The sequence below is a fragment of the Saccopteryx bilineata genome, chromosome 4, assembly GCF_036850765.1.
Source record: "Saccopteryx bilineata isolate mSacBil1 chromosome 4, mSacBil1_pri_phased_curated, whole genome shotgun sequence".
NCBI classification, from domain to species: Eukaryota; Metazoa; Chordata; class Mammalia; order Chiroptera; family Emballonuridae; genus Saccopteryx; species Saccopteryx bilineata.
Window position 1 is genome coordinate 155,647,120 of NC_089493.1, and position 105,813 is coordinate 155,752,932.

Below are 105,813 nucleotides of genomic sequence, written 5' to 3' on the forward strand. Positions count from 1 at the left end.
CATATGGGAGTTGATGCTTCCAGCTCCTCCCCCCTTCTCTCTGTCTCTCCTGTCTCTCTCTCTCTGTCTCTCCCTTTCCTCTCTAAATGAATAAATAAAAAAAAATTTTCAATTACAATGATGTTCAATATAATATTATGTCGGGAGCCGATTCACTAATGCTGGCTAACTAGGTCACAGCAGGAGAAGGTTCACAACTGCTGGTTGACAAAGTCACAGCAAAAGAAGATAGAGTCACCGCAGTAAAGACCAACAGCTGCGGGTTGACAAAGTCACCGCAAAGGATAGGCACAACGATACTTCCCCCTTTAATCTTTTGAATTAATCTGGCCTTATATCCCCCCTTTTTCTGGGTGTGTGCTATTATTTGTGGCACAGGGATAATAGTACCGTGCTTTCCCTGTAGATTTGTAGTAATTTCTTTGGAAATGAGACAGAAGGTGTAAGTTCCACAGAAAAGCCTGTAAGCCCCTTGAACTGGGCTCATAGATATAAGAGGCTGGCTATGATATCCCTCGTAAAGGGTTAAGTTTGTAGGAGAATTTCTTCTTAATCATGTTAGAAAGAATAGATTGTGACTTGTGAATGGGTAGAAGGCAGTGGCTGTGCGCAAAGCACCTTTCGGCCTTCACTTAATTCATCATTTTTCCTCCCTAGCCTTTTCATGTGATAGAGTAGAGAAACTTTCCTTTCTTCTTGCTTATTTAATTTGCAGATAGTGGAACACTCTAAGAAGAATATAGTTAGAATTTACTAGTGTGTGAATATAGTAAATAAATAAAATTTGACTAGACAATAGAATTTTAGGAAAGGAGTTATGGAATGGCCCGTTGCGTGGCCTGGGATGGGAATGCAGTCAGCAAGAAAATAATGTTTTGCTAAGAGAATTGTTTTATGACTGAAGGCAGTTGCTGGGCTTTCTCAGTGAGACATTCTCATGAGATTTATATACTTTCCCAAGGTTTTTCGTTCAGATAATAAAGAGGAATATGGAAGAATCCATAGAAGCAATAGCAATTAATGCCTTCTAATATTATGTTGCTACTAAGCTATCTTGCAGGTGCACTCTATATATCTTTAAGCAAAAGTTACTCTTGATGTTATGACAATTTCTTAATAAGCAAGCCTTTTAAAGTCTTGTGAGAAAAATTAGGACACTGCATGAACTCAAGGCCATTTACCTGAGCAAGCGGTAGGCCTTTGCTAGTCCTTAATGATTTCGTCTGCTAATCTCTCTCTGCGCCCTTAACTCACAACAACAGTAGAGTTATTAATTAGTACTAATCTTTTAGAAGTTTGTACCAATATTGTTATTGCTATTGTATAACTATACTTTGAATAACTTACCACCTGATTTATAGTTTATAGATATGAATTAACTGTTATCTGGAAACATGTAAACATAATAAAACAGAAGCAATGATTAATACCATGTAATTGTAACTTAGTTTGTGTGTATAAAAAATAAGCTGTACCAGCATTTGAGAGAGATGCCTGGCAAAAAATGCTAACTAGAGAATAAAGAGAAAGAAAAAAATTCGGCTCTCTCAATCCGATTTCGCCAACGCCGTCTCCTCCTGTGGGACCCCTGGATCCCCCCCGGGGCTGGACCCCGGCAATATTAGTTTCAAATGTGTGGAGAGTGTTCACTTCTGTTGGATATCTGCAAGGTAAGAATGGATAGGGATGGAGGGGAAGTGTGATCTTGGGGAGAAGAAAAGTAGCTAATTCTGGGACACAGGATCTCTGGGCAGCATGAAGAACCTGCCTATGTGAGGTTTGAGATCATTCTGATAAAAACAGTGAAGTCAACCTGACCAGGCAGTGGCGCAGTGGATAGAGCATTGACTGGAACACAGAGTACCCAGGTTCGAAACCTCGAGGTTGCTGACTTGAGTGTGGGCACATCAGCTTGAGCGCAGAGTTGCTGGCTTGAGTGTGGGATCATAGATATGACCCCATGGCCTCTGGCTAGAGCTCAAAGGTCACTGGTTTGAGCCCAAAGTTGCTGCCTTGGGCAACGGGTCACTAGCTCTGCTGTAGGACCCCAGTCAAGGCACATATGAGAAAGCAATCAATGAACAACTAAGGTGTCACAACAAAGAACTGATGCTTCTCGGCCTGACCTGTGGTGGCGCAGTGGATAAAATGTCTACCTGGAACGCTGAGGTCGCTGGTTCGAAACCCTGGGCTTGCCTGGTCAAGGCACATATGAGAGTTGATACTTCCTGTTCCCCCCCTCAATGAATAAATAAATAAATAAATAATTAAAAAAATAGAATTGATGCTTCTCATCTCTCCCTCTTCCTGTCTGTCTGTCCCTATCTGTCCCTCTCTCCATCTCTGTCACAAAACAAAACAAAACAAAACAGAAAAAAACAGTGAAGTCAGCCTGGTTGCATGGATTTCTCTAACTGTGGGCAGCTGCCAGGCACAGAGGAGAGTTGGGTACATCCAAGGCTGGGGTTTCACTGGACAAAAGATGGGAGGAGAGAGGAGTGTGAGTGGTGGGTCTGTCGGTAGAGCACAAACTCTAAGTGGGACAAGGATGGAAGAGTGGACAGAAGTCACACAGGTAGTAGAGAAAGGTCACTGTAGTTCTGGGCAGCTGGGGAGGAACCATGTGTGCCATGCTAGAGGAAGTGGGCTGGAAGGGGAGAAGGAGGTGGCCAGGAGCAGATGCTTAGAAATAAGATTGCATCACTGTCTTGTTTTTTTGTTTTGTTTTGTTTTTTAAGATTTTATTTATTCATTATGAGAGGGGAGAGAGAGAGAGAGAGAGAAGGAGGGAGGAGCAGGAAGCATCAACTCCCATATGTGCCTTGACCAGGCAAGCCCAGGGTTTTGAACTGACAACCTCAGCGTTTCCAGGTTGATGCTCCATCCACTGCGCCACCACAGGTAGGCCTGCATCACTGTCATGAAGACCAAATTTAGGATGTGCCAAGGTGTGGGCTACTGAGGCAGAGCTGTGGTCAAGGGGCCAGGAGGTCAGGTCCTCAGGGGCATGATGCTGTGTACATGGAGGCCCCAGGGACAGTGACAAGAAGTAGCATGAGGGGAGGACAGTGAGGAAGGCACTCAAGTCTTGACGAGACTTGCTTATCTCCCTCTGGTTCGGGGGCTTCTTGGACACAGCAATGTCACCTGTGCCAGGCACAGAGTAGGCATGTGGTAAAACATGCAGTAAACAATGAATACATGCCTAATATGTAATTTGATCTTTGAGCCTTGACAGTAGAGAAAACTGAGGCCAGGGCCCCCCAGAGTGTCTGCGTACTTGTGCGTCTCAGCAGAAGCAGGGTTTTTGGGTGTGCACATATGTTGAAGTCCCTTCTACCCACCCTCCTGCCACCCCCATCCCTTCTCGCCTGTTCAGACTTCCCAGTCTCCAGTTGGGTTCCCTCAAATTCAGCCTCCACACTGTTTCTTCCATAGTCTGTCTCTCCCTGAGAATGAGTCCACGATCATTGCAGGACGGTCAGGTTTCTCCCCTCAGTGCTTTGGAGCCCTCTGTGTATACACTCTTCCCTTCCTCTCTGTGCCCACCATGCCTATTGTTGGCTTGGAAACCCGGGGCTCACTGCCCACCTGGTTGCAGCCCTGCCTGCCCCTCACGCTTCATCCAGAGGGCGCCTCACTTCTGTTGTGCCCGACTGTTCAACTCTATTGCACATGGGGCTGTAATTTTCTGAATCCTGCTCACCTGCTGGAGTGGACTTGAGACCACTGTTGCAGAGCTCAGGTCCAGGTCATCCATGTCTTTAGAATCCAGCAGAGGACACTTGTGTTTGCTGCAATGCATGTGAGGGAGGATCTGTGTGCTTCTGTGGGCCCCAAGTGCCACTGCCAGGAGGTGAAGAGAAGAGGTGTGGGCTGTGACCACAAGGCAGGACCCAGAAGGCATCTAGAGGCTTTATTCTCAGCAGACTCATACATTATACACTGGGGGGCTGGCAGGGCTCTTGGGGGGCCTCCTCAGCCACCCGCCTTATCCCCGAAAGCCAGAGTGGATGCAGGGCTGTGTCTCCAGATGTCCATTGTTTGCCCACCCCCTTGTCCCATGCCAGGTGTTCAGGGTCGGTCACAGGGGACTGGGCCCTTCTTCCGTTCTCGGCTCAGCAGCGTCACCAGCTTGGCCTTGAAGCCCGCATGAGCACCAGGGCGGCCAGAGACCCCGGCCTCATTACCACTGTCACTAAGCTCCAGCTCCAGCAGCCGCCGATACTGGGCCTCCAAGCTGCTACTGTGGGCTGGGCCAGGCCAGCCCAGGTCCTCACTGTTGTGATAGATGGAGCTGGCCAGGGGACTGCAGCCACCAGGTCCCTCCTGTGCAGGACCCCCCAGGTCGGGTGGTGCAAGGCCAGCTTCCGGGGCATACAGATTCTCGTAGAGGTGCTCGGCGGTGCCCAGGGGCCTGCTGGCCCGCTTGCACACGGCAGCATACAGCCCTGGCTCCACAGGCAGCGAGGGCAGGCTCTGTGGCCCAGGCTCAGCCAGGTGAGCTCTCCAGGAGCTGCAAGTGGAAGGCTCAGGCCCCAGAGGTAACTCCTGCAGCTCCCCAGGGGGATCCAGAGAGGGCAGGGAGGTGGCCCGTGGCAGGGGGCAGGGCCGGGGCCCCACCGGCTCAGGCAGCCGCCCCCGCTGGCTGGCGATGGCAGCAGCCATGACCCCGCACAGGTCTCGAGCTCGAGGACTGGTGAAGGCGAAGAGGCCTTCACCTGAGTCACAGCGGCGGCCGGCTTCAAAGGAGAACACATCCTGGTCATGGGTGACATGGGTGGGTCAGTGGCCAAGGGGCACCTGCTCCCACATCGTGCCCAAGTCCCCCACTACAGGCCCAGTGCCTTACTTTGTCGGAACCAAACTTGCGTAGGAAGTGGTAAGGCCAGGTGTAGAGGGTCTGTGGGCTGGCTGGCTCACTCAGTTGGATGGCATCTTGGCCCAGCCGCAGGACATAGGACCCCTTCAGCTGGCAGCGAGCAGCTGCCTCTGTCCTCTGAACCACCACTGGATACTTGTCTACTGCAAGCAAAGGGCACAGCTGCCATGGTCTCCTAGAGGTCCCAGCCCTTGGTGGGGTGGCACTGAGGCTGCCCCTGCACTTCCCCAGCTCACCTTCCTGCCAGGAGGAGTAGATGGAGTTCTCTTCCATGGGGACCAGGCCCCGCTTGGGAGCTTTTCCCGATCCAGGGGAATATTCCCCTGTGCCCTGGGGAATGGGTCAAGATCAGACATTAGAGCCTCCCCCACAAACCTCTTTCTGCATCCTTATCATGGGGAGAGATGTCACCTGAGACTCTAACAACCAAGTACAACTGAGGACCTGGTATAGTCCCAGCTCTGCTCCTGGCACACTGCACAACCCTGGGCACAGCTCTAAGCTAATTTCCCCTGCGAGTGCACCCTTCCCCAGGACAGCACTGAGTGCTGTAAAGCAGGGACACACAACAGAATGGCCCTTCATCCTTGTACCAGGCCTGGGGCCAGGCCAGCCCACGTGTGTCCCCCATACCTTAGAATGGGGAAGGGGCAGGAGCTTCAGGGTTGGGACAGTGGACTGGCTACTCACTCTTCCCCCAGGCCTCTGGCTTCATCTCACCCCTCCTGACCTCTAGTTTCCTCATGTCCTTTAGGCTGACTCGCAGCACCTCAACCGGGACCACCCTGGCCCACAGTAGCATGGCCAGGGCTGAATGTAGTGGCTTCCTCACTGGTCTCCTTGCTCCTATTAATTTCATTTAAAATTAAAACAAAATTTTTTTCTTTCTCTTTTTTTAAAAATATTTGATTAATTGATTTTATTAAGAGAGGAAGGGATAGCCTGACCTGTGGTGGCGCAGTGGATAAAGCGTCGACCTGGAATGCTGAGGTCACCGGTTCGAAACCCTGGGATTACCCAGTCAAGGCACATATGGAAGTTGATGCTTCCTGCTCCTCCCCCCTTCTCTATCTCTTTCTACTCCTTCTCTCCTCTCTAAAATGAATAAATAAAGTCTTTTAAAAATAAAAATAAATTTAAATTAAAAAAAAAAAAGAGAGGGCCCTGGCTGGTTGGCTCAATGGTAGAGCATTGGCCTGGCGTGCAGAAGTCCTGGGTTCGATTCCTGGCCAGGGTACACAGGAGAAGCACCCATCTGCTTCTCCACCCCTCCCCCTCTTCTTCCTCTCTGTCTCTCTCTTCCCCTCCTGCAGCCAAGGCTCCATTGGAGCAAAGATGGCCCCGGCGCTGAGGATAGCTCTATTGCCTCTGCCTCAGGTGCTAGAATGGTTCTGGTTGCGACAGAGCAACGCCCCAGATGGTCAGAGCATTGCCCCCTGGTGGGCATGCCGGGTGGATACCGGTCTCTGTCTGACTGCCTCCGTTTCCAACTTCAGGAAAAAAAAAAAAAAGAGGAAGGGATAGAGAAAGACAGGAACGTCGATCTGTTCCTGTATGTGCCCTGACCAGGGATCAAATGCAACCTCAGTGCTTTGGGACCATGCTCCAACTAACTGAGCTATCCTGCCAGGATTTGTTTTTTAATTTTTTTTTACAGAGACAGAGAGAGAGTCAGAGAGAGGGATAGACAGGGACAGACAGACAGGAACTGTGAGAGATGAGAAGCATCAATCATCAGTTTTTCGTTGTGACACCTTAGTTGTTCATTGATTGCTTTCTCATACGTGCCTTGACCACGATCCTTCAGCAGACCGAGTAACCTTTTGCTCAAGCCAGTGACCTGGGGTCCAAGCTGGTGAGTTTTGCTCAAACCAGATGAGCCTGTGCTCAAGCTGGCGACCTCGGGGTCTCAAACCTGGGTCCTCCGCATCCCAGTTTGATGCTCTATCCACTGTGCCACCGCCTGGTCAGGCTGTTTTTTAATTTTGAAAATTAAAAAATTTAAAATTAAGCCTGGCCTGTGGTGGTGCAGTGGATGGAGTGTCTGAACCTGGAATGCTGAGGTCCTAAGTTCAGAACCCCAGGCTTGCCTGGTCAAGGCATGTATGGGAAGCAACTACGAGTTGATGCTTCCTGCTCCTCCCCTCCCCTGCTGCTGTCTTTCTCCTTTCTCTATCTAAAATCTTTTTTTTTCAGGGCCCTGCCCAGTTGGCTCAGTGGTAGAGCGTCGGCCTGGCGTGCAGGAGTTCCGGGTTCGATTCCTGCTGGCCAGGGCACACAGGAGAAGCACCCATCTGCTTCTCCACCTCTCTCCCTCTTCTCCCTTTCTGTCTCTCTCTTCCCCTCCCACAGCCAAGGCTCCATTGGAGCAAAGTTGGCCCAGGCGCTGGGGCTGGCTCTATGGCCTCTGCCTCAGGCACTAGAATGGCTCTGGTTGCAACAGAGCAATGGCCCAGATGGGCAGAGCATCGCCCCCTGGTGGGCGTGTCGGGTGGATCCAGGTTGGGTGCATGTGGGAGTCTGACTGCCTCCCTGTTTCCAACTTCAGAAAAATACAAAAAAATAAAATAAAATCTTTTTTTTCAAGTGAGAAAATGGAGATAGAGAGACAGACTTCTGCACGAACCCAGACCAGGCTCAACCTGGCAACCCCGATCTGGGGCAGTGCAGAAATCAACTGAGCTATCCTCAGTGCCCAGGGCGATGCTCAAACCAATCAAGCCACTGGCTGTGAAAAGGTAAGAGGGAGAGAAGGCGGAGAGGGAGAGGAGAGAAGCAGATGATCACTTCTCCTGTGTGTCGTGACTGGGGATTGAACCTGGGAGTTCCACATGCTAGGCCAACGCTCTATCCACTGAGCCAACCGGCGATAGCCTAAAATTTTTAAAAAGCTTTTTAAATTAAAAAAAATTTAAGCCTGACCAGGCAGTGGTGCAATGGATAGAGCATTGAACTGGGACACAGAGGACCCAGGTTTGAAACCCTGAGGTCGCTGGTTTGAGCACGGGCTCATCCGGCTTGAGCACAGGGTTGCTGGCTTGAGCACAGGGTTGCTGGCTTGAGCGTGGGATCATAGACACGACCTCATGGTCACTGGCTTGAGCCCAAAGGTCGCTAGCTTGAGCCCAAGGTTGCTGGCTTGAGCAAAGGGTCACTGGCTCTGCTGTAGTCCCTTAGTCAAGGAACATATGAGAAAGCAATCATGAACAACTAAGGTGCCGCAACAAAGAACTGATACTTCTCATCTCTCTCCCTTCCTGTCTGTCCCTTTCTCTGTGTCACAAAAATAAATAAATTAATTAAATAATAGAAAAATTTTCATTTTAACCATTTAAAATGTATAATTCAGTGATTTTTAGTAAAGTGACAAGGTTGTACAACTATCACCTTTATCAGAACTTTTCATCACTCCACATGGAAACTCACACCTACGCCCCATTCCTCACTGTACCCAGCCCCTGGCAAACACCAGCCTGCTTTCTGTTGCTATGGATTTGCTTAATCATACAATAGGCAGCTTTTGTGTCCAGCTTCTTTCATTCAGCTTACTGTTTTCGAGGTTCATTCACGGCAGAGCCTTTGTCAGTTCCACATTCCTTTTTATGGCTGAGTAATGCTTCATTCATTGTATGGGTAGAGACCGCATTTGGTTTATTTATCATCAGCTGATGGACATTTGTATTGTTTGCACCTTTGGGCTATTGGAAATAGTGCTGTTCTAAACATTCTTGCACAAGTTTTGTTTGAACATCTGTTTCAATTCTCTTGAGAATTGCTGGGTCATGTGGTAACTCTATATTTCAGTTATTGAGGAACCCACTAGACTTATTTCCTTTTTGTCCATCATAGACTCTGTGAAGCTTTAAAACTCAGTCCCAACTCAGGCCCCTGAGGCTTCTCCTCTCATTCAGAATAAAACCCCAAACTCCAAGTGTGGTCTAAGGTTGTTTCAGCTGGCTCCCACCAAACTCGCTCACCTCTGCCTATTCCGGGAACCTCCCCCTTCTTGTTCTCCAGCCAAATCAAACTTTTCCCTGCCTCAGGGCCTATACTCACACTGTTCCTCCCTCTGTTCAGGACGCACTTTGGATCTCAGTGTGGGATACTCTCCTCAGATGTTTGCCTGGTGGGCTGCCCTTGGGGACTCAGGCCTATTGTTCCCACCTGAGAGGCCTTCTTGGACCATCCTGCCTAGCATCCCCTGGTTCATTCCTGGTCCCACCCCAGACTTTCATTTTCTCCAGAGCATGTACAGCCATCCATGATTTGTTCAGTGGTGTCTGCGCTGTTTCCCAGGCTTGTAAGTGCTCCACGGGTTCTTGCTGAGTGACAGGATGTGAGTGAATATGGAATGAATAGGTAGGGCTGAGGCAGTCCCCCTGGGGCCAGCATCTGCATGCCCTGCCCACATGCCCTGTGCTCACCGGGAAGGCCAGTTGGCAGATGGAGCCCATCCATGCCTGGCGATGCTGTGTGGCCAGCAGGTGGCTTCGCTCCGTGGTGGTGAGCAGGAATGCACAGGTGTCCCGGGGGCAGCTCTCACCGTCAGCCGGCAGCACGGACACGCAGTCAGCCAGGCGGATGACTCGTCGCTCTCCCCTTCGGCTAGGACCTGCAGACTTGTCACCTCCTGGCCCCAGGCCACCATCTCGGACCTCCCAGCTCTCCAGCCGTGCCACACCTGATGGGCCCCCTGCATACAGCAGACCCCACACCTTCCGCCAGGACTTCTGCGGGAGATGATGGGGGTGAAGACCCTCATTGCAGCTCAGCACAAGCCACTCAGCAAACACTCCTGGCCACACAGTTTGGCCTCTGCCTTCCCCAATTCCTCAGGGCCTGAGAAGGAGGCCTTGCCATAGCCATCCCAGCAGAGGGAAGAGCCTGTCTTGGAGTCTGTCAGCCTGGGCTTAAATCCACCCCACATTTTCCTAACTGGTACTTTCATAACACAGTGCCCTGGTCTCTCAAAAGGTCACAACAACCTGGGGTTGGGATAATGTCTGTAAAGTATCTAGTGGCTGAAACAGACCATCTGACTGCTGCTATGTTCCTATGTTCATGTCTCCCTCAAGGTCACTTGGGCCACAGGACAAGGACTATGGTGGGAGGGAGGCCTCACTCTCATGATGGCACGGAAGGAAACATGCAAATAATGTCAAGCAGAGCAAACAGACCGTTTATCTTCCTGGGCAGCAGCTGCAGCTGAGCTGTGGGGGTGTGGGGCCGGCTGCCTGAGGAGAGGCGAACTCCCACTATGTCCCATGACAGGCTGGTAGGGCCAAGCCCTCTCCCGCAGGGTGGGCTCCACCTCTGGGTTCTCTTCCAGCTCAGTCCCTGGCACTTGTGGAAGGTTGTTGGCTTAGCCAGCCTCCCAGCTCTGCCCTGTCCCAAGGCTTGGGCTCTTAGACCCTCCTGACTCTTGGCTCCCCATTATAAATGAGGCAGGGCCTCTCTAAGGCCTGCTCAGGCTCAGCCCACCTTCAGGCTGCGGGGGCTCTGTCCCACACTCACAGCTGGGTTGGATCCCCCACCCTGATTGCTATCACCATTCTCCGGGGTCCAGATGGGCTGTCGGAGGCTGGGGTGGAAGCCCCCTGATTCTCCTGGGCAGCCAGGGTCCCCACCTTGCCAAACTTGATGTGCTGCTGGTAGAGGATGCCATCCTTGATTGGGGTCTCCAGAGGCTCCATGGCTGCTGTGGGCCCCAGGGCCGCTTCTCGGAGGGCCTGGGGAGACTGGTGACAAGCTGAGGGGAACTCCTCACACTTCCCCTTCTGGCCACTTCCCCTCCCTCTGTCCAGAGGCAGCTGCACAGCTGGGGGAGGGGAGTCCCTTCTTCAGTAAAGAAGCAAGGACAGGGGGTGGGAGCACACATATTTCTTCCTTAGGGCTCCAGCTGGTTCAGGTGCCCACACATGCTTGCCAGGGGCCTCAGACTGCCTGAGGGCAAATAACCCCGTGCCTGCACCTGGGTCAGCTGGGTGTGAGCATACAACCCGCAGTCTGGCTTCCCAGTTGCAGACTCTGACCATCCCGGTCGCCCCTACGGGCAGTCGTGCACCCTGGGGCCTGGTATTCCCATAGCCAGACTGGCAAACTCCTTGTTTTCTCAGTTGCAACCCTGGTTGGTTGCCTTGTCCTTATCTCAAAGTATTTTTAATATTCACAGGCTCTCTCCATCTTCACAGCCCACCCAATGCTTCTGCACATCTCCGTTTGAATGACTGCCCCACCTATCTCCTCTTCCTGTTTTCTGGCTCCTCATTGCCCTTAGGTCTAGTCTGGGCTTCTCAGCTCAGCTCTCAAGGGTTGAGTCCTGACTCCAGCACAATCCCTCCAGGGTACCCCTCACCACTGTGCTACTCTGGGCCCCAATCACCTGACTCTGGGAAGCCTCCCCTGAACTCCATGCTGTCTGAGAGCACAAAAGCCCCAGCAGTGTGCCCCTGTCCTTATGCATAGCTCTGGGATGTGAATGTAGGTGGCATGCCCTTGGTGGGCCCCTAGAGAGTTTATAAGCTCTCTAAACTTGACTCCTTGCTGGGGCAATTCTTTTTTTGCCTTGCCTTGCCTTGCTGGAGGGCAACATCACGGCTCTGCATGTGGATTTGAATTTTGGAAAAAACCTCATGTCATTCATTCAATGTCACCTCTGGAATGTTTAAACAGGCTGAGGAATATAGTTTGGGAGGCCACATATAGTGTGTAGCTCCTTGGAGAGGAAATCTTTTCCAAGAGCCTCCTGCACCTGGCTTTGTGCCAAACACTGACGAGTCTCACATACCAGGCCCTTTGCATTCTCATTGACATTTCAGCAATGAGGAAATCAAGGCTTAGAAACATTAAGTAACTTGCCCAAAGTCATACACTGTGACAAACATGGCTTAAGCAACTCCTGTCCCGCTGGGATAAGCATGCGGCCTTGCACACGAAGTGCCTGGCAGAGGAGATGCCACCAGCACTGGTCCTCTGCATATCCCTGCCACATGTTGAAATTCTGGTCCATTTGACCAACATTCTTGTGACTGTCACCCGCGTTCATGTCTGATCTCTCCCCATCACGTGAGCTGCCCAGCAGAAGGCTTGACATAAAGCATGCCAGGGAGTGCTTGTGACCCGTGTGGCAGTCCTGTGGCACCTGCTGCCCCTCAGCAAACAAAGCGAATGGTTCCCTACCAGGAGCAGGGGGCTTGAGGCAGTAAGTCACCCCCCAAGGGGCCCCAGCAGCTTCACAGAACTGACAAGAGGGAGGCTGGCACAGGGCTGGAGGTTAAGACAGCCAACCAGAGAAACCCAGAAACCTGATCAAGCACATTCCCTTGTACACCAATGTGATGTTCCCTCATAAAATACAGCTGGCTCAGAGGGGGTCCTCCTTCCACAACTGAGCAGCTCAGTGTTTGGGCAATGCTCAGACCCTGCCCTCAGAAGGGCTCTGGAGGTCAAAGGGTAAGGCTTCCAGGAAGAAGTGGCAGGGAGGTAAAATACAGAGGCAGGGCTGGGACTGAGACTAGAAAGGCTTGTGTGTTTTTTTAAAAAAGATTTTATTTATCCATTTTTATTGGAGGGAGAGAGAGAGGAAAGAGATAGAACAGGGAGAGCAGGAGGAAGCATCAACTCCCATATGTGCCTTGACCAGGCAAGCCCAGGGTTTTGAACCGGTGACCTCAGCATTCCAGGTCGACGCTTTATCCACTGCGCCACCACAGGTCAGGCAAGGCTTGTGTTTTAATGGCAGCTGGGGTAGAGGAAGCAAAAGTATTAATTCTGGGGGCACAGAGGGCAGGTAGCCAAGTGCAGCCTGCCCAGCCCAGGCCAGCTGGATGGAGGATACAGGCTTCTTGTCCAGGGGGCTGGTGTGTGGCAGGCAGCTGGAACCCAGAGACTGAGGCCTCTTGAAGAGAAGGGATGACAGGTAGCTAGAAGTCCATGGAACTGTGGGCCAGGTAGTCCTTGCGGCCAATGTTGCTGACCTGCTTGGTCTGCATGGCTTCGAGTTTGGGGCAGTCGGTGATCCGATGGCCCAGGCCACCACAGAAGGCACAGCCACGTTCTCCTGGAGGAATGGGATATTGGGGAATGGGAGTCAGCACAGTGATAGGGCCAGGCTCCATGCCTCAGGCCTTCGGCCCCCTTCTGACTCCCTGTCCACTGATGTGCAGTGTGGACTTGTTTCATGTTCCTGTCATGCCCTGCCGGACTACTGTCTTCTGCGCTGCAGTCACCTCCAATGTCCAGCATGGACTCGTCCCCACAGTGCAGCACCTGCAGCACAGGTGGCATCTTCTGTTTGGCTTCTAGTAGCAGGGCTTTGAGGTCCATCAGCACTGACTCATCTGTGGGGGCAGTGGGGAACCATTAGGTCCAACCCTGGGCCCTGTAACAAGGACCTGGGGGATTTGGGGGACAGCTGAGGTGGCCCTGGCAGCAGACTCACCACAGGCCTTGTTGATGAACGTGGTGGCGATGCCTGTGTTTCCCGAGCGTCCAGTGCGGCCAATTCTGTGCACTGCAAAGAGAGGAAACAGCCTCTGGCCCACTGCCCAGGGCTGGGGCCTGGCCCACACCCCAGTCCCTCGAACTCCCACCATAGTTCTCGATCTCCTCAGGCATGTCGTAATTGATGACGTGCTGGATAGCAGGGAAGTCTAGGCCCTTGGAGGCTACATCGGTGGCCACTAGAACATCCTTCTTGCCCTCCCGGAATGCTTCAATGGCTTTGGTCCGTTCCTCCTGGTCTGGGGAGGGTCAGGCAGGAGCAGTCAGAGCGACAGCAGGGGTCGGGATAGTAGTGGCAAGCCAGCCAGGCAGAGGAAGGGATTAGGTAAGAAGTGCTATAGCAGCAGGGATCATGTGCCACCCTGACCTTTGCCCCCATGAATGGCCACGGCCTCAACACCCTTCAGCAACAGGTACTCATGGATAGCGTCCACATCTGCCTTCTTCTCTGCAAAGATGAGCACCTGTCCAGGAAGGTCGACTCTCGTTACAGTGACTGCATCTGTCCAGCACCCCCAACCTTCCCCAGTGTGCTGCCCCTACTGCCCTCACCCTTCATCCTGGGGATCCCGGGCCAGCCTGACTGGTGTACTCACAGGTGGTGGTGTCTTCTGTAGGCACTCAAGCAGGTATACCATCTTGGCCTCCTCCTTCACATATTCCACCTCCTGCCACCACAGGGGCCAGGTCAGGGCATCCTGAGAACAGGCTCACCAGCAGGGGCCCTGCCAGGGAGCTGGGTCCCCCAATCCTGGCCAGGAGGTGATCAGAAGCCTCTTGCCACCAAGGGTTAGGCACCCTAAGAATGTTTTCCACTAAGGGCTGGGGCTTTGAATAAAATCCCCACTGCCTACAAGGTGGACCACCCACCCTATTCCAATCAGTCTCAAGGGAGCCTTGCCAGCCTCAGTCCTCAGCAGTGAGACTGCCTGTAGGAGCATGTGCCCACCTGTATGACATCCAGGCTGGCAGCCCCAGCACGCCCCACATTGATAGTGACGGGCTTCACCAAGGCACTCTTGGCAAAGTTCTGTATCTTCTTAGGCATGGTGGCACTGAAGAGTAGGGTCTGTCGCTGGCCCTGAGAAAGGGGAGAGCTGGGGCTGAAGGCACATGGGTGCAGGGGCTAAGGAGCTGGGACAGTGGGTGGGCAGCCCTGAGGGTGGCAGAAGTGCCCTGGCCAGGCAGGGACAGGCACCTTGAAGTAGGAGAAGATGGTGCGAATGTCACCCTCGAAGCCCATGTCAATCATGCGGTCAGCCTCGTCCAGAGCCAGGTAGCGACAAATGTCTAGGCTGATCATCTTCTTTTGCAGTAGATCCATGAGGCGCCCAGGGGTGGCCACCATCATGTGCACACCACTGGGGACCAAGGAGAGACCCTGAGGTTGGGGCCACCTGCTCAGCCCTACTTAAAGGCTGGCACTGTGACTTCCATCCTCTGGCCTCCTCACCTGTCACCTCCTTATCATTCCCACTGCCTTGCCCTACGTGCAGCATACATCTCTACTGGAGCAGGCTACAGCCTTCTCAACCAAAGCTAGATGTACTCCAGAACTTTCCCACCCATATAGTCAACTCTGGCACATTCTTCCCCCTTCTTCCAGGTCATTCCTCTTTCCCTCAGGAGAGGACTATTCTGAATCTCCAGACAGGCTTCAGCCTGTACTCCCCCAGATCACTCTGTAGATCTGGAAGGGTTCACTTTCTTGACATGCTGAATTTAGCTGTTCTATGTCTGCATCTTCCTTGAGACTGGGAATGCCTGTCAAGCAGGGACTGGGTGGGGTACAATCTGTGACCCCAGATAGCTAGTGATACTTGCTGGGGATTGCACTGTGTGGTCAGGGCATGGGTTCAGCCCTGCCTCAGAATGCCTCAGCCTCCTTGCTGGATATACACTGAATGATCCTAACCTTCTTGGACCCTCTGGGTCCCCCAACCTCTATACTTTCTGCCTGGAATACCCAGATCCCCTGACTTCCCAGATATCTTTGTTCTACCTGCTGTGTCCCCACAGTTCCTCACAACATTCCTTGTCCCACCTGAACCGACCTCTCCATGAGACTGAGGGCTCTTTGAATTAGGCCTCTGTGAGGACCTGCAGAGTAGCTAAAGCAAAGGATCTTTTAGCTTATCTAGGGGTTTTGCGGAGGCCCTGGGGTGAGGGGTACTTATGCTCACTGTCGGATGGTCTCCATCTGCTCTTTGACAGACATGCCCCCAATGCAAAGCGCACAGCGCAGGAGTGGCGAGCTGTCCTCTTGCAGCAAGCGGCAGTAATATTCCAGGATGCCATGGGTCTGCCGGGCCAGCTCTCGCTGCAGAGAGAGACAGAGGTTGGTACCAGAAGACAGTCTCATTGGTACTCTGCCCTCCAGGCCAGCTTGTCTTACCGAGGGGCAGATAATGAGTCCATAGGGTCCTTCACGTTTGGAGAAAGGTAACCTCTTCTCTTGTTCCAGGCAGAACATAATGACGGGTAAAGTGAACACCAACGTCTTGCCTGAACCCGTGAAGGCGATGCCTATCATGTCACGGCCAGACAGACTGTTGGCAGAGGACAGGCCTGTGGGTCAGGCTCAGTAGAACACAGGGACTGCTTCTCCAGATGGACATCTGCTCCTGCCTGTCACCAACCTCCTCAGCGCCCCCAGGTCCATACTCACATGGTGGGGATGCCCTGGATCTGAATAGGTGTCGGGTGGTGGATGCCTTTCTTCTTCAGACCTCTCAGAATGGCTATGGAAAACAATCCTGACGTCATCCTTGGGTCTCACAGGTACTTTTTCAGGCCCTAAAGCCTGTAAAACTGCCACTATTCCCCTCAAGTTCAAGATGATGAAACTGAGGCCCAAGGAGAGAGAGGGAAGGAAAGACTGACAGACAGATCTATACAAAGCCCCTAGGCTAGTGGTCGGCAAACTGCAGCTTGGGAGCCACATGCGGCTCTTTTGTCCCTTGAGTGTGTCTCTTTCACAAAATACCACATGAGAGTGCTACCTCGATAAGGAATATGCCTACCTATATAGTTTAAGTTTAAAAAATTTGGCTCTCAAAAGAAATTTCAATCGTTTTACTGTTGATATTTGGCTCTGTTGACTAATGAGTTTGCCAATCACTGCCCTAGGCTAAGTTGAGGCAGCATTCATACCCAGGTCTGTCTACGGCCAGCCTCACTTACTCAATTAAGGTCCCTAATGGTACTGAATAGAGAATACATACGTTCAGCTGGCAAAACTGAAAAAGGAGCTTAAAGAACTCCCACCTGAAATCCATCTATCTCTCTGGCTACACTGCAGGTACTGAGCTCAATGGGGCCTGGATAAAACCTCATAGATGTTGACTATCAAAGTGAGGTGCCTCTCCCACCCCCCAGATACCTGCAGGAAATTTCATTTCCTTGAAGCTCTTGATGGGTGGTGGGATACCATCTCCTTCCACCAGGATGTGGTACTTCTTCCGTACACGCTCATGCCGCTCTTCAGACATGCCCAGGATGTAACGCGGAGGTGTCCAACTGTGAGCGGGTAGTAGGAGTGAGAAGCCCTGGGCATAGCTAGCTTTGGCACGTTCCTGCCAGTCTCAGCCACATGCTATTCCAGATAAGAGTAACTGCTTTTCTACAGATTGTAAAGACACACCTGGTTTTGATTGGATCATCGTATGTGATTCCCTTAGCCATCTCCTTCACTGACATCAAGGCTGAGAAGAGAGATGTGTCTCAGGGCTGGCTTCCGCTTCCTAGAGGCCAGGCCCCTTGAGATACAACATGCCTGGGGTTGGAGGAGGAGGCTCAGTCCACTTCCTCCCCCTGCCCCAGCTACAACCATACCTCGGCCCTCAGCCACACTCTCCAGGATCTTCTCCTCTTCCTTCAGCTGCTTCTCCTTGGCAGACTCCTTGCGGGCTGAGAGAAAAAGCAGACAATGTCCGACAGACATCAAAACAGTGCACCAAGGTGAGCCACTGGCAGCCACTGAGCCCACCTTCAGCCTTCTCTTTGAGGTGCTGGTGCTGATCCAGGAGGCTGACGTTGGACTGTGGGCCCAGCGGGATATCGTCCTCATCTCCCCGGTGATCACTGCCGCTGTCCTGTTGCTCCTCCTCCGCAGCTCCTTTGCGTCTTCGCTGCAGCAGCTTCTGGAGCTGAGGTTACCCCAGAGCCCCCTCAGAGCGGGGCATCGCGCCAGGAGCTAAGTGAGGATCCTGGCTTTGGGGATCGTGCTCTGAGGTGGTGCGGCCCTACTCCTCAGACTAGGTCGCCAGTTCCTCGTTTGTCTGAGGGTCACGCTCCCGTGTACTGACGCCTCAACCCGCAGACAAGGGTCGCCCCTATCCCCATGTGAATCCCCACCCCCCACCCACATTCCTCCCCGGCCCTCACCAGCAGCTGCCGGCGCTGTCGCAATGGCACATAGGGTACATAATCCTCGTCGTCCTCAATCTCCGTCTCAGAGCCGCTTCCTGCGGCAGTCGCCTCGTCGGTACGAGCCCGCTGCAGAGATACATGACTCAAGCCCGGCTCCCCACTCCCACCTCCATCTTCAATGCCTCTCGCCACCCACCCGGACCCCAATCTCTCTCCCACCTTCCGTTCAGGTTCCGACTCCTCCATCCTTTTCTGCACGCATGCGCCCCACAGCAAAAAACCACGCCTTACCCTGAGATCCAACCAGATATAAAGAAGCAGACGTCGGCGCTTAGCAACGAACTTTGAGTGCCGGATCGCACCGAGGGTCAAACTTTTTCCGGGGCGGACGTCCTGCGGCGCGGCGTCAGTACCTCTGTGTGGCTACATAGCTGAGGCCAGGACCGAGGGCGAAAGCGTTAGGCAAAGCTTTGCGAGACGCTGGAAGATTTGGAGCATGCGCTAAAGGCTCACATCAAGCCCAGTGGCGGGGGGAGGTGCCCCTAGTGAAGACCGCAGATCCCGCTAGGTGCCCAGTCTCGCTCAGAGAATGACTTCACGTGGCGCGACCCACGGTGTACACTGCGCCCTCTAGTGGCGGAGAAGCTCTGGCCCAGATGTCCCCGTCACCACTCGCCCCAATCTTACCCTACCGCAGGGCAGAGGGGCAGAATGAGGCTTTCGGAATCAATGACACGCAATGCTTTGGTGGGACAGCTCAGTTGGTTGGAGCATAAGATGACCAATCGTCCTCCTTTAGGGAGGACAGTCTTTCGTAAGTTCCGTCCTCCCTTGAAAAGTGTCCTCCTACATGTCCTCCTTGATATTGGAGGACTAATCTGTAAATGTCCGTATTCAATTAATGCAGTCGATCCATTGTGTGATGTGATGTATTTGTATCTAAATGAGTGCTTTTTTCTTACAATTATTAAAAATTAATAGGCATGTAAGCATAATTGCAATATAAAATATTACAAATGTTTTTATTATGCATTTATATTATAGTGTATTATTGCAATGAATAAAGTTTCTTTTATTTACAATATTGTTTCCGTCAATTTATTTTTGTCCTCCTTTTCATTGTAAAAAAGTTGGGTCACCTTATTGGAGCATCTTCTAGATGGGCTAAGGTTGCGACTTCGCTATTGGTCAGGGGGCATACAGGAACTTCCTTCTTCTCTCTCTAAAATCAATAAATAGCCTGACCTATAGTGGTGCTGTGGATGAAGTGGCGATCTGGACCCTGAGCTTGCCCACTAAGGCACATGCGAGAAGCGAGTTGATGTTTCCCGCTCCCCCTTTTCAACCTGCCTCCATTTCTGGGAAAAAAAAATTCAATAAAATCTTAAAATCGGGGCCCTGGCCGGTTGGCTCAGCGGTAGAGCGTCGGCCTGGCGTGCGGGGGACCCAGGTTCGATTCCCAGCCAGGGCACATAGGAGGAGTGCCCATTTGCTTCTCCACCCACCCCCCTCCTTCCTCTCTGTCTCTCTCTTCCCCTCCCGCAGCCAAGGCTCCATTGGAGCAAAGATGGCCCAGGCGCTAGAGTAGCTCTGGTCCAGGCAGAGCGAGGCCCCTGGTGGGCGTGCCGGGTGGATCCCAGTCCGGCGCATGCGGGAGTCTGTCTGACTGTCTCTCCCCGTTTCCAGCTTCAGAAATATACAAAAAAACCAAAAAAACAAAAACTTAAAATCAGTCAATTAAAAAAAGTTTTAAAAATAAATGACTGAAGCATTGCTGATGACTGGTGTTCTCATCTGAGACACCTAAATTCAGAGTAGTGAGGGGTTAAGTAAAATACTGATGACAGTGGTTTTTAACTGCAGGTCTGCACTGATAGATACGTAAATTCCAAACTGCCCTCTTGATGTTCCGCTTATTTGTCAGACCTCACCCTTACTGGACTAATGACCCTGAGACAGAGGAATTCCAAAAAGCTGAGAAGCCGCCCCAAGGAGGGGCTCCGGACACACCAGGACTTTTGCCTCAGTATCCCCTCAGGCTCTCCCAAACACTATATAACTCGCCCCTAGTCTGTAACCGGTGCTCTTCTCCCCCAAGAGAAGTGCCCAGCAGGGTTCCTTTCTTCCTTTCAATAAAGCCTGTGACTCTGGTCTTTCGGACTCCCATGGATTCCAACATTTGGTGCCGAAACCCGGGACAGGGTACTAACTGCCTGGACTATCCCTCTTTGCCGTTCAAACTGACAACCAGGGAAGCAATGGGCAGCGGCAGCTCGTCCCGGGCTTACTCCCTGATCCTGTTTGGATGTGTAATTGTGGGTTGATTGGCCGGCAGTCTAACCCTGTCCTGAACCCCTGCTGAACCAGAAGGTAAGGAGTTTCTCCCTTCCCCTTCCCCGGTTGGCCTCTAGATTTCTCTCTAAAATTACCCCTTTCTAGTCGGACGGTTTTCTCTGACACGCCTCACATTTTGAGGGGTTTGACTTTCAGTCTCAGTGGACTGCACGGAAGACTAGGCGCCTAGCCAAACCTCTCCACTCTCTCGGACTTCTCGTCCTCGGAACTCCTTGACAGGTGGTGACGACCTCTATCAGGGACGACTCCCCCACACGGAGATTCTCTCCTCTTGAGACAGTGACAAAAGGCGGGGACACCCCCTCTTGCTCACCTGTCTCCACTATGGGCTCTTCAGAGTCTAAGCCTTCCGACCAGACCCCTCTAGGATGTCTCATAAAAATCCTCACCAAACTCGGTCTCTCAGACCTCAAACTGAAGAAATTAATCTTCTTCTCTAACACGGCATGGCCTCAGTACAGACTAGACAATGACTCCCATTGGCCTGAAAACGGGACATTCAATTACAATATCCTAAGACATCTTGATAATTTCTGCCACCGGACGGGGAGGGCATCAGAAATTCCTTACGTGCAGGCTTTCTTCTCCTTTCTCTCCTGTCCTTAATTTCTGTACTTTCTGTTCCACACGCAGGCCGTTTTTGGCCAAAGAAACCTCACCTAAAACCTCTGCTCCTAATCTTTCCTTCTCCGTGGACTCTCAAACTCTCTCCTTCTCCTGCCTGACCCCAGGGGCACCCCTCTCTCGGGACCCCTCTCTACTCCCTCAGCAAATCTTTTTGCTGGAGTCTCTTCCCTCCAGAAAGCCTCTTTCCTTCACTAAATCCTGTTTTCTCATTCATCAGTCTCTCTTTCCCTCCCCTGCTGGCCAGGGGCCTCTCCCTTCTCCACTGTGTTCTTCGTCACCTCCCCCCTCCTTAGAAGCTGTGGCTCTGGCTGCGGTGCCTGTCTCATCTCTGACCTCTCTTCCCTCCTTACAAACTGCAGTTCTGTCTGTCTCCTCTCCGACCCCTCCTCCTTCCTTACAAACTGTGACTGTGCCTCTTTCCTCCTTGCCCTCTCCTCTCTCCTCAGAGCTCTAAATCCTTTTGACTCCTCTGACCATGTGGCGCCACACCAATACTTTAACCTCCTTCTCTCCTCCTGCAGATTCTGACTTTCCTTCTTTCCATCCAGCTGCTCACACTGTTCATCCGTCTGCTTTCTCTCTTCCTCCCCTCTTTGCTGGAAACTCCCTGCCATCTCGAAAAACTTAAAAAACAGAATTGTATATTAAGCTATGTGAGTAGTAATCTGTCTTGTCTCATTGTCAGAAAATATTTCTAGTGAATTGAAATAAGTAAAGCGCGCTCATTTAAATTCCTTTATTCATAATATGTGAAGTCTTTGTTTAATGTGTAACTGTGTCTGTTTCTAAGGCCTTAAACCAGTAATTACCCACCTCATAAACCAGGTTTACTCATCCCCACGGACTCTCCCTGCAATACCCCCATCTTTCCTGTTCAAAAACCTTCAGGAGCTTATCACCTCGTACAAGCCTTATACCTAATCAATGAGGCAGTAATTCCCCTCCATCCAGTAGTCCCTAATCTCTGTAAATTACTGTCACACATTTTCTCAAACACCACTCATTCACAATCCTAGCCCTCAAGAATGCTTTTACCATTCCTCTACACCCTGACTTTTACTTTCTGTTTGCCTTTACCTGGACACTAGTGCAGCCCAACAATTTACCTGGACTGTCTTACCCCAGGGGATCAGAAACAGCCCACACCTGTTTCGGCAGGCACTAGCTCAGGATTTAGCAGCACGCAATCTCAAAACTAGTATTCTTACAATATGTAGATAACCTACTCCTCTGCAGCCCCTCCCTGCCTGCCTCAAGGAGACTCACCTCCACTCTTCTTAACTTCCTCACTATGAAGTGTTATCCTGTCTTCTCTGCTAAGGCTCAACTTTATTCTCAGTCCCTAGTCTGTCTAGGCATTACTTTAACCCCCACCACCTGAAGTCTCACCCTAGATCAAACTCAGACCCTCCACAGTCTCCAATCACCTACCACAACAGATCAAATATTTTCTTTCCTCAGTCTAATAGGCTTCTTTAAATACTGAATTCCCAATTTTGCTCTCTTAGTCAAACCCCTCAGTGAGATCTTCTGAGCATGGCTTTTAATATCTATAACGACCAAGGAAGTAGCAGAAAAGGCGAATAAGGCCCAAAAGAAGTCAGGAAATACCAACTTTTGGCTCCAGCGCCCTAAGGGGTTTCATAGCATTTCACCAAGGCCCTGCTCCAGAGTGGAAAGAAAGGTCATTGAACTGAAGCCTGCCAGGCTTCCCGGTCCCACCGGTGACACACCTGTGCTGTGGAAAAAGGGACATGAGAAGGTAAGCTGCCCCCTTGCTCCATGGAGGGAGGGTTCAGTCTCTTCTAGCCCTGCTCCAGCTACCTGTGACCTGACCTTGCCCAGCGTGCTGGGAATTGCCACTGAAGGCCCAAGGACATCGTTCTCGAGCCTAAGGTATTTCTTGCAAGTAGCAGATAAACTGATCTCATTTCTTGTAAACACAAGGGCCATCTACTATGCCTTGCCTGAATATTTAAGTTTTATTTATCCCTCAAAGATCTCTACTGTGGGTATTGACAGTCTGATTTTATTGCTTTATTTAATATTTAGTATCTCCTTTGTTCCTCTTATCTCAATGTCCCATGCCTATTATAGGCTGGGACCTGCTGCTAATTCCAGCTAGAAGCAGTGGTCACTAGGACTTAAACTCTAACTGCAAAGTGTAGAAATGTAATACCCTTTCCCTAAGTACTTGCAGGTTTTATAGGTCACTCAGCAAATTGTTCAAAGACTGTCCAAGAGGCACTTTCAGCATTACATCACCCAAGGACTGACTTTCACATGGACAGGTCCACACACCATGATCCTGACAACTCCCACTGCTGCTAAAATAGAAAAACGAAATGCCTTACTCCAATCATAAACCTGAAACTGGTTGGTCTATGTATGGCAAATATATGAAAAAACTAAGGACTCTTTTAGTCAGGCTTTGGGAAAAGGGAAACTAGGATAAAAAGAAAGTCAACTTGATTGTCACAAGAGGTTAACATTTTTTAAATCAAGAGTTCTGACTGGAAAGGAATTGTATGGTTTTGATAATAGAAGGTATAAGGTATGGAAATACTTTTGAAAGAAAAAGGAAAAGCAAGTTGTTATGAAGGCCAGTTATTTCTGGATAAGAAAGTGCATGAAAGTTGAAGGTTTATGTAAGTTGTAGAAGGTTTGTGCAGGTTGTAGGAGATTTGTACCGAGAAAAAAGAATTTGTACAGTCAGAAAACTGGTTTTCAAAGAATGTTTAATCAGTCACCCTAGCTAACAATCCTCTACCCTCCCCACTTATTAGGACGACTCTTTCCTCCACCCTGACCATTTGGAGCTCAGAGACAGAGAAACAAAACCGACCCCTTGTCCTTCTATTCTCTATTCACCTCTCAGCCTACCTCACCAAATCAGGAACTTTCTACTTGTGTGGGGCCAACACCTATCTGCGCCTCCATACTAATTAGACAAAAACCTGTACCCTAATCTATCTCACCCTAAATATCAACCTAATCCCACCCTATGAGCCTCTTCCAGTTCCTAATACACTATCCATCAATGTAAGGACCAAACAAGCTATACAGGTAATTTCTCTTCTTATTGCTTTAGAAATCTCTACAAAAGTAGATCTAGGGACAAGGGGACTAGCCACACTGCCCTGTCTTATTCTTATTTACTCTCTCTCTCTCTGAAGCCCAGCAAATTCGTAAACATGGAATCAGTGGTTTCACACAAACTGGGCGTCTTACTATTGCCTTTCATTGGTCCACTCACTCTCCTATTTACTTTTCTAACTTTTAAACCCTGCCTCTTATGTTTGTTCACTAGTTTCTTACAGAACTGCATGCAGACCTTCGCCAATCAGACAACTGGAAAAATCTACCTAACCCTACATATCAACCCTGAAACCTGCCCTCATGAAACAGAAAAATCTGAAACCCTGTATCAGCAAACCTCCTAAATTCTATCTTTCAACCTCTACAGGTCCCCTAACCCTAAAGTTCTCCCATATTCCTGAAGAACTAGGAGAATAAACAGCAACACCTCTTCACGCTTCTCAGTCTTTTTCCCTTCACATAGTAAGGGGACAAGATCACTGGGTCTTCTTGGAGCCTACAAACGGACATGAAACATTTCTTTTAACTCAAGCTAACTGCTCTCTTCAGGGCTGCCAGGAAAAAATATCTCTAACTTTACCATGGAAGAACTTTCACACACATACCCTATACAACCCTCCTTATCTCTGCATTGCTAATCTCCAAATACCTGCCTTTTTCTTTATTAAGTTCCTACAGGCCGGGATGAGAGAAATCTCTAGGATTACCTACAATCAAATGCTCCTACACTCCTATTCCCCAATACCCCAAGGAGAACTTCACGAGGGAAATATCAAATAGGTAGGGATGACAGCAGGAAGAAGCCGCCCCTCAGCCCGAGAAGTTCCCTCCTGAATGTTCTCCAAACCCTCTTCCTCTTTACCACACATATTCAGTCCTTCTAAAAACTTACACCAACAAGTTTCCTGTCTCTTAAAATCTCCACATTTCCTCCCATTTGAGAGGAACCAGACCAGCCCGTCTCATGAGGCTCATCCAGGAGACCATGCATCACCATGTCACTCTGTCCACTTGGCACTCGCAGCAAGCAACTGACAATTTTTACCCCGCAAAATTTGTTTACTTCCTCACTCAGGTTTTCAGAGACATCACCTGGTTCAGACCTCACAGCATGGAAATTGATGACCTCCTTAACTGGATGAGGGACTTGGCTTGGCAAGATTCCCTTCTTGAGTTCTCTCCAGAAGAAGAAATAATTTTCCAACTTTTTCTCCTCTTTCTCATCAACCTTCACCATATATTATAAAATTAATAACTGCCTTTCTTTTATATGTAACCACAGAGTTGAGACATGATAGATACGTAAATTCCAAACTGCCCTCTTGATGTTCCGCTTATTTGTCAGACCTCACCCTTACTGGACTAATGACCCTGAGACAGAGGAATTCCAAAAAACTGAGAAGCCGCCCCAAGGAGGGGCTCCGGACACACCAGGACTTTTTTTTTTTTTTTTTTTTTTACAGAGGCAGAGATAGACAGGGACAGACAGACAGGAACAGAGAGAGATGAGAAGCATCAATCATCAGTTTCTCGTTGCGCATTGCGACTTCTTAGTTGTTCATTGATTGCTTTCTCACATGTGCCTTGACCGTGGGCCTTCAGCAGACCGAGTAACCCCTTGCTGGAGCCAGCGACCTTGGGTCCAAGCTGGCGAGCTCTTTGCTCAAGCCAGATGAGCCCGCGCGCGACCTGGAAGTCTCGAACCTGGGTACTTCCGCATCCCAGTCCGACGCTCTATCCACTGCGCCACCGCCTGGTCAGGCCATACCAGGACTTTTGATTCAACACCCACATGCTCGAAGCCCCCCAAGGAGGAGCATTCCGGACATACCAGGACTTTTGCCTCAGTATCCCCTCAGGCTCTCCCAAACACTATATAACTCGCCCCTAGTCTGTAACCGGTGCTCTTCTCCCCCTGGAGAAGTGCCCGGCAGGGTTCCTTTCTTCCTTTCAATAAAGCCTGAGACTCTGGTCTTTCGGACTCCCATGGATTCCAACATGCACATGTGCATGTCAGCAATTATTGTAAATGCTGTAACGAAGCTCAGACTGAACCTGAGAGGGCTTGGAGGAGGCACTATATCTGAGCTTCCAGGGAAGTGTGGAATCTCAGAATGTGCTGGCTACTGTGTGGTGCTAAAGCAGTTAAAAAATGAACAAGACACAAACCTGGCTTGTGAGATTATGGATTAGTCGAAGAGACAGAAAATAGAAATAACCAGCCTGACCTGTGGTGGCACAGTGGGTAAAGCATCAACCTGGAAACGCTGAGGTTGCTGGTTCAAAGCCCTGGGCTTGCCTGGTCAAGGCACATATGGGAGTTGATGCTTCCAGCTCCTCCCCCCTTCTCTCTCTCTGTCTCTCTCTCCTCTCTAAAAATGAATAAAAAAAAAAATAGAGATAACCAGTCTTGAAGTTAAGGAAAAATATCAAAAGACATGGTATCACTTTTGGAATTATCACAAAGGCAGGGCAAATTGATTCTCATAGTAAAGTGGCTTCTCAACTGGGATGTGAAGGACAAGCAGGAACTTTTGAAGGAAGCATAATCTGAGAAGAGGGAAGTATGTAAACAAAAGTAAGGAGATCTAAGGGTGCCAGGCCTAGTTGGATACTGAGGTTGCAGGTGTGGTTGGAGTGCTGGAGGCAAAGGCCAAGCCCAGAGGGCCCAGAATGCCACTCACATAAGTCTTTTATCTGTAGGAAAAGTGCTGCTTCAATCAGACCTGCAATTTTCAAATAAGGCAGAATTTTACATAGCTGTGCCAATTCAACTGCAGGGCAGAGGCTGGTGCGACAGTTAAGAGGGTGAGAAACACAGGTAATTAATTTACAGAGAAAGGTTTCACAGGAGTGTCCATACTTCCTTGGGGATTGGGAAAGGCTGGGGACCGGGAATTTTGAGCTTGTGGGCAATGTTGTTTTACTACTACTTCTTTTCCTTCTTCTTCCTCTCCTTCCTCCTCCTCCTTCTTCCTCTTCTTTCTCCTCCTCCTTCTTCTTCCCCTCCTCCTTCATTCTTCCTTTCCTCTTCCTCCTCCGCTAACGCTCCATAAAGGAATCTTAGTGATTGTGTGGCTACTGTCTCCATCACGTCCCACGTGAGCTCAAGTAAGAGTTGATTTCAGCTGAGAAAACAACATTGGGGGCAAGCAGTTGGGACACATGTGTGTGAGTGCATTTTTAGCAAACTTATTATATTAAAACCTAAATTTACAAACCATATCTACTGGGGCAGGCAGAAATAGTTTGCTTTACTTTATTTACAGAAGGGTTCGTTATCCTCTTAACTCTCAAATACTCAAGGAAGCTACATGTCTCATTCCCACTGGAAAGTCAGATATAATTTATAAAAACCCCATCTACCTTTCCACTTTCCCTGATAACCCCACCCAGGCTACTGGTGCACTATCCATTAAGGCCTCAAGCCTTCCCCAAGACCCTTCTTACATCAGCTGCCCACAGGCCAAGTCCTGTTCCTTCAACGCATCCATTTTACAGAAGGGGAAACAGGCAGAATGTGGGGAAAAGGCATACAAGGCCTCCCATCCAGAGGAAAGGGCAGAGCCTGTGTTCTAACTCTAGTCAGCCAGACTGAGCTCACTAGAGTCACTTTCCTGTCTTAGCTTTAGTTTCTTCTATAAAATTCCCCACAGTTCTACTTAGAACAGTGTGGGTCAAATAAGTTTGCAAATATGTATATGTTTGCTCACTTATAATTTGCATTAGGTGTGGGAGACAGGCTGTAAGCAGGTGGGATCCTTATAGCCTAAGCAGTGGTAGTCAACTGGTCCCTACCGCCCACTAGTGGGCATTCCAGCTTTCATGGTGGGTGGTAGTAGAGCAACCAAAGTATAAATAAAAAGATAGATTTAACTATAGTAAGTTGTTTTATAAAGATTTATTCTGCCAAACTTGGCAAAAATCTGACATAAAGTATTTGGTAAGTAATTATTATTATATGCTTTAACTTGCTGTAACTTTGCTTTATAAATTTTATAAAGTAAAGTTACTTCTCTACTTTATAAATCACCATTACTGTGGAACTGGTGGGCGGTTAGAAAATTTTACTAACAGAGATACAAAAGTGGGCGGTAGGTATAAAAAGGTTGACTACCCCTGGCCTAAGGCTTAGTTTTAAGACTAAGCCTCTCCTGCGATTTTAATACTAAGATCTTCTCAACACTAAGCTTTTCCCCACACCTTTGACTGTTGCATGATGTGAGGTGGTGCACTCTCATGAGGAATCCCATTTATGCCTCAGATAAGTGACTTTGTATCAGAGACTTCCTTATTTGTATACTGGCTTAACGGCTTTAATTTCTACACTATAAAATAAGGGAGACCAGGGGCTCTCTCTCTGGGTTCCTGAAATTAGCATTGCATAGAAGAGGCAGCCAAGATGGTGGAGTGCTGAAGGAGAAGCCAGTTTGTGCAGAGTTTGTGCAGAGAGAAGGAGATGGGGAACAGAGGTGAATAAGGCTGGTGAGGTAGAAACCATTGATTCTAGGAATATTCAGATAAGTCAGTGGCTTTGGGAGCCCTGCAGAGAAAGGGAAGTGTTTTCCCATTGTGTGTATTTCCCGCCCACCAGTTGTGAGCTGGGATGAAAGGTAATTGCCCACCAGTTCTTGGCTTCGTTGTTTCATTACCGTCTGTCCGAATCAAACCTGAACCTGTGTTGGCCACACGATTGTGATGGTGGCCGTGGCTACTGGCTTTACAAACAGCTACAGGAATTAAGTGGAAACAATGCCAAACCATGGATACACAGTACATACCCAACATGATTAGTGACTAAGGCAGACACCATGCTTCTGATTACATCCCTTACCTCACCCTTGAACCAGTCCAGCAAATGACCAACAAACCAACTCTGTGTCAAAATGTTGCTTTATCTTTCGACGGGAAAGATCTTCACAGTATCAAAAGTAAAGAATTAAAAAATAAAATAAAACAAACAAAAACCAAAATCAAACACAAAAAGAGCAGTTTTGGGCCAGCAGTACCATCAGCCCCCAGCCCACAGGCCAGCCCAGCCCCCAGGCTCTGAGTACGGAGGCTGCGTAGCACCAGGAGGCGGCTCTGTGGAGGTCCTGAGGGGCCCCAGCCCAGCACACATCCGCTCAGCTTTTGGTTGGTTCAGGATGACAAGGAGCTGGGAGGGTCTTGGGCAGGTGGGTGGAGATGTGAAGAAGGAAGAAACTGTAGACCTTCAGCTGGCAGTTGGGGGTCTCACACACCCTGAAGAAGCTGGACCCAGCAGGGGCTGAGAAAACAAGATCATGGCCACATGGTGAATAATGGCCTTCTCATGCCAGCTCTGGGTCTCCATGGGTCCCCACAGAGGCAAGAACAGCTGCCTCCTCCTTTTGCTACCACAGACTTTCTCAATCACCTCCAGCAAAGGCTGAACATTAAGACCCTGTCAGGAAGCAGCCCCGGTCCTGGCGTTCTATCAATATGTGAAATATCATCCTAGATCTCAAGGAACATGGGTCCATCCCTGAAGAGCTCATGATCTGTCCTGCGGCCAACAGGGAGGAAAAGGCCAGCCTGTGGTATGTGCTTTCCTGGTGACAGGCCGGGGAGGCAGCTTCTGTGCTCAGACTCCTGCCTCAAGCTCCCAGCACACAGCCTGGGCTGGTCCCAGGTCTGGGCCAGCACTGCTCTCTCTCGCACTCAGGGCTCCCAGTCAGGCTCTGAGGAGGGTCAAGACAAAGTAGACTGGGGAGGGAGCATCTCCTGTCTTACAAAAGTGATCAGCCAAAGAGGGAAAATACAGCTGGGTGAGGTTTCCTGGATAACAGAGGCACTGGGCCTATGTGAGAAAGTGCACCCGTTATTCTTAGAAGGGACAACAGATGAGAGTGCCTGGGGTCCCTGCCACTCCTGGTTCCAGTGGAAGTGGAGAAGAGAGGCAAGAAGGCACCCTGACCCCGGCAGAAACTCTTGGGGGTGTGGATATCTCAGTTTGGCAAGGGATCAGGGAGCTCAGCCTCTCAGAGTAGCAGGATTGAGGCAAGTCTGAGGAAAGTTCTGACTCTGGTGCAGCACAAGGGCGCCACAGGGAGCCCAGCTCCAAAGTGGGAAAAGGAGACTCAGCCGAGGATCCAGAAGTCTGCCGGCCTGGCCCAGAAAGGAGCTGCCCTGGCACCGGGAAGAGGAGGACAGGTGCAGCTACCCTCCTGAAGGCTCCCAGGGCTCAGCCCGCCTGCCCAGCATCCTGCTGTCTTCAGGGCACTGTGTAGTTAGTTGTCAACCAGAAAAGGCCTGACTGCAGAGACACAGCTTAGGATTGAGATATGGCACTGCACAGCCATTAAGCCCCAAACTCAGCATCAAAGCCTGTCTGCCAATCACCCTTCTCTGTGGGACTATGGTTCTCAGCCCAGTCAGTGCCTTCTCAAGTCTTTAGTTCTCAGTCCAGAACATCATTGGTCAATAATTCAGACAAAAGGGCTTGTGCAGGTGTCTGGAAGGGGAGGCCAGAGTCAGCTGGGGGCCAGGTGTCTTCTTCCAGGAGGCAACTTTGCTATCAATTTCCTCTTGGGAACTCCTGCTGAGGGAGAGTACCCACTCACTTCTCCATGCTAAATGACCTCTAAGGCCTTCGTCCAGCTTGGCCATCGTAGCCTGCATGGAGGAGCCAGGCCCAGCAAGTGAGGTTCAAGCCTGAGGCTGATGTCAGGGGTAGGCACAGCCTGCGGGAGCCCATGGTAGTCAGATCCTTTGGGAGGCTGCTGGCAGGGGAAGTAGAGGCCTGGTAGAGATACCCCAGGGGATGGCAGTATAGGAAGGTGCCCTTCAGAAACATGGGCAGGAGGGCTCACAGGAGGGCCTGGCCCAGGGAGGAGCGATGAAAGCACAGAGGCCTGGGGGTAAATGGCTGCAGAAGAGACGAGGCCTCTGTGTCCAGAGAGCACAGCTTGCTGGGTTGTCATCGTGGAGGTCCAGGGGCCAGGGATGCCAAGCCCCTAGTCTAAGACTCCCTGTGCCTCAGAGCATGAAATGGTCTGGTGGGGACACAGAAGCTGGCAGAGCATTGGGAAGGGTACATGCGACACTTGGGGGTCTCTATACCTCATTGAGCTGTGCTGGGAGTGGTTTTCTTGAGGCTGAAGTTGGTCCAGTTCACAGCAACTTTCTGACGTGTTTGCTTTGCAGAATCCAAGCAGAATCTATCAGGTTTGGAGGATGACACAGAAGTATAATCAGAGATTCCCCTTGCCTACTGGACCCCCTCCTAGACCTGTGCTTCCTGGTCACTAAAGAAGTCAGGTTGGCTCTGCACGACTCTTCCAGCTCCTGAGTAGTGAGGTCTAGCAAGTATGGGAGCTGTGCTGGGGGGCAACCATCTGGGTGGGACATACACACACCCAGCTGACTGTACGGGAAGAGTGAACACTGCCTTTGGACACGGCCTCCTCACCCTGTGTGGTACTCCACCGACACTGGGCTGCCTTCCATTCCCCTCAGGGAGTGTTTCTTTCACTTTCGACCCTTTGCATGTGCTGATCCCGGTGTCAGAAATGTCCTTTCATTTTGCCTGGCCCACTCACTCTTATTCCTTGGTTATCACCTCTTCTGGAAGGGCTTCCTTGCCCGCTCCCACCCCTTAACTTGGTCTGCAGGCCCTCTCCTAGCCACTCCTCCAGCCCCATGCCCTCATTCCAGTTCAGAGCGCATGTTGCCACACTGTGTGTTTATGCTCTCTCCCTGTCTAGACTATTAGATTCACCTCTGCCCCACAGCTCTGCCTCGGCAGAGCAGAGGAAGTACAAGTGATTAAACAAAGTGAATGACACCGGAAAAGGCCTGGTTCCTGGGTCCTGACATGCTTGCCTCCTTCACTTGGTCCCTTGCATTTTCCCAGATGCCCTGTCCTGCCAAGTGGCTACCTGGATTTTTGTACATAGGCTGGTGGGGAAAAAGCTTGGAAGGGCTGGAGAGGCCCTCCATCCTAGTGCTCAGGGATAAGTGAGAGGCCTTTTTGAAAGGTGAGGGTGTGGGTAGGATGGCAGGCGGCCCACACCTACCTCTTGAAGTATTCCACTTCCCGGTCAGTCTCATCCATCTCCATCCCATCCATGTCCTTGGGCAGGAACACATCGTCTAGGAAGACACAGCCAGGAGGGCTCAGTGCCCACAGCCAGGCCTCTGGGTCAGTGCTGCCCACACACGAGGACTGCCCACCACCCCATGGCCTGGCAGGGTGGGGGTCAGCCAGTGTTCCTGGTGCACTCACCCAAGGAGGAGGCCAACTTCTCCTGCTTGTTGCGGCTGCGGCGACTGCGGCCCTTGCCCTGCGGCAAGTTCTGTGGCCTTGCTGGGCCTGGAGGCTGCACAGACTCCTGTTGTGAAGGCCATGCCTTGGCCTCACCTGGCCAGTTTCGCCAGGAGCTGCCCTTCTCCTTGTCAGCTTTGGGGCTGCCAGCCCAACTTGGTCCTGGCTGGTTCCCCCGACTCCCCTCTCTGGCCTCAGCACAGCTGCCCACTTTGGGAGGCTCCGGGGCCTTGCCTGGCTGCATGGGGCTGGAGATCTGGCCCTTAGCACTGGGAGCCTCCAGGCTGGCCGAGGACCGGGATGCTGGACTTGCCTCACTTTTCTTGGCCTGATTGCCCTGTCTCTTGCCTTTCCGTGGCTTTCCACCTGAGGCCCCAGGCTCAGGCAGCTCCTGCTTGCAACTAGGGACTTCCTTTGGGCTTGGCTCCTCAGAGCTGCTGTTGCCTGGCTTGGGTGTTTTGACCCAAATCACCCTGGACAGGTTGGGCACGGTGTTTAGTCTCCTCACTAGCCCGTTCTCAGGGGTGATACCAGGAGGGGGACCCCTCACCTCAGTCCATGGTGGTTGGGTGCCTCTCATTTCTGCCCATGGTGGGGCTGACTCGCTTGGAGCTTGTAACGTGTGGTTCTGAGGGGAGCCCAAAGTCAAAGGGGACAGGTCAAGGCTGATGTCAGGCTGGTGCTCTGAGGAGCCATTGAGGTTCGCAGGGGATAGACTCTGGGTCTCTGGCTCAGCAGCCTCCTCCTTAGAGAAGCCATTGCTGTCCGTGTTGAGCTCACACACACTGAAGCTGGAACAAATGGAGTCCTTGACAGTGTTCTTGATCTCCTGTAGACGGCTGCTCAGGAAACTGTTTACCCGATCTAGCTCCCGGTCAGGCCACTCCAAAAGCCTCTCTCCGGCAGGCCTCGGCTCCCGGCTTCCAGAAACATCACGATTCACCTGCTTTAGAGCTTCTGCTGCCAATTGGGCCTTCTCCTTTTCCTGCCAATACAAGAGGCAGTTTCAGCAGGGGCTTGGCATCTACCAGGCACATGGTGACACTTGACACACCAGGCTGAGGCCCAGCTCTGCCAATAACTGGCTAGAGGCAGGGCCTCACAATCCGGGCCTGCTTGTCCACCCTGCAGGAATGAAGATGAAGTGCAGTCAGACCGGTACACGTCTTGGAGGTGGAGACAGTTAGACTCAGAGCTCCAGTGTCGGTCCTAGGACCTAAGAAGGCTGGACTCAAAGGAGTAGGGACATAGCTCACTGAATCTTAGCTCCTAGGCCTCAGCTTCAGCAATCCACCTATTTGCTGAGTCTCAGTGGACTTATGTGCAAAATGGGAACAACTCTGGAGTGAATCTCAAAGTGGAGACACGTGAGGAATGTGGCTGCTATAGAGGTATTCCCTCCATTCTGCCGCTGTAGGGATAAAAGCGGTGCCATCGTGTGGGTCTTTCAGGAAGGAACACATGGGGTCGTGAGACTGCCACGGTAGCTCAAGCTGCTCTGGGTGGCCGGGAATGTGTGCCTCCCTGATGCTGTGTACAGGCGCTACTGGCAAGGGCCAAGTTCTTACAGTAAGGCCACTCATTGCTCAGTTGGCCTCAAGTAGTCAAGGCCATGCCTAAAGTGTGCCCCAACGCATACAATGGACAGCCACATGGGGCCCCCAGGACAAGATGTAAAAGAAGCCTCTTTGCTCAGGTGAGGCCTGGGCGACTGGACCCTGCCAATCAGTGTTGACAGAGCCAGATCTGGAGAGTGAAAAGGAAAGTCTGTGGGCTGAGTCACTCCACCCCTTTGCTCAACCTCAAGACAACTGCAAGCTGAGGAGGCCTTCAGAGAGAGATAGGAGACAGATGTCAAAGGCCTAGGGGAAAGAGGTGGTGGTATTGTGCCAGGGACTGGATGACTTCCACAATTTCACAAATTTCCAGCTAATTTTGGAGTGATGAGGGAGAAACAGAAAAAGGAAAGTGGAGAGAGAAAAAGAGGGCTTGCTACCACGACAGTGTCAACTTAAAGAGGGTGATCCTGTAGCCAAGTGGGCACACAATTGTTATTCTCTCATCTTTTTTGAACACTGGTTCCATAACTGACTAGAACCAAAACTGTGAGACCTTGGACAAATCACTCATTTTCTTTGTACCTTACTATCCCCATTTGTAAATTTGGGAGAAAAGCGACCTACCTATACCTCATAGGATTTCTATAAGGACACCTGCGAGGGTGTGTGTTGCTTTCCCTGGGCACAAGTAAGGCTACACCTTGGCACCACGGTGCTCAGGTGAGGGGGCAGCTGAGTCTGGAGCAGTGCTCCGTGGAGGCTGCGGGCAGAGTGCCTGAGGCCACAGGGATACACATAGGACTGGAAGGGTCTTCTCTTCATTCCTTCCCTGCACTAGAAGAACTCTGCTTTTGTTATAAACTGAGTTCTGGGTTGTGAGGCGAGGGAGTGGAGCGGGCACAGAGGAGATAATTAGTGACGGAATAAAACTTGACTTGGGGAGGTGAACACATAATACAGTATACAGAGATGTGTTATAGAAGTGAGCACCTGAAACCTGTATGATTTTGCTAACCAGTGTCACCTTAATAAATTCAGTAAAAAATAAAAATAAAAAGGAAACGGAGTTCCATGGAAGATTTCATTTGCAAAAGAGAGTTACGCTGCTAAACAAAGACATCTGAATAATGGTGTGCAGGGAGCAAGATGGGCGCAAACAATTTGGTGGTGAAAGGGGAAAATACAGAACCAAATTTTCTGCTGGGCCCATAAGCCTAGTATGTCTCAGTTGTCTCATTTAATCCTCACAACTGCCCTTGTTACGTCATCTTCCATTTATAGATGAGGACACTTGACTTTGGAAAGAACAAGGAACTGGCCTAAGGTTACATGGCTAGTAAGTGGCAGAGCTGAGACAGCACCCCCAGCTGTAATCCCCAGTCCTTATGCTTTCCAATCCCATCTGATACCGTTTCATGACCATCAACTCTGAGACACTGGGTTGGGTTCTGAGAATCCATCTATGTAGGAGGGTCTCTGTTCTCTGACTTGAGTGTGTGTGGGGAGACACACAAACAGAAGGTTCAAGTCTCAGTGACAGGCCCTGGCCGGTTGGCTCAGTGGTAGAGTGTCAGCCTGGCGTGCAGGAGTCCCGGGTTCGATTCCCAGCCAGGGCACACAGGAGAAGCGCCCGTCTGCTTCTCCACCCCTCCCCCCTCCTTCCTCTCTGTCTTTCTCTTCCCCTCCTGCAGCCAAGGCTCCATTGCAGCAAAGTTGGCCCAGGCACGGGCTGGCTCTGTGGCCTCTGCCTCAGGCGCTAGAATGGCTCTGATTGCGGCAGAGCGACGCCCCAAGATGGGCAGAGCATCACCCCCTGGTGGGCATGCCGGGTGGATCCTCGTCAGGCGCATGCAGGAGTCTGTCTGACTGCTTCCCTGTTTCCAACTAAAGGGGAAAAAAAAAGGTCTCAGTGACAGTAGTAAGAACTCTAGGAAAGAAAGCACAGGGTGCTCAGGGAATCCAGATTGGGCCATCAGGGAGAGCTTCCAAGGGGCGACAGTATCTCCCTGAGCATGAAGAGTAAGGGGGTTACCCTGGAGAGAGTGAGACAAATACTTTCCAGACAAAAGAGCAAGTAGAAAATTGGGAAATGGAAAAGCACAAAATCCTTAAAGGGGAATGCAAACCATTCAGAGGTACAACTGGAGCCCAAACTTCTTTATTTTTTGGGGGTGGGGGTAGGGGTGGGCAGGAAGGCCAGAGGGACAGATTGAGACAAAGCTGGCAAGCTAAACAGGGACTAGATCCTGAAGAACTCTATAGGCCGTGCTCCAGGCTGGGTTCATCCTGAGGGAAACATTCAACCATTGAAGGCCTTTAAAGTCATGGCCGTAGGGTGGAGAGAAGTGGATGGTTTGAGCTACTTGGAAGGTAGCATGGCCAGGACTCTCAGTGGTGGGTGGGGAGAGAGAGTAAGGTGAGTCATGAAACAACCCTGACAACTACTGTGCTGCTACAGCAGCCACATGGACCAAACGCTTTTCCTGCCGAACCTTTCCCACACATCCCTCCACTTGATTCTCGCAACAATCTGCATTAGATTCTACTGTTCTTCTCCTTTTATGGATAAATAAACTGAGGCTTGGAGGTTAAGTGATTTGCCCAAGGTCATACAGCAAGGGTAACAGAACCAGGTTTCAAACTGAGGTCCAATTCCAAGGCCCACTGCTCCCAATCACAACAATGCATTCTTCCCAAGATGGCACCCGGGTTCTGGTTCAGGCAGCTGGCTGGATGGCAGTGCATCCAACTACAGACAATGGAGAAGGAGCAGGCCTCTTGGAGAAAGACAAGCTCAGTCTTAGATGTGCTGAGTCTGAGTGCCTATGGAACGTGTGAGGAGGTACCTAATAGCAGTATTGGACATCAGTGTGAAGTGCAGGGAAGACAGGTGACCAGACCAAATGGGGAGGCAGTACTACCTAGATGGCTCCTCTTTCCCAGGGAGATGTCCTCAAGGGGGTGAGTCAGGTAGAGGAAGAAGACCTCACAAAGGAGACAGAAAAGAGAGCAGAGAGGAAGGTAGGCAATGTGGCAACCTGGGAATTCCCATGTCCTTTCCCTGTACCCCCCAACTGAGGGTGGAGATGCCAAAGAAAACAGTGTTTGAAAAGGAGAACACATACACAACGTGAAGTTGCGTAGTTGACAAAGAAGATGGACCAGGACAGTATGCCTTAGAAGACTGCCTGGGCCTTAGCTAGGGAAAGGGGTAAATCATCCTCATAACAAGAAAACTTGCAGGTGGGGTGGTGGTAAAAAGGAGATAAGAGTGCCTGTCCACTGGCCTAGTTGGAAAAGAAATCAAGTTATTTGCCCCAAAATTAGGTGGGGTGGGGAAAACCTAGAAGTTAGAAAGAATGGAGATCTGACGTGTGTGCTGTGAAGAATAAAGTGACAAGAAACAAGTAAGACTAGGGAGTTCCAGACACCTGCTAGGCAACATGGGGGCTCAGGTGAGTGGGAGATAGCACAGCCCGGGTGCCACACAGGACTGGATTCTGTGTTCTCCTTGAGGTATAGAAGGCGAGACACAGGTTGGGTTTGAACCAGGGCTGAGGTTTTTCGAGTGGGTGTTAGTGGAACAAGGAGTTGAGAACACTGGCAAGACTGTGGGTAATCTCTCCTGGCCTGGGAAGAGGAGAAAGGGGTAGGTGACAGTCTTCAGTGGATAAAAAGTAGCCAAGAGGTTGCAGATGACAGAGATGGGGTCAGTTCCAAAGGAGCAGGGGAAAGTCATGGTCTGGAAATGGTCTAAGGAGGTAGAAAGATACTCAGCTTTATTTGTCTCCCAAGGTGAGACAGAATGGGCACTCTATTGGATGACAATCAGGAGATGCTGTGTTTTTGGTGGACAGCCAGGTTGTAAGGCCAGGGGGTAGGTGGAGGGGCATATGGAGGAGGTACAAATATAAACAGATAATGACCATGATTTCTTATCACATGACATTGCAATTGCTTGCTTCAGTTGTACCCCGGCCTCTACACTGGGCTAGGCAGTAAATTTTGGATCAAGTGAGTAGTGTGTTATCTATGGTGGACTAGAGAAATGATGAGGTATAATAAGACTACAGTGGGAGAAATTTCCCGAGCAATGCTGCAAAACAGGAGCCATCTAGACTGAGATTGGAAGGAAAGTGTCAGGAGGAAAGGGAGGGGAGAGAGGAGAACATTACTGGTGAAGGAAAAGCAATGTGCAGCACAGATTTATGAACGCTGGGCCTGGGAACTGTAACGTGGTCCCTGAGATCTAACTGCCTTAACAGGGCAGTAAAGGCCAAAGAGACTGCTGCTGCCCACCAGACACCTCTGGCCAGGCAATGCTGGATGGGAGGAAGAAAGTGCTGATCACTTTCTGAAGACAGTGGTGGGACCCCTTGGCTAATTGCTTCAGGGTGCAAGGCAAAGGATCTGGTTTGTCCTTTAGACTGGAAAAAGATGGAGACCCACTGCTGCTTTCTAGAGCACCAGGGCTGTTTAACCACCCATGACCTGGAGCTAGCTGGTTGTCCAATGTCCTTGGCTGCTGAGCTCCCAAGTGTGGCACTGTGCAGACGCAGCTGGGGCGAACAAAGAGGTAATGAGGCCACAGGGACCAGCCATCAAGTCCTGGGGCTCACCTGGCATTAGGGTTTCCCAGGAAGGACTCACTGGCTTCAGCCTGGGTCATTCCCATGGCTTCAATTATATCTCCACTTGGCAACTCCCAGCCCTAAACCTCCGTCTCTACTTGGATGTCTCGTGAGAACCTCTGAGGTAACGTGCCCCAGCTGGATTCCTGTCTTCCGCCAAGCCCATCCCTGCTCAGTGAAAGGCATGCCATTCTGCCAGTCACCCAAGCAAACACCTGGGAAACGGCCCTAACTCCTTCATCTCCCTGTCCTGTAATCAGATCACCAAAGCCTGTCACTTCTGCTTCCTCTGAAAATCCACCTCTGCTCCAGTCCAGTCATCAATCATCACCACCCTGGCTCTCGGCTTTTAAGCCTGGAGCATCACTCCGCCAGGCTACCTTCCATAATACCACAGGATAAGCTTAGAATACAGAATCGACCTTCTTTGATTAAAGTCCTCCAGTGACTCCCCCTCAGCTGCAGGGTCAAGTCAAAGCTCTTCAGCAGGGCCTATAAGTCCCTTTCTTACTTCCACTGTCGGTCCTACCTCTCCTGTTTGAGCCCTGGCTGCAGATGTGCTCTGCCTGCTGCCAGCAGGGCCCTCCTGATGAGTTCGCACTCATTCCCTATGACTCAGCTCTTGCGGTCAGCCTCTCGTACGGCCACTTCCAACAACCTCAGGAAGGATGGGGGGCTTCTGTCATCTCAGGACTGGTCACACACTAATGTGCTCATCCCACTTTGGGTCAAGTCTCTCCACTGGACTGAGCTTCTTCAGGGCAAGAACTTAATAAATGCTTTGGCTCCCAGTATTTGCTGAATGAATAAATGACTGACCAAATGAAGCAAGTCCTAGGCTTGGAAAAATCCAACAAGCTGCTTCTGATGCCAGGACACATTTGTCTTCCAGTCATTGGCCCCCAGTCTCCCTGACTCTGATACCTCCCAAACTCATTCAGACCTTCCCAGAGCAGCCAAGGTATTTGGCAGCCAGCACCATTCATGCCTCAAAAGTCTTGGGGGTTGGGTGAGGGACTCCTTGGGGAAAAGAGGTAGTAGAGCTGCCCCCCCACACCCACCTTCTTTTTCAGCTTGTGCCGGGCCCGCTTTGCGGCCCTGGTGCTGTTGGGGACTTTGGGCTCCGTACTGTTGATGAATTCCAGCAGCTCATCCACATCTCGGTGGTCCACGGCAGGCTCCCCAGGGATCCCGCCCAGGGCGCCCCCCTTCATGGGCAGCTCCTCTTTCCTCCTGGTCAGCCTCGAACGGAGCTTCTCTCGGATCTCGGTATAATTCCGACTCGTCGGGGCAGCGGGTGGCTGGGGGAGGGGGAGGTGCTAATGTTACACCCTGGGCCTGGGAAGACCATAGCACTCCCACCCGCTGGCACCAAACATGTGGTGAGAAGCGAGACAACTGTTCTAGCGCCACAGAGGCCAAATGGCTTCACCTCAGCCAGGCTGGAGCCAAAGCAGCAGCGGGCGGAGGGAGTAGGGGATACAGTAGGGCAGGGGTCCCCAAACTACGGCCCGCGGGCTGCATGCGGCCCCGAGGCCATTTATCTGGCCCCCGCCGCACTTCCGGAAAGGGCACCTCTTTCATTAGTGGTCAGTGAGAGGAGCATAGTCCCCATTGAAATACTGGTCAGTTTGTTGATTTAAATTTACTTGTTCTTTATTTTAAATATTGTATTTGTTCCCGTTTTGTTTTTTTACTTTAAAATAAGATATGTGCAGTGTGCATAGGGATTTGTTCATAGTTTTTTTTATAGTCCGGCCCTCCAATGGTCCGAGTGACATTGAACTGGCCCCCTGTGTAAAAAGTTTGGGGACCCCTGCAGTAGGGGATACATGACAGCAGTGGCAGCACAGTGGCCTGGGAGCCAGGAAAACAGGTGTGAACCCAGGCTTTGTCTCTTGGAAGATGTATGACCTTGGGCAGGTCACTGAATCTTGTGAGCCTCAATTTTGTCATCTCTAAAATGAGGATAACCCCTAGCTCAAAGGTGACTAGCAATGTAATTCTTTTCATTTCTTCTGTCCTCAACTGCTCTCCCCTAACCGGCGGCCCCTTCCTCTTCACCTTAGGAGACTTCTGAACCGCTTCCTCCCTGGCGTCCAGAGCCAGCATGTACTCTGCTCTGTGCCTCCTTCCTGGCGCCATCTGTGCTCACGGCCTGCCCCTCAGCTGGCTCTCACACTCAGGGGACTGAGAGCCTTTGCTTCCATTCTGCCTTCATCACGCACAAACGTTCACTTCTCTGTGATTACACACGTACACAAACTCATCAGAATCATATATTTCCTCTCTGCCATTTCCTTTCCTTTTACCTAAGGAAAAAACGTCATTCTTAAGAGAAACCATGAAAAGAGCAAAGGTAGCAAAATGTTTAAAAATCTCTACCTCACCAGTTTGCTGTGAGGATCAAGTGAGTAGACACAGGTGCGAGGACTCACATGGTCCTAGAGTGGTCACTATCCCCTTGACCCAAGGGGTCTCCGGGGAGAGCCGGTGATCTCTGGCTGGCCCCCAGCCCTCTCTGGCCTGGGCAGCTTCACTCACCGCATTGTGGCCGAAGAACTCACAGTAGCAGCAGTCACAGAACTTCCCATCTCTCTGGTGGGTGGAAGATGAGGTGCAGGAGCTACGCTCCGAGCTGCTGTCCTCTTCCTCGCCCAGGCCCTCATCTGCCTCGCAGGGCTGGGGCAGTTGGCAGGCCAGGCCACTGTGTGTAAACTTGTGCCCCTTGCACCCGGGGTCTCTGCTGATGGGGGAGAAAGATAGGCCCAAAGGTGAGAGGACAGGACAGGAGCAGGCTGCCAACAGGAACCTTGGGAAGCAGCCCACCATCCTTGTACCCACTGCTCATAAGCTGCCTCATCTCATAGGGCAGTCAGGCTGCACCAGTGCCTCTCACAAGAACAGGGCTAATAACCTCACTGTCCCTCAGGGTCCAGCTCAAAGGCACTGTTCTGGAAAGATCCCCCATGCCTCCCCTGCCAACATAGGACTCTTCATGGCACTGCAAATATCTCTATCTTACCATCTATCACATTTTACTGCAATGATCTGTTTGTCCATTTGTTTCAAAACAATCGTGTATTCTACAAGGTCAGGGACTATGCTGTTTCTATTTTTGGGTCCCAGTGTATAGCATAACCTTACACATAGTAGGGGCTCAGTAAGTAGGTGTCTGAACAGATTGGAGGCCTAATGGCTCCCCTGGAGTATCCAAAGGCGCTCAATAGGCGCTCATCTAAAGGCCTGTGAGTCTGTAGCAGTGGGCAAAGCTGTCTTAGTCACGGGGCCTTGAAGTTAGGAAAACAAATGTGTCTTGTGGGCCATAGACTCTAAGAGCTATTGTTGGTGCTAGGTACTGTATTCAATGTATTATTTCTAACCATCCCTCAAGGTCCACAGAACAGGTGTTGCTATCCCCACCTTGTAGTGGAGGAGACAGGCTCAGAGTGGTTCACTGCTTTGCTCAAGAATTAGCCAGAAAAAAAAAATTGGCCAGGACTGCCTAACTGGTAGTGGTGCAGTGGATAGAGCATCAACTTAGAACACTGAGGTCTCAGGTTTGAAACCCCAAGGTCACTGGCTTGAGCATGGGCTCACCCGGCTTGAGCTCAAGGTTGCCAGCGTAAGCGTGGGATCATCAAAATGACTCCATTGGTCACTGGCTTGAAGCCCAAGGTTGCTAGCTTGAGCAAGGGGTCACTGGCTCAGCTTGAGCCTCCTGGTCAAGGAACATATGAGAAGCAATCGAACTAAAGTGCCACAACTATAAGTTGATAAGGTGATGCTTCTCATCTTTCTCCATTCCTATCTTGCAAAAAAAAAAAAAAAGTTGGTCAGGAATCAGCCTGTGTCTATGCACAAAGTTCATACTCTCCCTCGGCACTGCTGACTCCAGACTTGAGAAAACCCAGGGCATGTTGCAATGTAGACTAGCATTAGCAGTGGGAACCAGGTGGAAAAGCAGAACCAGGGGCTGGGAGGAGGCTCAGCTTCAGTGCAGAACAGTCCCACGGATGGAAAAGAGTGGCAAGAATTATTATCAGTGGTACGTAGAGAAACTTCATCCAAATTGACCACTCTTCATCTGCTATATTAACAAAAATTACAGTGCCCAGTGCCCCATGCCCCTGAGAATATAGAGAAACCAGCACCCTAACACTGGTGCTATGGAATTGTGGAGAGCTCTTTGCAAATCAATTTTTCAGTGTATTATCAACCCTTCTTTAAAAAACAAAAAACAAACAAAAAGAAATATATCTCGACATCTTTTAAACTGAGAACATTTTTTTAATTCTGAGGGACCTATTCCAAGGAGAAAAATCCAAAAGACGGAAAAAGCATTGGCAAAGGCATCATTAGAGGCACTATTTATATTATTAAAATGTTGGAATGACCGAAATGTTCAGCAGCCAAAGAACGGAAAAGTGCAGAGAATGACCCCTGCCCATGAAGCTGAGGCTCAGAAGACCACGCAGGAGCCTAGCGATGCTAAACTCAGTGAGACTGACAACTGTGCAGACACTACCAATGCGTATGGGAGAGACATGGAGGGAGAACTGCTAAGAGTGGTGGGATTTTAGAATGGGCAACTATAAATGTGTAATAACAAAGATCTGATTTATAATACAAAAATAGACATCTATCTTCTCCAAAGAATTGTATCTTTCTTATTATTTTTTAAATTAAGTGAGGGGTGGGGATGTAGAGAGACAGACTCCCATGTGTGCCCCAACTGGGCGATGTTTTGCCCATCTGGGGCCACTGCTCCACTGCTCAGCAACCAAGCTATTTTAGTGCCTGAGGTAAGGGCATGGAGTCATCCTCAGTGCCATGGCCAACTTGCTTGAGCAGTTCGATCCATAGCTATAAAATGGGAGGGGAGAAGGGGGAGGGGGAGAAGCAGATGGTTGTTTCTCCTGTGCCCTGACCGGGAATCAAACCTGGGACTTCCACGTGCCCGCTGACACTCTACTGCTGAACCAACCAGCCACGGCCTGTATTTTTCAAATATACACTGCTCAAAAAAATTAGGGGATATTTTATGGTTTCATATTCATTTTGAAATATCCCTTAATTTTTGTGAACAGTATATGTTACTATAACTTTTCTCAGCAACTAGAGTCACTTCTTTTTTTTTTTTTTTAAGCAAGAGAGACAGAGACAGAGGGACAGATAGTAACAGAAAGACAGGGAGATGAGAAGCATCATATTTTCGTTGCAGCACCTTAGTTGTTCACTGATTGCTTTCTCTTATGTGCCTTGACCAGGGGGCTCCAGCTGAGCCAGTAACCCCTTGCTCAAGCCAGTGATCTTTGGGTTCAAGCCAGTGACCATGGGGTCATGTTTATGATCCCACGGTTAAGCCAGCAATCCTGCACTTAAGCCAGGTGAGCCCATGCTCAAGGAAGCAACCTTGCTGTTTTGACCCTGGATCCTCTGCATCTCAGGCCCACACACTATTTACTGTGGTCAGGCTAGAGTTATTTCTAGGACTTTACCTTGAGAACAAAATTCCTAACTCAAACATAAGTTTGGGTGCAAGATGCTTATGACAGCCTTGTTTATCATGGTTAAAAACTAGAAATGCCTAAATGGCCGAGAATAGGGGAATGAGACATTATGTGGCTACTGAAAAGTGTTTTGAATAATTTTAACTGGGAAAATGATCATGGTATGTTAAAAAATCTCTACACACCCTGACCAGGTGACGCAGTGACTAGAGTGTCGGAATTGGACCCAGAAGACCCAGGCTCAAAACCCCGACGTCACCAGCTTGAGCGCAGGCTCATCTGGTTCAAGCAAGGCTTACCAGCTTGAGCCTAAGGTCGCTGGCTTGAGCAAGGGGTCACTCAGTCTGCTGTAGAGCACCCCCCCCCCCCGTCAAGACACATATGAGAAAGCAATCAATGAACTAAGGTGCTGCAATGAATTGATGCTTCTCATCTCTCTCCCTTTCTGTCTGTTTGTCCCTCTCTGACACACACACACACACACACACACACACACACAAAATTACTACACAGAAATGTATATCAAACAGGGACCTAATTATGTTACCTACAGGAACATCAGGAGGACTATACTGAAGCATTGGAAGTTTATCTTTAGGCTGAAGACATTTTTTCTTTTCTTTTTCCAGGAGAGAGGAAGGGAGATAGAGAGACAGACTCTCACATGCACCCTGACTGGGACCCATCCTGCAACCCTCATCTGGGGCCAATACTCGAGCACTGAGGTATTTTTTAGTGACTAAGGCTGATGTGCTCCCACAGAGCTCTCCTCAGCACCAGGGGCTACGCTCAAATCAATCAAGCCACTGGCTATAAAAGAGGAAGTGTGAGAAAAGGGAGAGAAGGAGAAGAGAAGCAGATGGTTGCTTTTCCTGTGTGCCCTGACCAGGAATCAAACCCGGGACATTTTTCCTTTAAAGATTTATTGATTTTAGAGAGAGGAGAGAAAGAGAAAAGGGAGGGGGGAGGAGTGGGAAGAATCAACTGGCAGTAGCTGCTTCTTGCATGTGCTTTGACTGGGCAAGCCTGGGGCTTTGAACTGGTGACCTCAGTGTTCCCGGTCAAGGCTTTATCCACTGTGCCACTACAGTCAGGCAGGACATTTTTTTCTTTTTGTGTGTGTGACAAGAGACAGAAAGAGACAAAGAGAGGGACAGATAGGGACAGACAGGAAGGGAAAGAGATGAGAAGCATCAATTCTTCATTGTGGCACCTTAGTTGTTCACTGATTGCGTTCTCATATATGCTTTGGCCGGGGGGCTATAGCAGACTGAGTAACCCCTTGCTAAAGCCATTGACCTTGGGCTCAAGCTGGTGAACCTTGCTCACACCAAGATGAGTCTGTGCTCAAGCTGGAGATCTTGGGGTTTCAAACCTGGGTCCCCTGGGTCCCAGTGTGCCACTGCCTGGTCAGGCAGGACAGTTTTTTCTTCAGACATCCCCCCCCGTTTCTTTAAAGATTTATTAATTTATTTATTTATATTGATTTTATAGAGAAAGCTGAGAGGTGGGATGTGGAGAAGGAAGTATAAACTCATAGTTGCTTCACTTTAGTCGTTCACTGATTGCTTATTGTATGTGCCTTAACTGGGCAAGCCCAGGGTTTTGAGCCGGCAATCTCAGTGCTCCAGGTCAATGGTTTATCCACTGTACCAACACAGGCCAGCTCTTTAAAGATTTCTAAAATTTTCAAAGTTTTTAAAAAATAAACATTTCTTTCATAATTGTAAAAACTATGGAAAAAACATAAACAGAGTTTACCCTTTAAGTTCCACCCCAAAATTTTCTAAAACTCTAAACCCAAGTCAGCAGGGAACGCACTCTTCAGGCTGCTCACTCACCTGTGAGTGCTAGGGAGCTGCTGCGAGCCTGGTGGTGGGAGCAGAGGCCCACTGCAGTGCCCGCCGCAGTGCCCACCACAGGGGTGGCTGCACCCCGAGAAAGGAGGCATCTTCAAGAGTGGCATGCTGGTGGAAGGTATGTGGGGGCTCTGACATGCCCCTGGGGTGTGTGGGGCGGCGGCAACAGGGCATTCTGAAGCCTGCGCAGGGAATGGCATTGTGGGGGTGGTGGGCAGCAAGTGTGAGTGGGGTGGTGAGCCAAAAGATCCAGAGTGAGATGGGATCAGCGACGCTGGCTGGGGGTGGTGGCCGGTGGGGCTGTTAGGTGGAGCAGTGAGGTCTGAGTGCCGACGGTGCTCCGAGATGGGGAAAACCTCACCTGTGGACACATGGGGGGAGAAGGGTGTCAGAGTAGGAGCCCAGAACCCAGGAGGAAAGCCCAAATGCCTGCTGTCCTGGCATCTTGCTTACTACAATTAGAGGGACCTATCTGGGCACAGCAGACCCTTCAGCTTTTGGGGATGTCTAGCAGTGCCACCTTGGGCTAGAGAGGTTTCTCTACAGACAGCAGCTCAGCAGGACAGGCTCAAGCTACAAGGCACTGGGAACACTAGCCCCACGGAAGGCCATATACCTCTACTGTGGCATAAGCAGGGAAACTATTCTGTTTGCCAGGACTTCTCTGGGACCTGCTTGCTCAGGCACTTCTCAGGCTCAGGACAGGATCTGCAGGAGCCAGCGGAGCAGCAGGCTGAGAGGTTCTGCCTGTGGGCAATGAGGAGGCAGCAAGGTGTGCCAGACTTTCTGGTGGTCCCAGATTTCAGTAAGTGGGAAAGTCTTTCATGACCCCTCTGGTTTATGTACCAAAACAAGTGGAAATATGTACTGCGCAATTCTCACAGTTGAGGGGACAGCAGCCCTCTGAAGAACTCAGTCCCTCCACTTACATGTAGACAGTAATTTCATATTTACACAGCATATCAATAAAGCATGACTTTCTCTTTCAGTCTCTAGGGGTTACCTCAGGGTCTACAGCAGGGGTAGTCAACCTTTTTATACCTACCGCCCACTTTTGTATCTCTGTTAGTAATAAAATTTTCTAACCGCCCACCGGTTCCACAGTAATGGTGATTTATAAAGTAGGGAAGTAACTTTACTTTATAAAATTTATAAAGCAAAGTTACAGCAAGTTAAAGCATATAATAATAATTACTTACCAAGTACTTTATGTCCAATTTTCGCTAAGTTTGGCAGAATAAATCTTTATAAAACAACTTACTATAGTTAAATCTATCTTTTTATTTATACTTTGGTTGTTCTGCTACCGCCCACCCTGAAAGCTGGAAAATCCACTAGTGGGTGGTAGGGACCAGGTTGACTACCACTGGTCTAAAGGAATATAGGGCTGCAAAACAGGCTAATAATCATGGCAGCTTGCACTGCCAGCCTTTTGTGGATAGAAGTGCAGCCTTTAATAGACACCTCTTTGGTGGAGAAAAAGAAGCCTAGGAAGACAAAGGCACCCAGGCCCTCTGTGCTGCTGCAGGGGGCCTAACTCCTGAAGGGCCCTCCCAGTCTCCACTTTCTATTCAACCAGTGCTCACCAAGTCCGCTCTGGCTCCAATGGGAACAGATACCAGAGCCAATGACAGTAGTGTTTTTCAACTTCAGAGTTCTGGGGAAAGGAGCGCCCCTCTGCTTTCACCAGAACAGCTCTACATTTACTTAATTTAATAACTGATTTTCTGATTTGAATACAATGGTGAGGAAAACACAGCTGTCTACAGTTGAGGCCTGTCTCTTTCCCAAGCCTGGAGACTCACCAGGGACAGAAGGAGGACTCCCAAGTGAGCTGCCTGGCATGGCCCCGCTGGAGTGTGGGGAGTTCCAGAGGCCCGAGAGCTTATGTGCCGACAGGAACGAGCTGGGATCCCAATCCCCTGAGTTCCCATGGCAGGACGAGGACGATGAAGAGGATGATGAAGAGGACGATGAAGAATGAGAGTCACCCCCACAAGACTGTGATTTGCAGGATGTGTGTGACAAGGAGATCTGGAGAAGAGGGAAGAAAAGGGTCCTGGTGAAACAGCGAGCACCAGAGACAAGCTTCTGCTGCCTAGGCTCACCCAGGAGCAGGGCCTCCCCTAGCCCCCATGCCATGGCCACAGCACAATCCCTGCAACTCCAGGTGCAAGGGCAAATGCAGGCCAAGCATCAGCTGGGAGGAGCTGTGCTGGTTCCAGTGAAGTACAATGTACGGATACTGGCGAGAGGCTGCGGGGGGCGGGGGAGGGAAGGGCGGGAGGGGCATACAGAGAATGCCTGTCAACTGTGGGCCTTTGGGGAGAAGAGTCTTTCAGTCAGGAATCTTGCAGCTGAACCAATCCTGGGTGAAAGACGGGATGGAAGGGCATGAGACACGAGGATAACCTGACTGCTGTGATTCAGGAGACAACAGAGTTAAAGGCTCCCCAGCATCTCGGAAGCCTTCTAACTGAGACACATTGTAGACCTTCAAAATGACCTTTGCCCTTTATGTCATACTGGTTGGTTTCAAGCTGCCACAGAGCTGAAAGCAGCACAGTTACATGGAAGAGGCAGGGTCTCCATCTATCATTTCCTACGAGCTGTGAACAGATGCTCCTCAGGGGCCAGTGGGCTGCCTGAAGCCACTCTCTTCTTCCCCTCCTGTGAACCCAAGCCACTAATGCTGTGTGAATACAGCTCAGCAGCTGCTCAGCACCTGGGCCTAGGGGCCGCCCAGGAGAGCCATCTGAGAGGTCAGGGAAGGAGCTGCTCAACAGTCTGACTTCTTTGGACGGGTAGTCCCCCACACTCAAGGACCCAGCCACAGTGGTCACCTACCGCCACTGCATGCTCTTGACCTGTCTGTCTTTCATCTTCCTCCATGCTCCGTCGGCAACTCTGGCAGACCCATAGAGGCATCTCACCTAGCAGATTCTTGACGAGCTTTGGCATGAAGTCAAGGGGCAGCTTCTCACCCTGCAATACCAGTCCATTTTGGGAAGGGCCTTCTTCCCAGCCTCTGCGTTCCTGATGACATAGCAGGCAGCAAGTCTGCACAGACTGGCTGGAGGTGGGGGAAACCTGTCCAACAGACAGAAACAAGGTTTCCCAGGAGGGGAAAGGTTCCACTTAGAAACATTAACAATAATGATAATGCCACTTATTATATGCCATGCACTGGGTTAGGCACTTTAGATACATAATTTCAGCCTTTGTAACAGCTCTGCAAAGTAGGTGTTATTATTTCCATTTCTTTTAAAGATGAAGAAAGAGATTTAAAAACATTAAATAAGTTGCCCAAGGTTACAGAGCTAGTGAGTGGCTGAACTAGGATTTAAATGTCAGTGAGGTTTACTCCAAAGTTCATGCTCAAATGCCCTAATGCCGGATGTCCCCAAGTTCGGTCAAAGAGAAGGTGGCCCTTCCTTCTCTGACACGTCCAGGAGAGGCCACAATCATTGGGCTGTCTGTGCAGTCTATAGACCAATCCCCACTTGGAAGGAAAGAATGGTTTAGATAATACATATAGTGTGGGAAGACATGTGGGTTTCCTGAAGAGCTATGCAATTCCATTAGGATCATGGTATTTTGGAGGATGAGTTTATACAGGCAGTCAAAAGGCATCAACTGAACTGAAAACTGAGTTGGAGGGAAGGTAAGGCAGACCCTGGCTTCTGAGAGGCAAAAGGTATAGTGAAAAGAACCTGGGCTTTGGGGATCAGACTGACATGCACTTTAACCCCTGCCAGACCATATGATTAGCTGGGTGACCTTGAGCAAGTTATTTAACCTCCTAAGCTTCACTTTCCTACCCACCTTGCAGAGCTGTGAGACTCAGTGCATCAGCAGGGGAAGCACTGGAAGTCCATGCCCAGGGCATAGTCTCAGTACATAGTAATACTTATTTGGACTTTTTCCTTCTAGGAGCAGCTTAACCTAGATATATTCATGTCTACTGATTTCCTTTCCCATTGAGGGCACTGACTAGTAGACTGATTGGACTTAACAGCCCCAGTTAATGGCTTTCCTCTATCTTACTACTTGTAGTCCTCTCTCACTCTGACACTGGGCTTTATCATCACACTTTCTTTGGTCCACAGGATGTTAGCCAACATGCTGCCAGCATAAGCTTGAACAGCGAATGCATCTCTACTTGCTGCCTTGCATGGCTGGGCTTGCCACTCTTGTGCCTCTGCCATGTCATAAGCATGACCAGGCTAACTGTTGAAGGGACGTGAGAGACGTGTGAAGAAAACGGAGTCTTTCTAGCTGATTGGCCGGCAGATCAGGCACATGAGTGAGCACAGCTGAGATCAGCCAGGCTGGCCCCAATGGGCAGAAATACCCAGTCAGCCCACATATTTATGAGAAATAATAAATGGTGTTGTTTTAAGACACTAAGTTTTGGGATGGTTTTTAACATGCAATAGTTAACTGATACACCTTCCCAACTTGCCCACCACTAGGTAATAGGTATTTGCAGAGGACTAAGCATAAGAATAATAAAGGTATCACTCTTATCCTACCAATAAAATAAAAGTCATCATCTTTTTCAAATAAAATCACTTATCATGGTAAGCTGGCATCAGAGTATTCTTTAATCTGACATATTAAACTACACTGATCTTGGTTCCTGATTTCTAGAGGGGGAAAAAAGGACCAAACAGAAAAGTGCCAGGAACATAAAGAAACTTTTAGGGAAGAACAAGGACCTTGGAAAAAAAGTACGAAAGAGAGAGAGAGAGAAAGAGAGAGCGCTTACATGCAGAACTCATATGAAACTAAGAGCCTACATGGTCTTTGCCAAGGGAATATTTCAGTGAACAAGGCAGCCGCTTAGTGGCAATTGCAAAAGGATACAGCCTCCTAGAACCCATTTGTAGTGAGTATCTCATGGAAAGGGTGGAAAGTGAACAGAAAAAGAGAAGCTAGGGCAAAGAAGGCCTCTTTGGAAAGTGTACTCAGGAAACTCTTCATAGCTACAAGGTGCCAAAGTAACTGCAGGGAAAGAGGTGAGGCTAGCACCCACTTTCCCTGAAATGGTGGTGGCCATAATCTCTTTTTAAAGACTTTATTTATTGGTTTTATAGAGGGGAGTGATGAGAAGTAATTGCTTTACTCTAGCTGTTCATTGGTTGCTTCTCATATGTGCCTTGACTGAGCAAGCCCAGGGTTTCCAACCAGCAACCTCAGCCGTCTAGGTCGGCTCTCTATCCACTGTGCCACCACGGGTGAGGCAGGGCGGCCATAATCTTAAGGCAGCAAACACCTGGACATGTAATTCTACTATAGTAGAGTTTCACTTCATTTGGGTGTTAGGTTCTAAAGTTACTACCTAAGATGAAAATCTTTTATGAGTAAAATTATTCCTTAAATTCTTAATATGGCCAGGGAAGTGTGGCTATGTGTTTTAGGTATGACCAAGAATTCAAATGTAGCCTGACCAGGCGGTGGCGCAGTGGATAGAGCGTCGGACTGGGATGCAGAGGACCCAGGTTCGAGACCCCGAGGTCGCCAGCTTGAGCGTGGGCTCATCTGGTTAGAGCAAAAAGCCCACCAGCTTGAACCCAAGGTTGCTGGCTCCAACAAGGGGTTACTCGGTCTGCTGAAGGCCCGCGGTCAAGGCACATATTAGAAAGCAATCAATGAACATCTAAGGTGTCGCAATGTGCAACGAAAAACTAATGATTGATGCTTCTCATCTCTCTCTGTCCCTGTCTATCCCTCTCTCTGACTCACTCTCTGTCTCTGTAAAAAAATAAACAAATTAAAAAAAAAAAGAATTCAAATGTATATAGTACATGGCAATATATAATGAGTATTTTTTTTTCTGTTTTCTTTTAAAAGCAAATACAGAATTCTTATAAGTTAAACATGTGACCAACGTGACTGCATTTGGCGCCAGAGTACATGTGGAAAGTGCTAGGGTGCAGTGGGAAAAACACGGGTTTGCATTAATCCTGAGCTTCTATCATTTCCAGCTGCATGATGCTAGGCAAGTTATGCTTACTCTGTCTCCTCATCTGTAAAATGGGACTAAGTCCCAACTTGTAGAGTTGGCCATGAGTATTAAACGTGACAAAGCACCTCATCCCATGCCATGCCCTATGTTGTTCAACACATGGTACTAATAATGAACCAGATGGGAGCAACAGAAGACAGTATTTAAAATAAGGACTAGGGTGGAAAATATAGAAATACATGTCACTATATTTTATAAGAATGCAGGAATCTTCCACCTGCTATGACTCTAAGGCGACTTGTTAAAAAATAATTTCTGCCTGACCTGTGGTGGTGCAGTGGATCAAGTGTGGACCTGGAATACTGAAGTCACCGGTTCAAAACCCTGGGCTTGTCGGGCCAAGGCACATATGGAAGTTGATGCTTCCTGCTCCTCTCCCCATTCTCTATCTCTCTCTGTCTCTCTTCTCTAAAATGAATAAATAAAAAAAATAATAACTTCTGCCTTCAACTCCATGAAGTCATCCCTTAAGTTCCCTAAATAGTCATGCCTTTGCTAAAGGAGATCCTCTGCTTAAATCCCCCTTCCTTCCCGTGTTTACCAAATAAGGAGCTGAGCAGGGCTTAAATGCCCAGCTTAAATCCAACCTCACCCAAGCTTTCCTAGAGAGTCCCTTTATAATTCATCTCCCTTCCCATACCCCATAGCACACTGCCTTGGTTACAGCATCTGTGCCTTCCACCTAATTTATTTACCTACCTCTCTGTCCCTTCTCCTGGGCTGTGCTCCTAGAAGGCAAGCACCAGATCTGACTCTTGTCTGGCCCCCTCACAGTGCAGCCCAGAGTTTAGGCTCAGTTGGGCACACCGTGGCTAAATCTGATTTGTTAGGTGTTCCCATGGCAATACTGGACACAGGCAGCTTGGTGAGACACTGCTTGAAATTATTGCTTCTCACAGAGAAAGGCCATCTCCCTACCCTGGACCTTCACCCAAATGGTTCCAATCTCAAGTGTGGAAGAGTGGAAGACAGCATTCCTTGGAGGATGCCTCTGTTCATGGAAATAAAGTGGCTCTCCCTAGAGCCAAACTGGTACACATAATAAATGAAAGGAGTCATCAATGGAAGTGAGTTTATAGGACAGGCTGTCCTTCCAGTTAAAGAGAAAAACACAGAGCCTGGGAAGCTAATTAACTCCTAAATGAAGCAGAGACAAGAGCACCTACATTGCACAAGGTTGCCCAGAGGATTAAGTGACATTAGAGATGCACAGCTTAGCCAAGGGATCCACACAGTAGACACTCAACCTATTATCTAGCCCCCAGCTGTTCTGCTCTTAATAAGTCTAGTCTACACTAGCAACTAGCTTATTCACTGACCCGAGTTCAGTATATTTGAGTTCTTCTTTCTAGGCAATTCCCAAAGTTCTCTTAACCTACTTGAGTACAATGCCTGGCGGGACCTGGGGACTCTTCTCTATGACATTTAAAAAAAAAGATTTTATTGATTTTTACAGAGAGAGAAGAGAGAGGTGGGGGTAGCGAGAAGTATCAACTCATAGTTGCTTCACTTTAGTTGTTCACTGATTGCTTGTTGTATGTGCCTTGACCAGGCAAGGCCAGGGTTTCAAACTGGCGATGTTAGAATTCCAGGTTAACGCTCTATCCACTGCGCTACAACAGGCCAGGTCTCTCTTGACATTTTCATCTCTAACTGCCAGAGAGTGGTGAGAACCCCAAGCAGTGGGGTGTTATATTCAGTCAATACTACCACTGTTCCTTTACATTTTTGCTTTGGCAGAGAAAAGCTCTTGGTTCAGAATTCCCTTTGACTACAATCTCCTGCCATTTTCCAAATTCCTGGCACACATGACCCCTTATGCCCTGAAATCAACCCAGGCTTTCAACTAGCTGTTCTCAAGATGTGTTTTTAACCCTGGCCGGAGAGCTCAGTTGGTTAGTGTGGGCCTGAGCGTAGAGGTTGCAGTTTCGATCCCCGGTCAGTCAGGGCACATACAGGAACAGACCGATGTTCCTATCTCTTTCTCTCCCTCCCTTCCTCTTTCTAAAATCAATAAAAAATAAAATAAAAAAAATAAAAGATGTGTTTTTTAGCACCTGACACAGTATTACCAACACAAAGAACATGGTCAATAAATATTTAAGAAACGAATGAAATATCCAACCATTTTTCTTCATCACAAAGGCTGATGGAACTGATTTTTAAACTTAGACAATAAGTAATTATTCCTTACCTCAGTTTAGATCTCAGAGCCTCTCCAGACACAGAGCTAGACTTATGCAAAAGATGGGGAACAAGGAAGGAGAGGTTCTAGGGGTTCTCTTAAGTTGGAATCTGCTTAAACAAGTTCCAAGAACCAGAATCTCTGGAGAGTGTGGGGTTCCTCGCATTGGATTTATGTTACAGCACACATGTCCCTGGAGCCATCTCAAGGAACCAGGAGAGTCCTAGACTGTGGCCACTCCTAGCCCAAGGGGTCGACATGTGCAGCCATTAAACCAGGCCCCTGCTCCCTCATCTTACCAGGCCCCAAGACTTTTCATCTAAGAATTACTATGCTAGCATTCTAGTTTTTCCTGAATAAAAAGAGATAAAAATCAAAGAAAGGAGAAGTCATTCTATTCATGAAATACCATTTTTACTTGAAAGAAGGACTGGTTATTTGAACTTGGGTACTGGCAGACATTTTCTTAAAAAAGAAAAAAATATGAACCTGTCACTTCAAGGAAACAATTTTTAGCCAATGATAAAATTCAACCTTTCAAAGAAAACTTAGAATTCTGGAAAACTTGTATCCACCACCATGAGCTTGAAAACTTGCCAATACTTCAACTTTTCTGACATAACTAGTGTTGATATTAACAAATGTTATTTTTTAATATTATAAAATGTAATGTGAAAATATTTGGAAAATCTGTATAGCTCAGTGAACCTATTTTCCAAAAGATCAAAATGTAATGTTAAATTTAAAGAATCACACATTGGTTAAAAAAAATACAACAATTTTAATAAATATAAAGACCTTGGCCCTGGCTGGTTGGCTCAGTGGTAGAGCATCGGCCTGGTGTGCGGAAGTCCCAGGTTCGATTCTCGGCCAGGGCACACAGGAGAGGCGCCCATCTGCTTCTCCACCCCTCCCCCTCTCCTTCCTCTCTGTCTCTCTCTTCCCTTCCTGCAGCTGAGGCTCCATTGGAGCAAAGATGGCCCGGGCGCTGGGGATGGCTCTATGGCCTTTGCCTCAGGTGCTGGAGTGGCTCTGGTAGCAGCAGAGCAACGCTCAGATGGGCAGAGCATCGCCCCCTGGTGGGCATGCTGGGTGGATCCCGGTCGGTGCATGCGGGAGTCTGTCTGACTGCCTCCCCGTTTCCAGCTTCAGAAAAATACACACACACACACACAAAACCTCATTGATATGGTCACAGGTTCCTTACTGCAAAAGGAGAATATCAACAATCATCTAGAAAGACTATTAAAATACTCCTCTCATTTCCAACTAGGTATATATGTGAGACTGCATCTTTTAAAATATACCTCAACCAAAATAACATACTGCAACAGTTTGAATACAGAAGCACATGTAAGAATCCAGCATTTTTGTATTAAGCCAGATATTTAAACATTTGATAAAATGAAAACAAAATCCTTCTTCTTGCTCATTTTTTGAAGTTATTTTTCATTTAAAAATTGTTAACATGATACGTTTAATAGTGCTATTCTTGAATTAGTAACTAAATAATTTTTAACTTTCTTAGCTTTAATACTTTATTTAGTAGGTATCAATAGATATAGTCAACAAAAGCTCTTCTGGGTCCTCAATAATTTTTTAGGAATGTAAAAGGGACCAAGACCAAACACTCTGAGCTCTGCTAACGTAAAACATGTAACGATGCCAGACACCCACTGAGTACACAGAAAGCAATAGTGATAAACAATGACAGAGTTCACAGCATATCTGGATAGCTATTTGGTGGCATGAATAAATTTCTGTCCACAACTAGGAATTAATGGGGAATAACCCAGTCACCAGACCAGGCAGCGATCAAGCTCTGCTCTGAAGCTCGGTCTCATTTCTAGTACTAAACCTGCTTTCATTCCCCCCAGATTCCTTATGTGTACTTCCACGAGTTCGTCTATGTGTGTACAGGGTTCCCCCAAGATACATGCTGTATCTAACCAGCAGCTCTGCAATAGCTTCCAAATTCTATTCTGAAAAGTCCCATTAAAACACTCTACTCTGAGGCACCCAACTCTAAGAGGTTTCTTGTCACCAAGGCAAGCAGAGGACAACAGTAGCAGCTAAAATTCCCTTCCAGAAGCAGAGAAAATAATGAATTCTCAGCTTGGAAAAACTTACCAGCTCAGCATCACCACTTACTCTTCCATTCACCCATTTGTTTCCTTATTCAACAAACATTTTAAAAGCCCCCTACATGGTGCCAACCATTGTGCTAGGTGCTAGAAAACATAAAAGTATATAGAGCACATGCCTAAGAACACATGCTTAAACCAGGCAGGTTCATGCAGTGTGTTGTCAATGCTCTCAAACTACCAGGATGCCTCATATTCATTTTGGAGAATCAGGCAGGAACATAAGTTAAAATAAGACACAATTAAAATAAATAAATTAAAAACCAACCAACTAAGACACCGAGCTTTACTTAAAGCAGGGGTCCCCAAACTTTTTACACAGGGGGCCAATTCACTGTCTCTCAGACCGTTGGAGGGCCGGACTATAAAAAAAACTATGAACAAATTCCTGTGCACACTGCACATATCTTATTTTAAAGTAAAAAAACAAAACGGGAACAAATACAATATTTAAAATAACAAGTAAATTTAAATCAACAAACTGACCAATATTTCAATGGGAACTATGCTCCTCTCACTGACCACCAATGAAAGAGGTACCCTTCCAGAAGTGCGGCGGGGGCCAGATAAATGGCCTCAGGGGGCCACATGTGGCCCGCGGGCCATAGTTTGGGGACCCCTGACTTAAAGTAAGCTTATTATTTGCCTTCTTGAGTATCTATCCAGTTTGATGATCTTCCTTTAGCTCCTCTTTCCTACCTTGGTCTCTCTTTAATCTCCAGGATCCTTTCTGGTTAAGCTTATTACCAAGGCACTCGCTGGCCCCTGGCATTCATGACTTGGCCCCAGTTGATCTCTACTCTCCATTTCTATCTGAGAACCTTAGGCTCTATTGATACTTAGCATCTCAGCACAACTCCATGGCAAATTCGTACTCATTCCCTAAGATTTTGGTTAAAGGTCAATGAAGTTTTTGGGGACCAGACTAAGGAGAACTAATTCTGGTAGTATTGTACTTATTTCTTTGTACCGTAGACATTCTCTCTGTCTGTCCCCAAACCTGGTAGAATGGGAGCTCTATGGGGGAAGGGAGCTTTTACCTTGGTCATCTTAGTGTGCCCAGGAACCTAGGCTTGGCTTGGACCTGGCACACAGTAGCCCTTGACTGAATAAATGAACAAATGCTTAAAGCCTATCTGGCTCATGTCTCAGCTATCTACACAAACAAAATCTAAAGCGCAGCTGAACCAGCCCCTACTGAACATGCTATGCTAAAGGCATTGCTGAGGCCACTGATGAGAGAGGGCTTCAGTGTTAAGAATCTCAGACCACTCTAATGCTGGCAAGCAGAGCCGCAGTTAACTCTTAGTGTACTGATATAACCGCATCTCAGTGCCCTGTAGTTTTCACCCAAACTTCCATCCAGGCTCAGGATTCTTAGGAGGCAGGACAGTTGTTGCACACCATAAAGCCAGTTTGTGGAGAATCTGCTCTTGTTGTATTAGCTGAGTCAAGAAGGATAGTGAATCTCTCAGACCCGACTGGCCTTCCACCTCCCAAGGCTAACTCATCTGTTGAACTTGCTTCCTGGGTACAATCAGCCACAGAAAGGCCTAAGCTGCTGCTTGCTGACCTGGAACTGTATTACCTACTATTCTGTAACCCTAGCACAGATATCTCATGGGGAAGAGTACGAATTCTGGAGAGAATATTTTGAGTTCAAATCACAGTTCTGCCGTTTTCAGTACAATCTTGGATTATTACTCAATTTCTTTGAGCTTCAATTTCCTCATTTATGAAATTAGAATAAAACCATACTTCATAGAGTTGTGAGGACAGATGAAAATAAATTATGTAAAGTACCTGGCCTGGGCCTGGCACATAGTAGGTGCTCAATACCCGTTAGTTTCTTTCCTCTTCTGTCCTAGAAGAAATGATAGGGAAACTTACTAAGTGAGACTTGCCGAATCCAAAGTTATTACTTGAAGCACAGGACAGAGGACTAGACAGGTAACCCTCAAGGCCTCTTTGAACCTCCCAGTCTTTATGTTCTTTAGCTACAACTTCCTAATAAGAAACTTCAGTGTTCCAGGCCCCTTTCTGCCTTAGTTTCCTCATTTCAGAATGGAGGGGAACCACCAAGAGAGCAGGAGGTCTAAGATTCCTGTGTAGGGACTAAAAGGGAGATGGCCTATAGGACTGCAGCATGGGAACAAACCAAAGGGTGCAAACACGGGCCCTTTCCCGGGACACAGTATGGTCCTTTTCTGCTCTATACATCCTGCCACAAGGAGCCACTACCCACTCTTTTCCCCATGTACATAAAGCACTCCCTCACACCTTCCCTCTGCCTTCTCAGGATCAGTTGGGTGTTACATCATTTTAAGTCCACAGGCAGAATGACCCATGCTTTGTTCTGGAATGCCCTAATTATTATTTTTTTAATGTCTTCAACAGAGCTTATCACAGATATCCTAGTTGTTGAAATCTACCTTCTCCACAACACTGTAAGCCTTACATGGACAGGGCCTGTGTCTCATGGTTCAATGCCTCCCAATTGTTCAGCAGAGGTGGCAGTACAAGTAGGCATCTGTAAGTGTTCTGATACATAAAGGAAGATTAGCAGTTGCAGAATATCATTAATAAGGCAGTAACAGAAGAACCAGGAAAAATTTGTCTTTTGTTTCTTTAAACTAAGGCAGTTCTATTCCTGCTCATGGAAAAGTTCCCCTGGGACGCCCTATTCTTTGAAGACATACTAGGCCTCTGCAAAGATCCCCATGGCACCTTCAATTCAGCAGTTTCCAGATCCAGCCACAGAATCACCTGAGGCAATTTACCAACAATAGATTCCAATTCTGTAGGTCTGGGACAGGGTCCAGCAAAGCACTGGGAACTGAAGATAAGCTAGGCAGGGCTGAGGGAGAGGTGAAACCAAGCAATCCCAGCTGCCTTTTCCACTGAGAATTAATTGCTCCTATGGTATTAGAGAATTTACTGAAGTTCATTACATCCACTTTCCTACTTAAAACCTTCCTTTGATTCATCATTGCCTACAGGATAAAGCCCAAACTTTTTGGTGTGGTTTTCAAGAACCTCTTCAGCCTGACATCTTGGCACTTCCCATAAATTAGGTGCTTCTTGCCTCTGGGTCTCTATGCTACTTCCTTTGTTTAGACCAGGGGTAGTCAACCTTTTTATACCTACTGCCCACTTTTGTATCTGTTAGTAGTAAAATTTTCTAACTGCCCACTGGTTCCTCAGTAATAGTGATTTGTAAAGTAGGGAAGTAATTTTATTTTACAAAATTTATAAAGCAGAGTTACAGCAAGTTAAAGCGTATAATAATTACTTACCAAGTACTTTATGTCCAATTTTTGCTAAGTTTGGCAGAATAAATCTTTATAAAACAACTTACTATAGTTAAATCTATCTTTTTATTTATACTTTGGTTGCTCCGCTACCACCCACCATTAAACTGGATGCCCACTAGTGGGCAGTAGGGACCAGGTTGACCACCACTGGTTTAGACACTTTCTCCCACCTTGTTGTCTGGAAGAACTTCTATTCAACCTTGAAGCTGCTCTGAAAGCCTTCTTTAGGCTGTCACATCTGTGCATACTAAGTATCCAGCATGTATAATAATCATAGCTATTACTTGTGCTAAGGCCTTCACATGCAGTACTGGCTGAACTCTAAAGTGAGCCTGGCATCATTGTCATTTTAAACAAGAGAAAACAAACCAAGAGGCCAAACCACTTTCAATGACTAGTACTAGAATCTAGGATTTAAACCTTAACTCAGAGAAGCGATGCTTTTCTAGCCTTAGTGCAATTACTATATATGTGTTCTCTAGATCAGTGTGTTGAAGAACACTGCTCTAGACCAGTGGTCCCCAACCCCCGGGCCGCGGACCGGTACCGGTCCGCAGAGAAAGAATAAATAACTTACATTATTTCCGTTTTATTTATATTTAAGTCTGAACGATGTTTTATTTTTAAAAAATGACCAGATTCCCTCTGTTACATCCGTTTAAGACTCATTCTTGACACTTGTCTCGGTCATGTGATACATTTATCTGTCCCATCCTAAAGGCCGGTCCGTGAAAATATTTTCTGACATTAAACCGGTCTGTGGCCCCAAAAAAGTTGGGGACCACTGTTCTAGACCATGGCCACTGTGGGCAGGGACCATGTCTGATTCGCTCTGCATCCCCAGACTTGGCACAGATCAGTTGTCCACTTGTGTTTGCAGAATAAATGAACACCCAGGTCAGGCAAGAGGAAAACTGGGCATAGAGTGTGCAAAGGGCCTAAGTGAATGACTGCCAGCCTCACCCAGCAATGGGGGCAGGTAAGAACAAGGTGGTAGAAACCTAACTCATTCCTTTTTGTGAGAGAGAGAGATAGATAAGAAAGGAGAGATGAGAAGCATCAACTTATAGTTGTGGCACTTTAGTTGTTCACTGATTGCTTCTCTATGTTACTTGATTGGGAGCTCCAGCTGAGCCAGTGACCCCTTGCTCAAGCCAGCGACATGTGGGATCATTTCAACGATCTCATGTTCAAGCCAATGACCCTGCGTTCAAGCTGGACGAACTCAAGAGTCCCAGGTCAATGCTCATTCAATGTGCCACCACCAGTCAGGCCTACCCATTCTATTCTATTATTCTATTCTATTCTTCATCTATCTCTCTATCTATCTAAATATCTATTCAGAGAGAGAGGAACATCAAATTGCTTCAGTATGTGCCTTGACACGGGAATTGAATCGGCAACCTCAGCGCACCGGGATGATGAGCTATCTGGCCAGGGCTTTCATTTATTTTATGTATTGATTTGAGAGAGATGAGAGAGAGAGTAAAGGGGGGGTGGGAGTGGGAAGCATCAACTCAGTTGTTTCTCACATGTGTCAACTGGGTAAGCCTGGGGTTTTGAACTGGCAATCTGAGCATTCCAGGTAAACAATTTATCCACTGTGCCAGCACAGGTCAGGTGATTTATTATAATTTAATTTAAAAGTCATTTTTTGAGAATGCACAATAAATATCCCAGAAATGAATTAAAATATAAACCCTATTCTCACAAATTCTAGGTTCAGTAAGTAAAGCTATTAGGATCTTAATAGCTCATCTAATAGCAGATATTGAGTTTATAACTCTGGGATGTTTTAAAGAAATTAAAATTTAAAAAATCTTGGCAGATAAGTCTTCATCTTCAAAGGCCTTTTGGCATTTCTACATAGTGAATCTCTACTGGCTTACAAAAAAAAAAAAAAGAATCAGGCATCAGGGATCCTCCCTCAGTATTATTTCCCCTTACTTGCAATGAAAGTGCCCAGGCTGGGTGGCCATGGTTTTAAGGCTGAGGACCCTGGGTATCTGTGTGTCCTGAATAAAAACCCTGGCACAGAAGTCATAATGCTTGCTGGATTAAATATAATGAGATGGTTTTAATAATGACACTGACTGATCATCTGTTCCAGTCCCTTGAGGGAACAGGTTTAACTCTGAGCAGTGGGGCAACCATGTATCTAGGGTCCCTTTAAACTAAACTGGGCAGAGCAGAGCCCCAGGGGATGCTAAAGGGAGATCAGAGATGGGAAGGGCAGCATGAGCTCAACTCCCACCAACTGCTGGTTGCAAGTCTAGCACTCTTCTGGGGGTTTATTGAGAGTGCACACCTGGATTACAAACTGAGTGGTCCAAGAGAAACCTAAAGACAACCGGCAGAGGTGTAAGGTGTGAACACTGACTTTGGAGGGCCATCCAACACAGTTCCTGTTGCATACCTCTGACTCTTGTTCTTATGTGAACCTCAATGTAGTCGGAGCTATGTGGGTTGTTCCACATTCTCTTGTGAAGTTGCTGATGAGGCTCAGAGAAGAGAGGAACATGCCCAGAATCACAAAGCTAGAAGGAACCTGAGCTTAGAGTTCACCCCAAGTCTGTAACGCTGAACACTATTTCTTACGCCTACTTCAACTACTTTTAAGTTTCTTTCTTTGCTAATAGGGCAGTAATTATTTGTCTTCTTGTGAAGTAAAGGAGAATTTGGGTTCATAGAGAGCAGATCAATGTAGATTAGAGGCCTGAAACAATAGGAAGTAGACTTTTGGGATCCCAATTAAGTTCAAGGTGCTGTATTAAAATGTGTAAAGGTTATGCAAATGAATGAAGGGGATTTGATGAAACCAAAGTGAGCAGCCTATGAACCTTAACTCAGAGGAAGCGAAGCTCTTCTAGCCTTACTGCAATTACTATACATATGGTCTCTAGACCCTGAGCCCTTCATGGGCAGGCACTATGTTTGATTTAATTTTGTACTCCCAGCTAGCCCAGTGCCTGGCACAAATCAGGTGTCCTTCACATACTAGAGGAGGCGACACTACTCAGACTGTAGATTACTGCCTCACAGAAAAGTGGGTCCAGCAGCAACAAACTTTTAGAGTTTTAAGAGATGGCACAAATCCAGTTTTGTGGGAAACCTTTCAATTTTTTAAAATATTGGTTCAAATCAAAACAAAACCAGAAACAAAACAATGTATGACTTGGGACATTAGAACCTGTCTGTGGACTAGAAATGATCTGATTTGCCATCTTGAGTTTCAGCTCAGCATAGAACACTAAGTTGCACTTTACTTACTCTGTGTACCTCAGACAGGGTTATAAGTGGCAGTGGGAGCCAAAGATCTTCACTTGTGGGCAGGGCAATGAGTGACCCTTTCAGCAGGTGTTTTCTGCCAGGGCACAAAAACCTGCTTCTGGCACCAGAAACCCCCTCCCCGGGAAAAAAGTGGGGCACAATTAGAAGAGAATCTGTCAGTCTGTTGCACCTCTTTGTGGCTATAGTCAAACAAAAAACAAACAAACAAAAAACTCATGTTAGGTCCTGGCCAGTTGGCTCAGTGGTAGAGCATCAGCCTGGCGTGCAGGAGTCTCGGGTTCAATTCCAGGCCAGGGCACACAGGAGAGGCACCCATCTGCTTCTCCACCCCTCTCCCTCTCCTTCCTCTCTGTCTCTCTCTTCCCCTCCCGAAGCCAAGGCTCCACTGGAGCAGAGTTGGCTCGGGCACTGAGGATGGCTCCATGGCCTCTGCCTCAGGTGCTAGAATGGCTCTGGTTGCAACAGAGCTACGGCCCAGATGGGCGAAGCATCGGCCCCTGGTGGGCATGCCGGGTGGATCCCGGTTGGGCGCATGTGGGAGTCTGTCTGACTGCCTCCCGTTTCCAACTTCAGAAAAATACAAAAACAAAACAAAACAAAACAGAAAAACATGTTAAATCTCCCATAGGACATAAGAGTATCCCTTGTGTGTGTGTGTGTGTGTGTGTGTGTGTGTGTGTGTGTCGGGGGTGGGGGAGCACATTGAGGCCTATAGTGAGTTATTAGGGCAAATGTTAGTTGTTCTGAGTTTCTGTTCCTTCACCTGAAAAATGGGGTAATAGTATTTATATCCTTCAGTTCATTCATTAACATTTGTTAAGCACCAAGCATGGGGTATATGGGAGCCTGACAGGTTCCTGCACAATGAGTTTATGTAGCAAAAGCAGACCAATAATCATACCATAGTTAACTCATCACATTTGTGCTAAATGCTGGTGGGAAGATTAAAAGTTAGGTATGTAAAGCGCCTGGCATGAAAATGAATGAAATAGAAGATCAAGCAAGCAGGGAAGTAGGTAAGAACACTGTAGAAACATATGTTAATGAAGGTTGTAGCTCTGAGGAAAGATGCATCCTAAATAAAAACTAAATGATTAAGCCACCATCCAAACTTTCTTTTCTGGTCATAAATATTATAGGCTGGATAAGTGGCACAGGACTCTAAAGTATTGTATGGTTTGAGTGAGGAGCCAAGACCACAGATCCCTGGCTCTCCTTCCCCTACTCTCCCCTTTTGGGTAACAGCACTCCCACCCGGGTCTAGAGAAAGAAAAGAAAAAGCTAGAAGAGAAGCTGCTTCAAGGTCAGAGATCAGACCAGGTGAGGGTGAGGTCCAATCGGGGTAGTCACATCCCAGTCTCTGCCCAGGGTAGGTGATGAGGATGAAGGTGGGGTTTCTGACACTGAATAAGTAGTGATATTTTCATTAATTAAAATTTGTGTTGGCCTGACCTGTGGTGGCACAGTGGATAAAGCACTGACCTGGAAATGCTGAGGTCGCCGGTTCGAAACCCTGGGCTTGCCTGGTCAAGGCACATATGGGAGTTGATGCTTCCAGCTCCTCCCTCCTTCTCTCTCTCTGTCTCTCTGTCTCTCTTTCTCTCTCTCTCTCCCTCTCCTCTCTAAAATGAATAATAAAAAAAAAAAAATTCGTGTTGTGCCCTGGCTGGTTGGCTCAGTGGTAGAGCGTTGGCCTGGCGTGCGGAAGTCCTGGGTTCGATTCCCGGCCAGGGCACACAGGAGAAGCGCCCATCTGCTTCTCCACCCCTCCCCCTCTCCGTCTCTCTCTTCCCCTCCCACAGCCGAGGCTCCATTGGAGCAAAGATGGCCCGGGCGCTGGGGATGGCTCCTTGTCCTCTGCCCCAGGCACTAGAGTGACTCTGATTGCAATGAGCGACGCCCTGGAGGGGCAGAGCATTGCCCCCTGGTGGGCGTGCCGGGTGGATCCCGGTCAGGCGCATGCGGTAGTCTGTCTGACTGTCTCTCCCCGTTTCCAGCTTCAGAGAAAAAAAAAAAAAATTTGTATTGTGATCTGAGACACAAAGGAGATTAGCATCAAAATTGGGTTACAACAAGCACAGGTTCTCAAAGGATTCATTTTCTCTCTCATTCATCTTGTTCTTTCTACTCCATGTCAGCAGGACCAGGTAGATGACATAGACTGACCCTGTGGAGTTCACGGTCCAGTGTGGGGAACAGACACATCAACAGAATGTTTCATCACAGAATGGGGAGTAATACCAGAGGGGAACACAGGGGCTGTGGGCACAGAGGGGCACCTCACACAACTGGGGAGGTGAGGGAAGGCTTTCTGGGAATAGTACCCCAAATGGCATCCCCACTCACATGCACAATTCCAGAGATTCTACTAGAAGGCTGTCAAGAGCCATGCCTTCCAGCTGCACCAGCCTCCCAGAGTCCCCTGCTGCCCGATGCAGTGTCTGCAGAGCCAAATGCATCTTCAGCCACGCCTCAGCCTCATCCGGCGCCGCGTCCGACCCTCCAAGACTCCTGCAGGAGCCTGCCTTCCCTGGCAGGCTCAGCCAAAAGACCAACTCAAAACTCTTTTGTCAAAGCAAGCTTAGGGCGAGCCACCCAGTCCCAGGTGCCACAACCCTACCTGAGCAACTGTGGCTCATGCCACCCGGACCTCTCAGTGAACACTGGCAGGGTACCTCCCATTATCTCCTTTGCTCAAGAGAAAGTGACCTTCTTACAGGTGGCAAGCTGGAAGCTTTGGCGATTCCTCCTACTGCTCATTCTTAGCAGAAGTCGCCAAGCCCAAGGCTCTGAGGGTCGGGGCAGGCGTCTCGTGGGTCAGAGATACAGAGGAGAGAAATGGTTGGCTCTGCTGGGTTTCCAGCTTAGTGCAGGAGCCTCACCAGTCTTCTGGACAGCCTGGCTGTCTGCTCCAGCTGCTCGGCGGGGCAGGGCGAGGAGGGCGGTCCCAGGGGATATGTGTGCTGAGGCACAGCTGCGGAGGGCACAGCGACTGCAAGCAGTAAGGGTCAGGGTGGAACCGCTCCCACATGGGAGCGGGAAGAGGCTGCAGCCTTCCAGACCCCAGCGCCCCCGGACAGCCGGTGGGCAGGCGGGGAACCGGGCGAACCCGGGGAAGTGGCAAGGCGAGGCTGTGGCCTCAGGATCGAGCCCGGTCCCGGTGTGGGTGGACCAGCAGGTTAGCTCCTGCGCCAGCCGGGAGGCGGTAGGCAGCCTGGGCTCGGGAAGAAGACGGCCGTGCCTCGGCTTTGGAGAGAGGGATCCAGCCTGCACTGCTGCCTCGGCGGAGAAAGCCTCACTCAGCCCCGGCCCTGGGGAAAAGACAGTCCATCCCCAACCCGTCCGGGCCCCGCTGCGGCCAGGTGAAAGCGCCGGAGCTGCCGAACTCGCCTCGCTCGCTCCTACCTGCGGGCCAGGCGCCAGCGTGGGCTCGTCCTCCTCCCTGGTGCCGTCGCGGTCGGGCTCCGCGGGCGTCTTGGGGGGCCCTGCACCCGCTCCCCCTTCCAAGCTCGGCGGCGGCGCGGGCTCGGGTGCCTGGGGCTTCTGCGGCCCCGCAGCCCGGGCCCGCTCGCGCCGGCCCGCGCCGCCGCCCGGCCTGCTCCGCCTCCGAGTCATGCTGCTGCTCGCGCCTCTCCCTCGCACCACTTGCGCCGCCGCCGCCGCCGCCGCTTCCCTCTCAGGACAACAGCCAATATGGCGGCGCCCTGCTCCCCCTCCGTCACTGCCAGCAGGTCAGAGGGCACGCGGTGCCCGCGCCGGCGCACTAGCCCCTGAGGCAGTCTGTGCCGTTTTGAATAAGGCTACCTCCCGGAGTTCCAAGGGAGAAAGAACGTGGTGGGGAGACGCATTCCCGACCCCGCAAGCTGCGGGGGGCGGAGGTGTCCGCGGTGGTGACCGCGCTGCGCGGCTGTAGTCGTCTCATAACTTAAATGGATGAGTAAATTAATTTCTGTAGTGCTACTGTTCTTTCATACCCATCACCTGACTTCTCGTTCTCACACAGAGAGGCAGGTACGATTGTTCTCATTTTGTGGTGGAGGAAAGTCGAGGCTACTTGAAGGCAAAATGGTCACTCAGTATCAGCCAGATGGGCTTGTGGACGGCCTGAGCTGAAAGAGACGAAGTGATTATTCAGGCCTTTGTCTGCAATGTGTGGTCCTCTGCGAGTTCAGCGTTCTGTACCTTGGATGCGGGACTCAGACCTGGGTCCTTCTCTCCAGGTCTGGTGGGGGAAGATGGACACTTACATAATTACAACCAGAGTGATAAAGATATAAGATAACCGGGGCACGGAAGAGGTGAGTGTTTCAAAAAGTGTTTCCAAAAGAGAGGACTTTGAATAGTTCACAAAAGAACACTTTTTTTTTTTTTTTGTATTTTTCTGAAGTTGGAAACGGGGAGGCAGTCAGACAGACTCCCGCATGCGCCCGACTGGGATCCACCCGGCATGCCCACCAGGGGGCGATGCTCTGCCCATCTGGGGCATCGCTCTGTTGCAACCAGAGCCACTCTAGTGCCTGAGGCAGAGGCCACATTGCCATCCTCAGCACCCGGAAACTTTGCTCCAATGAAGCCTCGGCTGCCGGAGGGGAAGAGAGAGACAGAGAGGAAGGAGAGGGGGAGGGGTGGAGAAGCAGATGGGCGCTTCTCCTGTGTGCCCTGGCCAGGAATCGAACCCAGGACTCCCGCACGCCAGGCCGACGCTCTGCCACTGAGCTAACCGGCATTGAAATAATTGTGTATTTAATTGTTAAAAATGGGATTGCCCCCGTTTCCTTCTTTTTAAAATATTTAACACATGCACATGGTACAAGTTTTTTAAGTCTTAAATGCAATTTGTCTCTTGCCAGGTCCAGCGATACACTGAAACCATATGATGAGTTGGCCTAACCAACTTGAGTGAGGGCTAGTTTTAAAAATATTTCCAGCCTGACCAGGTGGTGGCGCAGTGGATAGAGCGTTGGACTGGGATGCGGAGGACCCAGGTTCGAGACCCCCGAGGTCGCCAGCTTGAGCGCGGACTCATCTGGTTTGAGCAAAGCTCACTAGCTTGGACCCAGGGTCGCTAGCTCGAGCAAGGGTTACTTGGTCTGCTGAAGGCCCGCGGTCAAGGCACATATGATGCTGAAGGCCTGCGGTCAAGGCACATATGAGAAAGCAATCAATGAACTAAGGTGTCGCAACAAAAAACTGATGATTGATGCTTCTCATCTCTGTTCCTGTCTGTCTGTCCCTATCTATCCCTCTCTCTCTCTTTCTGTCTCCGTAAAACAAACAAACAAACACACACAAAATTTCCAGCCTGACCAGGCGGTGGCGCAGTGAATAGAGCATCGGACTGGGATGCGGAGGACCCAGGTTCGAGACCCCGAGGTCACCAGCTTGAGCCTGGGCTTATCTGGTTTGAGCAAAGCTCACTAGCTTGGACCCAAGGTCGCTGGCTTGAGCAAGGGGTCACTTTGTCTGCTGAAGGCACATATGAGAAAGCAATCAATGAATAACTAAGGCGTCTCAACGAAAAACTGATGATTGATGCTTCTCATCTCTCTCTGTTCCTGTGTGTCTGTCCCTATCTCTCTCTCTCTCTCTGTCTCTGTAAAAAACCCCAAAAAACAATAAAAATATTTCTGGCCATGGCCGGTTGGCTCAGTGGTGGAGCGTTGGCTCCCAGTCAGGGCACACAGGAGAAGCGCCCATCTGCTTCTCCACCCTTCCCCCTCTCCTTCCTCTCTGTTTCTCACTTCCCCTCCCGCAGCCGAGGCTCCATTGGAGCAAAGTTGGCCCGGACCCTGAGGATGGCTCCATGGCCTCTGCCTCAGGCACTGGAATGGCTCTGGCCACAACAGAGCAACACCCCAGACGGGCAGAGCATCTCCCCCTGGTGGGCATGCCAGGTTGATAACCTGTCAGGGGCATGCGGGAGTCTGTCTTACTGCCTACCCACTTCTAACTTTGGAAAAATACAAAAAAAACCCTGCAACAACAAAACAAGACAAAATATATATATTTCCATTGATTTGAGAGAGCAGGAGAGAGAAAGGCATCAACTCTTTGTTTCACTTAGTTGTACACTCGGTTGTTTCTCATGACCCAGATGGAAACCTGCACCTCAGTATGCCTGGATCTCACTCTATCTACTGAGCCACCTGGCCAGGACCAAGCAAGGGCTATTTTGAGGGAAAAGGCTTATGGAAGGCCCTGGAGCTTTCCTTATGGGGGGCAGCTGTGTTAATCTTGCTCGCAGGTTTCCTGGCTGCGAGCACTTTGCTCTATTAGTGCATGAGTACGAGGCCGAGGCACGTGGGCCTAGAGACTGTATAAGGCTATGGGAGCTTCCCCTGGGCAGCAATTCTCCCAGATCGCTCTCCCACCATCTTGAGGTACGGTTTTCCTTGCTCCCTTGCCCTTACTGTGAATAGCAGATTTTTCTTTGTTTATCAGCTCTTTCCCTTTTGTGGATTATTTGCTTGCCTGTCTTTGTGAGCCTCCAATAAACGGGAATGACCCAACACTTTCTGGCTCTGCAGTTTCTCTACTGTCTACCGGAATCCAATGTGAACCTGCCTGGCCTCGACCCCTGGCATTATACCTTAACTGCCAAGAACATAAATAAACATTAATATTTCATCTCATCACAGGGATTAGTGCCACTATCAAAGACTTGAAAGATTCAGGAGAATTACTACTATATATAGATGCTATTTTCCCTATTTCTTTTTGTTGTAAAATATGCATAACAGAACTTACTATCATAACCATTTTAAGTGTACAGTTAGGTGGTGTTAAATACATTCATAGGATTGTGCAACTATCACCACGATCCATCTCCAGAGCTCTTTTCATCCGTACCCTGTCCTCATTAAGCAATAACTCCCCATTCTCCCCTCTACCCAAGCCCCTGGCAACCACCATTCTACTTTTTTTTTTTTTCACCATTCTACTTTTTAAAAAATCTTCCCATTTTTTCTTATAACCTAGCTTCTGGTAACCACTATTTTACTCTGTTACTGTGAGTTTAGCTTTTTTTTTTTTTAAATATTCCACACGTAAGTGAGATCATGCAATATTTGTCTTTTTGTGACTGGCTTATTTCACTTCAAAGTGAACTCCAGGTTCATTCATGTTGTTGCAAATGGCAGGATTTCTTTCTTTTTTAAGCCTAGTATTCCTTTATATCTATTTACATATAATCTTACATATTTATAGATGTAATTTAAACATATAACTTTATTTATAAGTGCATATGTATGTACCATGTTTTCTTTATCCAGTTCACACATCGACGGAGAGATAGAGGGTCTTGAAGAGTGACAGAGCATTATGATAAACTTATTCCGGTAGGGACCTCACTGCAGGTGCTTTCTCAGAGTGGTCATTCTTGGAGCAGAGTGGCACAAATGTTGGCCTCTAATAGGCAATGCAAGTTTGTTTGTTTTAGATTTTTATTCATTTTTAGGGAGAAAGGAGAGAGAGAGAGAAAAGGGGGGAGGAGCAGGAAGCATCAACTCCCATATGTGCCTTGACCAGGCAAACCCAGGGTTTCGAACTGGTGACCTCAGTGTTCCAGGTCGACACTTTATCCACTGCGCTACCACAGGTCAGGCCATAATGCAAGTTTAGTTCATGCCCTTTCTTCTATAGCAAACCCCAGGAGTAGTTTGTATTCCTCTGGCAAGGACATCAGTAAACCTCTACTGTCTTGCTTCAGAGTTATGTTGCTCTGTGGACATACTTAGTGTGTATAGGAATTTTTTGCTATGTCACCATTGCAGTGGATATCAGGCTAATCTACTGTGACACTTATGATACTGTGATAGACCTTGAGAGCAGGAAGTAGTAGATCCCTTAGATGCTTGGTAAGCATGATGTGTGTGCCAGAGAGCAGGTAATATTGTATATTCCACAAATATACATGGGCTTATTTATTCAGTGAATTATCTAGGAGTCTGTGTCTGTTGAGATATTCCCTATGAAACGACAGACAAGCTGCTGTACACCATGCTCCCTACCACTAAGAAAGCGATGTACTACTTGGTGGGCTTTTTTTTTTCTTTTTTCTGAAGTTGGAAATGGGGAGGCAGTCAGACAGACTCCTGCATGCACCTGACCGGGATCCACCCGGCACACCCACCAGGGGGCGATACTCTGCCCATCTGGGGCATTGCTCTGTTGCAACCAGAGCCATTCTATCGCCTGAGGCAGAGGCCACAGAACCATCCTCAGTGCCCAGGCTAACTTTCCTCCAATGGAGCCTTGGCTGCGGGAGAGGAAGAGAGAGACAGAGAGGAAGCAGAGGGAGAGGGGTGGAGAAGCAGATTGGTACTTCTCCTGTGTGCCCTGGCTGGAATTGAACCCGGACTCCTGCATGCCAGGCTGACGCTCTACCACTGAGCCAACCGGCCAGGGCGATGGGCTTTTTTAGACTTGGGTGATAAAATATACCATATTTAGCTACATTATTTTTACGTGTTACTGGGTCACTTGAAAACTGCCAGCTTCAGGGGGAACCATACAAGGAGAGAAGGTTTTCTTACTGGATCAGGCTGAGGAGTAAGTTCTGCCTTTGGCTTTTATACTCAGGCACTGGATTTTTGAAACAAAGTTATGTTCTCCTCTAGCAAATAATTATTCTCCTTTTGAGAAATAGCTCCTGGCTTGTTCTTGATGTCTGGTCATATGGATGCTTGACCATGGCATACCAGATGACCATGGGATCTGATCTACCCAGCCATAATATCAGGGGTGGCACTCCAAAATCAAAAGAAAATGGATCCAAACAGACCCTACGGGTAAAAGTCGGTTGCCTGAGTAAGTTATTTAGATTTCTCTCCTGCTTATGATGAGTTGACTGAAGAAGAAAAGTCTCAACCCCAGTTTGCAGATGACTTCAGCCAGAAGTGAATTGTTCCAGCCTTCCTCTGAGACGCCAAACGGACGTAGAAAGGCCCTAAAGTAACAACACACTGATTCTTGGGTGTTGCATACTGGTTTAGTCTGTTGGTCAGAGACTTGAAGGAAACAGACTGAAGGTTTAGTGAAAGGAAGTTTTGAGGAATACAAATGTGGCTAGACTGCCCAGGGTGGCTTCAGAGTATAAGGTTACCTGTATCGCAGATGGACACTCACAAGAACGCCTTACTACAGAAGAACCTCTTAAAGTCTGGTGGGCAGTGTGGGTTCTTCTTTGGCTCTCAGTCTCTTTCCCCAGCCAGTTTAGGGCTTCTTGATGGTTTAAGAGAAAATGGGCCTAGCAATATGGATAGACTGCTCCCTCCCATGGCTGGCTTCTCTACTCTAAGCCTAATTGCCTAATTTGGGAGCCCCACAGAACCAGCCCAAGGCCCAGGCAGCACTTGACTTTGAGGGGACCAGCCAGCTCTCTCTGGCAGGGAGATTGCATTGGATTATGTATTAGTTAGGGTTGGCTAACTGCTGTAACAAACAATCCCAACATAGGTTCAACAGCCTAATAGTTATATTCCTGTTCATGTCATAGCCCAATGCCAGTTGAAGGGACTTTGCTGCATGCAGTCATCTAAGGACCCAGTCCCCTCTATCTTGTGGCTCTTTTCTCATCTAGGTTATCTTCATTCAGCTAAAGGATGGGACAGAAGACAGAGTGAGGGTTGCATGGGTTGTTTTTATGAACAATACCCGGAAATTCCTACATCATTTTCACTCCCATCCCATTGGTGAGATTTCAGCCATGTGGCTCTACCTGATTATAATCCTGCCCTCTCACTCCTTCCCTCTCCCCAGGTAATACTGTCTGTCTCTGCGAATATTTGCACTTCCATATATGTAGTATGTACTCTGTTTTGCCTAACTTCTTTCTCTCAGCGTATTTTGAGATTCTTCATGTCATAGCGTGTATCCGTAGCTCTCACTGATAGTAGTATGCCATTGTGTGGAAATACCACAGTTTGTATTCTCCTTGGACGTTAATGAGCAGTCATGACAGATATTTCTCATACATTAACTTAGCTCAGCATGTTGTTCTATGAATTGGAAAATATATTTAAAGCAAGTATACAATGTATAAGATACTGAAATTACATCTTGCAACTGTTTGAATTTATGTATATATATTTTAATTTTTTAATTTTTATTTTTTTCATGAGAGAGGGAAAGGGATAAGGAGAGAGACAGGGAGGGAGAGAGATAAGAAGCATCAACTCATAGTTACATCACTTTAGTTCACTGATTGCTTTGCATATGTGCCTTAACCCGGGGCTCCAGCAGAGCCAGTGACCCCTTGCTTAAGCTAGCGACCTTGGGCCTCATGCCAGAGACCTTTGGGCTCAAGCCAATGACCATGGGATCAGGTCTATGATCCCACACTCAAGCTGGGGACCCTGCACTCAAACCAGATGAGCCCACACTCAAGCCAGTGACCTCAAAGTTTTGAACCTGGGCCCTCAGCATTCCAGGGTGATGCTTTATCCACTGCATCACCACTGGTCAGACAAATTTATACTTATTTATTTATTTATTTTTAGAGAGGACAGAGAGAGGGAGAGAGAGAGACAGAGAGGGGGGGGAGGAGCTGGAAGCATCAACTTCCATATGTGCCTTGACCAGGCAAGCCCAGGGTTTCGAACCGGCGACCTCAGCATTTCCAGGTCGACGTTTTATCCACTGCACCACCACAGGTCAGGGCCAAATTTATACATTTTTAAGTTTTTTAAATTTATTGATTTTTAGAAGAAGAGAGGAAGTGGGAAGAGAAAGAGAAAGAGAGAGAGAGAGAAAAATCGACCATGCATTCATCGGCTGATTCTTGTATGTACTCTGACCAGGGATTGAACCTATAACCTTGGCATATTGGGATCATGCCCTAACCAACTGAGCTATCCAGCCAGGACTACATATTTTTTTACATATTAACTTAAAAATGTGTGGGAGCAGAGCTGTCTTCATGGAGGTGCATGCAGTCTGCAGAGCCATGCAGCCCCTGCATACAGAAGGGCTCTTAGCTTGGCTTAAAGCCAGCTGTTGCCTTCTTGAAATTCTTTTTTCTTTTCCTTATTTATTTATTTTTTTTAGTGCAAGAGAGAGACAGACAGACAGAAAGGGAGAGAGATGAGAAGCATCCATACATAGTTGCAGCACTTTAGTTGTTCACTGATTGCTTCACATACATGCCTTGACCAGGGAGTTCAGTGATGCCTTGCTCAAGCCAGCACCCTTTGGGCTCAAGCCAGAAACCCTGCGCTCAAGCAGGTGAGCCTGCACTCAAGCTGGCTACCTCAGGGTTTCAAACCTGGGTCTTCAGAGTCTCAGGTTGATGCTGTTATCTACTGTGCTACCACTGGTCAGGCCTTGAAATTCTTTTTTTTTTTTTTAATTTTTTTAGTGAGAGGAGGGGAGGCAGAGACAGACGCCCTGACTGGGACCCACCTGGCAAGCCCACTAGGGGTCAATGCTTTGCTCATTGGGGGCCCTTGCTCCGTTGCAACCAGAGCCATTTTAGCACCTGAGGTGGAGGCCATGGAGCCATCCTCAGTGCCTGGGGCCAACTCGCTCTAATCAAGCCTTGGCTGCAGGAGGGGAGGAGGAAAGAGAGAGAGGAGAGAGAGAGAGAAGCAAGAGTGGGGAAGGGTGGAGAAGCAGATGGGTGCTTCTTTTGTGTGCCCTGACCAGGAATTGAACCCAGGACTTCCATACACCGGGCCGATGCTCTACCATGGAGACAACTGGCCAGGCTGAGGGCTTGAAATTCATTTTTTATTTATTTATTTATTTATTTTACAGAGACAGAGAGAAAGTCAGAGAGAGGGATAGACAGGGACAGACAGACAGGAACGGAGAGAGATGAGAAGCATCAATCATTAGTTTTTCATTGCACATTGCAACACCTTAGTTGTTCATAGATTGCTCTCTCATATGTGCCTTGACCACGGGCCTTCAGCAGACTGAGTAACCCCTTGCTGGAGCCAACGACCTTGGGTTCAAGCTGGTGGGCTTTTCCTCAAACCAGATGAGCCTGCACTCAAGCTGGCGACCTCGGGGTCTCGAACCCAGGTCCTCTGCATCCCAGTCCGACGCTCTACCCACTGCGCCACTGCCTGGTCAGGCTTGAAATTCTTAATAATGTTTGAGCAAGGGACCCAAACTTTCCTTTTGCACTGGACACTACAATTTATGTAGCTGTGTGAAGGGTGTGTAATTCTTAAATTGATTTTACAGGCATGCAGGCAAGAATTTGAAAGCCACTGGCATTAACCCTTAGGTCTATAAGGGCAGAGCTTGGAACACAAAATCCAGGTTGGTTTGCCACTGCTACTTTCCACCCTGTGATTCACTTTCTTCTCTTGTCCTACGGCAACAGGTACACAGCTAACTAGAGGCACCCCTTGTTTTATTGTGCTTCACATTCTTGCACTTCAGGGATGTTGCGATTTTTTTTAATTTTAATTTTTATTTTATTTGTTGATTTTACAGAGAGAGGAGGGGAGAGAACAAGAAGTTGCTTCACTTTAGCTGTTCATTGATTGCTTGTTGTATGTGCCTTGACCGGACAAGCCCAGGGTTTTGAACCGGCGACCTCAGCATTCCAAGTCAATGCTTTATCCACCATGCCACCACAGGTCAGGCGGATGTTGCGATTTTTACAAACTAAAGATGACCACCACCAGCAAAAAAATTATGACTCGTTTTATTGCGGTGGTCTAGAAGCAAACCCACAGTAATATCTGCGGTATGCCTGTGATTGACTTAGTTGAGAGGAGGGAAGGAAAAATTATAAGGGCAATGCAAACTAGATGATCATCTCAGCATAGTTTCCCATTCTCACTGGTGATGTTGAGCACCCAGGGCTCCCCCCCCCCACAGGTGGGCGTCAGCCAGCCCCCACTCAGTGAACCCTACCCAGCTTGCCACCCTCTCTAGGGTGGCTTCTGGGAAGAATTGGTTCCACCAGAGGAAGGTAGATCAGGGTCCCTTCTTCTCCTTGAGTCCTGGAGTTGGGCCTCAGTCTAAGTATGGACTTAGCTCTTTTTGAAAGAAGTAACCTGTTCTGCTCCCCTCTCCCTTAATCCTTGACCCTCTAAACTTAAGAATGCCCTTGTACCTTTGGGAAGGAGGGTCTTGTGTGGACTCTCCCCACCTCCTTGAGGAGAGGGGATTGAAGAGAGGAAATAAGGTTAGACGGGAAGACAGATGGGATCTAGCATGAAAGATTTTGACTCCCAGGGCGAGAATTGGACCTTCTGTGAGGGTGATGGAGTCTGGGCTCAGGGGAGAAATGAAATAGGGAGGTCCACATGAGGCATTCTAGAAATGAAGTGTGTTGAACTTGGCCCTGACCCCTTCTAAGCCCTAAGGGCCTGTTGTTACAGTGACCATTGTCCAGTAGTATCTGTAAGGTATTTTTCCCCATTGAGAAGGAAGGAATGGGGCTCAGAGCCACCAAGTGTGGAATAACAAATGGCTTTATTGAGTACAGAGCGCGCATCCCGCCCGGCAAGGTTCCCTGGCCCCAAGGAAAGAAAGATGGAGGCCAAAGAAGTTGCAAAGATTAAGCCGTGTGGGAGATATTTAAAGGGTCCCTCTAGGGAAGTGGAGCTAACATGACATGGTGAAATCTCACTGGCTGGCAGATGATCGCTTTATTCCAAACGGTTCCTGTGAAGCCTCATTTTGGTGCGCTTAGTTGTGGGTGGTCCTAGCCAAAGTTCGCGGGTCTGAGTTCCCCACGTGACCATCCCCCATTATCCACCAACCTTGCATTCTGACCTTTTGTGTTAAATAGAAAAAGGGGCGCCGTTTATTCGTCTGGCTACTTCCTGCTGAATAGGGGCATCGTGGGGAGGGGGAGATCAAAAGGTGGTGGTTTTGAGGGGTGTCAGGAAGAACATTTGTGTGGCTGTGACTGGAGAAACTTCATGGATGTGGTCCTGTAAGGATTTTAAAGAAAAGAGGAGTAATAGGGGAATTTTCAGGGTCCAGCCTTTTGGTGAGCTGGAGATGGATGGAGTCCAGTGGTTCCGACTGCCAGTGGTCCTGTAAGGAGGCAAGCTTGAGGCAAAACTGCATGTCAGGAGTGGTGTAAAAAGGGAAAGGAAGAGGTCCCATCCATTCCCATAACCAAAACCTGTGAGGGAACTAGAGGTCCAGAGTATGAAGGCAAAACAGAGAAGGCAGCCCCTGTGTCCACAAGAAATGAGATGGACTTACCCACTTGTTGCAGAACCCTGGGTTCTCCGAGTCCAGGCTGTGTCCTAGGAGTTCGAGCGATGCACCCACCTGGCTGGATTGGCCTTCCCATTCAGGTGGCTTGTCCTCCACGTAGAGGCGCTGAGGAAAAACCTGTTGCCCAAAGGGGCAATCACTCTGCCAGTGACCGGGCTGCTTGCAGTCAGGGCAGGGTTCAGTGGGCAGCCGCTGGCAGGGGCCCTGCTGGGACCAGTAGTCCTGCTTGCCACACTTAAAGCAAGCTGCTGGTGGCTCTGCTGGTCTCAGGGTTGCCACAAGACCTGGGGGTTTGAAGTGTTACCTTCTGCTGCATGCGGGGCCTGGCAAACAGCCTTGGCCTGTTTTTATTAATTGGGACCATTAAAAACTTTAAATGCTATGTTCACAGGTTCCGGATAGGGGTTTGGGGGTTTGGGAATAAGAGGAGGGGGGCTCATGTGGAGCCCGGCACCCAGATCCTGCAGGAAACGCTGGACAGGACCAGAACTTCCTGCAAGAAAATTGGGGTTGGACTTCCTGAAAACCAGTGTAAGAGCCAATGCCAGGCTGAGAAAGGCCTGACGGAGGAGGGACTTAAGAACACAGTGAAGGGAGGGGCCCCTGGCCAGCAGGGGAGGAGAAAGAGATGGTAGTGGTGAATAAGAAACAGGTTTTTGAGAAGGGAGGGGAGGGAGCTCTCAGAGGGAAGAGACCTGAGCGCAAAAAAGGTCTGCAAAGGGACCAGAGAGAAGTCCTGAGGGAGGGGCACCCTCGGGGGTCAGACAGGACGGGGAGAGAGTAAGGAGTCCACGGAGAAGAAAAGATCAGGAGTGGAGGTTTTAGGTGAGGTTTCTCTGGCCAGAAAAAGGCCTGTGCGGTGGAACAGGCGGCACAGAGATTAAGGATGGGTGCGCGAATAATTAGAAGTCGTGTATGTAAGAGATCTCCAATCAGTTCCCAGCTTTTTTGGCGATAGTGAAATTGGTGAGGGTGTTAAAACCGAAAGTCCCTTCAGGAGGCTAATTGAGTGGGTTCTGTGGCCTGGCCACAGCGGAGAAGAAGAACAGTTTCTTCTTCTTTAGGGAGGGAGATTCCTGTGCCCCCACAGCCGCCCTCAGTCCTCGGAGTGGTCAGATTTGAGTATTAGCATCCTAAAACTCAAGGTCTGGCCACGGAGGGAAAAGGTGAAGTGGATGTTCTCCGGACATCTCTGCAAGCACACGCACTTGGAACGGAAAGACTTCCCTGATGTATCTACGGTTTCTGACAGGGAGTCTCAGAGGAAAGAACTCAAGGGTAGCTGGAGGCAGGGGACTTACCGCACTGTGCGCCGAAGTGGGTGGAAGGTCGGAGATCCTGATTCTTTCTCAGAGGGGACAGGAAGAGGAGTGGTCCTTGCAGACTTCAAACTCCTCCTGGGTTTTGGCACCAAAATGTTGGAATCCATGGGAGTCCGAACGACCAGAGTAACAGGCTTTACTGAAAGGTAGAAAGGAACCCTGCCGAGCACTTCTCCAGGGGGAGAAGGGCACTGGTTACAGACTAGGAGCAAGTTATATAGAGTTTGGGAGAGCCTGAGGGGATACTGAGGCAAAAGTCCTGCTATGTCCGGAATGCTCCTCCTTGGGGTGGCTTGTCAGCTTCTTGGAATTCCTCTGCCTCAGGGGTGATAGGCCAGTAAGGGTGAGGTCTGATAGATAAGTGGAACATCAAGAGGGCAGTTTGGAATACACATATCTATCATGCACCACCACAGGTCAGGCTAATTATTTAAATTTTTTAAAAAAGATTTTATTTCTTGATTTTGGAGAGAGGACAGAGAGACAGAAAGAGAAGAGCAGAAAGCATCAACTCATAATTGTTGATTGTCATATGTGCCTTGACCAGGCAAGTCCAGTGTATGGCCAACTAGCCACGGCCACCATCACAGCCGCCTGGCCAGTGCAGGTTCACATTTGATTCGGACAGACGGTAATGAAACAATGGAGCCAAGAACTGGTGGGCTGGCCCTGGCCGGTTGGCTCAGTGGTAGAGCATCGGCCTGGTGTGCAGAAGTCCCGGGTTTGATTCCCGGCCAGGGCACACAGGAGAAGTGCCCATCTGCTTCTCCACCCCTCCCCCTCTCCTTCCTCTCTGTCTCTCTCTTCCCCTCCCACAGCCGAGGCTCTACTGGAGCAAAGATGGCCGGGCGCTGGGGATGGCTCCTCGGTCTCTGCCCCAGGCGCTAGAGTGGCTCTGGTTGCAACAGAGCGACGCCCCGGAGGGGCAGAGCATCGCCCCCTAGTGAGCAGAGCGTTGCCCCCTGGTGGGCGTGCTGGGTGGATCCCGGTCAGGCGCATGCGGGAGTCTGTCTGACTGTCTCTCCCCGTTTCCGGCTTCAGAAAAATACAGGGAAAAAAAAAAAAAAGAACTGGTGGGCCATTAGCTTTAATCCTAGCTTGCACAAGAAATACAAGAAATACACACAGTGGGAAAACACTTCCCTTTCCATTCAGGGCTCCCAAAGCCACTGACTTATCCAAATCAAAGTAGAATCAAAGGTTTCTACCTCAGAGCCTTATTCACCTCTGTTCCCCATTTCCTTCTCTCTGCACAAACTCTGCATAAACTGGCTTCTCCTTCAGCATTCTGCCATCTTGGCTGCTTCTCCTCTCTCTCCATGTGGCCTTTCTCTGCTCTCCTCTCTAATGCTAATCTCAGGAACCAAGAGAGAGAAAGCTCCCAGTCTGCCCCACTTTATAGTATAGAAATCAAAACCTTTAATCCAATATACAAACAAGGAAGTCTCTGATAGAAAGTCACTTATCTGAGGCATTATGGATTCCTCATGTAGAGTGTACCACCCTACATCAAAAAGGGTGGGAAAGGCTTAGTCTTAAAACTAAGCCTCAGGCTATAACGACCGGCCTGCTTACGGTTTGTCCCTCACACACAATGCAAACTATAAGTGAGCAAACATATATCAATTTACAAACTTGTTTGACCAACACCCAGGGTTTTGAACCAGCTACCTCAGCATTCCAGGTCAATGCTTTATCCACTGTACCACCACAGGTCAGGCACTCCTAACCTTTAATTAACTGGATAAGAACAATTGTACCTATGTTATAGGACCAACAGGGGAAGGAGTAAAAATTTGGCAGTGTTAAAGAATTTGAACTTGCCTGGGGTGTTTGGGAAACAAATCTCTCAAAGGGAAGAGAGACTTCCCATTCCTCCCCACACTATCATGCACCTAATCTTCAAATATTCTTGATTCTGCCTTTAAAAGATCTTACTCCAACAAGAAGAAATCTCTGTTAATAAGTTCACCTGTGTAAGGAATATAATTAAAATTTTCTATAACTTAACTTAATTTCTATTTTGAACTCTTATTCTGCTGGAGTGGCAGAAACTTAATCTCAACTAATTGAGGGTTTTACCCTTTCCCTGAGGTTATATTTAAGGTCTAGAGCAGTGGTAGTCAACCTGGTCCCTACTGCCCACTAGTGGGCGTTCCAGCTTTCATGGAGGGTGGTAGCGGAGCAACCAAAGTATAAATAAAAAGATTTAACTATAGTAAGTTTTATAAAGATTTATTCTGCCAAACAGTGAAAATCTGACATAAAGTACTTGATAAGTAATTATTATTATATACTTTAACTTGCTATAACTCTGCTTTATAAATCTTATTTTTTTTTTAAATTTTTATTTATTTATTCATTTTAGAGGAGAGAGAGAGAGATTGAGAGAGAGAGAAAGAGAGAGAGAAGAGGGGAGGAGCAGGAAGCTTCAACTCCCATATGTGCCTTGACCGGGCAAGCCCAGGGTTTTGAACCGGCAACCTCAGTATTCCAGGTCAACGCTTTATCCACTGCGCCACCACAGGTCCGGCTATAAATCTTATAAAGTAAAGTTACTTCCCTACTTGATAAATCACCATTACTGTGGAACCAGGGGGCGGTTAGAAAATTTTACTACTAACAGAGATACAAAAGTGGGCGGTAGGTATAAAAAGGTTGACTACCCCTGGTCTAAATGGTAGAATTCAGGAGGGAAACTATCTGGTCCTGGACTTGTCTTTGTGGGAAGGGTTTTTGTTGTTAATTAAAAAAAAATTACCATTGACTTGAAGGGGGGGCGGGGAGAGAGAAGCATCAACTCATTGTTCCACTCAGTTGTTCCATTTAGTTATGCATTCATTGGTTGCTTCTCATATGTACCCTGACCAGGGATCGAACCCATGATCTCTAGGTTCATGTTCTATCCACTGAACCACCTGGCCAGGGCCTAAATATCCCTCTAAAAATTGCTTTTGATGCAATCTCATGAGTTTTGGTATATACTGTTTTAATTTTTGTTCATTTTAAAGATATATAATATAAAAAATATACATTAAAAAAATTTTTTTTTTTAATTTAGTGAAAGGCGGGGAGGCAGAGAGACAGACTCCTACATGTGTCCCCACTGGTATCCACCTGGCAATGCCTATGGGATGAGGGGGAAGAAAGAGAGAGAGAGTGAAAGAGAGAAAGTGAGGAGAGGGGTAGGATGGAGAAGCAGTTGGACACTTTTTTTTTTACAGTGAAAGAGAGAGTCAGAGAGAGGGATAGATAGGGACAGACAGACAGGAATGAAGAGAGATGAGAAGCATCAATCATTAGTTTTTCATTGCAACACCTTAGTTGTTCATTGATTGCTTTCTCATATGTGCCTTGACCGTGGGGGTACAGCAGACTGAGTAACCCCTTGCTCGAGCCAGCGACCTTGGGTACAAGCTGGTGAGCTTTGCTCAAACCAGATGAGCCCACGCTCAAGCTGGCGACCTCGGGGTCTCGAACCTGAGTCCTCCGCATCCCAGTCTGATGCTCTATCCACTGCGCCCCCGCCCAGTCAGGCGCAGATAGTCACTTTTGCTGTGTGCCCTGACCGGGAATTGAACCCAGGACTTCCACATGCCAGGCTGATGTTCTACCGCTGAGCCAACCGTCCAGGGCCTCTCTCTTTGATTTTCAACAATTTTATTAAAGAGATATTCTCCAGGACACATTATACGTTGAATTTGGTGATTTATGATGAGTTTCATGAAATTTTCTTTTTTTTCTTCTTTTTTTTTTTTTTTTTGGTATTTTTCTGAAGCTGGAAACGGGGAGAGACAGTCAGACAGACTCCCGCATGTGCCCGACCGGGATCCACCCGGCACGCCCACCAGGGGTGATGCTCTGCCCACCAGGGGGCAATGCTCTTCCCCTCCGGGGCGTCGCTCTGTTGCGACCAGAGCCACTCTAGCGCCTGGGGCAGAGACCAAGGAGCCATCCCCAGTGCCTGGGCCATCTTTGCTCCAATGGAGCCTTGGCTGCGGGAGGGGAAGAGAGAGACAGAGAGGAAGGAGGGGGGGTGGAGAAGCAGATGGGTGCCTCTCCTGTGTGCCCTGGCCGGGAATCGAACTCGGGACTTCTACACGCCAGGCCGACGCTCTACCACTGAGCCAACCGGCCAGGGCCGAGCTTCATGAATTTGATAGCCAAATCTCTCCCCAGATTGAGAAGTTCTTGGCCCTCTCACTTATTCATTCTTCTTTTTGTGTTTTCCTCTGACTGCATAATTTCAAAGGACCTGTAATCTAATTCATATTTTCTTCTGCTTGATCTATTCTGATGTTGATGCCCTCTATTGTATTTTTCTTTCTTTTTAACCTTGATTTTAGAGAGAGAGTAAGGGAGCGAAGGAGAGAGAGTGAGAGAGAGAGGGAGAGAGAGACACTGACTTGCTGTTACACTTATTCATGCACTCACTGGTTGCTCTTCATAGGTACCCTGTCCCGGGATAAAACCTGCAACCTTGATATGTTGGGACAATGCTCCAACCAACTGAGCTACCTGGCCAGGGCCACATTTTTCATCTTATTCACCATATTCTTCAGCTCCAGGATTTTTTAAAATTATTTTTCTTTGTTAACCTCTCATTTTGTTTGTATATTGTTTTCCTGATTTGGCTCAACTGACTTTCTATGTTTTCTTGTAGCTCACTGAGATTTTTTTAAGCAGATATTTGACTTCTTCAGTAGGTAGATAAATCATAAATGTCCATGTATTGGCAGTGATTACTAGATTATTGTAGTCCTTTGGTAGTATCATGTTTCCTTGATTTTTTTTTAATGTTCCTAGTCTTGTGAGCTGCCCTCACATTTTTTTTTTTGTATTTTTCTGAAGTTGGAAACGGGGAGGCATTCAGACAGACTCCTGCATGTGCCTGACTGGGATCCACCCGGTATGCCCACCAGGGGGTGATGCTCTGCCTATCTTGGGGCGTCGCTCTGCTGCAATCAGAGCCATTCTAGCTCCTGAGGCAGAGGCCACAGAGCCATCCTCAGCACCCAGGGAAACTTTGTTCCAATGGAGCCTTGGCTGCGGGAGGGGAAGAGAGAGACAGAGAGGAAGGAAAGGGGGAGGGATGGAGAAGCAGATGGGCGCTTCTCCTGTGTGCCCTGGCCAGGAATCGAACCCGGGACTCCTGCATGCCAAGCCGACACTCTACCACTGAGCCAACTGGCCAGGGCCGCCCTCACATTTTGAAGTAGCTCTAGGCTTCACTCTTTATTTTTTAAAAATTTTATTTATTGATTTTTACAGAGACAGGAGGAGGGCAGTGAGAAGTATCAATTCATAGTTGCTTCACTTTAATTGATCATTGTTTGCTTGTCATATGTGCCTTGACCAGGCAAGCCCAATGTTTTCAAACTGGCAACCTCAGCATTCTAGATCGATATTCTATCCTCTGCACCACCATAGGGCTAAGCTTTACTCTTTGACTTTGGGAGAAAAAAATTGCCTTCCATTAGTCCTGCTAGGGATTCTGAGGCTTTCTTAGACCTTCTATGGATAGACCTGCTCAACCCTCTTTTTTTTTTTCTTTTGGTGAAAGAGACAGAGAGAGAGAGAGAGAGCCAGACAGACAGGAAGGGAGAGAGATGAGAAGCATCAGTTCTTCTTTGTTCATTGATTGCTTTCTCATATGTGCCTTGACTGGGGTGCTACAGCAGACTGAGTGACCCCTTGCTCAAGCCAGCAACCTTGAGCTCAAGCTAGCAAGCCTTGCTCAAACCAGATGAGACTGCACTCAAACTGACGACCTCAGGGTCTCAAACCTGGGTCCTCAATATCCCAGTCTGACTCTCTATCCACTGTGCCACCACCTGGTCAAGCTGATCCACACTTCTTGCTCCATCTTGTGGAAGAATTCACAAGTTCATATGCCTTCTTGCAATCCTGCAACGCACTAGGCCAGATGTTGATAGCCTCCCTTTTGCTTTTCCAAGAGTGGAACTAAAGCTCAAGTTTGTGGTCTCTCACTGGCCAGCAAGATTTTGGCCAGTTTTCTACATGTGCTCACTAGCTGTCTGCCCAAGCTTTCTCTTGCCACCATCAGGTGCACACATAGGGAGCCAGCCACAGGGTGGGGTATGTAGAGGTGAAGCACACAGAGCATTGGCAGTGCCTGTGGGTCATTTGTGAGGATCCACAGGCAAAGTGTTCCCAGCAGCTTGTGGGCAGGCTTCTTAATGGAGTTTGTGATAGTTACTAGGATCTATATCCCTCTACTGCCCTCTGAGAGTCCTATCTGCTGCTCTCCCAGCCTCTTCCCACCCTCCGGTCATGTAGCTCATGACTCAGTACTCTGGCTGAAGCAAGAGAGAAATGGGCTTCTTCGGCCGAGTCCTACACTGCTGGGAAAGCCAGGTACTCACTCACATGCTCTGACTTCATCCCACTGGAGAATTCACCAGCCAAGAAAATAATCATAGGAACTGACTTGTGTTGCCTTGGGGGTCAGATGATGCAGATAAAGTCAAACTGTTTCTCTTACCCTCACTGATGTGTTCAAACACATTTTTTCCCCTCCATTTGCTAGAACTTCTCTAGAAATCTGGACTTCCACAAAGGCTCTTTAATCCATAAGTAATTGCCTAATACAGTGTTTTCCAGAGAGAGAAGCTCACTCTTTGCTCATAATTTTCATCATACCCCCTGGATATACAGAACTGTCATTTCCTCCCATTTACATCAAATGTTGCAAAACACCTTCAAGGTTCTTCTACCAATTTGCCTATCCAATATTTCCTAAAATTTATACTATACAAACTGTGGCATTGTTACTGTTGGCAGTTCATTTGAAAAATTTTAAACATTTTTCAGGACAAACAAAATATACTGCAGGCACCGGTCGGCAGCATCTGATTAGTCTGCTTCTGGTTGTCTGGTAGTATAAGTATATTCACTTCTTCTATCCATTGTTTGATCTAACCTCCCTCCTGTCCTCATCCCATTCATTTTCAACTTATTTTCCCTGATTCCTTTCTTTTTTCAAAGCTTCTATATTACCATGTTATATAGTTCAGGGGTTTTGAATTATCTTGAAATACTTTGCACATTTGCATTTCTACAGGCTGTGTTTCTCCCATTTTTCATATTAAAACCCCCCATCCTTGAATGTTCCACTCAAATACCACCTCCTTTATAAATACTGCTTTGACATCACTTTTCCCTCTCATCCATCCATCATCTCAAATTCTGAGAGCTCTGATTACCCCATTTGTTAAGGCACTTGATACTCTATCTTGTGTACACTTCTTACTCTCTGTTGTGGGTTGAATGGCAGCTCCCCAAAAGATATGTTTACATCCTAACCCCAGACCGTATGAATGCAACATTATTTGGAAAAGGGGTCTTTGCCGATATAGCTAATTTGAGGACTTGGAGATGAGATCTTCCTGGATTATCTGGGTGGGTCCTAAATCCAAATTATAACTGTCTTTATAAGACATGGGAGAAAAGACAGAGACACAAGAGGAGAAAATGGAGGCAAAGATTGGAGTGATGTAGACATAAGGCAAGAAATACCTGGAGCCACCAGAAGCCGGAAGGGGAAGGAAGAGTTCTCCCCTAGAGCTCTGGAAGGGGAGTAGCCCTGCTGATACTTTGACTTTGTACTTCTGTCTCCAGAACTGTAAGAATAAACTGCTGTTGTTTTAATTTACCAAGTTTGTGGTAATTTTTTATTTTATTTTATTTTTTCATTTTTCTGAAGCTGGAAACGGGGAGAGACAGTCAGACAGACTCCCGCATGCACCCGACCGGGATCCACCCGGCACGCCCACCAGGGGGCGATGCTCTGCCCATCCTGGGCGTCGCCATATTGCGACCAGAGCCACTCTAGCGCCTGAGGCAGAGGCCACAGAGCCATCCCCAGCGCCCGGGCCATCTCTGCTCCAATGGAGCCTTGGCTGCGGGAGGGGAAGAGAGAGACAGAGAGGAAAGCGCGGCGGAGGGGTGGAGAAGCAAATGGGCGCTTCTCCTGTGTGCCCTGGCCGGGAATCGAACCCGGGTCTTCCGCACGCTAGGCCGACGCTCTACCACTGAGCCAACCGGCCAGGGCCAGTTTGTGGTAATTTATTACAACAGCCACAAGAACCTACTATTCTTCTCATCCATACTTCCCACTCTTTAAAAACAGAAGCAGTGAGTCTTACCTCTTTCTTTGGGATCTTTCCTCCACCTGTAGAAAAGTAGCTGGGGCAGAGAACAGAGCACTGGCATCAAGCTGAACTGGCCAGGTTTTAGAGTGACCCCTGCTCCTACCATGTGGCTCTCTTCTCTGAAATAAGACAGGTGCCATTTCCTCTACAGTGACAGGGAAGCACCCATATGGAAATGGATGGGAGCCCCTTCCACTGAGTGTGTTCAACTCTCCCGTGGCTCCTGTTGCTCTTTTGTGACTTGTTTCCCTACTGAAGTGTCAGAATAAGGTCCCAGCCCCACGTGTCCCTCTGAAAAGGGTTATCATTCTGGGGTTAATCACTGTGGAGAAGGCAAGTCCTAGACAAGAAATATTGAAAGGCTGTCTGCAGGTGGCCACTCTGAGGTTGGGATTTTTATATACTGGCCACTTTCAGTTTCCTCAAATTTGCCATATTACCTTAGGAGCTTTTGTATGTGCTATTCTGTCTGGCACATACAGAACACTCTTCCCCACCCCAGGATGAGAATCAGTTCTAAAAAGCAGCCTTCCCTGACTGTGAAGACTAGGCCAGGACTGCTGTCACATGGCCCTTAGCCATGCCCCTCTCCTCAGAAGCACATAGCACCCATACATCATGTTCAGTGTCCTGTCTCATTCCGTGCCAGACCACAGTTCCGTGGGAAATGTGTGTGCCCATCTGAGTCCTTCTGTTTCCCCTGAAGCAGAAAGTAAAGCACACACACTCTGCAGGTTTCAGGTGAGGGAAGTGGACTCATGGATCACTTCCTCTGCTCAGAGATTATTCTCCAGTAGTCCCCCCTCCCCTTCACAGCCTTCAGTTAAGTCTCCAACTTTCAGAGGCCAGTTGTGGCCAGACCCACAAACAAACAGTGCTCCTGATGCTTGCAGTCATCCCTAAAGAGCATCCCTGGGAAGTACCGCTGAAACCTATATAACTTTTTTAACCAACATCACCCCAATAAATTCAATAAAAAGACTGGTGCCAACCAAAGTGGTCTGGTTCCATCATCTATGCTTTAAAAAAAAAATGTACTGATTTTAAAGAGAGAAGAAGGGAAAGAGAGACAGACAGAAACATCAATCTGTTCCTGTAGGTGCCCTGACAGGGAATCAAACCAGCAACTTCTGCATATTGGGACGATGCTCTAACTCAGTGATTTTCAACCTTTTTTGAGCCGCGGCACATTTTTTACATTTACAAAATCCTGGGGCACACCACCTACCAAAATGACACAAAATGACACTCTAACACAGTACATATTATACATATAGTTAATAATATAGTTTCTAAATGTATTTATACTCACTTAGTGTGAAACCTGGGCCTGTTTCGATGAACACAAAAGGGATATCCTGGCAGGAATGGTAGAAAGACACACACGAAGCTCTTCCTCAACAGTTCTCAGTCTCTGTTTTTAGTTTTTATCGCAGTCAAGCTTGAGAAGCTCAGCTCACATAGATATGTGGTTGAAAACGGGAGCAATGTCAAAATAGCTTTGTTAGCCAGAATGGGGAACTCCTTGGCAACAGATAACCAAAAACTGTCCAAAGGAAGATCAGCAAACTTTAGCTTTAAAGTTAGATAACATTGTGGTGCATTGTGATGCATTGTATATCACCCTCTGCGGGGGCCTCTTTTAAAAAGAAAAAGGTCAAATATCTATATACACCATCAGGATAGACATAACCAGCTGAGGCTGAGGCTTCATCTAGTGGTGACAAGTGACAACATTTACCTCCAGTCCTGACCAGGATTAGAAATCGGTACCATGGGGAGGAGTAGCAGCTTCAACTACTCGTTGAGGCTACACAATGACAAGTGCGCAGCAGCCCGAGCAGGGACCTTCCTGGGTGTGGATGAGAGGCGGCCTACTATTGGTTCATCGCTAGTGGTTGGGATGAATCCTAGAAGGTGATTGGTCAGTGAGCGTTCCCTGTGCCTCCACTCTTCCTGTCGCTGATAGCTGGAGGGATTGTGAGGGGAATGTTTATGTTCAGATGGAGGCGGCTGGCTGGATAAATAGCTTCCACGGGCCGTATCTGGCATGCGGGCCATAGTTTGGGGACCCATGTTTAATTTCCCCACTGCACACCTGACCATGTCTCACAGCACACTAGTGTGCCATGGCACACTGGTTGAAAAACACTGCTCTAACCAACTGAGCTATCCAGTCAGGGCTTATACATAATCATAATCATATAACAATCATAATCATGTGTGAATAAAGTGGTTGAGCCATTCATATGATAAAAAAAAAGTCTAACATGGGAGGGTGTTTCTGATTCAGGGGTCACGAGCTGGGGCTGTAATAACTGCCCTTCTTCACGGGGAGTCTCCCTTTATTGATAGCTTTGGCCTTGACAATTTGGACTTGATTTTGTCCAGGCTGCCAACCAGTGAATTTCCTTAAAACAAGGCAACCAGCCTGACCATATATATGGTGGCGCAGTGGATAGAGCGTCTGCCTGGGATGATGAGGACCCAGGTTCAAAATCCTAAGGTCACCAGCTTGAGTACTGGCTCATCCAACTTGAGTGCAGAATCATAGAAATGACCCCATGGTTGCTGGCTTGAAGCCCAAAGTTTCTGGCTTGATCCCAAGGTCACTGGCTTGAGCAAGAAGTCACTGGCTTGGTGGGAACCCCCACTCAAGGCACGTATGAGAAAGCAATCAATGAAGAACTAAGGTGCTGCAAGTATGAGTTGATGCTTCTCATCTCTTTCCCTTTCTATCTCTCTCTCTCTTGCTCAAAACAAAATGGCAACCAGCACAGGGCTTGATAAACTCTGGGCTAGATCAGGCAGGAGCAATAGGGCCATGGAGGCTTGGTTACCCACACTGGTGTGTACATGAGAAGGTTGAATTTCAGGAGATGATGACTATAATGGAAACAGTGACTTGGCATCCTATAAGAAAAAGCATCTCTTGAAAAAAAGTAACCAATGACATTATAAAGAGAGACACAGGTTGACTGGAAAATAGCAGGAAGACAAAGGTGACCATCTAACCTGGAAGAACCCAGAAGTATAGTTGACTGGAATGAGATAGCACATGAGCCTGACCAGAGCCCAGAACAAAAGACAGAAAGAAAGATGAACAGCATTCAGATGACCCAAGAGATGGGTCCAAATTTGACTGTTCTGGGAAGGGCTCCACATGTTGATAAGGCTTCTGGGGTACAAGCTTCCATTGTTTTGGAATTGGTTCCCCACCAATGCCTGCAGGACCTTAAATGTTAACATCTGATTGGACACATAATATCAGAAGGAATTAAAGAATAGAAAGAATAGGAGGCAATAAATGTTTAGGTCAGAAAGTCTGTAGTTATAATTTATATTTACCCTTATTTCTCCATTCTGGGATTGTTCATCCATTGTTTCACATGGGATTTGGGGACACCCTCATACCCCATCTGCTCAGCATCACAGAGTTCCTTACATCCAAGTGTCTCCAGCTGGAAAACCATCCTCTCCCCAGGGCTGGCTGAGAAACCAGTTAAAAGAGGCCCTCTGTCCCCCTGCCAGTTACAGAAAAAGCCCTGCAGGGCAGAAAGGGTTGGAGGGAACCAGGAGATAGACAAGGCCAGGCCACTGCCCATTGGTCAGCAGCAGGGGAGTGAGTGGGGGCTAGGCCTCGGGTCTGGGGGCCCATCTACACCAGCTTCTTGGCTTTGAAGAAGCTCCTGAGGTGCTCTATCTGCCAGATGCCAGCAGCCAGAGGAGGGTCTGCAGAGTGGACCACCACAGCACCCGCTGGCTGGTGTTCTTGCTGGTCTTCTGGAAGCGCTCCTCTCGCCATTGTGGGAGGGGAGAATGGAGATGGTGCCTGGCTAGAACTGAACCCCCACCTTCAAGGGAGGAGCTGGAAGGCCTGCTCCCTGAGAGGTTATACATCCTCTTTTCCAACTGAGTCAGCTCGTCTTTGGCTGAAAATTCTGCATAATCATTGGTGTGTTTACCCAACTTCAGGTTCAAGTGAATAGCCTGGGGGCAGGGGAGCCAGGGGTGAGTGAGGGTCAGGCAGCTCAGCTCCATGCACCTGCCAGAAAGCCAGCTTCCACACCCCAGTCTGGGCCTAACTCTGGCAGTTCAGTTCCTTATATTCAGTGACTGAGGGACAGACCCTGTCATAGGTGCCAAAACACCAGATCTTCCTACCTACATGGATGGAATTCCTTGTTCAAAAGATAGACAAGACAGGACAACATGTGCAGAGAAACAGAAGTATGACTAGAAGTCAGAGACAGGCAGTCAACAGTTCTGTGTCAGTGGGAGGTGGCAATGGAGAGCCCAGGAGCTCCCACCCAATGCTGAACAGCTCAACATTTCAGTGTGAAGCTTGGTCTTCATCCTAGGGGTCGCAGGGGCCATGGAAGCTTTTCAGTCAGAGGGACTCCCTCCTGGGTCTCCCTCAGTCTTCAGAGGCTGTTCACTGCATGCTTACTTCATGTGAAGCCTCAGCCTTCCTCGACAGGCACCACCTTCCACCCCCTTCTCAGCCAGAGAGGCGCACCTTAGCCTGCCACACTCACTGGCTTGCTGTCAGAGAGTGAAGCAAATGGGCTGGAGGTGCAGACAGATTTGGTGTTCTCAGGGAGCCTGGGAGGTGGAAGTGAAGCTGCCCAGAGGGCTGCACTGATGGGACAGAAGTTTCTAAAGGAAGCAACCTACAGTGAGCATAGTTCAGCTGGCCAGAAACCCGCTTCCAGGAGAGGAATTCTGGGCAATCCCAATCCAGTCCCACAGGCCAAACCAGAGGAGAGGATGTGAGAGAAACGGCATCTCTCTGGGCTAGAAAGTTTCAGATCTCACATGGCCAATACACAATACTCCACAGTTGGCAAACAGCATAGCCCTCCCTGCGCTTTCCTGTCTGGAGCAGATGGGCTCTCTTTTCGAAACGGAGAAAGAGAGAAGACTAGGCACTGATGCTGGAGGCCTGGGAGGCCACAGGGATCCAAGGCTTGCTCACCTTTTCTCTGGATCCTTCACAAACAAACAAATTGATCCACTGTGAGAAGGGATGGTACTTCTCTACAGCGGGGTTGTCTGCTCAGTAGTCACCTAGTGGAGAGGCAATCGGGAGGCATCCCCATTACTGACTAGGACCAAGTGCTGCCCCCCATAGAGCCTCGGGGGTCAGGGAAGGAACAAGAAGGACCAGTGTCTAAGTGTGAGGCTTGACCACAGAACTCGCCTCTATCCTCCCCTCTCCAGCCCTTTTGTCTCCTCGCCCTAGCCTGGATCACTTGACTCCTCGAAGCCCTCAGCCCTGGACAGGCAGGGGCGGGATGCTTTGGGTGGATTCCTGTCCACTCATTTTCCATCTATGCCCACTCTGGGGAGGGGGCAAGGTGCGGGACACACTGATGCCATGGCGCCCTACCCCACCCTCTTTCCAGACTCCAGATGCGGGAGAGAAAGACTGGACTGGCTGCCTGAGCACCTATGACCACAGTGCCATTGGTATCTGCTGGATGAAGCAGTTCTCCATCATGGACCTCGAGGTTAAGCGCGCCCCTGTCACCCCTCATTGCCAGCAGCTGACCCAGCAGCAGCAGTGAGCCCCAATCCAGGCTCCCGCGCTAGGCTTCGTGCCCCACAGGCCTCCCTGCAGGGCCAGCGGAGACAGCAACTCTGAAGACTGCAACACCCGACAGCCAGCGTGGAGCGTTCTCTTGCCCAGGTGCTACAGGGGAGCTATGTAAGCCTTCACCCCATAGTGCCATGCTCTGGTGGGCTCTCCTGCCTGCCTCACTTAAACTGTGGGTTGTTAGCTCCATTTTACTGATGGAGTAACTGAGCACCAGTGAGGAGAAGGGGCTTGTGCTCCATAAGATGCAGGGCAGCTGCATGAGATGGGCACTGGGATGTGGGGATGGGGCTGGTTTATGACCTGAACCTCAACCTTGAGGAGCTTAGAATTGATGGGCCGGTGGAGAGAAGGTGTGGCATAGTGATGGTGAGATGGAATGAGAACTGCAGGGAAGCCATGTGGGTTTTACAGGCTAAAGTAACAGTTCTGGAAGGGGAGGGAGAAATGTCAAGGCTTTCATGGAAGGGGTAGTTTTGACTCAAGTCTTTATTTTTAGCGAGAGAGACAGAGAGAGGGACAGGCAGGAAGGGCGAGAGATGAAAAGCATCAATTCATTGTGGCACCTTAGTTGTTCATTGATTGCTTTCTCATATGTGCCTTGAACCGGGGGCTACAGCAGAGTGAGTGACCCCTTGCCCAAGCCAGAGACCTTGGACTCAAGCCAAGAGCCCCCCACTCAAGCTGGTGAGCCCGTGCTCAAGCCGGCAACCTCAGAGTTTCAAAACTGGGTCCTCTGCGTCCCAGGCCGATGCTCTATCCACTGTGCCACCACCTGATTAGGCTTGATCCAACTCTTGAAGGTTGCTTAAAGTCTTTCTGAGCATCAGAGGTAAGAACAATTTAGGCTGAGGGACCTAGGATTGCCTTATAGCCTATAGGCCAGTTAAGGGACTAGGGGAAAAAAATTATGGAAACATGGAGGGAAGAGGTAAGTGGGGCTGACTCACTGAGGAGCAGAAAATGCTAGGTCTGCTTGCAAACTTGGGGCCCTTCACCCTTCCCTATGCCAAAAGAAGAGGCTGTGCCCTGGCCGGATGGCTTGGTTGGTTACGGCATCATTAAGAAGCACAGAGGTGGATGTGAGGGCGATCTGGCTGCGACATCTGTCACCCCATTGATCGCCAGGGTTGATTCGGCTGATCTGGCTGGCTAGGCGGGTGTCCCCTTCCTCCCTCACCGCTCCATGTGCGTCCCTCCTGAAGCTGCGCGCTCGGTCGAAGAGGACGACCTTCCCTGCTAGAGGAGAGGACCGTTCTTCGGTCAAGGGTATACGAGTAGCTGCGCTCCCCTGCTAGAACCTCCAAACAAGTCTCAAGCTCCATTTGTAGGAGAACGTAGGGTAGTCAAGCTTCCAAGACTCCAGACACATTCAAGTGAGGCACTGCATGTGGCAGTCTGCCTTTCTAAAAAAAAAAAAAAAAAAAAAAAAAGGCAGCACAGAGGTTGCTGATTTGATCCCTTGTCAGGACACACACAGGAACAAATCAATGTTCCTATCTCTCTAACTGTCCCTTACCTCTCTCTAAAATCAATAAATATTTTTTAAAAAGAAGAAGAAATTGTGGGTGATCCTGAGAGTGCAAGAAGGTGTCAGGAATGTGACAGGAAATGGAAAGTGGGTGTACAACTGAAAGGGGTGGGAGAGTGGGGCCCACATGATAAGATGGGAACCCAGGAAAAGCAAATCTTAAAAATTCTAAAGTTCATGATGCCCTGGGTAGAGCAGTGTAGACTTTAACATGTCAGTATAAAGCTGTGGCCCTACCTAGGTAGCAGGATGAAGTCCTCTACCTCCTAGTGCCTGGTGATAAGATACTCGTTGGTTTATTCAGCAACATTTAACGATGATGATGATGATGATGATGATGATGATGACACCCTATTCTTCTGTGCCAGGCACTGTTATAACCATTTTTAAGTGCATTAACTGAATTAATCATTTAAAAACTTTATAAGGTAGACTCTAATGTTATTCCAATTTAATAACTGGGGAAATGGGCAAAGAAAGGAGAAGTTGAGTAATAACTTGCTGAAAGTCATAAGTGCAGGCACAAACTCAGGGCCAGGCCTTATGATACATATTGGACATGAAAATAAATAAGACCTATCTCCTGTCCTCTAAGAACCCACTGAAAAACAAAGGAGCAATGTAAGTAGAGTGGTACCTTGAGATACCAACAGACCAACATATGATTTTTTATTATTTTTTTAAGATATGAGCTGCGACTCAGTCCATATTTTTGTTTGAGATCCGAGTGAAATTCTGAGATACAAGTCGTGATTCAGAAAGCTGCTGCTACTTGGTGCGTTGGTGCATGGGTCCAGTATCAGTAGTTTGATATACGAGTTGACTGACTTATGAGCTTCATTACAGAATGAATTAAATTTGTATCTCAAGGTACCACTGTACATTGTTTTAAGATTAATAATATGTTGTTGAAATCCCCTAGGCAGCAACAGCAGAGGGGGTGGTGGGCCTGCAGACAGACCATACCTAGGGAACAGAGGCCACACCCAGTGGCCAAAACCTTCCTTTACACAGAGAAAATGAGAAGGCAGAGAAATGTAACACAAATGAATCAAGAGAATCCCCAGAAAAGGACCTGAATGAATCAGATATAACCAAATTACCAGATGCAGAGTTTAAAATAACGATTGTTAGGATGCTCAAAGATATTAGAACAACAATAGATGGTCGTTACAAACACCTCAATAGATAGCAAAAAAAAAAAAGAGAGATAGCAAATATAAAAATGGACATTGAAATAATAAAAAAGAATCAGTCAGAAATGACAAGTACAATATCAGAAATGAAGAACACAATGGAAGGAATTAAAAGCAGGATGAATGAAGCTGAGAATCGAATCAGTGAGTTAGAGGACACGATAAATAAAGGCATGGAAGCAGAGCAGAAAAAAGAAAAGAGACTCAAAAAGTTTGAGGAAACTCTAAGAGAGCTCTGTGGCAACATGAAGAGAAATAACATCCACATTATAGGGGTTCCTGAAGAAGAAGAGAAAGAACAAGGGATAGAGACCTTGTTCAAGCATATCATAGCTGAAAACTTCCCTCAATTAAGACAGGAAAACATCTCACATGTTCAAGAAGCACAGAGAACTCCATTAAAGAGAAACCCAAAGAAATCAAGACCAAGACACATCATAATTAAAATACCAAAGCTAAGTGATAAAGAGAAAATATTAAAAGCTGCTAGAGAAAAAAAGACTATCACCTACAAGGAGCACCCATAAGGATGACTTCTGACTTCTCAACAGAAACACTTGAGGCCAGAAGGGAATGGCAAGAAATATTCAAAGTAATGCAGAACTTGAGCCTACAACCAAGACTACTTTATCCAGCAAGGCTATCATTTAAAATTGAAGGAGAAAGCCCTGGCCGGTTGGCTCAGCGGTAGAGCGTCGGCCTAGCGTGTGGAGGACCCGGGTTCGATTCCCGGCCAGGGCACATAGGAGAAGCGCCCATTTGCTTCTCCACCCCTCCGCCGCGCCTTCCTCTCTGTCTCTCTCTTCCCCTCCCACAGCCAAGGCTCCATTGGAGCAAAGATGGCCCGGGCGCTGGGGATGGCTCTGTGGCCTCTGCCCCAGGTGCTAGAGTGACTCTGGTCGCAACATGGCGACACCCAGGAGGGTTGCAACATGGCGACGCCCAGGATGGGCAGAGCATCGCCCCCTGGTGGGCAGAGCGTCGCCCCCTGGTGGGTGTGCCGGGTGGATCCCGGTCGGGCGCATGCGGGAGTCTGTCTGACTGTCTCTCCCTGTTTCCAGCTTCAGAAAAATGCAAAAAAAAAAATAAAAAAAATAAAAATAAATAAATAAAATTGAAGGAGAAATAAAAAGCTTTCCAGACAAAAAAAAAAAAAACAACTCAAGGAATTCACTACAACCAAACCAAGGCTGCAAGAAATGCTAAGGGGCCTGTTGTAAACAAATCAAAGGAGAAAAAGAATATAGCAAAAGAGGAATACAGTTTTAATAAATAAAATGGCAATAAACAATTACATATCAATAATAACCTTAAATGTAAATGATTTAAATGATCCGATCGAAAGACATAGGGTAGCTGCGTGGATAAGAAAACAGGAACCATACATATGCTGTCTACAAGAGACACACCTTAAAACAAAAGATGCACATGGACTGAAGATAAAAGGATGGAAAAAAAAAATTTCACACAAATGGAAATAAAAAAAAAGCTGGGGTAGCAATACTTATATCAGACAAAATGGAGTTTATCTTTTTATTTTTATGAATCTGCAAACTACATTTATTTATTTATTTATTACAGAGACAGAGAGAGAGTCAGTGAGAGGGATAGACAGACAGAAATGGAAAGATGAGAAGCATCAATCATTAGTTTTTCGTTGTAGGTTGCGATACTTTAGTTGTTCATTGATTGCTTTCTCATATGTGCCTTGACCGTAGGGCTACAGCAGACCAAGTAACCCTTTGCTCGAGCCAGCAACCTTGGGTCCAAGCTGGCGAGCTTTTGCTCTAACTAGATGAGCCTGTGCTCAAGCTGGCGACCTCGGGGTCTCGAACCCGGGTCCTCTGCATCCCAGTCCAACACTCTATCCACCGCGCCACCGCCCGGTCAGGAAAAATGGACTTTAAAACAAAGACTATAGTTAGAGATAAAGAAGGTCACTACATAATGATAAAGGGAGCAATCCAACAGGAATCTATAACCATTATAAATATCTACGCACCTAATATAGGAGCACCTAAATATATAAAGCAGACTTTGATGGATTTAAAGGGCGAGATCAACAGCAATACTATAATAGTAGGGGATTTCAATACCCCACTAACATCACTACATAGATCCTCAAGAAAGAAAATTAACAAAGAAACAGCAGACTTAAAGGACATACTAGATCAACTCAATTTATAGATATCTTCAAGCCCTGGCCGGTTGGCTCAGCGGTAGAGCGTCGGCCTAGCGTGCGGAGGACCCGGTTTCGATTCCCGGCCAGGGCACACAGGAGAAGCGCCCATTTGCTTCTCCACCCCTCCGCCGCGCCTTCCTCTCTGTCTCTCTCTTCCCCTCCCGCAGCCAAGGCTCCATTGGAGCAAAGATGGCCCGGGCGCTGGGGATGGCTCTGTGGCCTCTGCCTCAGGCACTAGAGTGGCTCTGGTCGCAACATGGCGACGCCCAGGATGGGCAGAGCATCGCCCCCTGGTGGGCGTGCCGGGTGGATCCCGGTCGGGCGCATGCTGGAGTCTGTCTGACTGTCTCTCCCTGTTTCCAGCTTCAGAAAAATGAAAAAAACACACACACAAAAAAAACAAAAAACAAACAAACAAAAGAAGCTAGAAAAAGCTCAAATAAATAACTTGACCCTACATCTAAAAGAACTAGAAAAAGAACAGCAAGTAAAGCCCAGAGCTAGTAGAAGGAAGGAAACAATAAAGATCAGAGCAGAAATAAATGACATAGAGGCTAAAGAAACAATACAAAGGATCAATGAAACCAGGAACTGGTTCTTTGAAAAGGTAACCAAGATCGATGAACCTTTAACCAGACTCACCAAGAAAAAAAAGAGAGAGGACTCAAATAAATAAAATTAGAAATGAGAGTGGAGAAATAACAACTGACACAAGAGAAATACAAAATACTGTAAAAAATTACTATGAAGAACTGTATGCCAAAAAACTAGACAACCTAGATGAAATGGACAAATTCCTTGAAACATATAATCTTCCAAAAATTAATCGGGAAGAATGAGAAAACCTAAACAGACCAATTACAACAAATGAGATTGAAACAGTTATCAAAAAACTTCCAAAAAAGAAAAGTCTTGGGCCTGATGGCTTCACAAGTGAATTCTACCAAATATTCAAAGAAGAACTAACTCCTATCCTTCTCAAGCTATTTCAAAAAATTCAAGAGGAAGGAAGACTTCCAAGCTCCTTTTATGAGGCGAGCATAATTCTGATTCCAAAACCAGGCAAAGACAACACAAAGAAAGAAAATTATAGGCCAATATCCCTGACGAATTTAGATGCTAAAATCCTCAACAAAATATTAGCAAACCAGATCCAACAATATATGAAAAAAATCATACACCATGATCAAGTGGGATTTATTCTTGAGAGGCAAGGCTGGTACAATATTTGCAAATCAATGAATGTGATTCATCACATAAACAAAAGGAAGGAGAAAAACCACATGATCATTTCAATAGAGGCAGAAAAGCATTTGATAAAATCCAGCACCCATTCATGATCAAAACTCTCAGCAAAATGGGAATAAGAGAACATACCTCAACATGATAAAGGCCATCTATGAGAAACCCGCAGCCAACATCATACTCAATGGGCAAAAATTAAAAGCATTCCCCTTAAGATCAGGAACAAGGCAGGGGTGCCCCTTTTCACCACTCTTATTCAACATAGTTCTGGAAGTCCCAGCCACAGCAATCAGATAAGAAAAAGAAATAAAAGGCATCCAAATTGGAAAAGAAGAAGTAAAACTATCATTATTTGCAGATGATATGATATTGTATATAGAAAACCCTAAAGTCGCAGTCAAAAAACTACTAGACCTGATAAATGAATTCAGCAAGGTGGCAGGATATAAAATTAATACTCAGAAATCAGAGGCATTTTTATTCACTAACAATGAACTGTCAGAAAGAGAAATTAAGGAATCAATCCCCTTTACCATTGCAACCAAAAAAATAAAGTACCTAGGAATAAATTTAACCAGGGAGCTTAAAGACTTGTACTCAGAAAATTATAAAACATTGATAAAAGAAATCAGGGAAGATACAAACAAGTGGAAGCATATACTGTGCTCATGGTTAGGAAGAATAAACATCATTAAAATGTCTATATTACCCAAAGCAATTTATAAATTCAATGCAATACCAATTAAAATACCAATGACTTACTTCAAAGATATAGAACACATATTCCAAAAATTTATATGGAACCAAAAGAGAACACGCATAGCCTCAGCAATCTTGAAAAGGAAGAATAAAGTGGGAGGTATCACACTTCCGGATATCAAGTTATATTATAAGGCCATTGTACTCAAAACAGCCTGGTACTGGCATAGGAACAGGCATATAGATCAATGGAACAGAACTGAGAACCCAGAAATAAACCCACACTTTTATGGACAACTAATATTTGACAAAGGAGGTAAGAGCATACATTGGAGTAAAGACAGCCTCTTCAACAAATGGTGCTGGGAAAATTGGACAGCCACCTGCAAAAAAATGAAACTAGACCACCAACTTACACCATTCACAAAAATACACTCAAAATAGATAAAAGACTTAAATGTAAGCCATAAAACCATAAGCATCTTAGACGAAAACATAGGCAGTAAGCTCTCTGACATCTCTCGCAGCAATATATTTGCCGATTTGTCTCCACAGACAAATGAAATAAGAGACAGGATAAACAAATGGGACTATATCAAACTAAAAAGCTTCTGCACAGCTAAAAACAATAAGAACAGAATAAAAAGACAAACTACAGAATGGGAGAATATATTTGACAATGCATCTGATAAGGGGTTAATAACCAAAATTTATGAAGAACTTGTAAAACTTAATATCAGGAAGACAAACAATCCAATCCAAAAATGGGCAAAAGAAATGAATAGACACTTCTCCAAAGAGGACACACAGATGGCCAATAGGCATATGAAAAAATGCTCAACATCACTAATCATTAGAGAAATGCAAATTAAAACCACAATGAGATATCACCTCACAATAGTCAGAATGGCGCTCATCAACAAAACAACACAGAATGAGGGCTGGCGAGGATGTGGAGAAAAGGGAACCCTCCTGCACTGCCAATAGGAATGCAGACTGGTGCAGCCACTGTGAAAAACAGTATGGAGATTCCTCAAGAAATTAAAAATCGAACTGCCTTTTGACCCAGCTATCCCACTGTTAGGAATATACCCCAAGAACACCATAGCACTGTTTGAAAAGAAGAAATGCACCCCCATGTTTATGGCAGCATTGTTCACAATAGCGAAGATCTGGAAACAGCTCAAGTGTATGTCAGTGGACGAGTGGATTAAAAAGCTTTGGTACATATATACTACGGAATACTACTCAGCCATAAGAAATGATGACATCAGATCATTTAGAACAGGGGTCTCAAACTCAACTCAGCATGTGGGCCGCAGAGCAAGATCACAGCCGTTCGGGCAGGCCGCACTAGGTCTACAAAAGGCAACTGTTACGCAACACTTTTCTCACTGCAGTTGAAAACAAAAAGAATCAGTACAACAAGCACAATCGTACATGCAGTTTACTCAGTGTCACAAAACGACCAGAAACTGTAGTTCGCATCACAACTGCTGTTAACTAAGCTAATATCTAGCTAGGATGCTAGAGAAATGAAAAATACAAGTAGGTCCCTAGGCTTACTTAATTTTATCCAAAATATTTGAACTTCATGAATTAGTCTGCGGGCCGCACAAAATTGTTTGGTGGGCCGCATGCAGCCTGCGGGCCGCGAGTTTGAGACCCCTGATTTAGATCAACATGGATGGACCTTGATAACATTATACTGAGCAAAATAAGTAAATCAGAAAAAACTAAGTACACATAGGTGGGACATAAAAATGAGACTCAGAGGCATGGGCAAGAGTGTGGGGGTTACGGGGTGGGGAGGAGGAGAGGGAGGGGGATGTGGGAGGGGAGGGGCACAAGGAAAACCAGTTAGAAGGTGACGGAAGACAATTGGACTTTGGGTGATGGGTATGCAGCATAATCAAATGTCAAAATAACCTAGAGATGTTTTCTCTGAACATATGGACCCTGATTTATCAATGTCACCCTATTAAAATTAATTTAGCGCAGTGGATAAAGCGTTGACCTGGAAATGCTGAGGTCACCAGTTTGAAACCCTGGGCTTGCCTGGTCAAGGTACATATGGGAGTTGATGCTTCCAGCTCCTCCCCCCTGTCTCTTTCTCCTCTCTCTCTCTCTCTCTCCTCTCTAAAATGAATAAATAAAATTAAAATTAAAATTAATTAAAAAAAAAAGAATTTGTCTCACAGCTAATTCAGGCAGTTAGAAGAATAGTATAAGGATGCTAATTCTGCTTCACAGGCCACATCCTGCAAAAGGGGCCCCAGGAAAATTGGTGATTTGGCTCCTCTGATTCTGCCAATGGATTTAAAAATATAGATCAGGAATGCCTTAAATTGGAACTAACAATACATGGGCATAAATTTAAAGGACTTTTAGATACTGGAGCTGATGTATCTGTTATTACTAAGCTACATTGGCCTCCTTCCTGGCCCACTCATGTAGCAGCCACAGAATTACAAGGTATAAGGCAGAGTATAAAAAGAAAAAAAAATGTTGCCACGAACCAGCATTGCTAGTAATTCCAGGTCCTGAGTGGGAACAGTGTGGAATTAAGAAAAATAGACTTGAAGAGAAAAAGGATGGGCTCAGGTGGTCTCTTTGCAACACAAGAGATCGCTTGCAAAAAGTGAGCCTCTACCCTGCTACCTGCAAATCAAAGAAAACATTAAAGCAAAGTCACATTTCCAAGGCATCCCAACAATTCTCCCAAGTGCAGAAAACCCCCACCATACATAACATCTTAACTTCACAAAACAAAGGATAAAAAGAAACTGCCTCCAGTCTTTCCTGAGGGACATGGGGGGTAGGATGAATATAAACAATCCAGCAGCTAACATGAAGGTGTGGGAAAAAATAACCTTTAGCAACTTCATGGAACAAGTGAGGAGGGGGGTTGCGCAGACTGTCAGCTTACTGCCAGTTCCCCATACCTCTGTTCCCCAAAAATCTAAACTGCAAAGACCCTGTTGGCTTTCAGTCCTCAACATATCTCCCTTTTCTATTTTTTAACTTCAATTTGTGTGTTGTGATTCATACTCATCTGATTTCCCATGTTCCAATTTGGAGGCAGACTGGAAAAATATAAACACAAAATTAAAATAGCCAATGCTAACAGATACCAAAACAAATGTCTTAATACAATTAAAGGATTAAAGCCTTTTAGATTATCAAGCAAATTTGTAGCTAATACAGCAGGATCTAAAATAGAATTTTTGCAGTTTTGAATGTTCTTAATATTTTTTTTTTCACAGAGACAGAGAGAGAGAGTCAGAGAGAGGGATAGATAGGGACAGACAGATAGGAATGGAGAGAGATGAGAAGCATCAATCATCAGTTTTTCGTTGTGACACTTTAGTTGTTCATTGATTGCTTTCTCATATGTGCCTTGACCAGGGGGCTCCAGCAGACCGAGTAACCCTTTGCTTGAGCCAGCGACCTTGGGTCCAAGCTGGTGAGCTTTGCTCAAACCAGATGAGCCTGAACTCAAGCTGGTGACCTCGGGGTCTCGAACTTGGGTCCTCCACATCCCAGTCTGACATTCTATCCACTGTGCCACTGCCTGGTCTGGCTGAATGTCCTTAATATGTTAATGTAATTTCACCAAGTCCATGTTGACACCATCATTGCTCCACATTATCTGTAAATGCACCCCAACCCCACATTAGTCTGAGAACTGACCCAAGGAGCAAGAGTCACACTCATTCAGGAAAAGTCCACATGGCACTGGAACTGTTGTCACATTTCCACACTCTGCAGCTAGCATCCAAGTCCCAATAACCACTGCTTTTAGCACATTAAGCTTTTGTCTCAAGTTTAATATCAAGTCTGGATCTTTGGCAATGGATTCAGGTAGACTAGAAGGGCCATCTGCAGCACGTATGGACATGGAGTTTCTGTTTTTTTTAACCTGGAGAGATAAAACCAGGGGGCCTTTCCCTGGAGTTTTGCAGATGTGGGGTGATGAGGAGAACCTTGAGATTCACTATGCTGGGTGGTAGAAGTAAATTTGAACAGAAGTGGGCAAAAAGGAGAGAGAGAGAGGCTCTGAATTTGGAGAGTAGACCCCAGCCTAAAATAGGCATGGGACATTGAGGGAGGAGGAGAAAAGAGTGTGTAAAGGAGACACTATGTATAAAACAAGGCAGTGAGGAGGAAGTTTATGGCAAGTGAGGAGGAAAATAAGACCATCAACACCCACAACAGAGATCTCCAAGGGATGAGCAGAACCTGAACATTCGGGCAAGGCAGAGTAAATGGCCCTTATGTCTATAAGAAATGTGATTGGCTTACCTGCTACTTGGATGGTTACTCTAGGCTCATCCATGGTGATGTGAGATGGGGCCAACAGCCCCAGGCACCTTCAGTATTCAGTGGCAAGTCCCAGAAGGCTGTCACGGTTAGGTCACAGGTGGCTGGAGCAGGGCTGGAAGAGACTGAACCCTCCCTTGGAGGAGCAAGGCGGCAGCCTACCTTCCAGTGTCCCTTTTTCCCACAGCAAGGGCATGGCCCTTACCTTCCTTTCCATTCTTGAAGCAGGGCCCTGATGGAGTCTTATGAGGCCCCTTAGGGGCATTGGAGTCTTTAAAGGCATTTGCCAAGAGCTGGTATTTTGCCTGATCTCTTTGGGCTCTGTCTGCCTTTTCCTGTTCCTCTCGATCATCATAGACCTTAAAAGCCAAGCTCAGGAGATCTCATTGAGGGGTTTGAGGATCCTCCTCTGCCTATATAAACTTTTTCTGTATATCTGGAGCTGATTGGAAAAGACAGAAGGATAGCATTATTAGCTGGATCAAATTAAGGAGGGTAGGAATTTGCAGGAGAAAGAGGTTTGGAGTGTGCTAAGAGGATTTGATAGATTGAACAGGTTTGACAGAGAGAGGGATGAGAGTAGAGTAAAATAAGTCTTATACAACTGCTCCTGTGAAGTGAGTCTCTTAACCTGGCTCATGGTGTCTCATCAAACATTCAGCCTGAGCAGACCTTGATAAAACATACATATATCCTCGGCTCCATAAGAGATCAGAGTCTGGCCCTTGCCAGATTCCTGTGAGCAGGTCCCTCCATTGCACTTCATGGAAAGCTTTCCTCATTGGATTCTAGAGTCTCTCAGCTGCTAAATGGCCCTGTATATCAGCATTAAAAAATTTTTTTTTAAGTAAAAAGCATGATAAAGAAGATTTTCAGGAGTTCCAAGGCATGACTCCCCCTTTTTTATTTTTTATAATTGACCTTTAAGTGTTTGCTGGACACACTTTACAATGCTTTGACTGAGGATTGTAAGAAAATACCTGTCCTCAGGTTAATTACAAAAGTCTGACAAAATATAGTAAATGATTTTCTAAGTAACACTCCCATATCTTTCAAAATATTTCCATTCCATTGATTAGCAGGCAATCTAGAGAGCACATAAGGCTGAAAAAATCCAGTATGACCTTTGTTATCTTACCATTGTAAAAAAAAAACTTAGACCGGCCCTGGCCAGTTGGCTCAGTGGTAGAGCGTCAGCCTGGCGTGCAGGAGTCCCAGGTTCAATTCCTGGCCAGGGCACACAGGAGAGGCGCCCATCTGCTTCTCCACCCCTCGCCCTCTCCTTCCTCTCTGTCTCTCTCTTCCCCTCCCGCAGCCGAGGCTCCATTGGAGCAAAGTTGGCGCGGGTGCTGGGGATGGCTCTATGGCCTTTGCCTCAGACGCTAGAATGGCTCTGGATGCCCCAGAGGGGCAGAGCATCGCCCCCTGGTGGGCATGCCGGATGGATCCTGGTCGGGCGCATACGGGAGTCTGTCTGACTGCCTCCCCATTTCCACCTTCAGAAAAATGCAAAAAAAAAACCCAAAAAAACTTAGACCTTTGTTAGGAAAATTTACCTTTCCCTAAGCCTCACAGCAGCTCAGTGACCGCTTCTTGAATGAGTCAAGAGAAAACAACAACAAAGAACAAAAAACCAATGTTGCTTAGCAATAACAGATGCATCAGCTCAACCAAATTAACAAGTCTTTAGGATCCACATTCCATTCTATTTAAATTTAAATGAGCACTCCTTAAAAGTTTCAATTAAAAAAAATGTAGGGATGAAACCATTTTATTTTTTCAATATTAGCACCGGCATTTCCAATTTTTGCATGCAAGAACTTAATTCAAGCCTTAAAAACAGACACATTTTAGACAACATTAAACAAAGACTAAACAGAAACAAGAATCAGACAAATCAGAGAGAAACCTGGGATTTCAGAGCACAACCAGATTAGAAAGATGCCTGCCTGATCTCAGGGCATTTTTTGAGAGGGACTAAAGATGAATGAGACTAATCAAAACTTCCTCAAGAAAAATCTCTGTGGCTGCAAGGAAATTTTGTAGACAGATCCTCCAAATTTCCAGGCAAAGAATAGGAAAGAAACAAAATGATAGTTCAGAGGATTGTAGCTAAAACATTAAAGAAAACTAGACAATAATAGGAAAAGCTGTAACTTTCCTAACACCTGAGTCTCCTATTCATTCTAAATTCCAATAGCTGCTGCAACTGGCTTTCCAGGTTGATTATGCTAGATTTCTCTACCTCAATTTTTGCTGAGCAGTAAACTTAGTTGATGGGGGAGGGGAAGGCCCTGTTGTCCGTCTCTTTAAATCACTTGCCCTTCAGCAGTATACTTAGATTTACATTCATTCACCCAATGTTTCCCTCTCCTGCAGCATGGGCAAGGGTCCAGAGCTTTAGGAGCTGGCTGCCCTTGAAGGTGAGGCCAAGACTGATATCCGGGGGAAGCAGGGCAATTTCTAGCAAAATGTCCTAAACCCCGCATTGGAAACAAGATCCACAGGCAGAAGTATTTCCCTGACCTTCCTTCTTTCATTTGTTCTGCCCTTTATCAAAGTATTGTCCTGGAGGCCTCCCCTGAAACACTGAGGCAATAGCCAGACCTTGCATACATGAAGGCCCAATATCAGCACATATTCTGATGTAATCCCCTATATCAAGCTAATCTAAAGCTTGTTGGAGCGGGAATCTCCAA

The 105,813-nt window shown here is 47.8% G+C and overlaps 3 protein-coding genes and 1 non-coding gene across 16 annotated transcripts; all 4 read right to left on the reverse strand.

Annotated features, from left to right (window-relative positions):
- Positions 1-3,908: 3,908 nt before the first annotated feature.
- Positions 3,909-10,657, reverse strand: DOK3 (docking protein 3). 2 transcript variants are annotated; one of them, XM_066277017.1, is made up of 5 exons: positions 10,510-10,657; positions 9,307-9,612; positions 5,119-5,212; positions 4,853-5,025; positions 3,909-4,761 (listed from the first exon to the last, which is right to left on the reverse strand). In XM_066277017.1, exons 1-5 carry the CDS (start codon positions 10,573-10,575, stop codon positions 4,075-4,077), a joined length of 1,326 nt encoding a protein of 441 aa, XP_066133114.1. In that variant the 5' UTR covers positions 10,576-10,657; the 3' UTR covers positions 3,909-4,074. The 2 variants fall into 2 exon arrangements, with proteins under 2 accessions (XP_066133114.1, XP_066133112.1); XM_066277015.1 differs by having other exon boundaries at positions 4,853-5,022; positions 10,510-10,632.
- Positions 10,658-12,415: 1,758 nt separating this feature from the next.
- DDX41 (DEAD-box helicase 41) lies at positions 12,416-18,066 on the reverse strand. Its single transcript, XM_066272354.1, has 17 exons — positions 17,975-18,066; positions 17,771-17,881; positions 17,373-17,532; positions 17,219-17,293; positions 17,028-17,088; positions 16,767-16,903; positions 16,053-16,125; positions 15,780-15,933; positions 15,568-15,704; positions 14,583-14,745; positions 14,334-14,465; positions 13,981-14,052; positions 13,752-13,848; positions 13,474-13,623; positions 13,323-13,394; positions 13,111-13,221; positions 12,416-12,941 (listed from the first exon to the last, which is right to left on the reverse strand). The coding sequence occupies exons 1-17, from the start codon at positions 17,999-18,001 to the stop codon at positions 12,805-12,807; spliced, it is 1,869 nt and encodes a 622-aa protein (XP_066128451.1). The 5' UTR covers positions 18,002-18,066; the 3' UTR covers positions 12,416-12,804.
- Positions 18,067-28,400: 10,334 nt separating this feature from the next.
- FAM193B (family with sequence similarity 193 member B) lies at positions 28,401-66,406 on the reverse strand. Of its 12 annotated transcripts, none has more exons than XM_066272356.1 (10): positions 66,056-66,405; positions 48,533-48,775; positions 47,491-47,719; positions 45,668-46,046; positions 40,858-41,056; positions 39,375-39,614; positions 32,085-33,108; positions 31,876-31,951; positions 30,920-31,017; positions 28,401-29,105 (listed from the first exon to the last, which is right to left on the reverse strand). In XM_066272356.1, the coding sequence occupies exons 1-9, from the start codon at positions 66,263-66,265 to the stop codon at positions 30,921-30,923; spliced, it is 2,697 nt and encodes an 898-aa protein (XP_066128453.1). In that variant the 5' UTR covers positions 66,266-66,405; the 3' UTR covers positions 28,401-29,105; position 30,920. The 12 variants fall into 12 exon arrangements, with proteins under 12 accessions (XP_066128453.1, XP_066128456.1, XP_066128455.1 ...); XM_066272357.1 differs by having other exon boundaries at positions 28,402-29,105; positions 40,858-41,059; positions 48,533-48,670; positions 66,056-66,404; XM_066272355.1 differs by having other exon boundaries at positions 28,402-29,105; positions 40,858-41,059; positions 66,056-66,404.
- Positions 66,407-86,163: 19,757 nt separating this feature from the next.
- On the reverse strand, positions 86,164-86,239 carry TRNAA-AGC (transfer RNA alanine (anticodon AGC)). Its single transcript has one exon. It is a non-coding gene; the product is annotated as a tRNA-Ala (tRNA).
- Between the last annotated feature and the right edge of the window lie 19,574 nt (positions 86,240-105,813).

Excerpts from the sequence above, each read along its gene's own strand:
- DOK3 (XM_066277017.1), bottom strand. The coding sequence starts at position 10,575 with ATGGAGCCTCTGGAGACCCCAATCAAGGATGGCATCCTCTACCAGCAG. Across the intron at positions 9,613-10,509 it reads AGCACATCAAGTTTGGCAAG|AAGTCCTGGCGGAAGGTGTG; the intron begins GTGGGGACCCTG and ends CATCTCCCGCAG. Across the intron at positions 5,026-5,118 it reads CTACTCCTCCTGGCAGGAAG|TAGACAAGTATCCAGTGGTG; the intron begins GTGAGCTGGGGA and ends CTTTGCTTGCAG.
- FAM193B (XM_066272355.1), bottom strand. The coding sequence starts at position 66,265 with ATGACTCGGAGGCGGAGCAGGCCGGGCGGCGGCGCGGGCCGGCGCGAG. Across the intron at positions 48,776-66,055 it reads CGCTGGCGCCTGGCCCGCAG|GTTTCCCCCACCTCCAGCCA; the intron begins GTAGGAGCGAGC and ends TCTGTTGGACAG. Across the intron at positions 33,109-39,374 it reads GGCACAAGCTGAAAAAGAAG|GAAAAGGAGAAGGCCCAATT; the intron begins GTGGGTGTGGGG and ends TTGTATTGGCAG.
- DDX41 (XM_066272354.1), bottom strand. The coding sequence starts at position 18,001 with ATGGAGGAGTCGGAACCTGAACGGAAG. Across the intron at positions 14,053-14,333 it reads CCAGCCTGGATGTCATACAG|GAGGTGGAATATGTGAAGGA; the intron begins GTGGGCACATGC and ends CTGTGGTGGCAG. Across the intron at positions 13,624-13,751 it reads GGCCATTCATGGGGGCAAAG|ACCAGGAGGAACGGACCAAA; the intron begins GTCAGGGTGGCA and ends GACCCTCCCCAG.